This window comes from Salvelinus alpinus, chromosome 13 (assembly GCF_045679555.1).
Source record: "Salvelinus alpinus chromosome 13, SLU_Salpinus.1, whole genome shotgun sequence".
Taxonomy (NCBI): Eukaryota; Metazoa; Chordata; class Actinopteri; order Salmoniformes; family Salmonidae; genus Salvelinus; species Salvelinus alpinus.
Window position 1 is genome coordinate 22,497,381 of NC_092098.1, and position 133,068 is coordinate 22,630,448.

Below are 133,068 nucleotides of genomic sequence, written 5' to 3' on the forward strand. Positions count from 1 at the left end.
CCAGTCCTGTGCAGAACATGCCCATCCGCCCCTGGATGTAGTACCCACAGGCTCCATTAGGTTGCAGCTGAGGAACCCCATCCACCAGCTTCACATCAGTGAGTTTGCCAGAAAACAGTTCAGTCAGAGACTTACTCAGAACAGGACATTTGATTTCTAGAAGTTCTTGAGAGTTTAACACTCCATCTGGGCTTGCAGAAAGCCATGGCTCCTTGACACACTACTGTGCCTCTACTCTCCAGACTAAACCCACAGCTCTCCCATCCATGTGTAGGCCACCTGCTCGTTTTCTTTGCCATATGTGGTTGCTGAGTTCCCATGGAACCTGGGGAAGAGATGCTCCTGCACAAAGTTGTAGGGATTTGTTGAGGTGCGCACAGGAACCTTCTTTGCTGAGCTAGCAGTGATTCAAAGTTTACGTGCATACTCACGGGAGGAACTCTGTCCTTTAGTGACCTCCTCCAAGCTGGCACGTTTACACTCCTTCAGCTTAGCAAAAACGTAATAAAAAGACAAGCATTTCTGACACTGCATGTTGATGCCATGTACACCATTAGGCTGCTGTAGCTGTGTGGCTGCTGCTGGAACTTGATGACTGGTTTAGCTTTGATGCACTCGTGCAGAAGGCTCCCCACTGGATATTGGCCCCTTCCAAACTATTCTTAAGTGCGTTATTGGAGTGGTACACAGGAGTTGGAGGTAGAGATGGAGAAGCGGCTGGGGTGCTGTCAGAGAACTCGTCATTTGGTTTGTGAACTTTAAAACAGATCCCGCTCAACCTTTTGTGAGTGAAATTCCGCTGCGTCCCCGAGTTCCACTGGCATTGCTCATCTGTACAGGACACCCCTGTCAATCATCCATACCCAGCATTGCACCTATTGTTAGAATAGTAAATTACAGTATGGAACACTCGTTTACATGGTGTTCACAGTTGACTAGTTTACACAGTTCCCTTTTAACTAGTAAGTTTAGGTTATGTTGGCCTCCTGGGTGGCGCAGTGGTTTAAGGCACTGCATCGCAGTGTGCCACCAGAGATTCTGGGTTCGAGTCCAGGCTCTGTCGCAGCCGGCCGTGACCGGGAGGCACATGGGGTGGTGCACAATTGGCCCACCGTCGTCCGGGTTAGGGAGGGTTTGGCCGGCAGGGATATCCTTGTCTCATCGTACACTAGTGACTTCTGTGGTGGGCTGGGTGCATTGTTTCCTCTGACACATTGGTTCTGCTGGCTTCTGGGTTGGTAATTGATACAGGGACGGAATCCCCCATCCCTCTTTCCAACAAAGAAAAAACCCGCTCCTGCAGGTGAAGTGGACGGCCGAATAAAACCAGCCGCCAGCGCCTCCTTAATTTAACTGTTCATGGCTGCAGTCTCTGGACCTGAGAGAGAATACAGCCCTCCTCTCAGAGGAGTGGTGCCATGCAGGAGTTCGATGGCACAATTGTAGGACCTGTGAGGAGGCAGTTCGCTGGCCCTTCATTTACTGAAGACCTGACCCAGATCCCAGTGATCCCAAGGTATGCGGGAAAGATCAGGCTTGTCATCCCTAGCCGGGGGAACAGGAGAATCATAAGCCTCCAGACGAGCAGAGCTGGAAAGATGTAGAGAGAGTTGCTGGCAGGTGGACTGGCATGAAGGATTCTATCCCAGAACTCTTCCCAAGGGCCAGTAAATTTGAGGATTATGGATAGAAAGCCACGGATGTCCAAGAACCAGGGGAAGCTCAGGAGAGTACAACAAATGTAACTGGATAAACTCCACATGATATTCCAGAACTCGTAGCTGAATAGGCATGGTGAGTTGCTTCACCTTCCCAGACCCTAGGGGTTGACCTTCCAGCTTAGTGAGAGGCAGCCCCTGTTGGCGAGCTAATGTGTGATCCAGAAAAAAGGTAGCCCCAGAGTCTATGTAAGCAGGAATGTCCAACTGCCCATTGTCTCACCACAGGTTGGAAGGAAGCAAGGTGCGTACCGTGTTGGCAGCTGAAGACTGTATTTGACTCGCCAGTATTCTCCCGTCTACTGACGAGTCATCCCGTTTCCCGTCAACTCGGGACAGGAGGCATGGACATGTCCAGACTGACCACAGTAAAGACAACGTTGCTTGTTAATCCTGCACCATCTCTCCAGAGCGGAAAGCTGGTGCATCCCAATTGCATTGGCTCTTCTGAAGTATATGAAGGAGAACCAGAGCCGAATTGAGGACTCTGACGGGGTACAGGACAAGCAGATGCAGCATAAGGCAGTGGAAAAATCGGCTCCCTCAGCGGAACCCAAACCACTGGAAACAACTCTGAACCCCTCCGTCCTCTCACGACGACGTTCCCGAAGCCGGTTGTAAATCCAGATGGCCAGAATGATAAGCTCATCCAGAGTGTCAGGGTTGGCAAAGCTTCACCTAGGATATGAAGAGGGTTTTTGATCACCCTATCAGTGGCAGGAACGCTGCTCAAAGACTCATTGTGCAGGGCTCCGGGCAGCCGAGCGGAAATGGAGGAAAACTCGCCTCCCTGCGGACCTGGCATCCTTTCACTCCCTCCTCTCTACATTCTCCTCTTCTGTCTCTGCTGCTAAAGCCACTTTCTACCACTCTAAATTCCAAGCATCTGCCTCTAACCCTAGGAAGCTCTTTGCCACCTTCTCCTCCCTCCTGAATCCTCCTCCCCCTCCCCCCGCCTCCTCCCTCTCTGCGGATGACTTCGTCAACCATTTTGGAAAGAAGGTCGACGACATCCGATCCTCGTTTGCTAAGTCAAACGACACCGCTGGTTCTGCTCACACTGCCCTACCCTGTGCTTTGACCTCTTTCTCCCCTCTCTCTCCAGATGAAATCTCGCGTCTTGTGACGGCCGGCCGCCCAACAACCTGCCCGCTTGACCCTATCCCCTCCTCTCTTCTCCAGACCATTTCCGGAGACCTTCTCCCTTACCTCACCTCGCTCATCAACTCATGCTTGACCGCTGGCTACGTCCCTTCCGTCTTCAAGAGAGCGAGAGTTGCACCCCTTCTGAAAAAACCTACACTCGATCCCTCCGATGTCAACAACTACAGACCAGTATCCCTTCTTTCTTTTCTCTACAAAACTCTTGAACGTGCCATCCTTGGCCAGCTCTCCTGCTATCTCTCTCAGAATGACCTTCTTGATCCAAATCAGTCAGGTTTCAAGACTAGTCATTCAACTGAGACTGCTCTTCTCTGTGTCACGGAGGCGCTCCGCACTGCTAAAGCTAACTCTCTCTCCTCTGCTCTCATCCTTCTAGACCTATCGGCTGCCTTTGATACTGTGAACCATCAGATCCTCCTCTCCACCCTCTCCGAGTTGGGCATCTCCGGCGCGGCCCACGCTTGGATTGCGTCCTACCTGACAGGTCGCTCCTACCAGGTGGCGTGGCGAGAATCTGTCTCCGCACCACGTGCTCTCACCACTGGTGTCCCCCAGGGCTCTGTTCTAGGCCCTCTCCTATTCTCGCTATAAACCAAGTCACTTGGCTCTGTCATATCCTCACATGGTCTCTCCTATCATTGCTATGCAGACGACACACAATTAATCTTCTCCTTTCCCCCTTCTGATAACCAGGTGGCGAATCGCATCTCTGCATGTCTGGCAGACATATCAGTGTGGATGACGGATCACCACCTCAAGCTGAACCTCGGCAAGACGGAGCTGCTCTTCCTCCCGGGGAAGGACTGCCCGTTCCATGATCTCGCCATCACGGTTGACAACTCCATTGTGTCCTCCTCCCAGAGTGCTAAGAACCTTGGCGTGATCCTGGACAACACCCTGTCGTTCTCAACTAACATCAAGGCGGTGACCCGTTCCTGTAGGTTCATGCTCTACAACATTCGCAGAGTACGACCCTGCCTCACACAGGAAGCGGCGCAGGTCCTAATCCAGGCACTTGTCATCTCCCGTCTGGATTACTGCAACTCGCTGTTGGCTGGGCTCCTTGCCTGTGCCATTAAACCCCTACAACTCATCCAGAACGCCGCAGCCCGTCTGGTGTTCAACCTTCCCAAGTTCTCTCACGTCACCCCGCTCCTCCGCTCTCTCCACTGGCTTCCAGTTGAAGCTCGCATCCGCTACAAGACCATGGTGCTTGCCTACGGAGCTGTGAGGGGAACGGCACCTCCGTACCTTCAGGCTCTGATCAGGCCTTACACCCAAACAAGGGCACTGCGTTCATCCACCTCTGGCCTGCTCGCCTCCCTACCTCTGAGGAAGTACAGTTCCCGCTCAGCCCAGTCAAAACTGTTCGCTGCTCTGGCACCCCAATGGTGGAACAAACTCCCTCACGACGCCAGGTCAGCGGAGTCAATCACCACCTTCCGGAGACACCTGAAACCCCACCTCTTTAAGGAATACCTAGGATAAGATAAAGTAATCCTTCTAACCCCCCCCCCCCCCCCTAAAAGAGTTAGATGCACTATTGTAAAGTGGTTGTTCCACTGGATATCATAAGGTGAATGCACCGATTTGTAAGTCGCTCTGGATAAGAGCGTCTGCTAAATTACTTAAATGTAAATGTAATGTAAATGTTGTCCCAGGAAGCCGGTTCATCCTTGAGAACCTCGCTGAGTCCGTTCAGAAAGGCTGAGTGAAGTGCCTCTGTATCCAACCAGCAAGCGTTCGAAAGTCAATGGTGTAATCTGCTACCCTCCGGCTGCCGTGTCGAAGCACAATGAGTCTTTGAGCAGCGTTCCTGCCACTGATAGGGTGATCAAAAACCCTCTTCATCTCCTGGGTGAAGCTTTGCCAATTTAAACAAATGTCTGTTTGCTTCTCTCATATGGCCGTACCCCAGGCCAGAGCCTGTCCTGAGAGCAAGGAGATGACATATGCCACTCTGGAACGCTCGGTGGGAAACGTTGTTGTCAGCAGCTCGAAGGCCAGTGAGCATTGGAGCAGTAACCCACGACACCTCCCAGGATGCCCCTCATAGCGCTCCTGTGCCGGGAGATGAGGCTCCCAAAGGGAGGAAGACGCTGAGCTGGTAGGGAGAGGAGGATTAGGAACAGCCACAGGTGCAGCAGCCGTTGCTACCGACTGTCCTGTCTGCAGAGCGGACACAAGAGTTCTAAAATCATCCGACAATGTCTGCAGCCGCGCCTCATTGCGACCAATGTTTTTTATTTTTTTATTTCACCTTTATTTAACTAGGCATGTACATGCACATCCAATCACAGTTCCATGGTGGGTGTGAGCCGACCATAAATGATAGAATTCAGAGTGTTCCTCGGACGACTGAAAAATCTCTGCTGGGTCCATTGTAGGCTTAGGACTACTGTACCAATAATGCTAGTACGAACTCGAATCCAGGCGCAGAGAAACACAGCAAGCAGGGGTAAGGATAAATCCAGAACTTTTACTTAGTCTTAACAGAAACAAGGCAACCGCACAAGAGCACACTAATAAAACATGAGACCTAAGCAAAGATACAGACCAACTGAGGAACCTAAATAACAAGGCAACCAGGTGAACAGAGAAGGTAATTAAACACAGGAAAATCCAATAAGTAATAATCAGGGTAACCTGAAAACTAGAAAACAGGGTAAGGGTGCCCTCTAGCAGTAACCTAAGGAAACAACAATCAAATAACACAGAAAGATCATAGGAAATCCCAGGACGTAGTGTCTATAATACTGTAATAAACTCACATAGTTGCTGTCACAAACTCCACACAGTTGTCACTGACTAGTTGGATATTTATTTCCCACTGAGCAAACAATTTCTGTACTTACAGCATTCATATAAATTCCTTTTATCAGGTTTTTTAATAATAAAAACATATAAACATGCAGATAAATGAAAGTCAGATGGGTCTCGGGACTGATAAGGTTATGGATTACAAATCATGATTACAGTTCTTCTATCAAGTTATAAAATCCTGAACTTCCCTTCAATCACTTAAAGGTCACTCAACAGACCTCCTACCCTGACCTAATCCTCTTCCTTATTATCTACATCTTCACCTTGTGGCCAACATCAGCCTCATAGTACTGATCTCCATGGAGAGGAGCCTGCATCATCTCATGTACATCCTTTTCTGAAACTTGTCTCTTAATAACATAGTCGGGGCTACAGCGATGATACCTCGTCTGTTAGGGGACATTTTGACCGCAGCTCCTGAGCGATATATCACCTACATAGATTGTGTCATTCAGGCTTTCTGTGCTCATGTTTATGCTACGACATCACACACCGTTCTCATGATCATTGCCTTTGACAGGTATGTGGCCATCTGCAACCCCCTGCCGTACGCTACCATCATGAACAGCAAAATGGTAATCAGGTTGTCAGTGTCTGCCTGGGGGGTGGCCATAGTCTTAGTGGGGATTCTGCTGGGCATCATATCCGCCTATCACGCTGTAGGTCTAACACATTTAACCCGTACTGCGACAGTGCCTCCTTTTTCAAGCTCTCCTGCGAGACCGGGTTTATAAATAACATATATGTCTTAACATTTACTGTTATGCTGTTTGTCTCGTCCATAGGCAGCATCAGTCTCGCCTATCTGAAGATTGCCATTGTTTGTCTGAGTAGTAGAACAGCTCTTTAAACAGCAAGGTCCTGACAACCTGTAGCACACGCTTACTGGTCTACCATATTGTGCTGGGATGTGGGTTTACCATTATCATCCTCCATCGCTTCCTAGCCTATGCAGACCTGCGCAAACTGAATAGTGTGCTGGGTAGTGTGGTCCCTACCTGTGTCAACCACATAATATATGGTTTACAGACTAAAGAGATTAAACAGAGGATATTTAGGGTGTTCAAAGAGCCAAGGTAGACGCAGGATTTTGTGTTAAATTTGATGGGAAAATAAATAATATATAATATAATGAGAACTGCAGTGTATGTGTGTGGCGTTCATAAAACAAGGGTGGAGTTTCTTCTCAACCACCACCTGAGGGACCTGTAAGGGTTCTGTTGAATTGGACCCTAACATTAGCTGAGAGACATTATTTCATTGATGGTATGCATATTCAAAGCCTGTTGTAACAATTAAAACATACAGCTGCCCCGGTTTGGGTTAGTACTGATGGAAAAAAATCTTAATTCCTGGCATAATGCAAATCTACTGTAAAATACATAACTAGGAAGAACACTACTGTATGTTTTCAAACTGACATTTATTTTAGGTGGTGCAACGTTTTGGGGGGTGTTCCATTAATCATTTATAGATTTAATTTCCACGTGCAAACCATCATAGAATATTTTATTGTGCAAAGTTTTATTTTAATTTGTGACGCTTACAGAGAAGGCAGAGGCACAATACCAAAATCTGTTGGTACACTTTATTTGACAGTGTGCTATTTCCCTGATATTTAGAAATTATATTACGAGATTGTAATTACACAATAATCACCTAACAATTACTGTTGTTTCTTTGGTATTGATTAAAAACAAGTATAATCGCATACCATTTAGTACTGTATCTGGTAGTTGTACAATGCGATTGAACAGGACTGTATAGTTGTTATTTCATTTTTGTGGTTCTTATCAATAAACTTAAAACTATTAAACAGTTGTATACAGTTGTGTAACCTACACCATGAACCAAATGGTTAACACGAATATTGTTCGGTTTCGTTTATAAGTGCATGATAATGAAACATTTAGCTGTTCTGCCTTCCAAACAACAAACAATAATTGGAATTATTTTGGAATCTCTGAAAATTGTCACACTTTTTAGCCCATACTAAACTATTTTAAAGGAGATTGTATTGAATGTTTTGCTGTCAAGACAGTGTGTTGAGTGTTTTGCGGCCCCGCGGTGAGACGTCTCTGTGTCGGCAGAAGGCCCTCTTGATGGCCGCTCTCAGCTCCTTGTTCCTCAGGCTGTAGATCATCGGGTTCAGGAAAGGAGTCAGAGCCGAGTACAGCACCGACACGATGATACGCACCTACAACAATAAACACAACATGAATACAACATTAAGACAACCGCAATGCAACAATGATACCCACAACCACAATATAATAAACGAAGTTACACATTATTAAACAACAATGATACGCACTAACAACATCAACACAACGTTATCTAACCTTATCACAACGTTATTAACAGTATGACCTTGATCATATTCAACCATAAACATATACATAAGATTATTAGGGATGGTTGGATTCCATTTAAATTCCAATCATTTCAGGAAGTACTCTGAAATTCCAATTATCCTCAATGCTTTTCAATTAGGAAAATGGAATTACAATTGGAATTTCCTATACTTTCTTAGTTGACTGAAATTTAAATGGAATTAGACCCCAACTTTGTTATTAGGATTTTCACAGTACTGCCACCATGACACAAATCTACAATGACTGAAGAACATCAGTATGTTACACACAATTAATACAACAATGCCATCTCCTGGTGGGAATGCCTTTTGCGTACCATTAGACATCAACAGTGAATGACAAATAAGAGAGGACATGGGTAACCAGAGTAATGGCACAAATATCAGTCAAACTCTTCAACTGGTGAATGTAAGATTCACAGTGTTGACTGAAGGTGACTGATGGTAGAGTTAAACAGTCAATAGAACAGAGAAAGGAGGAGGGGGAGAAAGAGGATGAAGAGGAGGGTCACCTCTGGAGAGAAGTTTCCCACACGGTAGGAGATGTAGACAAATGAGGCAGAGCTGTAAGAAATGGACACAACCATCAGGTGGGCAGCACAGGTGCTAAACGCCTTCAGTCGCTCTGCGGCGCCCATTTTAGCTATCTTCACACCGATGAGGATGTAGGAAGTGAGGATGAGCACACCCGTGGTGAGCAGCGCTACGAGGGCAAAAGACAGTGACACGATGCTGTCCACCTGAGTGTCCCCACACACCAGCAGCCTCACTGAGGACGGGTCGCACCAGCAGTGGCGCACCACGTTGGGTCCACAGTATGAACGCTGCAATGCCATGCTAGTGTTTGGGAAGGTGCAGGTGGCGCCGAAGGTCCACGCCCCAATGATGAGTAGCAGGCAGATGGGGCGGGTCATCACAGCGGCATAGCGGAGAGGATTACAGATGGCCACATAGCGGTCATAGGCCATAACGGTCAGCAGGGCGCGGCCAGTAACAGACATGTGGATGAAACAGTACATCTGGAGGAAGCAGCCGGGGACGGACACAGTCTTGACCTCAGTCAGAAAGCCTGACAACATGTTGGGGATGGTGACCGTTGTGTAAATCATGTCCACGATGGACAGGTTGTGGAGGAAGAAGTACATGGGGGAGCCCAGCTTCGGGTCGGTCCGGACCTTTAGGACGAGATAAAGAAAGCAGTTAGACAGTGATGTCATAGATAGGCCCAGCAGAGAGTTTTTCCTGACAACATGTCTCGACCAGGGGAAACTCTGGGCCCAAGCCATAAATCTCAAGAGTACAAAACTCCTGACTCCTGAGGAGTATAGTGTAGTCTACGGGCACTTAGAGCAAATTCTAAGTGAGAGGACCTGAACAAAACCTTTTGATTACTTACACTAACTACACCTCATGGTCTCTCTTATAACATAATCTCTATCTAATGTTATTGTGATCTGGTTCTGGCTGTGCGTGTACAATGTACAGTACCAGGTAGATGATCATGATGTTTCCACCTAGGATGATGATGTAGGCCAGCAGGAAGATGATAAACAGGACCATCTTCTTCTCCCCCATACTGGCCAGGCCCTGGATGATGAAGAAGGCGACAGGGGTGGACTGGGTGCTGTTCATACCTCTGGGCCAGTGGGCCTGATAGGATCTCAGACAAACCTGGTGCAGACAGAGAGATACATTGATACCTTGTAGCCTACAGATAGAAGAAGCTCATTCTTGACAAACATGGCTTAGTACAGTTATATTCATGTTTCGAAAGTATCTACAATAATACATGGTGTAACTATAATTTCTATGAAAAGTGTTGCCTATAGAAGCAAAAAATATAACTCTTATTATTTCAGATTCTCAACCTGGGTGGTGTCAGAGTGGGGAAATCTGTGATATGTTCAATGTGATATAACACAAACATGTATAATAATTCACAGCAAGTGGTTCTCAATTATGTTTCGTTACAGGCCCAATGCAGTCAAAATTCTGTTTTCCTGTGTTTTGTATCATATTGTAGAACAGCTGATAAAACGCAGACTGTACAAGTGTGAAGAAATTTGATCAGTGTTATTTCCTGATAGTTGCTAGTTGAAAATACAATCTACACAAGACCTTCTAATCGGGAGGTTTTGTATGGGTGGAGATGTGTATGGATCGAGGCATTATAATGCCTCGATCTATACAACTGGGAACTTGGAACTCCAACTTCCATCTTCAAGTTGGAAACCGACATCTTTCTAGGCCTCTGACTTTGCCACCTGGAGATCACTGACATCATGATTTTACCTTGTTTTTGAGTTCCCAGTTGTCCTGAAAGTTACATTATTAAAGGTCAGCTTTAATATTGCAGATAGATTGTAACTTCCATCAATGTAATTGTCTGCATAATTTCTAATCCCCCATATATATTTTTTTGTAAATATATATAATAATATATATAAATATATATATATATATATATATATACACACATACATACATAGCCACTTATGCACAAATATACATATATATATATATATAGTAACATTTGTTAATATAGACCAATAACAAACAGTTCCAAACCTTTTTGCCAATAACAGATTACCGTTCAGATGACATATTCATCCCCCTCCCCACTCAGACCACTACCAGACAGTCCTAGAAAAAGTATTGCTTGAGAAATAGTTTTTTGCTGAAAAGCTATTTTTGTTTCTTTTTGACAATTTTTATGGAAAAATATTACAGTAAGGTACTTATTTGTTAGCTAGAAATGATTTGATATTGAAATAAAAATGCCTGCATTCGGCCTTTAACAATTCCAGCCAAAAGATTGAACACTGAATTCAAAATGTGTTAGTGAATGCAAATGTTGTGCACTAATCTGTTGAAACCTGATTACTATAACATAAAAGTTTGTAAACAAAACACACATTTACACTTAACGCTCATTTATAAATAATATCTCTATGAGTTATCTATACAAATTCACATAGTGTTTCCTACGGAAATATTTTCAGACAAATCCACAAATCCAACTGTTAAAAAACAAAATCTAAATGATAATTTTGCAGTATTGGAGGGTTAACCTCTTACCTGAGTGAGTGCAGGTCACACTCAGTGATCTTGAAGCTGAGCAGCTTCTTAAATACAATTATTTTACCAGCATCCCATAGTCCCTGTTTTTCCACAAGACGATGTGAGAGGCCGAAGGGACTTGTTATTTATCTAGTTTGTACGTCTACACTACATTCATTAAGAACTTTCCCTGGATTAATTAAACAAGAGAACTCCAATGCAACGTATGTTTACATTAAACTCCAGGTAAATTGCATCATTACAGAATATTAATCATAAAAAGTAATTTAGCTACTGTATTTAACTGTAATTGGTGGTGTTTGTGTGTATGTGTTTACTTCTCTTGTGAGTAATTATGTATGGCCTCATTAGCTGCAAACAGATGTTAAATTTGGATTTTGTTACTGGTGGAACTGTCCGTAAAATCATGTTTAACAACTCTTTCTGTGCACTGTCTTCTATTCCTACGGTGGATGAACAAAGGCCAGAATTCAACTGTAACACATGGCATTGTACTTGTGACTCTGAGAATATACATTTTTTACTTATGGAACAGAAACAGATAACTAAACAACTGGACATAAGCAGAAGAAAAAGAGGCCTCAAGGCAAATTTCAAAAGACGTCCTCCACATTCAGTGTACACGTTTTGGGCCTCATTTGTTCTCTTGTCAAAAGTTAGGAATAAGGGCTCATTTGAGACACAGACCTTCAGATAAAACAACAGGTTTAACTCTCCCACAGCCTTGTACAATATCAAAATTAGAATACCCTGCTGTAAGGTCCTCTTCCTTTATGTTCTCTGGTTTATCAGAGTTCTTAAATGTACAGTGCCTTTCGAAAGTATTCAGCCCCTTGGCATTTTTACCAATTTTGTGGCCTTAAAATCTGTTTTAATTCCAGGTTGTTGGCTGGTTTGTATCATTTGATTCACACAACATGCCTATCACTTTGAAGATGCAAAATATTTTTTATTGTGAAACAAACAAGAAAGACAAAAAAACTGAAAACCTGAGCGTGCATAACTATTCACCCCCCTAAAGTCAATACTTTGTAGAGCCACCTTTTGCAGCGATTACAGCTGCAAGACTCTTGGGATATGCCTCTATAAGCTTGCACATCTATCCACTGGGATTTTTGCCCATTCTTGAAGGCAAAACTGCTCCAGCTCCATCAAGTTGGATGGGTTCCTGCTGGTGTACAGCAATCTTTAAGTCATACCACAGATTCTCAATTGGATTGAGGTCTGGGCTTTAACTAGGCCATTCAAAGACATTCAAATGTTTCCCCTTAAACCACTTGAGTGTTGCTTTAGCAGTATGCTTAAGGTCATTGTCCTGCTGGAAGGTGAACCTCCATCCCAGTCTCAAATCTCTGGAAGACAAACAGGTTTCCCTCAAGAATTTCCCTGTATTTAGTGCCATCCATCATTCCTTCAATTCTTACTATTTTCCCAGTCCCTGCCGATTAAAAATATCCCCACAGCATGATGCTGCCACCACCATGCTTCACTGTGGGGATGGTGTTCTCGGGGTGATGAGAGGTGTTGGGTTTGTGCCAGACGTAGTGTTTCCTTGATAGACAAAAAGCTCAATTTTAGTCTCATCTGACCAAAGTACCTTCTTCCATATGTTTGGGGAGTCTGAATTTGCTTATTTATTTATTTAAGCAATGGCTTTTTTTCTGGACACTCTTCCATAAAGCCCAGCTCTGTGTAATGTACGGCTTAGTGGTCATATGGACAGATACTCCAATCTCCGCTGTGGAGCTTTGCAGGTCCTTCATGGTTATCTTTGGTCTCTTTGTTGCCTCTCTGATTAATGCCCTCCTTGCCTGGTCCGTGAGTTTTGGTGGGCGGCCCTCTCTTGGCAGGTTTGTTGTCGTGCGATATTCTTATCTCATGATGTCAAGAAAAGAGGCACTGAGTTTGAAGGTAGGCCTTGAAGGACATACACAGGTACACCTCCAATTGACTCAAATGATGTCAATTAGCCTATCAGAATATTCTAGAGCCATGACATCATTTTCTGGAATGTTCCAAGCTGTTGGAAAAATGACTTGTGTCATGCATAAAGTAGATGTTCTAACTGACTTGCCAAACTATAGTTTGTTAACATTACATTTGTGGAGTGGTTGAAAACAAGGTTTAATTACTCCAACCTGTGTATGTAAACTTCCGACTTCAACTGTATCACATATTCTTACCCACATTTTCTCTCAGTGGTGGTCACTCTGGCCTCCAAGGCTGCTACTTGAGCTGGAAAACAAAATGAATGACATGGATCAGTATGTGAATCTTCATCATAACTAAATAGGTTGCAAAATTACTTCAAATCCCCAACAGGGTATTCATTGCCTGTTGTCTCTCTCTCTACAGCTCCCCAACCTGCTACTCTATGTTCCTCAGCTCCCCTCTCTGTTCCACCACCACGTCTCTCAGCACTCTCAGTTCAGCCCAGATGTCAGCAGAGGTCTGACCTTTCATCTGTTTGTGAGTTGTCTCCTCAGACTCCGTTACTTGACCCCACTCTCTGTTCGCTGTAGCCCTGTGGAGTGATGTCAGACCCCTCCACTCTCTCACTGAGCCCATGTCCCGAACAGACAGAACAGCAAAACTAGCAGACCTACAGCACCCATCATTGTGAAACTAATCCTGTTCAGAAATGTACTCTCTGTAGCTGCATCTGTGTCCTTATATTCATAGGTGACCAATACATGAGAATCTAACACTTGTCTTCATTGGAATACAGTGCCTTGCAATATTATTCACTTCCTTGGCGTTTTTCCTATGTTGTTGCATTGCAACCTGTAATTTACATTGATTTTTATTTGGATTTCATGTATTGGACATACACAAAATAGTCCAAATTGGTGAAGGGAAATTAGAAAAATTCCTTGCTTGAAAAAATTCAAAAAATATAAATATGGAAAAGTGGTAAGATCTGGTGCAACCAATTACCTTCAGAAGTCACATAATTCGTTAAATAAAGTCCACCTGTGTGCAATCTAAGTGTCACATGATCTGTCACATGATCTCAGTATATATACACCTGTTCCGAAAGGCCCCAGAGTCTGCAACACCACTATGCAAGGGGCACCACCAATCAAGTGGCACCATGAAGACCAAGGAGCTCTCCAAACAGGTCAGGGACAATGTTGTGGAGAAGTACAAATCAGGGTTGAGTTATAAAAAAATATCTGAAACTTTGAACATCCCACGGAGCACCATTAAATCCATTATTTAAAAATGGAAAGAATATGGCACCACAACAAACCTGCCAAGAGAGGGCCGCCCACCAAAACTCATGGACCAGGCAAAGACGGCATTAATCAGAGAGGCAACAAAGAGACCAAAGATAATCCTGAAGGACCTGCAAAGCACAGCGGAAATTGGAGTATCTGTTCACAGGACCACTTTAAGCCGTGCTTCATGGAAGAGTGGCCAGAAAAAACACATTGCTTAAATAAATAAATAAGCAAACTCGTTTGCCGAAAGACATTTGGGAGACTCCCCAAACATTGTGAAGAAGGTACTCTGGTCAGATGAGACTAAAATTGAGCTTTTTGTCCATCAAGGAAAACGCTATGCCTGGCACAAACCCAACACCTCTCATCACCCTGAGTACACCAGCATGGTGGTGGCAGCATCATGCTGTGGGGATGTTTTTTGTCGGCAGGGACTGGAAAACTGGTCAGAATTGAAGGAATGATGGATGGCACTAAATACAGGGAAATTCTTGAGGGAAACATGTTTCAGTCTTCCAGACATTTGAGACTGGGACGGAGGTTCACCTTCCAGCAGGACAATGACCCTAAGCATACCGCTAAAGCAACACTCAAGTGGTTTAAGGGGAAGCATTTAAATGTCTTGGAATGGCCTAGTCAAAGCTCAGACCTCAATCCAATTGAGGATCTGTGGTATGACTTAAAGAATGCTGTACACCAGCGAAACCCATCCAACTTGAAGGAGCTGGAGCAGTTTTGCCTTGAAGAATGGGCAAAAATCCCAGTGGCTAGATGTGCCAAACTTATAGAGACATACCCCAAGCGACTTGCAGCTGTAATTGCTGCAAGAAAGGTGGCTCTACAAAGTATTGACTTTGGGGGAGTGAATAGTTATGCACACTCAAGTTCAGTTTGTCTGATTTCTTTTTTTTCTTTATTGAATATTCGAAACAATACAATATACCTGCAGTGAAAACGCTCAATAACTACATCATACCAGTCATCCAACAGATTGTCACGTTCTGACCTTAGTTTATTTTTTATGTCTCTATTTTGGTTTGGTCAGGGCGTGAGTTGGGGTGGGCATTCTATGTTTTGTTCTAGGTTTTGTATTTCTGTGTTTGGCCTGGTATGGTTCCCAATCAGAGGCAGCTGTTAATCATTGTCTCTGATTGAGAACCATACTTAGGTAGCCTGTTTTCCCACTTTGAGTTGTGGGTGATTGTTTTCTGTTTTGTGTGTATACCTTACAGAACTGTTTCGTTTCGTTCTCTCTCTTTGTTGTTTTTGTCATTTCAGTGTTCAGTTTATTTTATAACATTAAAAATGAGCACTTACCACACTGCACCTTGGTCCTCTTCTCCTTCTCCCGACGACGTTTGTTACAGAATCACCCACCAAGAAAGGACCAAGCAGTGTGGTATAGAGAGGCAGCGATATCTGGAGAAATGGACATGGGAGGAGATATTGGACGGCAAGGGACCCTGGGCACAGGCTGGGGAATATCGCCACCCCAAAGAAGAACTGGAGGCAGCTAAAGCTGAGCGGCGGCGATATGAGGTAAGGCAGCGCAACAGGCACGAGAGGCAGCCCCAAAACAATTATTTGGGCGGGGGCACACGGGGAGATTGGTGGAGTCAGGCGATAGACCCGAGCCAACTCCCCGTGCTTACCGAAAGCAGCGCGTTACTGGTCAGGCACCGTGTTATGCGGTGAAGCGCATGGTGTCGCCAGTACGCGCTCATAGCCCGGAGCGCTATAGGCCAGCAAGTGCCTTGCGAGAGTGGGCATCCAGCTAGGGCGTATTGTGCCAGCTCAGCGTGTATGGTCTCCGGTACGCCGTTTCAGCCCAGGGTATCCTGCGCCGGCTCTGCGTGCTGTGTCTCCGGGGCGCTGGGAGGGTGCAGTGCGTCCTATGCCTGCGCTCCGCTCGTGCCGGGCAAATGTGGGAGTGGAGCCTAAGGGAGAGGTGTGCGTAGTAGGCACTAGATCTCCAGTGCTCACCCACAGCCCTGTTCAACCTGTGCCTGCACTCTGGAGGGTCCGGGCTAAAGTGGTCATCCAGCCTGGAGGAGTGGTGCCAAGGCTGCGCACCAGAGCTCCAGTGCTCCCCCACAGCCCGGTCCATCCGGTGCCTCCTCCACGCACCAGGCCTCCTGTAGGTCTCCCCAGCCTGGTTGGTCCTGTGGCAGCCCCACGCACCAATTTCGATACCGACTCTGTCACATGTGCTTTTCGATACCTTCCTCCACGGATTATCAGAGGAAATAAAAGATGAGCTAGCTGCTCGGGAATAACCGGTTGACCTCGATTCCCTCATCGCTCTCACTATTAGGATTGATGGACGTCTACAGGAATGCAGGAGTGAGAGGAGGTCTGGCCTAGGTCACACTCGTTCATCCGCTGTGGCTCGCTCACCTCGAGGGAATCCGGAAGTCCCTGAAGACTGTTTTTCCGAGACAATCCGAAGCCACCCGAGCTCCCTCGCGAATCATCAACAATGGGTGAGTCGGATACACCGGAACCTGTGCAACTGGGAAGAGCTAGATTATCGCCTAGGGAACGTTCACATAGGCTAAGCTACAACAGTTGTCTATATTGTGGTGCTGCAGGCATTTCATAGCTACCTGCCCGGTGAAGATACCTAAATCATTAGTAGGTACAAGTACACTGGTGAGCCAGACTGGGAATCCTCTAATTCCTTATACCCACCCCCCTTTTGCTGTTATCCTGCTGTGGAGAGACCAGTCAGTCTTTCCGGGTGCTCATTGACTCTGGGGCTAATGAGAGTTTCATGGACACTACCCTGGTATTGGAACTAGGTATTCCCACTCAACTACTCTCTGTTCCCATGGATGCCAGAGCACTGGATGGCCGTTCCATTGGTAGAGTCATACACAGCACAGTTCCCATTAATCTGTGGATATCTGGTAATCATAATGAGTCAATACAGCTTCTCCTCATATCCCTGTTTTGGGATTTTCTTGGCTCCAGAAGCACAATCCCGTTATTGACTGGACCATGGATTCAATCCTGGCTTGAAGCCCATTCTGCCATTCACACTGTCTAAAGTTGGCCCAGCCTTCCCCGGAACGTCTGCCTCCAGGGTTAAGTACGGCCTCGGATCTCTCTGCCATTCCCGCAGAGTATCAGGACCTCCGGGAGGTTTTCAGTAAGCTCGTGCTATCTCCCTTCCTCCACATCGTCCTTACGATTGTGCTATTGAACTCCTCCCGTGCACCACAACTGCCTCGAGGCCGGCTATATTCCCTGTCTGGCCCTGAGACCAAGGCCATGGAGGAGTACATTAGGAACTCTCTGGCTGCTGGGAGCATTCACCCATCTGCCTCTCCTGCCGGCACATGGTTCTTTGTGGGAAAGACGGACAAGACCCTGCGTCCTTGTATTGATTACCGGGGCCTCAATGACATCACGCTCAATAATTGGTACCCGCTACAACTCTTCTCGTCGAACCTCTCCAGGGTTGCAACCATCTTTTCTAAACTGGACCTCTGGAATGCCTACCACCTTGTTCGGATACGCGAAGGAGATTAGTAGAAGACGGCTTTCAACACAGCAAGTGGATACTATGAGTAGCTGGTCATGCCGTTTGGACTCCCTAACGCTCCTGCTGTCTTCCAGGTCCTGGTCAACGATGTGCTCCGGCACATGTTGAACCGGTTTGTTTTTGTTTACCTCAATGACATCCTGCTTTTCTCCCGTTCCGCCCAGGAACACGTTCTCCATGTTTTACAAGTCCTTCAGCGCCTCCTGGAGAACCAGTTGTTTGTAAAAGCGGAGAAGTGCGAGTTCCACCGCTCCACAATCTCTTTTCTGGGATGCATCATCACTGAAGGGAATGTTCAGATGGATCCGGAAAAAATGAGAGCGGTGGTGGATTGGCCCAAACCCACATCTAGGGTGCAGCTATAACGGTTTCTGGGGTTTGCTCATTTTTACCGCCATTTAATTTGGGGCTACAGCAACCTGGTGGCTCCCCTCTCTGCACTCGCCTCTCCCAAGGTACTGTTCACATGGTCCCAGCAGTGAACAAGGCTTTTGTGGATCTGAAGCAACGATTCACCACTGCTCCCATCCTCATCCATCCAGATCCAACCCATCAGTTTGTGGTGGAGGTTGACGCTTCCAACAAGGGAGTCGGGGCCGCGCTTTCCCAGCGATCCATCCAGGACCAAAGCTTCATACCTGTGCATTCATGTCCCATCGTCTCAACTTGGCAGAGAGGAACTATGACGTTGGCAACCGGGAACTCCTAGCGGTTAAGATGGCTCTGGAGGAGTGGAGGCATTGGCTGGAAGGGGTGGAACATCCATTTTTGGTTTGGACTGACCATAAGAATTTAGAATACCTCCGCACTGCCAAGCACCTTAAAACCTCTCTGGGATAGGCGGGACGCTCGCGTCCCACTTGGCCAATAGCCAGGGAAAATGCAGAGTGCCAATTATTTTTGAAATTATATAAAATCAAACTTTCATTAAATCACACATGTAAGATACCAAATTAAAGCTATACTCGTTCTGAATCCAGCCAACATGTCAGATTTCAAAAAGGCTTTTCGGCGAAAGCATAAGATGCTATTATCTGATGATAGCACAACAGTAAACAAAGAGAGTGTAGCATATTTCAACCCTGCAGGCGCAACACAAAACGCAGAAATAAAATATAAATCATGCCTTACCTTTGATGAGCTTCTTTTGTTGGCACTCCAATATGTCCCATAAACATCACAAATGTTCCTTTTGTTCGATTAATTCCGTCCATATATATCCAAAATGTCAATTTATTTGGCGCGTTTGATCCAGAAAAAAAACAGCTTCCAATTTGCGCAACGTCACTACAAGATATCTCAAAAATTTGCCAAAACATTTCAAACTACTTTTGTAATACAACTTTAGGTATTTTTAAAGATTAATAATCGATCAAATTGAAGACGGGTCTATCTGTTTTCAATACAGGAGGACAACAAACTAACGCTACTTTTCTAGTCTTGCGCAACTCTCAAACAGTACACATAACAATACACTGATTCCAGATGGCCGTACTTCTTCATTGCACAAAGGAATAACCTCAACCAATTTCCAAAGACTGGTGACATCCAGTGGAAGCGGTAGGAACTGCAAACAAGTTGATTAGAAATCTAGTATCCCAATGAAAACTCCTTGAACAGACAGTGACCTAAAAAAAAAATATCAGAGTGGTTAGTCCTCGGGGTTTTGCCTGCTACATAAGTTCTGTTATACTCACAGACATGATTCAAACAGTTTTAGAGACTTCAGAGTGTTTTCTATCCAAATCTACAAATAATATGCATATCTTATATTCTGGGGATGAGTAGAAGGAAGTTGAAATTGGGCATGCTATTTATCCAAAAGTGAAAATGCTGCCCCCTATCCTAGAGAAGTTAACTCAAGGCAAGCCCGTTGGGCCATGTTATTTGCAGGTTTATTTTCACCATCTCCTACCGCCCAGGATCCAAATATCTTTTCCCGCCTGTACAGTTCCTCTGCCACACCCTCAGAATCAGAGACCATCCTCCCTGCCTCATGTTTGGCGGCTTCGATTGTCTGGGGTATTGAGGCTCTGGTCCGCAAAGCAAAACGTTCCCAGCCGGGGGGCCGGCTAACCAGATGTTCGTTCCTGATTCGGCCCAGCCTCAAGTCCTGGAATGGGCTTACTCCTCCAGGCTTAACTGTCATCCTGGTGCTCGTCATACCGTAGCATTCCTCCGACAACGCTTCTGGTGGCCCACCATGGCTCCTGATGTCTCGGCCTTCGTCGCCGCATGCATGGTGTGTGCTCAAAGCAAGACTCCTCAGCAAGCTCCTTCTGGCCTCCTTCAGCCACTTCCTTTTCCTCATCGCCCCGGATCCCATATTTCCCTGGATTTTGTCACTGTGTTTCCTCCGTCAGATGGCAACAACACCATCCTGACGGTGGTTGACAGGTTCTCCAAGGCCACCCATTTTGTCCCTCTTCCTAAGTTACCTTCAGCCAAGGAGACGGTCCAGCTCATGGTGCAGCATGTCTTCCGAATCCATGGACTCCCGGTCGACATTGTCTCAGATCGGGATCTTCAGTTTTCGTCCCGATTCTGGAAGGCGATCTGCACCCTTATCGGGTCATCGGCCAGCCTGTCCTCCGGTTTTCATCCCCAATCCAACGGCCAGTCGGAGTGAGCCAATCAAGACATGGAGACGGCACTCCGGTGTCTCGTTGCCAGTGACCCCACCATCTGGAGTCAGCATCTGGTCTGGGTGGAATATGCCAGGAACACTCTCCCCTGCTCGGCCAATGGACTCTCCCCTTTCGAATTTTCCATGGGGTATCAGCCTCCGCTCTTCCCAGAGCAAGAAGTTGAGGTCAACATACTTTCAGCCCAAATGTTCGTCTGCCACTGTCAGCGTACCTGGAACAGAGCTCGGGCGGCTCTTCTCAAGACCACTTCCAGGTATTGTCAACAAGCGGATCACCACCGGACTCAGGCTCCCCGCTATCATATTGGGCAGAGGGTATGATTGTTCACTCAGGACCTACCCCTCCGGGTAGAATCCCCCCCGTTTCATTGGTCCTTTCCCCATTTCTAGAGTCCTTAGTTACACCGCTGTCCGCCTTCTGATGCCCCGTACCCTCCGCGTTCACCCTACTTTTCATGTGTCCAGGATTAAGCCCTCTGTCTTCTGTTTCTAGGCCCATCCCTCCCCCTGTGTCATCGATGGCCAGCCAGCGTATACGGTGAGACGCCTCCTGAGGGTTCGACCACGGGGCAGGGGTCGCTTATTTTCCCCGGTGTATTTATCACTGTGTTTCCCGTCTCTCTGTGCCAGTTCGTCTTGTAAAGTCAACCAGTGTGTTTTTCCCGTGCTCCTGCTTTTCTTATCTCTCTTTTGCTAGTCCTCCCGATTTTGACCCTTGCCTGCCCTGACTGAACCCACCTGCCTGACCATACTGCCTGCCCTGACCTCGAGCCTGCCTGCCACTCTGTATCTCCTGGACTCTGACCTTGTTATGATCTTTCTGCCTGCCCACAACCATTCACTTGCCTAACCCTTGGATACTAATAAATATCAGAGACTCGAACCATCTGCCTCCCATGTCTGCATCTGGGTCTCGCCCTGTGCCCTTATAGTTTTAGTCAGTTTGTTATATACTGGAATTATAAGCTTAAGGCTTAATTTGCATTCTTGTCCAAAGATGTTTTATTTAGAATTTTCTTATTTCACCTTTATTTAGCCAGGTAGGCTAGTTGAGAACAAGTTCTCATTTGCAACTGCGACCTGGCCAAGATAAAGCATAGCAATTCGACACATACAACAACACAGAGTTACACATGGAATAAACAAAAACATACAGTCAATAATACAGTAGAACAAAGAAAACAAAAAGTCTATATACAGTGAGTGTAAATGAGGTAAGATAAGGGAGTTAAGGCAATAAATAGGCCATGGTGGCGAAGTAATTACAATATAGCAATTAAACACTGGAATGGTAGATGTGCAGAAGATGAATGTGCAAGTAGAGATATTGGGGTGCAAAGGAACAAGATAAATAAATAAATACAGTAGGTTGATGAGGTAGGTAGATAGATGGGCTGTTTACAGATTGGCTATGTACAGATGCAGTGATGTGTGAGCTGCTCTGACAGCTGGTGCTTAAAGCTAGTGAGGGAGATATGAGTCTCCAGCTTCAGAAATGTTTGCAGTTCGTTCCAGTCACTGGCAGCAGAGAACTGGAAGGAAAGACGACCAAAGGAGGAATTGGCTTTGGGGGTGACCAGTGAGATATACCTGCTGGAGCGCGTGCTACGAGTGGGTGCTGCTATGGTGACCAGTGAGCTGAGATAAGGCGAGGCTTTACTTAGCAGAGACTTGTAGATAACCTGTAGCCAGTGGATTTGGCGACGAGTATGAAGCGAGGGCCAGCCAACGAGAGCGTACAGGTCGCAATGGTGGGTAGTGTATGGGGCTTTGGTGACAAAACGGATGGTACTCTGATAGACTGCATCCAGTTTGTTGAGTAGAGTGTTGGAGGCTATTTTATAGATGACATCACCGAAGTCGAGGATCGGTAGGATGGTCAGTTTTACGAGGGTATGTTTGGCAGCATGAGTGAAGGATGCTTTGTTGCGATATAGGAAGCCGATTCTAGATTTAATTTTGGATTGGAGATGCTTAATGTGAGTCTGGATGGAGAGTTTACAATCTAACCAGACACCTACTGTAGGTATTTGTAGTTGTCCACGTATTCTAAGTCAGAGCCGTCCAGAGTAGTGATGTTGGACGGGCGAGCAGGTGCGGGCAGTGATCGGTTGAATAGCATGCATTTAGTTTTACTTGCGTTTAAGAGCAGTTGGAGGCCACGGAAGGAGAGGTGTATGGCATTGAAGCTCTTCTGTGTTATTAACTAACCTCCAGTGTCCAAAGATGGGCCAGAGTATACAGAATGGTGTCGTCTGCGTAGAGGTGTATCAGAGAATCACCAGCATCAAGAGCAACATCATTGATGTATACAGAGAAGAGAGTCGGCCCAACGATTGAACCCTGTGGCACCCCCATAGAGACTGCCAGAGGTCCGGACAACGGGCCCTCCGATTTGACACACTGAACTCTCAGAGAAGTAGTTGGTAAATCAGGCGAGGCAATCATTTGAGAAACCAAGGCTGTCGAGGCTGCCGAGGCTGCCAATAAGAATGTAGTGATTGACAGAGTCGAAAGCCTTGGCCAGGTCGATGAATACGGCTGCACAGTAATGTCTCTCACAGATGCAGGTTTAGTGAGCGAGAGAAGGGGTGCCAGAGATACAGAGAGAGGGGAGTTTGCCATACCCCAATTAACCTGTGGCAGCATGCAGTGTGTGCGTTCATGTGTTTGCTTTGTGAATGTGATAGTGAGGTCATAAGGGTTCATGATAGTTAGTAGGGTTTTAATTAGTAGGAAAAGTGTGTTTATGTTGACACTGCCCTATTAGTCTTCACTTCAGAGAATGTTCAATGCAGACACCTGGGGCCATCACCTCTCTTAATGAGCTATTACATCAAACAGACTCACGCACGTACACACACACACCCTAAGGACTCCACACGCTACATGCTGCCCCAGGTCAACTCTCAAACACTTGTGTGTAACACTTAAGCTCGATTCCTCCCTGACCTTTGGCAGCCACATCAAACAACTGTGTAAAGTGCCATTCAATACCTGAAGAACATTGCCAAACTTCGTCCAACCCTCACTCAGTCTGATGCAGAGAATCTTGTCCATGCTTTTATCTCCTCGAGGCTGGACTATTGCCTATTCCCGAAAGATTGGAAAGCTGCCACGGTCATCCCCCTCTTCAAAGGGGGAGACAGTCTATACCCAAACTGTTATAGACCTATATCTATCCTACCCTGCCTTTCTAAAGTCTTCGAAAGCCAAGTTAACAAACAGATCACCGACCATTTCGAATCCCACCGTACCTTCTCCGCTATGCAATCTGGTTTCCGAGCGGGTCATGGGTGCACCTCAGCCACGTTCAAGGTCCTAAAAGATATCATAACCGCCATTGATAAAAGACAGTACTGTGCAGCCGTCTTCATCGACCTGGCCAAGGCTTTCGACTCTGTCAATCACCACATTCTTATCGGCAGACTCAACAGCCTTGGTTTCTCAAATGACTGCCTCGCCTGGTTCACCAACTACTTCTTAGAGTTGTCCGAACCTCTGGCAGGCTCTATGGGGGTGCCACAGGGTTCAATTCTCGGGCCGACTCTTTTCTCTGTATACAACAATGATCTCGCTCTTGCTGCTGGTGATTCTCTGATCCACCTCTACGCAGACGACACCATTCTGTATGCTTCTGGCCCTTCTCTGGACACCATGTTAACTTCTTGCAACTATAGGGGGTGCTGTTCCGCATTAGCATATTTGGGTCTCCAAATTAAACTGCCTCGTGCTAAATTCTTGATCGTACAATATGCATATTATTGTTATTATTGGATAGAAAACACCTTCTAGTTTCTATAGAAGTTGGAATTTTGTCTCTGAGTGGTACAGAACAATATCTACAGCACTTTTCATGACAGGGTTCAGATTTCAGAAATTTTTACCCCTGATCTGGAGTCTGTTTTTAAGGCGACAGTGAATGCTATGAAGAAACCGACACTGCCTACGTCTTCCTCTGGGTGTCTGTACGTCATCACGTTTTGAATGGAGTCTATTGCACAATCCCAGCTATTATAAAACCACAAAATGTATAGGGACCGCCCTTTCTCGTCGCGCGCCTGAAGCGTGAAGGACATCGGACTTGCCTCATTCCAAATCCTTGTCTAACCAGCAATATTTCTCCGGTCATGTTTTCAGTCGTTATAGTTGTTAAAAACATCATAATGTAGTTAATTTGAACCGTTTTATAGCAATTTATATCCGTTTAGTGCGATTTTGAGGAATTTCTTTGTTGTGCACTCTGAAACTTTGGACACGTTTTGGGGTCCCGTTCGATCGTTAGTGGATATTTCGAAGGACAGAGGACATCTATCGACCAAAAGACGTTTATAACATAGAAAGGATACATTGCCCAAGAATCTGATGCAAGAACAGCTCAAAGTAAGCAATATTTAATATGATAAATTGTTGTTCTGTCGAAATATTTTAAACGCATATTTCGCCATTTTGTTTGGTATAGCTTCACTTGGCGAACCCTGTATTGAAAAGTAAGGATAATTTTAAAAATGTAAATCAGCGGTTGCATTAAGAACTAATTTGTCTTTCGATTCCTGTCAACCCTGTATTTTTTAGTCAAGTATATGATTAGCTTTCAATTAAACTAGATCACTCTGATAGATGACGTCAGACATATTGAGGCTTGATTTCCTAGTATTTTTATTGTGTAACCACGGTTTTGTATGGCTAAATATGCACCTTTTCGAACAAACTGTATATGTATGTTGTAAAATGATGTTACAGGAGTGTCATCGGAAGAATTCTGAGAAGGTTAGTGAAAAAATTTATATATTTTGGCGGTGATTACGTTATAGCGCTCTTTGGCTGGAATCGATGCTCTGGTAACGTTTGCACATGTGGTATGCTAACTTATCGATTTATTGTGTTTTCGCTGAAAAACGCTTAGAAAATCTGAAATATGGTCTGAAATCACAAGAACTGGGTCTTTCCATTGCTATGCTTTGTCTATTTTTATGAAATGTTTTATGATGAGTAAATTGGTCATACACGTTGCTCTATCTAGTAATTCTAGTCGATTTGTGATGGTCGGTGCAATTGTAAACTGTGATTTCTACCTGAAATATGCACTTTTTTCTAACAAAAACTATCCTATACCATGAATATGTTATCAGACTGTCATCTGATGTTTTTTTTTATAGGTTATTGGCTATCAATATCTTAGTTGAGCCGAATTGGTGATAGCACCTGAAGGAGTAAGAAACTGATGGAGTTAGAATAGTGGTGTATTTTGCTAACGTGTTTAGCTAATAGATTTACATATTTTGTCTTCCCTGTAAAACATTTTAAAAATCTGAAATGGTGGCTTTATTCACAAGATCTGTATCTTTCATCTGGTGTCTTGGACTTGTGATTTAATGATATTTAGATGCTACTATCTACTTGTGAAGCTATGCTAGCTATGCTAATCAGTGTGTGGGGGGGGTGGGGGGTGATCCCGGACCCGGGGTAGAGGCTCGTGAAAGGTTAACAAACCTCCAGACAAGCTTCAATGCCATACAACACTCCTTCCGTGGCCTCCAACAGCTCTTTAATGCAAGTAAAACTAGGTCATCCAGGTCATCTGTAAGTCTTTGCTAGGTAAAGCCCCGCCTTATCTCAGCTCACTGGTCACCATAGCAGCACACCACCGTAGCACGCGCTCCAGCAGGTATATTTCACTGGTCCTCCCCAAGCCAACTCCTCCTTTGGCCGCCTTTCCTTCCAGTTCTCTGCTGCCAATGGCTGGAACGAATTGCAGAAATCACTGAAGCTGGAGTCTTATATCCCTCACTAACTTTAAGCATCAGCTGTCAAAGCAGCTTACAGATCATTGCACCTGTACACAGCCCATCTGTAAATAGCCCACCCAACTACCTCATCCCCATATTGTTATCTTAAATTTTTGCTCCTTTGCACCCCAGGATCTCTACTTGCACATTCATCTTCTGCCCATCTATCACTCCAGTGTTTAATTGCCAAATTTTAAATATTTTGCCACTATTGCCTATTTATCGCCTTACCTCCCTAATATTACTACATTTGAACGCTGTCACGACTTCCGCCGAAGTCGGTCCATCTCCTTGTTCGGGCGACGTTCGGCGGTTGACATCACCGGCTTTCTAGCTACTGCCGATCCACTTTTAATTTTCCATTTGTTTTGTCTTTGTTTCACACACCTGTTGTCAATCCCACAATAACTTGTTAATTATTTAACCCTCTGTTCCCCACATGGTTTTTGTGAGTGATTGTTTATTGTATTTCGGTCCGTCTGTGTGTGCTCAAGATGTTACTTTGTATAGTTGTCTTTTTTGAGTAAAGCACGTTTATTTACTCGTATCTGCTGTCCTGCGCCTGACTCTCTCACCAGCTACACACAGGACTCTTTACACACGCAATCTATATAGATTTTTATATTGTGCTATTGACTGTACGTTTGTTTATCCCATGTGTAACTGTTGTTTTTGTCGCACAGCTTTGCTTTATCTTGGCCAGGTCGGAGTTGTAAATTAGAACCTGTTCTCAACTGATCTACCTGGCTAAATAAAGGTGAAATAAAAAATGTAAAAATAATAAATTGCAACACACTCTTCCTAGGGATCCCTGGCAGGAGTCTCCAGAAGCTCCAATACATCCAGAAGAGCCTTGCCAGGATAACTTCCGGCGCCGAAAAGAGATGGCCGCCTCGCTTCGCGTTCCTTGGAAAATATGCAGTATTTTGTTTTTTTACGTGTTATTTCTTACATCGGTACCCCAGGTAATCTTAGGTTTCATTACATACAGTCGGGAGGAACTACTGAATATACGATTAACGTCAACTCATCATCGTTCCTACCAGGAATATGACTTTCCCGAAACGGATCCAGTGTTTTGCCTTCCACCCAATACAATGGATCTGATCCCAGCCGGCGACCCTGTGCGACGCCGAAAAAGGGGAAAACGAGGCGGTCTCGTGGTCAGGCTTCGGAGACGGGCACATCGCGCTCCACTCCCTAGCATACTACTTGCCAATGTCCAGTCTCTTGACAATAAGGTTGATGAAATCCGAGCACGGGTAGCATTCCAGAGAGACATCAGGGATTGCAACGTGCTCTGCTTCACGGAAACATGGCTAACTCAAGGGACGCTAACGGAGTCGGTGCAGCCAGCTGGTTTCTTCATGCATCGCGCCGACAGAAACAAACATCTTTCCGGTAAGAAGAGGGGCGGGGGGGGTATGCCTTATGATTAACGAGAAGTGGTGTGATCATCATAACAACACACAGGAACTCAAGTCATTCTGTTCACCTGATCTAGAACTCCTCACAATCAAATGTCGACCGCATTATCTACCAAGGGAATTCTCTTCAATCATAATCACAGCCGTATATATTCCCCCCCAAGCAGACACATCGATGGCCCTGAACGAACTTTATCTGACTCTTTGTAAACTGGAAACCACACACCCTGAGGCTGCATTCATCGTAGCTGGGGATTTTAACAAGGCTAATCTAAAAACAAAACTCCCTAAATTCTATCAGCATATCGATTGTGCTACCAGGGCTGGAAAAACACTAGACCATTGTTATACTAATTTCCGCGACGCTTATAAGGCCCTCCCCCGCCCCCCTTTCGGAAAAGCTGACCACGACTCCATTTTGTTGATTCCAGCCTACAAACAGAAACTCAAACAACAAGCTCCCGCGCTCAGGTCTGTTCAACGCTGGTCCGACCAATCTGAATCCACGCTTCAAGACTGCTTCGATCACGCGGATTGGAATATGTTCCGCATCGCGTCCAACAACAATATTGACGAATATGCTGATTCGGTGAGCGAGTTCATTAGGAAGTGCATTGACGATGTCGTACCCACAGCAACGATAAAAACATTCCCAAACCAGAAACCGTGGATTGACGGCAGCATTCGCGTGAAACTGAAAACGCGAACCACTGCTTTTAACCAGGGCAAGGTGACCGGAAGCATGACCGAATACAAACAGTGTAGCTATTCTCTCCGCAAGGCAATCAAACAGGCTAAGTCTCAGTACAGAGACAAAATCGAGTCGCAATTCAACAGCTCAGACACAAGAGGTATGTGGCAGGGTCTACAGTCAATCACGGATTACAAAAAGAAAACCAGCCCCGTCGCGGACCAGGATGTCTTGCTCCCAGACAGGCTAAACAACTTTTTTGCCCGCTTTGAGGACAATACAGTGCCACTGACACGGCCCCCTACCAAAACCTGCGGGCTCTCCTTCACTGCAGCCGAGGTGAGTAAAACATTTAAACGTGTTAACCCTCGCAAGGCTGCAGGCCCAGACGGCATTCCCAGCCGCGTCCTCAGAGCATGCGCAGACCAGCTGGCTGGTGTGTTTACGGACATATTCAATCAATCCTTATCCCAGTCTGCTGTTCCCACATGCTTCAAGAGGGCCACCATTGTTCCTGTTCCCAAGAAAGCTAAGGTAACTGAGCTAAACGACTACCGCCCCGTAGCACTCACTTCCGTCATCATGAAGTGCTTTGAGAGACTAGTCAAGGACCATATCACCTCCACCCTACCGGACACCCTAGACCCACTCCAATTTGCTTACCGACCCAATAGGTCCACAGACGACGCAATCGCAACCACACTGCACACTGCCCTAACCCATCTGGACAAGAGGAATACCCATGTGAGAATGCTGTTCATCGATTACAGCTCAGCATTTAACACCATAGTACCCTCCAAACTCGTCATCAAGCTCGAGACCCTGGGTCTCGACCCCGCCCTGTGCAACTGGGTCCTGGACTTCCTGACGGGCCGCCCCCAGGTGGTGAGGGTAGGTACCAACAACGACGAGACGGCCTACAGGGAGGAGGTGAGGGCCCTCGGAGTGTGGTGTCAGGAAAATAACCTCACACTCAACGTCAACAAAACAAAGGAGATGATTGTGGACTTCAGGAAACAGCAGAGGGAGCACCCCCCTATCCACATCGACGGGTCAGTAGTGGAGAAGGTGGAAAGTTTTAAGTTCCTCGGTGTACACATCACGGACAAACTGAATTGGTCCACCCACACAGACAGCGTTGTGAAGAAGGCGCAGCAGCGCCTCTTCAACCTCAGGAGGCTGAAGAAATTCGGCTTGTCACCAAAAGCACTCACAAACTTCTACAGATGCACAATCGAGAGCATCCTGTCGGGCTGTATCACCGCCTGGTACGGCAACTGCTCCGCCCACAACCGTAAGGCTCTCCAGAGGGTAGTGAGGTCTGCAGAACGCATCACCAGGGGCAAACTACCTGCCCTCCAGGACACCTACACCACCCGATGTCACAGGAAGGCCATAAAGATCATCAAGGACAACAACCACCCAAGCCACTGCCTGTTCACCCCGCTATCATCCAGAAGGCGAGGTCAGTACAGGTGCATCAAAGCAGGGACCGAGAGACTGAAAAACAGCTTCTATCTCAAGGCCATCAGACTGTTAAACAGCCACCACTAACATTTAGCGGCCGCTGCCAACATACTGACTCAATTCCAGCCACTTTAAAAATGGGAATTGATGGAAATTATGTAAAAATGTACCACTAGCCACTTTAAACAATGCCACTTAATACAATGTTTACATACCCTACATTACCCATCTCATATGTATATACTGTACTCTATATCATCTACTGCATCTTGCCATCTTTATGTAATACATGTACCACTAGCCACTTTAAACTATGCCACTTAATACAATGTTTACATACCCTACAGTACTCATCTCATATGTATATACCGCACTCTATACCATCTACTGCATCTGCCATGCCGTTCTGTACCACCACTCATTCATATATCTTTATGTACATATTCTTTATCCCTTTACACTTGTGTGTGTGTGTAAGGTAGTAGTTGTGGAATTGTTAGGTTAGATTACTGTTGGTTATTACTGCATTGTCGGAACTAGAAGCACAAGCATTTCGCTACACTCGCATTAACATCTGCTAACCATGTGTATGTGACTAATAAAATTTGATTTGATTTGATTTGATCTTGATGAGAGTGCGGAAACACCATCACATCTCTGCACTGTCTCCCCATCTCATTCTGGATTGAATTCAAAACCCCCCCTGCTGACTTTCCAGTGTATTCATCGCAATGCCCTTCCTTATCTTAAAGAACTGCTATCCCTCCATAACGCCACCCTCAGATCAAGCGATAGCCTGCTCCTCCACGCCCCCAGGACCAAGCGCCGCTCCTTGGGGTATCGACTGCCCCCAGCCTCTGGAATGCCCTCCTGGACCACCTGAAGGCACCACAAACTCTGGGCTCCTTTAAAACGGCTTAAAGACATTTCTCTTTAGGAAGGTTGTCTGTTGTTATCTGTGCTCCTTGGTGTGCTTGTACTTTATAGTGTCAGCTGTGTTCTTTGTGTCAGTTGCCCTATCTAGTTGTGTCCACAAATAAAGTAAAATGCACTATTATGCACTTTTGAGATGATTCTGTATAATGAAAAGTGCTTTACAAATGTAATAAATCATTATAATTCACATTACATCCACCGACACGAAGACAAACTGTATTTTGAAATAGGCAAACAAACACAAGCATGATGTTATTCTGTAATTCCTTGCTACAGAAAACAGAAAAGTGTGTTGTTGGTAACAAGGTTTATAATGACTGTTGATATGAGCTTGGAGGTGATGAGACACCCACAGGACTCATTAGGACTCTATCTGGAGGAGGGAGGGGGTGTCACGAGGGGGCAGTGTGTGTGTGTGTGGGGGGGGGGGTCATTAAAGACTGACTGCCCCTATAAACCAACTAATCCCTTTGTGGCATCGATATGAGTCAGAAACATTTATTCTAGTGTGAAAATTGACTACAAAGTGTAAATAGGATAATTTGCGTCATGAAGTCAGTCTTGTCTAAAACGGAGTTTGGAACCTCTGTGCTTCACAACGAGTAAATGAAAGTTGGGTTTGGATTACAATTATGTCAACAAATCAAGCCCCCTTTTGCCAGTAACGGCAACATTGCCATCTCTGACAGAAGTTGTTTCCTACTAATTATTTGCTTACTTTAGTAATGTCATCGTATTTCCATGCCACTCTAAGTTAGTGGAATTCAGAACTAAACAGTCCATAGCCTCTGAGGTGCAACCCATGTCTAGGGCACAAATACAGAAGGTAACGCACTTCATTCATTTGATATCCCAATTGTGAAACTGACATTATTTGTTGCTTATTTTCTATTTCCAGGGCGTAACCTAGCCTGGTGGATTCAGCCTGATCGCTGTGTTCTCCATTCTATTTCACTTCACATTTGATGATATCTGAAGTGAAATAGAAAGGTGAACACAGCGATCAGGTTGGTTCCATTATACAGTCCCTCACATGTGACTCGTAATAAGACAAAGCAATTAGCCTATTCAAATGTTTATCTGACTACATAAAGATAATTTAAACATACAAGCAAGCATTCGGAAACTAGTGACGTTGACTAGAAAATAATTGGTCTGAGATATAAAAAGGTAGATATTTAATTAACATTGTACACAAACAAGACATACAGCTTACGCTACAAGCAATACAATATTCTGAGTATATTTATTTTTTACCTTTATTTAACTAGGCAAGTCAGTTAAGAACAAATTCTTATTTTCAATGACAGCCTAGGAAGAGGGGGTTAACTGCCTTGTTCAGGGGCAGAATGACAGCCTTGTCGGCTCAGGGCTTTGAACTTGCAACCTTTCGGTTACTAGCCCAATGCTCTAACCACAGTCTACCCTGCCACCCCAAAGTGTAAATATAGATCCTAAAGTTAACTAACAGGACAAAGCATGAACAAAGAGATGCTTACTAGGCCAGAGGCCTATAAGCATAGGAAATGAGAATTGATAATACAACCTTCCTCAATGGACTAGATACAGGATAACAGAGAGAACAAAGGCAGTTAATTCTAACATCTGAAGGTGTAACCTTTCAACCCAAAACCAACAGCCATTGGCCAATCAAACAATACCAAAGTTTACAGTGTAATCTGACCACCAAGGCCCACTCTCCACAGGGTGTCACAGCATCTAAAAACTTGTGATGGGGATGACACCAATGTAAATAAGACATAATTCATGAGAAGATAATAAAACTCCTTTCCATAATGTAATTCAGAGTTCACCCTGTACAGATACAAGTAACCACAGAGATAATACATCCACATATATAGCATCAGAGTTATCCTCAGTGAACAACTTCAGATGGATAATATAGCATTATTCTATGTTTGGTATCTATCACTCATTCAATAGTTAGTCCTCTGAATACTGTAACAGAAATGTTTTGGGCCCCTCAGAGGGGGAAGGGCTTACTAGTCCTTGTGTTCCTGGACCATTTTCCATGCAACTCCAGGTGACAGATCACATAAATTACAGTCTACTGTTTGTCTGTGACCAACCAGTATCTTTGATGAGGGGCCGGGAGCTGATCTATGCCCATCAATGGGGCTCTGGCAAAGACCTCACCTCCAGCCTCACCACTTGCCTGCTCATCAACGGTTGTCGATGGGGAGAACAGAACTAGGTAGGTTTAAGTCTGACCTGTTCAAACTTCAACATTGTACCTGTTTGTGTGTCAGATATTAACTATCCTAACTGCCATTGGTATAGAAAAGTGACTATGTTTGTATGTGTTCACAGAAACATGTATGGAGACTTGCAAGATGATGTGATGAAGTCCAGACTGACAGACAGGCTTGATAGTGGTGTCTCTGAATGGAGAGAAACCCGGCACCCGGCATTACATTTTTACTAGACACAACTTTTCCCTGTATTGTCTTTTATAAATCATTGAATGGTATCAGTCAATATGGGGAGGGAGAAACCATTTGTATTCTGCACCAGGATCAGGGTATACCAAACATTACACTGAGTATACCAAAATATTAGGAAGGTGTTCCTAATTTATGTTGCACCCCCCCTTTGCCCTCAGAACAGCCTTAATTCGTCAAGGCATGGACTCTACAAGGTGCCGTAAGCATTCAACAGTGATGCTGGATCCATGTTGACTCTAATGCTTCCCACATGTGTGTCATGTTGGCTGTCTGTCCTTTCGGTGGTGGACCATTGTTGATACACACAGGAAAACTCAGCAGTGTTGCAGTTATTTACACAAACTGGTGCGCCTGGCACCTACTACCATACCCCGTTCAAAGGCGTTTAAATATTTTGTCTTGACCATTCACCCTCTGAATGGAACACATACACAATCCATGTCTCAATTCCTTCTTTAACCTGTCTCCGCCCATTCATCTACACTGATTGAAGTCGATTTAACAACTGACATCAATAAGGGATCACAGCTTTCACCTGGAATCAGCTGGTCAGTCTGTCATAGAAAGAGCAGGTTTTCTTAATGTTTCGTATACTCAGTGTTTATGGGACACCACACAGGAATGTATGACCACTCTGACATGTTTGCCAAGGTAGCCCCATTACCACCAGACAAAATGTTGATAGGCACAGTATCTGTATCAGCTGGGAATGACAATGAAAGATGAAATGTGATGGGTAAAGGTGGTAAAACAGTTGCGTAGGGCTGGTTCATGATATACCACTATCTCCATTGGCCATGGCGTTTCTCTGTGCTCTGTAAACAACTGTTCCCTCTTAAAAAACATATCACTGTAGTAAGTAACTCAAAGTGCTTTTAAAGGCTATGGCCATAAAACTCACTAATCCGATGGATGGAATTTAAAAGCTGCCAAAACATCCACTCATTATTGTCCCAATGGTTATTTGACATCACCAGCTCAAATACCAGCAGAATCATTCAGGAGTTCAAAATGTTGAGGATACATACAGGTAACTGCCAAAATAATGAAAACACTTGAGTGACTGACGGATACAAAGTATATTGACAGCAGGTGTTTCTAAACAGGTGTGGTTTCAGAGTTAATTAAGCAATTAACATCCCATCATGTTTAAGCTCATATGTAAAAATGCTGGGCAGGCCGTTATTTTGGAAACCATGGCTATGCCCCTATAGAATAACAATGCCCCCATCCACAGGGCATGAGCGGTCACTGAATGGTTTGATGACTATGAAAATTATGTTAACCATATGCCATGGCCATCTCTGTCACCAGATCTAAACCCAATTGAACACTTACGGGAGATTCTGGAGTGTAACGTTCGTCGTCTGGAGGAGAAGAAGAGGACCAAGATGCAGCGTGGTATGTGTCCATAATGTTTTAATAATAAAACTGAACACTGAAACAAAACAATAAACCGACAAACGAACAATCCCGAAAGGTGAAACACAAAAACACTAAACAGGAAATAACCACCCACAAAACACAACAGCAAACAGGCTACCTAAATATGGTTCCCAATCAGAGACAATGACTAACACCTGCCTCTGATTGAGAACCATATCAGGCCAAACGAGAAACCCAACATAGAAACACAAAACATAGATAACCCACCCAACTCACGTCCTGACCAACTAAAACAAAGAAATAACACAAGAACTAGGGTCAGAACGTGACATGGAGCGGTGCCTCAGACAGCGTTTTCCACCACCATCAACAAAACCCCCAAACTTATGACATTTCTTGTGGAACAATGGTGTTTCATTCCTCCAATAGAGTTTCAGACACTTGTAGAATCTACACCAAGGTGCATTGAAGCTGTTTTGGCTCATGGTGACCCAAAGCCCTATTAAGACACTTTATGTTGGTGTTTCCTTTATTTTGGCAGTTACAGTGAGCTCCAAAATTATTGAGACAGTAACGTATACACTGGGAGTCAGGTGCAGAAGGTGAGTCAAATCAAATGTTATTGGTCACATACGCATGGTTAGCAGATGTTAATGTGAGTGTAGCGAAATGCTTGTGCTTCTAGTTCCGACCATGCAGTAATATCTAACAAGTAATTTAACAATTTCACAACAACTACCTTATACACACAAGTGTAAAGGAATGAATAAGAATATGTACATATAAATATATGGATGAGCGATGGTCGAACGGTATAGGCAGGATGCAGTAGATGGTATAGAGTACAGTATGTACATATGAGATGAGTAATGTAGGGTATGTAAACATTATATAAAGTGGCATTGTTTAAAGTGACTAGTGATACATTTATTACATACCATTTTTAATTATTAACTTCTTTGATATAGGGAAAAGCATTTTCACTTTTGGATGAATTGCATGCCCATAGTGAACTGCCTCCTACTCTGTCCCAGATGCTAATATATGCATATTATTATTACTATTGGATAGAAAACTGTTTGAGTGATATCTGTGAGTATAATAAAAATACAATTCTGAGACTGGTCGATGTTAAAGTCATCGCCTATTCAATTCCCTGTAATATATGGATCTGTTTGCACTTCCTACGCCTTCCACTAGATGTCAACAGTCTGTAGAACGCTGAATGAAGCCTCTAGTGTGATGTGGGGCCGGATGGGAGGTGTTTCAGTCATTGGTCTGGCAGATTGCCAGTTCTTGGTCATGCGCTTTCCTCATGATATCGCCATGCGTTCCATTACTTATAGAGAATGAAAAGAATTCTCCGGTTGGAACCTTATTGGATATAAATGATAACAACATCCTGAAGATTGATTCTCTACTAAATTTGACCAGTTTATTCGACTTGTAATATAACTTTTTGAAGTTTTCGTCCGACGTTTGGACACGTTTACTACACATGCTAGCAAAAGTAGCTAATTGGACATAAGTAATGGACATTATCGAACAAAACAACGATTTATTGTGGAACTGGGATTCCTGGGAGTGCATTCTGATGAAGATCATCAAAGGTAAGTGAATATTTATAATACTATTTCTGGCTTCTATTGACTCCACAACATGGCGGATATCTGTATGGCTTGTTTGGGCTCTGAGCGCTGTACTCAGATTATAGCATGGTGTGCTTTTTCCGTAAAGTTTTTTAAAATCTGACACAGCGGTTGCATCAAGGAGAAGTTTATCTAAAGTTCCATGTATAATACTTGTTTCTTTTATCAATGTTTATTATGAGTATTTCTGTAAATTGATGTGGCTCTCTGCAAAATCACAGGATGTTTTGGAGGCAAAACATTACTCAACATAACGCGCCAATGTAACCTAAGATTTTTGGATATAAATATGAACTTTATCGAACAAAACATAAATCTATTGTGTAACATGAAGTCCTATGAGTGTCATCTGATGAAGATCATCAAAGGTTAGTGATTAATTCTATCTCTATTTCTGCTTTTTGTGACTCCTCTCTTTGGCTGTAAAAATGGCTGTGTTTTTCTGTGACTAGGTACTCACCTAAAATAATTGTTTGGTGTGCTTATGTCGTAAAGCCTTTCTGAATTCGGACACTGTGGCTGGATTAAAAACAAGTTTATCTTTAAAATGGTGTGAAATACTTGTATGTTTGAGGAATTTAAAATATGAGATTTCTGTTGTTTGAATTTGGCGCCCTGCACTTTCACTGGCTGTTGTCAAGTCGATCCCGTTAACGGGATCTCAGCCATAAGAAGATAACAGTATTCCTTTCCCTTTCATGACTCAATCTGAAACATTTGCCTGGGGTTACAAAGTGAAAAAAGTCAGAGGGATTTGGATATTATTAAATATTTAATACATTTAATGGCGTACTTGTACATATGCAATATTCTTTATGGTACAAGACAAGTGATAAGCATTGGATACATTAGTCTTCTTAAGCATGGACCATTACTATTATTTTAGCATTGTCATTCTATACTATATCTACACATCAAATCTTCAACAGTGTCAAGTGCACTCAAAGAAAGTTTGCACTTCTCAGGTGTGCACTCATAAAGTACTGTGGTTCTCATGTAGTGACTGGCAGGCCTGAGAAGTACACTTAAAAATACAATTGTTTAATGGATTATTCACATACAGTAAATCGGTAAAAGGACGAAGAGTGGTAAAAGTTATAGTGATATAAAAATGTGCACTTGTTAAACTGTGTGTGTGTGTGTTTATAATAGTCGCCAGGTGGCAGAAGAATTGCTTTGGCTCCATTTCACAGATTAAGTTTGTTCCTGTCTCCCCTACAAACACTTTAGACTCACAGAAAACGACTTCTGTATGAAATGAGATCAATTAAGTCTACCTCACAGTGCTGAATATAAACAGCTAGTATACGTACAAAAACCCACACACAGTATCTCCCGTGGTAAACTCTGAATGGTTTAGTTGGCCTACTGCCCCTCGGAGTAGGATAAAGTTGCCATTAGACACTGATCTAAGGTCAGTTTGGGATCCCCCTTAATGGTTAAGGTCAGCATTTGGGAAGGGTAGGATCTGATCTTAGATCTGTGCCTGAGGGTCACTTGTACCTGGAGTCTTCTCCCTCTTCTCTCTGCACGTGCTCAGACGGCCTTGCCCATAATGAGGAAGCTCATGAGGAAGACCATGATAAAGAAGAGCCACATGAAGAGTCGGTCCATGACCTTGGCCACCTTCCTCCACTCACCCGTACGTCTCTGAGTGGAACGCTGGTCATGATAGCAGCTGGCGATGTACTCGATGTTCCTGCGGAGCGCCTGGTGCTGACACACACACTGGACGCTCACCACCACCTCCCTCCTACCCCTAGCCTCTGCGCCTCCTAATGATCCTTTCCTTCTTTCTCCTCCTCCTTCCACACAGCCTCTCTCTCCTCCTCCTCTTGCACCTCCTCTCTCTCCTCCTCCACCTTTGCCTCTTTTTTCCTCTGCCCCTCCCATGCACCCAATTTTCCCTCTGAAACGTTTCTCTCTTTCTGCCTCTCCTCCTGCTGCTCCCTCCTCCTCCTCTTCTGCATCTATACTTACAAACAGGTCGTCTTTCCACCTACTGGGCTCAAACATTTGGTATGACCCTTTTTTCACATCCAGTCTATTCCCCTCCTCTTTCTCTTCCGGTGTCTTTACGCCCACCCATCCCACTTCCTCTTCACCCCTCTCTTCCATGTCTCCCCAGGCCTGCCCGTTCACATCCCAGTTAGTACCTCTAGTTTGGGGGTTGCTATTGTGGTCGGGTGGGGGCTCAGGCGGGGCCTGTTTCTTGGGGGTGCCAGTGAAGCAGTTCTCTCCCACCTCGAAGACGAAGCAGATCCGTGCCAGGTAGTGCAGGATGAAGCGGCGGGCCCACTCAGGGACAGGACGCGCCTCCGGACCACAGTGATGGATATTCATGATGAAGATAGTCAGGGCGGTCGATGCGGTGATCATCGTCATGGTAGCAATGTAGTACTTCCCTGTGGAGAAATAGTGATCCGCAATACAGTCTATTCCATGTATAACAACTCAACATTCAAACATAATCATTCAATGTAATGGTGTACATTGGCTAACATAACATCACTGCCTTGCAGGATTCTAGACAGTGTTAAATAGACAGACACGCATAATTGCTCCAGAGAGAGAAGGCAGGGTATAGGTTATCAAGCTGTGATTGCAGCACATTAAATTATCTGGATAGTCAATATCGACTTGCCTGGCCTCTGTACCATTACATCAACATTATCCTACATACACCAACACAATTTAGTACAGCAGCTCTCTAAGCCAAGCACACACAAATGCTACAACTCAAATCATTCCTGTATTGAAATACAACTGCAAAAATGCCTACACTCTTGTTTAACTCTGCATGCATTTCAAAGTTGATTCAAATGTAATAAGTGCTTTTTGCTCATCCCAATACTATCACAATAAAATATGGAATAATATAGTGAATGTACATAGAAAATATGCTTATTCAGTATTCATAAAGGTCTCCCTGCTGTGTATCACATCTCTACTATTCCAGGCAGTTAAATGGAGCAGCAGAGAGAGGCTGTATGAGGACATTGTGCTGAGCAAGACCCATTCAATATTCACTAAACATTTCTGCCTGAGTTTATGGGAGAAGAAGATCTATAAAAGTCTCTGAGGCGAGCTGGTCAGTCTCTGTTAGTGTTGGAGAAGGAGATAAAATGACCTCAAAAGCCCAGAGAAAAGCATATATTCTAATGTGTCTCTTTCTCTCTGATTGCTGGCAAGCTGTTTCTCCCCCCCCTCCTCCATATCTCCCCCCCCCCTCTCTCTTTATAACACCCCCAAGCCCCTCACCTATGAGTGGTACGTTCTCCGAGGGTGGCATGCTCTCTGCCACCAGCAGCTGGAACACGGTCAGGGCCAGCAGCACAGTGACCCCCAGGGATACTTTCTCCCCAGAGTCAGCCGGCAGGTAGAAGCCCAGAGGGGCCAGGAAGGAGATCATCATACAGGGGATGAGTAGGTTGAAGATGTAGAAGGAGGCTCTGCGTTTCAGGTGCAGGGTGTAGGTGATGTCTGGATAGGGGTCTGAGCAGCAGCCATACAGGATCACGTTCTTCTTGGCTGGCATACCCAGAACCTGTTGTTAGGATAGCATGGAAAATAATAGAAATGCGTGCCCTGGGGTAGTCTAGGGGTCTACGAACACACGTACACTGTATACACCAAAGTATGTGGATTCAGCTACTTCAGCAACACCCATTGCTGACAGGTATATAAAATCGAGCACACAGCCATGCAATCTCCATAGAGAAACATTGGCAGTAGAATGTCCTTACTGATAGCTCAGTTACTTTCAACGTGGCAGACCTTTCCAACAAGTCAGTTTGTCAAATTTCTGCCTTGCTAGAGCTGCCCCAGTCAACTGTAAGTGCTGTTATTGTGAAGTGGAAAGGTCTAGGAGAAACAACGGCTCAGCCGCGAAGTGGTAGGCAACACAAGCTCACAGAACGGGACTGCCGAGTGCTAAAGCCTGTAGCTCATAATAAAAACATTTCTGGCCTCGGTTGCAGCACTCACTACCAAGTTCCAAACTGCCTCTGGAAACTGTTTGTCGGGAGCTTCATGAAATGAGTTTCCATGGCCAAGCAGCCACATACAAGCCTAAGATCACCATGCGCAATAACAAGCGTCTGCTGGAGTGGTGTAAAGTTCACCACCATTGGACTTTGGAGTAGTGGAAACACTGGAGTTATGAATCACGCTTCAATATCTGGCAGTCCGACTGATGAATCTGGGTTTGGCGGATGACAGTAGAACACTACATTCCCGAATGCATATTGCCAACTGTAAAGTTCAGTGGAGGAGGAATACTGGTCTGGTGCTGTTTTTCATGGGCTAGGCTCCTTAGTTCCAGTGAAGGGAAATCTTGACACTATAGCATAAAATTACATTCTAGACCATTCTTTGCTTCCAGCTTTGTGGCAACAGTTTGGTGAAGGCCCTTTCCTGTTTCAGCATGACAATGCCACCTTGTACAAAGCAAGGTCCATACAGAAATAGTTAGCTGAGATCGGTGTGGAAGAACTTGACTGGCATGTACATACTCTTGGATCTCGTCACGGTATCTCTGTACATTCAAATTGCTATCAATAAAATGCAATTGTGTTCATTGTCCATAGCTTATGCCTGCCACTATGGGGCACTCTGTTCACAATGTTGACATCAGCAAACCGCTCGCCCACATGACACCATACACGTGGTCAATGTTTGTGAGGCCGGTTGGACGTACTACCACATAGTCTAAAATGATATTGGAGGCGGCTTATGGTAGAGAAATTAACATTAAATTCTCTGGCAACAGCTCTGGTGGACATTCCTGCAGTCAGCATGGCAATTGCATGATCCCTGAAAACTTGAGACATTTGTGGCATTGTGTTGTGTGACAAAATGTTATAGAGCGGCCTTTTATTGTCCCCAGTACAAGGTGCACATGTGTAATGATCATGCCATTTGGATGGATGGATTATCTTGGCAAAGAAGAAATGCTCACTAACAGGGATGTAAACAAATTTGTGCACAAAATTAAACATAATTTGTGCAGAGATAAAAAGCTTTTTGTGTGTATGGAAAATGTTTTATTTCAGCTCATGAAACCTGGGACCAACACTTTACATGTTGCAATTATAGTTTTGTTCAGTGTAAAAAAAAACATCAAGATAAGACAGTCTTACAAATGCAAAAGTGTTTTCAATCAATAAAGTGCAAAAAGGGAATAAAGATCAGGCTTTGCCTGTATAAACAGTAGCAAAAGCATTGGTATAAATAAAGGATAGAAAAGTGGCAAAATAAACTAATCAATCTGACCTCCCACTCTACGTTGGCCACAAAGTCGGCCAGGTCAGCGCTGTCCAGGGCGTTGACCAGGTCCATCTGGTTGCCGTTGTGTGTCCAGGAGCCGAAGGTTAGGCGACACTGCTGGGCATCAAACGGGAAGAAGGACACGTCCACGGAGCACGAGCTCTTACTGATGGCCGGCTGGTCCCACATGATCTGTCCGTCGTTACGGATCACCACGTTGGTCTCCATAGAGCTGGAGAACTGGTCATCAGCACTGAGGGGGGGGGGGGGGCGAGGAATGGAGAGTGTATGGGTAAGAGGTGAGAGGGAGGGAAGGGAGAAGGAGGAGTAGGGAGTTTGGAAAGAGGGGGGAGTGTATATGGGGGAGAAATAGCAAAGGGATGATGGGAGGAGGAGAGACGGAGGGAGGGAGAAGAGGCAGGGGAAAGAGTGTGTGAGGAATTCATTGGCGAACAAAGAAGGCAATTAAAACCATAGAAAATTATTTATTATCTACAATTGATATTAAAGAAAAAAAGAAAATATATACTTACTGTCAAGTGACTAAAGACTCTTTAGAGGTGTGACTGGGAAAAGACAAAGGGCAGAAATGTAGGGAAGGAAGATGGGCATGGAGTGTCTAATACCTTAATGACAGACAGACAGACAGACAGACAGACAGACAGACAGACAGACAGACAGACAGACACAGACAGACAGACAGGTGATGTTCGAGGCGCAAAGAGATTGGGGAGGGCAGGAGTGGAGCCCTCCTCTCATAGCCAACTCCTACACTCAACACTCTCACTACATTTCTGACCTTGATCACAGGGACTGGAATGAACATAGAACTTTAATAGTCACCACCCTCAAAGTTGGAATTTTCTCAGGAACCATATTTTAGGAACTTAATCTGCATTCTGTGGCATCCCCCTGCTACCAACCTTCCTCCAACAGGGATTCAAAATTTAAACAGGTAGAGTGTTAGCTCAGGAAGGGGATTATTGTGAGTTTCATGTAACACACAACCCTCACACCTGTCCAGATATAATCTCTGGAAAAAATGATATAGAACATGTTCAAGTCAAGCCCATCCTAAAGGGATTACTGATTCAGTTGTGTGTTGTAATTACAACAAATAGAGATTAAAACATAACAAAATAAAGGGAGAATAAGATACTGTGAAATAATAAATAGAAGGACTATTCCACTTATACTGTATTTCCCAATGCAAATCCCTGTGCACAGCAGTACGTCTAGATCCAGGTGCTAGTTTTGGCAAGAACAACTAGTATCCATAAACAAGCGTAAAAACCGCATACTAGAAAAGACAGGCGACCAACCTTGTCTTTAGTTCTATTTATTTTTCATTTCAGGTTGACATTGCCATAAATTATAACTAGTGCCAGGAAACCGTCCTGTCTACGTGACCTAACCAGGAAGAACCCCTGACACTAGTGAAAAAACTACTGCTCCAATACACTGTGATGAGCATCAGAAGCACACCTGTTGCCTTGACACCCCCTGAGTAACAGCATCTACGGTGTCCAGCTCGTGTCCATAGCAGAGGAGGGTGAGGAAAAGGAGTGTGAGGAAGAGGACAACAAACCCGTGCAGGAAGAACCGATGTGTCTCAATACCAGCCAGACCTACTTGTTATATAGGACAATATCAGGCCTCCACACATAACTACTAGGTATGCGGATGGTATCGAGACCATCGTAGTCCTCCTTCTTCCAAGTGAGGTAGGCGTCCGTCCACACCATCCGGATCCACAGGTACGTGGTCAGGATCTGGTTACGCTCATCCTGCAGGCAAAACAGTATCAGTGGAGGCCTATACAGAGGATAAGTAGTGCATGTGGGGTCATCGTGGTGACCTTGTGTATGTATGCATTTGTATATATGTTTTTGTGTGTGTTACCATGTCAATGATCTGTGAGAGGGTGATCTGCAGTGTGACGTTGATGATGTGGTCTGTGTCCTCCACCGGTCTCAGAGCGTTGGTGTAGTTAGCGAACAAATCAGTCAACAACTTCTGAGCATATCTCCCATGAGCACCCAGAGATACTGTCAGAGATAGAGAGAGAGAGAGTTGTAAGCACAGTAAGTAAAGCCTAGCAGAACTTAAGGAACCACATTAAATCCACATCACTCACAACCTTCATTATTATTCTAATTCAAGCCTCAGTTCCTCAAAGGAATGGGGCAAATTGACTCAACAGCATCCCAGCTTGATTAACCTAAGTGGTACCTTGTAATCCATTACTTTACATTTAATTGAGTAGTTAAGAGAATGTTAGTAACATTCTTCTGTGGGAATTTTAATAAATCAAATCAAATGTTATTTGTCACATACACATGGTTAGCAGATGTAAATGCGAGTGTAGCGAAATGCTTGTGCTTCTCGTTCCGACAATGCAGTAATAACCAACGAGTAATCTAACCTAACAATTTCACAACAACTACCTTATACACACAAGTGTAAAGGGATGAAGAATATGTACATAAAAATATATGAATGAGTGATGGTACAGAACGGCATAGGCAAGATGCAGTAGATGGTATCGAGTACAGTATATACATATGAGATGAGTAATGTAGGGTATGTAAACATATGAAAGTGGCATTGTTTAAAGTGGCTAGTGATACATGTATTACATACAGATGGCAAGATGCAGTAGATGGTATAGAGTACAGTATATACATATGAGATGAGTAATGTAGGGTGTGTAAACATTACATTAAGTGGCATTGTTTAAAGTGGCTAGTGATAAATTTTTTACATACATTTTTCCATTATTAAATTGGCTGGGGTTGAGTCAGTATGTTGGCAGCAGCCACTCAATGTTAGTGGTGGCTGTTTAACAGTCTGATGGCCTTGAGATAGAAGCTGTTTTTCAGTCTCTCGGGCCCTGCTTTGATGCACCTGTACTGACCTCGCCTTCTGGATGATAGCGGGGTGAACAGGCAGTGGCTCGAGTGGTTGTTGTCCTTGATAATCTTTATGGCCTTCCTGTGACATCGGGTGGTGTAGGTGTCCTGGAGGGCAGGTAGTTTGCCCCCGGTGATGCGTTGTGCAGACCTCACTACCCTCTGGAGAGCCTTACGGTTGTGGGCGGAGCAGTTGCCGTACCAGGCGGTGATACAGCCCGACAGGATGCTCTCGATTGTGCATCTGTAATTGTGAGTGCTTTTGGTGACAAGCCAAATTTCTTCAGCCACCTGAGGTTGAAGAGGCTCTGCTGCGCCTTCTTCACCACGCTGTCTGTGTGGGTGGACCAATTAAGTTTGTCCATGATATGTACGCCGAGGAACTTAAAACTTACTACCCTCTCCACTACTGTCCCGTCGATGTGGATAGGGGGGTGCTCCCTCTGCTGTTTCCTGAAGTCCACAATCATCTCCTTTGTTTTGTTGACGTTGAGTGTAAGGTTATTTTCCTGACACCACACTCCGAGGGCCCTCACCTCCTCCCTGTAGGCCATCTCGTCGTTGTTGGTAATCAAGCCTACCACTGTAGTGTCATCTGCAAACTTGATGATTGAGTTGGAGGCATGCATGGCCACGCAGTCGTGGGTGAACAGGGAGTACAGGAGAGGGCTCAGAACGCACCCTTGTGGGGCCCCAGTGTTGAGGATCAGCGGGGTGGAGATGTTGTTACCTACCCACACCACCTTGGGGCGGCCCGTCAGGAAGTCCAGTACCCAGTTGCGCAGGGCGGGGTCGAGACCCAGGGGACCTTGATGACGAGTTTGGAGGGTACTATGGTGTTAAATGCTGAGCTGTAGTCGATGAACAGCATTCTCACATTCTCACATGGACCTCTTGTCCAGATGGGTTAGTGCAGTGTGCAGTGTGGTTGCGATTGCGTAGTCTGTGGACCTATTGGGGCGGTAAGCAAATTGGAGTGGGTCTAGGGTGTCAGGTAGGGTGGAGGTGATATGGTCCTTGACTAGTCTATCAAAGCACTTCATGATGACGGAAGTGAGTGCTACGGGGCGGTAGTCGTTTAGCTCAGTTACCTTAGCTTTCTTGGGAACAGGAACAATGGTGGCCCTCTTGAAGCATGTGGGAACAGCAGACTGGGATAAGGATTGATCGAATATGTCCGTAAACACACCAGCCAGCTGGTCTGCGCATGCTCTGAGGACGCGGCTGGGGATGCCGTCTGGGCCTGCAGCCTTGCGAGGGTTAACACGTTTAAATGTTTTACTCACGTCGGCTGCAGTGAAGGAGAGTCCGCAGGTTTTGGTAGCGGGCCGTATTGTCCTCAAAGCAAGCAAAGAAGTTGTTTAGTCTGTCTGGGAGCAAGACATCCTGGTCCGCGACGGGGCTGGTTTTCTTTTTGTAATCTGTGATTGACTGTAGACCCTGCCACATATCTCTTGTGTCTGAGCCGTTGAATTGCGACTCTACTTTGTCTCTATTCTGACGCTTAGCTTGTTTGATTGCCTTGCGGAGGGAATAGCTACACTAATACCTCAGCATAACATTTCCTAACGGTTTTATTTAAAGTCATGTTCTCAAACGGTAAGAAAACTTTTCATAAAATCTTTAGTAACATTCAGAGAACATTAAGAAGTGTGTAACGTGTACGTTAAGAATCGGGAAGCAAGTACAGGGAGCAAATTTAATAAATAAACAAACAGAACAAGAAACACGTAGCATACAGACATGAAACAAACAATCAATAACGCCTGGGGAAAGAACCAAAGGGAGTGACAGATATAGGGGGAGGTAATAAGGAAAGAGATGGAGTCCAGGTGGATCTCATGAAGCGCAGGTGTGCGTAATAATGAGCAAACTGGCAACAACGAGCGCCAGAGAGGAGGAGCGAGAGTAGATGGTACAGTACCCTGTCCCTGATGTGCAGCTCCGCCGACCACAGGGACAGTCCCGAGGACCAGGAACCTGCAGTGCCAGCTGAGGCGTGGGAACCTGCAGAGCCAACTGAGGCGTGGGAACCCCAGTAGTGTCGGCTATGGAAGCCTGACAAGCCAACCGAGGTTTGTGAACCTATCAAGCCAGCATCAAGCCAGCTGAGGCATGGAAGCTTGACGAGCCAGCTGGGGCATCCCCGGTTGCGTCGGCAGCCGCCCTTGGACCCGACGTCACCAGTTGAATTTTTTATTATTTTTTTATATTAAAAAGAACCCTGTTGCTTCCCTTTGGGGAGATGTTATTCTGTAACATGTACACTAATAATCAGGAAGCAAGTACAGGGATTGAATTTGATAAATAAACAAAACAAGAAACACGACTAGTGTACAGACATAAAACAGAGTCAATAACACCTGGGGAAAGAACCAAAGGGAGTGACAGATAAAGGGGAGGTAATCAGCAAGGTGATGGAGTCCAGATGAGTCTCGTGAAGCGCAGGTGCGCTTAACGATGGTGTCAGGTGTGCATAATAATGAGTAAACTGGCGACAATGAGCGCCAGAGGAGGAGCGGGAGTGTGTTGGCAGCCCCTATTAATTGGCCACACCTGATCTTAATGAGTGCTTGTTTCCTTTGAAATGGGGTCTGTTTGAACAGCTTAGTATGAGTAAAAAAGACATGGCATGCTAGCTCCATCCTGGATAGAGAACAGAAGATCATACGTTTGAATCTCACTGATGGCGTGCCACAATAAAAAGAAAGTGTTTGATGATGGTTAATGCCGAAGCAAATTAATTTTCCTCTGTCCTGTCTGTGCTTGGAGTTCAAAACAGTTAACCCAAACTAGCAGTGCTTTTAAAAGTCTTATTGAAAGATGTTCTCAGAATGTTATTTTATTACCTTCAAATAACCTATAATTTCCATTCTCAGAACGTTAATAAAACTTCCCAGGAGAATGTTCAGGGAACCATACTAAAATGCTCTCAGAACCTCCCTACAACCTAAAAATGTATATTTCAAGAACAAGAGACATTTTCACTTCAGTTTTACTGGTCAGGAAACGTATGGCCTCGTTCCCAGCACCAATGAGAAACCAAAAACATACGTTGCCACAACTTCCTAGGAACCAAATGTGCTAGCTGGGATGGTTAATGTTATTACGGCTGGTGTGGCCATGAGGGCATTGCTAGCGTGATTATCCATCTGCATTGTACACTGTACATGTCATAGATGGAAAGCAGATGCCTAGTCAGTTGCACAACTGAATGGATTCACCCAAATTATGTCTTCAGCATTTAACCCAACCCCTCTGAATCAGCATCATCGGTGCCCGAGGAGTAGTTGTAGTGGGGATTAACTGCCATGCTCAAGGGCAGAACAGCAGATTTTTCCACCTTGCCGGCTCAGGGATTTGAACCAACTACCTTTCAGTTATTGACCCAACGCTCTTAAGCGCCAGGCTACCTGACAAGGCTTAATATCCTCTACATACAACATGGATCGCATGTCAACCAACGAGAGGACTTGGCTAAAGTACCAACCACATCTGTCAACCAGGGCATCACTGTAAGTCTACCCCCTTTATCACATAGCGTTCATCCCATAACCTCAATGCCTGACACCTAGCCCATGACTAGACCAACAACTCTGGGTTCTAGTTGTAGTTAGGTTCCACAGTTTTCCCATCTCACATTACACAGTTAAAGCTGCAATATGTAACTTTTTGGGCGACCTGACCCAATTCACATAGAAATGTGGTGTTATAAATATGTCATTGTGAATGAAAGCAAGTCTAAGAAGTGGTAGATCTGTTCTATGTGCGCTATTTCAATGCTTCCCATTCTTAAGTTTTACTTTCTGTTTCGTACATCAGCTTCAAACTGCTGAAAATACATTATTTTTGGTAATGGAAAATATATTTCACAACGGTTTAGATGGTACAATGAATCTCTACACTATACTAGCTTGTTCTGTCACATAAAATGAAATCCCGTTCACCTTCTGTCTGTACAGTTGCTGAAACACTATACAAGGGATTTACTGTCCTTGATCAAGTTGCCTTAACATCAATCCAACTTATCCATCAACAGCAGTGACAAAGATGAAGTATTTATTGGCACCATGCTGTGTCATTTCCAATAGTCTACATCTACACATTTAGAAAAAAGGGTTCCAAAAGGGTTATTTGGCTGTCCCCATACCTGGTTCCAGGTAGAATCCTTTTTGGTTCCATGTAGAACTCTTTTGGGTTCCATTTAGAACTCTTTGCGTAAAGGGTTCTACATGGAACTCAAAAGGGTTCTAACAAGAACCAAAAATGGTTCTTCAAAGGGTTCTCCTATGTGGACAGCCGAATAACCCTTTTAGGTTCTAGATAGCACCTTTATTTCTAAGAGTGTAGTCTAAAAGTACAGGAGGGACATCATGGCTCCTTCGCAGTGCTTTAAGGACTTGAGTAGCTACTCCATCATTTCCCTAATCCATATAATGTGGTATTTGTAGCCATAAGGCATCATACCTCGGTGAGTAGCTCCTTCAGTATGCTAATTCACAGCTTTTTATTTAAATTAATAGATTGTATTTATGCATAGGAATGTAAGACAGTGTCACCTATAAGTCAAAAATAGTTAGAGCCTCTCGTGCTATGTGGCGGAGAGAACATTTTGCAATTTTACAAAACTTTTCATACAATTCTACTTATTTTGCCATGGTGCAGAGACAAATAATTAGCATTTTTACAGCTAATTTCCTGCAAATCTCTTTGCAGTTGTTTGTCGAAAAAAAATTGCAGTTGAAAAGCTAATTTCCTGCAATAAAAAAAACCAGCCATAACTTATGCCATGTTAACAATGACTAACGAAATCAATGAGGGCCCCCTGGAGGTCAAGGCCCCTGGGCACGTGCCCTGCGTGCCTTGTCGGTATACAGCCATGATTACTACAAGTTTAGATAGCTGGCTAGACTAACTACCAATCTACAAATTGTTAGCTGACATGGCTTATTGAGTTACTGTCAGTAGGAAGGTTTCCATTGACCCAGATCTATTTCACAAAAGCAATGTTGCAACAAAAACACATTGCAACATTTGAGCTCCCGAGTGGCGCAGCGGTCTAAGGCACTGCATCTCAGGACTTGAGGTGCCACTACAGACACCCTGGTTCAAATCCAAGCTGTATCACAACCGGCCGTGATTGGGAGTACCATACGGTGGCGCACAATTGGTTTGGCCGGTGTAGGCAGTCATTGTAACTAAGAATTTGTTCTTCACTGACTTGCCTAGTTAAATAAAATAGAAATAGCAGCTATAGGAGAAATGTTCTAAAGATCGACAAAAATGTTATCTGTTCATCAGGGGTAGATTTTTCTTTTGTCAAACTTTCATTATTGCGACAAATAATGGAAACAGTGTTTTTTGATTAAATTATGATTGCAGAGTAATTTTGAAGGTACCTCGTGGAACGTGATATCATTGTGTAACATTAAAGCTCCACTCCACAATTCTAAATGCCTAGGCTAAATTTAAAAAAAATACTGTTTCTTTACAGGACAGGTATTGTGCTTACTTTAAAGAACGCCTGAAATGCTTCACCTTGCTTTTCTGGTTGGCTGGATGCAAGTTTCACCATCCAATTATTACAGATCTACAGGAGTGCAAGTTTTACCATGACACGATTAATCCTGCTCATGCCCTTCACTCAACTCGCTCTCCTCTAGCAACTGGAAACACACACACACACTCACACAGACACAAACACATGCACACACACACACAAGAACTTTGGGATCAACTAATGGTAGTTTCGGAAGCCTGGACCTCATTTACTATGGCTCTGGGTCATCACTATCTGGACATAATTAACAAGCTTTCTAACCACAAATCATTTTTTAGATCACTATCACTAACCATAACTTTAAACGTTACCCCTAACCATAGTACGTAACATACACTACATGACCAAAAGTATGTGGACACCTGCTCATCGAACATCTCATTCCAAAATCATGGGCATTAATATGGAGATGGTCCCCCATTTGCTGCTATAACAGCCTCCACTCTTCTGGGAAGGCTTTCCACTAGATGTTGAAACATAGCTGCGGGGACTTGCTTACATTCAGCCACAAGAGCATTAGTGAGGTTGGGCACTGGTGATTAGGCCTGGCTCGCAGTCGGCGTTCCAATTCATCCCAAAGGTGTTCGATGGAGTTGAGGTCAGGGATCTGTGCAGGCCAGTCAAGTTCTTCCACACTGATCTAGACAAACCATTTATGAATGGACCTTGCTTTGTACACAGCGGCATTGTCATGCTGAAACAGCAAAGGGCCTTCCCCAAACTGTTGCCACAAAGTTGGAAGCACAGAATCGTCTAGAATGTCATTGTATGCTGTAGTATTAAGCTTTCCCTTCACTGGAACTAAGGGGCCTAGCCCGAACCATGAAAAACAGCCTCAGACCATTAATCCTCCTCCACCAAACTTTACAGTTGGCACTGTGTATTGGGGCAAGCAGTGTTCCCTTGGAATTGCACATGGTGATCTTAGGCGTGTGAGCGACTGCTCGGCAATGGAAACCCAACAAACAGTTCTTGGGCTGACGTTGCTTCCAGTGTCAGTTTGGAACTCGGTAGTGAGTTTTGCAACCGAGGACAGGCAATTTCTTTATGAGCTACACGCTTCAGTCCCATTCTGTGAGCTTGTGTTGCCTACCACTTCGTGGCTGAGTTGTTGTTGCTCCTAGATGTTTCCACTTCACAATAACAGCACTAACAGTTGACCGGGGAAACCGAATCCACTAATTTGAAGGGGTGTCCACATACATTTGTACATACAGTGGATTCGGAAAGTCATCAGACCCCTTGACTTTTTCCACTTTGTTACGTTACAGCCTTATTCTAAAATTGATGAGGAAAAAATTTATTCAATCTACACACAATACCTCATAATAACAAAGCGAAAAGTTGATATATATATATTAAAATAAATACCTTATTTACATAAGTATTCAGACCTTTTGCTATAAGACTTGAAATGAAGCTCAGGTGCATCCTGTTTCCATTGATCATCCTTGAGATGTTTCTACAACTTGATTGGAGTTCACCTGTGATGAATCCAGTTGATTGGACATGATTTGGAAAGGCACACACCTGTCTATATATGGTCCCACAGTTGACAGTGCATGTCAGAGGCACAGATCTGGGAAAGGGTACCAAACAATTTCTGAAGCATTGAAGGTCCCCAAGAACACAGTGGCCTCCATCATTCTTAAATGGAAGAAGTTTGGAATCACCAAGACTCCTCCTAGAGCTGGCCAGCTGGCTAAACTGAGCAATCAGGGGAGGAAGGGCCTTGGTCAGAGAGGTAACTAGAACCCGATGGTCACTCTGACAGAGCTCCAGAGTTCCTCTGTGGAGATGGGAGAACCTTCCAGAAGGACAACCATCTCTGCAGCACCACCAATCAGGCCTTTACGGTAGAGTGGCCAGACGGAAGCCACTCCTCAGTAAAATGCACATGACATATTGCTTGGAGTTTTCCTAAAGGCACCTAAAGGACAAGATTCTCTGGTCTGCTGAAACCAAGATTGAACTCTTTGCCCTAAATTCCAAGTGTCACATCTGGAGGAAACCTGGCACCATCCCTACGGTGAAGCATGGTGGTAACAGCATCATGCTGCGGGGATGTTTTTCAGCGGCAGGGACTTGGAGACTAGTCAGGATCGAGAAAAAGATGAATGGAGCAAAGTACAGAGAGATCCTTGATGAAAACCTGCTCCTGAGCACTCAGCACCTCAGACTGGGCTGGAGGTTCACCTTCCAACAGGACAACGACCCTAAGCACACAGCCAAGGTAACGCAGGAGTGGCTTTGGAACAAGTCTATGAATGTCCTTGAGTGGCCCAGCCAGAGCCCAGACTTGAACCCAATTGAACATCTCTGGAAAGACCTGAAAATAGCTGTGCAGCGACGCTCCCCATCCAACCTGACAGAGCTTGAGAGGATCTGCAATGTGAGAAACTCCCCAAATACAGGTGTGCCGAGCTTGCGTCATACCCCAAAAAACTTGAGTCTGTCATCGCTGCCAAAGGTGTTTCAACAAAGTACTGAGTAAATGTCATATTTCCGTTTTTTTTTTAACAAGTTTTTAACAATTTCTAAAAACGTTTTTTGCTTTGTCATTATGGGGTATTGTGTGTAGATTGCTGAGGGAAAACATTTATTTAATACATTTTAGAATAAGGCTGTAATGTATCAAAATGTGGAAAAGGTCAAGGGCTCTAAATAGTTTGTGAATGCACTCTGTCCTACACCAAATCCTCTTATCTATTATCAGTGATATGATCATTTGTACTACCAATATGGTTACCATTATTTATTATGATAATTTATTATTACTATTACTTTCATTGATGTTATTACTACAATTAATATTATCCTCATTATTGATATTATCATGATTCATATTATGGTTACTAACACTATTAATTGCATTACTTCTGATACTACTTATTATTATTGGTACGAGGTATGACCAGAAACACGGACTACATTGAATCTCATGCTATAACATCAAATTATATCTGTTTGCTTAAATGCTTAATTTCAACTGACTGCTGCTAATTAGATTTTTATATGAAGTGCCTATATTAGTACGTGTATTATATGTCTAATTTGAAAGGAATTCAGGCATTCAGTCATTTATTTCTATAATTGTACAAAAGTGATATATTACAACTGAGGTGAAAGGGTAGGAAATGCTTACTGCTGCTAACCTGATTTTGTGCTGTAAGTGTAACGCTCGTCTGAAGAAGAGGACCAAAGCGCAGCGTGGTACATGTTCATGATAATTTATTCAAACTGAACACTGAAACAAAACAGACCAAAACAGTTCTGTCTGGTACAGACACAAAACAGAAAACAACTACCCACAAACACAGGTGGGAAAAGGCTGCCTAAGTATGATTCCCAATCAGAGACAACGATAGACAGCTGCCTCTGATTGGGAACCACACTCGGCCAAAAACAAAGAAATATAACACATAGAATGCCCACCCTAATCAGTAAGTGTCACACCACAAGGGAAGGGTTCCAATTTCTTATGGGCCCTAGAATCCATGTGACGAAAAAATGCTACCCAAGGGAAGTGGTAGCACCGTTGGAGGTCATTTTATTCATGATTTTAAATAGCCTTTGGCTTGGTAATGTCTTAATGTACAGTTCGAACAAAACAATTTATAAAGACAATGCTGGAAAAAAATACGTGCAACGGATCAAATACAACTACAATAAATACAATATTATGTGGAAATGGGAGGAGACCAATGCATTTGGGGTACTACAAGAAACAAAGAGAATAACACCAGTTAGGAAGAGTTCTCAATACTTACAGTATACATTTAAATGGCTGGAGGAATAAAAATTTAAATGGCCTTAATAGCCCCATAAGAAGGAAAAAAATATTGTTAAAACTGGAGGTGATATCACCTTTCTCCAAGAAACACATTTATCTAAAGAGGAACATAGAAAACTAGAACGACTGGCATCAGAACAGGTGTTTTCCTCTTCCTACTGTTCAGCAAGAAGAGGGGTAGCAATAATGATAACAAAACCAAAAAATTATATCCCCTTTCACTCCGAACGAACCCTTGCAAAGACAGAAGATACATACTAGTAAAGGGAAGGATTGAGGGCACGGAAATAACATTATTAAATGTATATAACCCACCCGAACTAGGACCCAAATTCATATCCCCCCAAAAGATTTGGCCTACACATTATACCTTGCCATACACTTGTCATGCACTGCGCTCTCCTGCTGTGACTCCATCATAGTCCGAACTACAAATGTATTGGGGATACATGGGACGGACTATGATGACTCCATGCATCCCCAATACATTTGTAGTTCAGTTTAAATTCTGTAATGCTAGTATATCAGTCTATCAACCATCGATGAGTGAAAGAGACTCCGTTACTGAATTATCACTAATCAATTATTTGTAGGAAACCAAACCACAGTCGTTCTCCCTGCATGTACTTTTTTCTTTCTTGGTAAAACTGTTAGGCCTATACTAAATAAGAATCGGAATCATGGAATATAATGAAATCCTTTTAGATTTTATTATGTTATATTCTATTCTGTGAATCTTTGAGCATTTTCCAGACAAATTGCCAGCAATAAAGTGCAGAATATGTCCAAACTGATGTGCATAGCGTTCTCTAAGCATGAGCGAGGCCACTCTCCAATTTGATGTACAATATGAAGGACTCTTTGGATTTACACTTTATTAATTTATAAAGCCATAGTATTTTCTTTACATGCGTGCTCCTTTAATCCATTTTCATAATTTGACCAAGCGTCTTGCTGTAGGTTACCATAGAGGTTCTTCAAAATACAAACTTTTGGTATGCTAATCCTTCTTAAGACCTCCCTAAACAACTAATGTACCTAGGCATACAAAGCCGTTTTACTGTTTTTAAAATATAAGGATATATTAAATAATATTTATTTGTACAGCTGTGGACAGGTCGAGGATATTGAGACAGTAGCATATTATGCCCAGTCTTAACTCGTTGGATAACAAATATAGGCTGTAATAATGTGTAAATCTATTGACTATAAAAGTGTGCTGTTTTCTGTATACAGCTTGTATCTTAAGGAAGGTCCAAGGCAGGTGGATTAATTTGCATAGAGGGAAGGACCAAGGAATCTGGTCACAATACGGACACTATGGGAATATAAGAGACATTTTATTACCATAGTTATCGAATCATCTTGATCGGATGACCACAACCACATGTTAATGCAAGGTGTAACCACGGCTCCTGTTTCCCCTTTATTCATCTATCTTTTGTCTCCTGTCAGTATCTGCAGGACCAGGCATGAGTCTGGATTAGAGGTCACAGGGATGACAGCATTAACCCGTTGACTGCTGGCAGATATCACGTGTCCAGACAACAGAGTTTGTAGGTGTAACGGTGTAATCTGTCATTCTCTCATCTGCTCTGATCTATTTGTGTGTGTGTGTGTGTGTGTGTGTGTGTATTTGCTCTTTCAGCTCAGTGGTCACGTCAGAACACACGAGCTGTGGGTTTGAGACCCAGATGGTGGGGATTATCAAGGGATGACATGAAGAGCAAGAGAGAGAGGAATTATGAGAGGAACAGCTTGCCATGAGTACAATCAATCAAATTTATAAAGCCCTTTTATATCAGCAGTTGTCCCAGTGTTTATAAAGAAACCCAGCCTAAACCCCCAAAGAGCAACCAATGCAGATGTAGAAGCATGGGCACATCAATCAGGTATTAATGCACAAACACACCATCATCTCCACAGCTTTGTGAAGAGTGACACCAGCAATAACATTAATAATAGCTTCAGGCACTATGACATGGTAGACCATCAAGTACATCACATCATATCAACACCTAAGTTATCATCCTGAAATCACCAACCCAGAGTACATTGTGACAGTCCATGGATGCATGCATGTAATATCCACAGTCCACCTTTGCCCCTTAATACATCGTTGAAGGGTTGCTCATTCATTCAGCATCCAATGTGAATGTATAATCTGCCACATTTTCAATGTTAGGTCAGTTAGGTCACTTTATTGTAGTTGGCATTTTAGAACACTCGGGGAATAAAACGAAATGGCCTACTGTTAAGCTACGGACTGCCAAAGTGAGAAAAATTGCCCTCAAATTCTTCCATCGATAAGCAATCAGAACCTCGTCTCTAATGCAATATATGTTGTAAAATGTTTAAGCAAAAAAAGAGCACGTACCTGGAAGAAAACTAAAACAGAGGAAGAATAGCCACGTAGAAAAGACGCTCCATAGATGCATGGTGCTGAACAGGCACAATATGCCGCTTTCTGTTTGACACAGCGGGCAGAAGAGCAAAATAGTCCCCTACAGCAGAGAGAATTTACCGTATTTGCGGAGTTCAGCGTAGGCCTGAAACACGCTGCGAAGAGACAGCTGCGCACAGGGCTGGTTTTGGAAGAACTGCGGCTGTATCCAGGAACCTAGGCTTCCTACCGCGCTGTGGTGCGCGCCACACATAGTGCAAAAGGAGGCATGGCGCGCCGCGCGATTTTATATACACTGCCTTTATAAAGTATTCACACCCCAGAACTTTATCCACATTTTGTTTAAAGCCTGAATTTAAAATGAATTAAATTGAGAGAAACATTTTGTTTCCGGCCTACACAGAATACCCGATAATGTCAAAGTGGAATGATGTTTTTCGATTTTTTTAAAACAAATTAATAGAGTTAATGAGTATTCAACGCCTTTATTATACGAACCTAAATAATTACAGGAGTTAAAATGTGCTTAAGTCACATACGTTCCAGTGCCCTTCTTTGGGAGTCATCTATTGGTAGATGTAAAAATAATAGCAGACATTGAATATTCCTTTGAGCATGGTTAAGTTTTTACACTTTGGATGGTGTATCAATACACCCAGTCAATACAAAATTACAGGCGTCCATCCTAACTCAGTTGCCAAAGAGAAGGGAAACCACTCAGGGATTTCACCATGAAACCAATGGTGACTTAAACAGTTAAGAGTTTAATGGGTGTGATAGGAGAAAACTGCAGATGGATGAACACCATTGTAGTTACTACGCAATACTAACATAATTGACAGAGTGAAAGGAAAGAAGCCTGTAGAGCATGTCATTCCACGGAGGACTGAATGTCTGCGGGTTTTCACTCTTCCCTTGTACTTGATTGATGAATTAAGGTCACTAATTAGTAAGGAACTCTCCTCACCTGGTTGTTTAGACCTTAATTGAAAGGAAAAAACAAAAACCAACAGACACTAGGCCCTCCATGGAATTAGTTTGAGACCCCTGATGTAGAGAATAAAAATATTCCAAAACATTCATCCTGTTTGCAACAAGGCACTACAGTAATACTGCAAAAAATGCAGCAAAGCAATTTACTTTTTGTCCTGAATACAAAAGTGTTATGTTTGGTGCAAAAACAATACATTACCGAGTTCCATTTTTTTTCAAGAATAGTGGTGGCTGCATCATGTTATGTGTTTGCTTGTAGTTGTTAAGGACTGGGGAGTTTTTCCATGATGAAAAGTAATGGAGCTAAGCACAGGCAAAATCCTAGAGGAAAACCTTGTTCCATCTGCTTTTCACCAGACACACCTTTCAGCAGGACAATAACCTAAAACACAAGGCCATATCTAGTTCTCACTGTCATTATGGGGTATTGTGTGTAATGGGTGAGAAACAATTTCATCCATTTTGAACTCAGGCTTTAACAATAAATTGTGGACTAATTCATTGGGTACAAATACTTTCTGAAGGCACTGTAATAATGTACAGAATGAATGGTAGGTTACATGCAATACTGTAAATCCATTTGAAACAAACTTTAAAGCTATAACACGGGGCACCAAAGAAGAGTCCAACTGGCACTGACTCCATAACTTCTGTAACATAGGAGGAAAACACACCATTAGGTTTTTAAAGATGCATCTGATGTGAATAATTGAACAGAGAAGGTAGGCCACTTGTCCGATTTCAATGTAATGGTACCTAAAGCTGCTTGTACCGTGGACACGTCAGGTGGCAGGTACTTAACGCATCCGTCCATCCATCGACACACACGGTCCCACTCAGCAACCCTGTTCATTGTAACACAATGTAAGCAAGGCACTTCATCTGGAGAAAGGAGCCCTTTAAAAATGCATTAGGCCTTTTAAAAACAGAGAGTAAATGCAAATTCTGTCCGATACAGAAGACGAACAGCCTAGAGAAGAATGGCGGTAGACTAAAAATAAACCTAGTGAGGGATTCAAGATCTGACAGAGTGCATGAGTAAAGGTATAGTATTGCACATAATTGTTGAATACAATTCAGGACAAAATAGAATGCATTTTATTCAGACTAATAAAAATGTTATCACCATCACAATCGTGCACAAAGCAACGGCAGCAACAGAAGTCCGGAGACCCTCCTCGTAAATGGCACTGTGTGCGAGGGGAGCGGTCTTCCACCCAAAATATACTGCGACAGCAGCACAACAATCAATAAGTACATTTCTCTTGAAAAATCTAAATACAGAAAACTAGAGAGTAAGGGGAACAAAAGGATGATAATGGAGGGTGTGTGACTGAAGGTAACACCAAGGACTTGTAAATGATATTTAAAATATAATTCAAACTCCTTGCAGACCAGAGAAATTGGATTGGCTCATTAAAAACAAACTATTGTTGGATCACTGATTACAAAAACCAGCTCTGGTAGTCCCCCATAAAATAGAAATCTGAAACATATATTTGTGATGAAGTGCTAGTTAGATTCCATTCCAATACACTACATACTCTAGGTTTCAGACAATATACAACAAAAAAGCTACAAAAATATAAGTTTATCCATTCTCAATTTACATTTTCTCTATGTCTTTTGGTATCCAAAAACAAGAATTGTTCATTTCAAGCCTGCAATTTGTACAATATTACATGAGTCTTCTCCATTTTCAGCTGGATAGATCTTCCCTATGTATTCACATATTGACAGTTCATCCCTGACAGCTCCCTAACCAATCTTACTATAATGACCTTTAAGTTTCCACGTTGATGTAAAACAAGTCAAACAAACAGTTTGCAGAAAGCATTTATACTGGCGGTACACACACATGCCAATGAGATTGTCCCTTTAAACAGGGTCAAAAGTTGGGAAAGGTGAGTATTAGGAGGGTTGAGCAGTTCAATATTTAAACACATCTTACAAACTAAGTACAACAGAACTATACAAAAACAAAAAAACTTGCAAGTCATTCATTTCCACACACACACACACACACACACACACACACACACAGAAAGACACAGACAGACACAGACAGAGGAATGCTTCATCCAATAATCTTGTGCCATTTTCTTCAGGAGAAACCAAAGTCCCAAAGGAGCACACTTCAAGTCCATCGCTGCATTCTCAACCAAACCCCAGTAGTTCTAAACTGTCCCAGATAGTCCCCTCCTACCCCCACTGTTCTCATTGGCTTCCAACAAACTACCTCAGTTGCTATTGGGCAGGGGCAGATCATTAGCTGACAATGAGCTGTCTCAGATATGATTGGGTGAGACTGCGGAGCTCCTCGAGAGCATAGTCCTCGGGCATGGGCAGACGGCCGATGTTGGACGCAAGCTGGGACAAGGGGATCTCACCACCCTGCTGCAGACTCAACACCACACGCAGGATGTTAGCCACACACTTGGCCATCTCTGGAGACAGGAGAGAGAACAGGGTTAGATATAGGAACACACACACAACACTAAAGCAGACAGAGCTCGATCTCCTCACCTGATTGGGCGAGGCGGTCCTTGGCGGTGGAGCAAGGGAGGAGCTCTATCCTGCTGCAGAGTGACGTCACCTCAGTGTGTAGACACTCCAGCTCGTAACCAGTACTGTCCATCTGAACACACACACAGAGAGAGAGAGAATGACTCAGTAATATACCATTCCAACTGATAAACAGCAATGTTAATCTGAGTACACAGTAGAAACACTCTCCCATTAACATGCCCAAAGACACCTAAATATAGCAAGTGCTTCAGCTCATAGACACTAATGTCCATCTGTATATGACAGAGACAAATAATCAGGAGATTAGCAGCATAAATAATTGGCTAACATAATTAACAGTAATGGAGTCAACATAATGAAGACGACAGACAAGTGGAGCTAGCTGATGCGCTGTGGGACTAGCTTTCAAATGTCTGGACATGTGCTGATTATTTAGCAAATTTCAAGGTGAATTTTAGGTTAATTGAGCTGGGATATTGTGGTGACGACTTTTTCCTGTGTCTTTTGGGAATCATGACGGCACATGGCTACAGCTAGCTCAACTGATTTATGACAATATAACTGACAAATTCCAATTTGGGGGTTAGAAATCTTTAGGGCGCAGACAAAATCCCCCAAACTCACAGTATGTTATGCATGTCTGTTGTAGTCTAGTCTAGACAGACACACGTACCTGTTGTATGGCGTGTAGGGTCTGTATGACTCCGATGTAGTCCAGGTAGACTCTGCCAGCCGTGTCCCAGTCCTGGATCACAGAACTGCGCTCAGGAACTGCAAGCCCCTCCAGGAACACCAAGAGGTACTCATGGTTATCATTAATGATGCAATCTACAGGGGAAATTGCACAGAGACAGGGGAACAGGGTTAGAGGTTGTCTGGGTGTGTGTGCGCGCGTGTGAGTGTTTACATGCACACCTGAGGCAAGGTGCTGTATGACCAGACTGTGGCAGAGGTTCCAGTGTCCTGCTCTGTACAGGTGAAGGGCCTCTCCGTGTCTGTCTGTGTCTCTTCTGGCTCTGGTAGCTTTGGCCTGGTGGAGCCACTGTTCTGGGATCAGTAGTCTCTCTGTGAGAAAGTGCTCTTTCTTGGCAGACTCCTCCGTCTCCAGCAGGGGGCAGTGCAGCTGCAGCATCTCCCTCACCGCCCGCTCACGCAGCCTGGACAGAGGAGAAAGACATGTAAAGTCTTATGAAGTTAACTAGCTAACATGTTTCAAGTTTTCCAACAGTGCTTGCTCACGTAATGTGTAAGCTTTCCTGAGACGTGATTACTTCCTTTAGCTCACAGAGGGCTAACACATTGCGCAGACGAGTCGGGTTTGAACTTTGAACCCAGCTTGTCACAGTAGCACTTGTGAGATTATGATGAATCCTTGTCAGCCCATCCAGGTTATCTGCTGAGAGCACTGACCCTCAAATACTACTCTCACTCATCAACTTAACCTTCCTCATGACTATGTGCCAGGTAGCCTGGCGGGTAGGATTATTGGGCCAACAACCGAAAGGTTGCTTGACCAAACCCCTGAGCTGACAAGGTAAAAATGTGTCATTCTACCCCCGAGCAAGGCAGTTAACCCACTGTTCCCTGGGCACCGAAGATGTGGATGTCGATTAAGGCAGCCCCCAGCACCTCTGATTCAGAGGGGTTGGGTTAAATGCAAAGACACATTTCAGTTGCACAACTATCTAGGTATACCCCTTTTCCTAATAAGCAAACCACGTGTGTCTGTATGAGTGTAATACATTATATATACCTAGATATTGTTTCCACTTCACAATAACAGCTTAGTTGACGAGTGCAGAAATTTGACAAACTGACTTGTTGGAAAGGTGGCAATCCTATGATGGTGCCACGTTGAACATCAGAGTTCTTCAGTAAGGCCTTTCTACTACCAATGTCTCTATGGAGATTGCATGGCTGTGTGCTCCATTTTATACACCTGTCAGCAATTTCCACCTTTTGTCTATTCCATTTGCACAACAGCATGTAAAATGTATTGTCAATCAGTGTTACTTCCTAAGTGGACAGTTTGATTTCACAGAAGTGTGATTGACTTGGAGTTACATTGTGTTGTTTAAGTGTTCCCTTTATTTTTTTGAGCAGTGTATATATATACACACACACACAAATGTATGCAGACACCCCTTCAAATTAGTGGATTCAGCTATTTCAGCCAGTAGTAGAAAGGCCTTACTGAAGAACTCTGATGTTCAACGTGGCACCATCATAGGATTGCCACCTTTCCAACAAGTCAGTTTGTCAAATTTCTGCACTCGTCAACTAAGCTGTTATTGTGAAGTGGAAACATCTGGGGGCAACAACGGCACAGCTGCGAAGTGGTAGGCCATACAACCTCAAAACGGGACCGCTGAAGCGCATAAAAATCGTCCGTCCTTGGTTGCAACGCTCACTACAGAGTTCCCAAACTGCCTCTGGAAGCAACGTCATCACAAGAACTGTTAGTCGGGAGCTTCATGAAATGGGTTTCCATGGGAACTTGTTCTCAACTAGCTTACCTGGTTAAATAAAAATAAAATGGACGATCAGCCGCACACAAGCCTAAGATTACCATGCGTAATGCCAAGGGTCGGCTGGAGTGGTGTAAAGCTCGCCACCATTGGACTCCGGAGCAGTGGAAAACGTGCTCTCTGGAGTGATAAATCACACTCAACATTTGGAAGTCCGACGGACGAATCTGGGTCTGGCGGATGCCAGGAGAACGCTACCTGCCCCAATGCATAGCGTCAACTGTAAAGTTTAGGGGAGGAGGAATAATGGTCTGGGGCTGTTTTTCATGGTTTGAGCTAGGTCTCTTAGTTCCAGTGAAGGGAAAGCTTAATGCTACAGCATACAATGACATTCTAGACAATTCTGTGCTTCCAACTTTGTTTGGGGAAGGCCCTTTCCTGTTTCAGCATGACAATGCCCAAATGCACAAAAAGGTCCATACAGAAATGAGATCGGTGTGGAAGAACTTGACTGGCCTGCACATAGCTCTGACCTCAACCTCATTGAACACTTTGGGATGAATTGGAATGCAGACTGCGAGCCAGGCATAATCGCCTAACATCAGTGCCCGACCTCACTAATGTTCGTGGCTGAATGGAAGCAAGTCCCCGCATCAATGTTCCAACATCTAGTGGAAAGCCTTCCCAGAAGAGTGGAGGCTGTTATAGCAGCAAAGAGGGGACCAACTCCATTTTAATGCCCATGATTTTGGAATTAACTGTTCGACCGGCAGGTGTCCACATACTTTTGGTAATGTAGTGTACGTACGTGTTGTCAGGTATGTGCAGCAGTACGTAGATGGCCATGTCCCAGAGGCCAGCACTCTCCAGCTGGGCAGCATAGCTGGTGTGTATGAGGCCCTGTCGGGCGGGGCTGAGGTGTGTGTAATGCAGCGCCTGCAGGACCGACCACAGGTGCCAGCTCAGACGGTAGTCAAGACACTCCCACGTCACCGCCAGGGGGTCCAACAACTGCTGCAGGCTGTAGTGCCTGGGAGGGAGAGGGAGCCATCACTTAAACCCGACTCTAGAGGTAGTTTACTGTTATTCTGTTAAATCTGCTTGATAATGATAATGTAGGATTAGTTCTAGTCAGAGAAACCTACAGCCCCACTCCACCCCTTAGTAAAGCAAAAAAATATATTTTGAGAAACATATACAGTGCATTGTGGGAAGTATGTAGGCGCAGTGTGTTGTGGGTAGTGTAGTACCTGTCGCTGTAGAGTTTGAGCAGGTGGAAGCAGATATCGTAAAGCGGCCGTTTAGACTCTTCCTCCTCCATGTCCGGCTGGTCTGATTGGTCGAGGTAGGGGGGAAGGGGGGCGCAGGCATACTTCTGACCCTCAGCAGAGCCCTGGAAGGCAGCCTCGTACTTGGCCAGGGCTTCAGCAATGGAGGCGGTGGGAGGCAGCATGTACCACAGGTGGACCGCCATACAACGCTTCCAGTCCAGTTCTGAACACACATTCACCTCACAGTCTGTAGACTGCCACACCTAGAGAGACCAGTACATACAGCTCAGAAAACATTTCTCATTCATGTATTTTCCAACAAATTATGTGGATTACACACACATGACAATCCAGTTAATGGCGGTCTGAACACAACAACAGCTGGACACACAGTTACTTACAGGTTTCCCAGCGAGAAGGGCAAAGATCCGTAGCCTCTCCTCAGGCAGGAAAGAGTCTGTCTGCATCCTGTTCCAGTCTCCAAGCTGCAGTGCCAGCAGCTCCCGGCCGTACTGAGAGCCCACCGCCTGGGACAGCAGCAGGGAGAGACGGTGGTCCCCTACACACAGGTTTAAGACAACTTAATGCGATCCTACAACCTGTCCCAACGGTTTCGTAAGACACCACTTGTATGCAGCAGGGTTTAGCTTCCTACCCCTCCCCTCCTCCATCCATCCATTCCCTCGTCTTCCTGATCTCCCTTCCTTCCTCACATCACCTCAATTTCCAATCCCCCCTACCTCTGTCACCCCTCCAATCCCCCCTCTCCTCACCACTCTTCTGAGCCAGCCTGCAGGCATCACTGATCCGGTGTCCAGTCAGGTAGCTAAAGATGGCATCCACGTTTCCTCCCCCCTGGTTCAGGCCCACTTCCTGCTCGATCCTCTGGGTGGCACTGTGGGACAGCCAAGCTGAGAAGCTCCTTCTCCTCTCCATCTGCTGCAGGTAGCCACTGGTACCAGGCACTGCTGAACACCGTCGGCCCCACAGGGCCTCACACAGAGTCCACACCTGAGCCCAGTGACCCAGGACTGCTACAGGGAGATGGACATAAAGAGGATAGCATTAGCAAGCATATATTTTTTATATATCTGAACACATCGAGATCACCATGGGAGAGGATTAAAACAGAAATATACAGGGGTGATGTCAGAATAATAGGGAAGTTTTGGAATTGGACCAATAATGAATGTGCACCATCTACCATTGTGTGTGTGTTGCATCTCTTACCATCTCCAGCACCAGCCTCCTGGTTGAGGTCAGTAATCCACTCTGCGTACTCGTGCAGGGCGGCCACACCGCTCTGGGGCTGGATGAAGGGGCAGGCCCCCTCTGTACTGATGCTGCTGTGCTTCAGGCTGATCTCCAGGGGCCGCTGGTACACCGCTTGGCTCTCCTCACTGTCGCGCAGCTCCAGACCAACCACCTGCTCGATCACCACCTTGAATGGACTGTCGGACAGTCTGTACAGTGAAAGACAGAAGGATGGGGAGAAAGATGGATTTGGAGAGGAACGAGGAATGTTTAGGCTTTAGTTTCGATCTCTAAACAAACCTCAAACAGTCCTTTCATACAGGTCTGGATCCCATTCCCACACTCCTGTGTAGATTTTTTATTTATTTTATTTAACCCGTATTTTACTAGTAAGTTGACAGACCAAATTCTCATTTACAGCAACAACCTGGGGAATGGTTACAGGGGAAAGAAGAGCCTAATTGGAAGCTGGGGGTGATAGGTGACCATGATGGTACGAGGGCCAGATTGGGAATCTAGCTAGGACACACAGGTTAACAATAGTCTTACGATAAGTGCCATGGGATCTTTAGTGTCCACAGAGTCAGGACACTCGTTTAACATCCCATCTGAAAGACGGCACCCTACACAGGGCAATGACCCCCATCACTGCCCTGTGGCATTGGGATATTTTTTTAAGACCAGAGGAAAGAGTGCCTCCTATTGGCCCTCCAACACCTCTTCCAGCAGCATCTGGTCTCACAGTCAGGGACCGACCAGGACCAACCCTGCTTAGCTTCAGAGGCAAGCCAGCAGTGGGGTGCAGGGAGGTATGCTGCTGGTCAAGTGGTCTGATGACAGTGGTCTGGTGTGTGTGTGTGTGTGTATTGCTTACCGTCTACTCTTGGCAGGTTTGGGCAGGAATCCAAAGCCTGTAGCTCCTGTGTCTCCGTGGTCCTGCTCCTTGTCCCCGGCCCCACTTAGCCCGTCTCCACAGTGGACCAGAGTCCAGCCAGGACCCCAGCCCACACGAAATGACCGGCCCGTGAACAAAGCCGCATCCATGAGAAGACGGCCCTGGATGGATGGGAATGGATTACAACAACCCATACTTTACAGCCCTATTCACACATAATAAACAGTGGAATCATTCAAATTATCCAGCAAATCTCAATGTTCTTGATGTAAAGTTTCATTGCTTTGCCCCGTGTACATCTGAATGTATCCTTGTGTAAATCAGTCTACTGTACCTGATATTTCAACTCTTAACGATTATAATTGTATCATGAAGTGTCTAGCAAAAATTCCAGTAGCTTTCCCCAAATTCCCAGGTTTTCCAGAAATCCTGGTTGGAGGATTCCAGATTTCCTACTTAGTCCCTCTTAAATCTGTTAATCTTCCAACCAGGAGTTCTGGAAAAACCTGGGAATTTGGGGAAAGTTCCAGGAAATGTAACACATTAGAAGTATAGCTATCAATACCTTCCCCAGTGTGACTGAGTTCTCTGGGTCCACAGGTCCCCCCAGGCGCCGAGCCCCTACTGTCCGTACAGTGGCCTCGGGCGGTGGGGCTGTCAAAAGAAAAGAGGGCCAGGGGGAGACCCGCGAAGGCTCAGGCACCGCCGGCGACACCCGAGACTTGGACAGCCTGCCGGGAAGGCCCCCACCAAAGGGCACGTCAGGGAGCTGAAAGAAGAGACCGGCACTGCTGAAACGAGTCTGCAGGAGACCACCGACTGGAGAGAGAACGCAAGGGTGGGGGGAAGAAGAGCTCAATGAACACAATCCAAGTAAACCACCTTTAATTCATCCAATAGTAAAGCTTCCTTCAGAAGGACTGCTATATTAGCATTTTAGGCCTGTTAGGGTCTGTAAGTAGAAGATGGCGACTGTGGGTATAATTCAGTGTTTGGGCTGTGTGTCTGACACTTACTGGAGGGCCTGCCCTGCGTGCCAGGCAGGTGGATGTGAGGAGAGGCCACGTCTAGAGAACTTGTCATCCCTCCCTGCTCCTGGAACATGTCACCATCATCGTCCTCAGCAAACAGCGATGCCTTCATAATCTGAGAAAAGGGAAGCACACGCTACCGTCATGAAGCGAGTGAGGGAAAACACACCACCCACACCATTAAACAAGTGGCGCATGAGGGTGTACAGTAGTATATTACCTGTAGTGTGTGAGGGTTGATCCCCAGCGAGGAGGCGATCTGACTGGACGCTGAGACAGAGTCGTGTTCCGTAGGGGTCACATTCCCCAGCCGACTTCCCTTCTCCCCTATGCCACTCTCCCCTTCCTCCTCCCCCAACATGCTCTCCCCTGGGGCATCCTGGGTAATGTCAGCCATATCACTGTCCACCTCCAATACGCGATTCAGCAGCTCCAGCACTGCTGTGGACTGTACACACAGCGGGTCGATAAACGACACAGAAGGGAAAGTGCCGCCAAACACAAAAAAGAGACAGACACACAGACAAAATCAGTTTAGTGTAATCAGATTACATAAGTAAATGTAAAATGTCAGTATCTGTATTCAGAGCAGTTGGTTCCAGGTCAGTGAGCTCCACTGGTCAGAGCAGATGGTACAGGTGTGTGGACGAAGACCACATATGGTGGACATCACTCTCAATAAGCATTATTTTCTTCTCTACATACACAAGTCTGACAGACCAGCAGAATGTGTCATCTTTAATCAGTTTATTTCATAGCATTATCAGATATCACAGATGTATATAGGAGCAGGTTTTACGTAAGATAAGTCGTAGCTTGAGTCAATAATACCCCAAGAGTAGTAGTTGTAGTTTCTTAAACCCTCAACCAGACAGAAGACCTAATCCTGAATATATTCTGCAGGACTGGCAGAGTTGCCCAAGAACCGCAAGTTATCACACATCACACATCTTTGGTACATTTTTTAAAGCTTGTTTGGCAAAAAAGATAAAACATAAGCAACTATGAATCTGTGAAGAGATTTTTCAGGTTTAACATCTCTGCATTAATACTGGATTTTAATGAGGTACAACCATGGTAATGTGATGTTTTCTGAAGATACCGTAATCAGTATTAAACCGTTTGTAAATGTTGACTTTAAATACCTAGCAGATGAGACTGACAGTTGGTAAAAAAAATATTTTACAATGCAGATTTAATTTAAGAAAAATAAAAAAAATACTTCAGAGTTAAACATTTCCTTAAGTTAGTTTGATTTATTTTTATCCAAAAACCTCATTCAACACTTAGCCCTTAAAACATCTTATTTTCAATCCATTAATTACTTCATGCCTTTGCTAGTGATCCAGGCTGATGTTAAGCTCAGGATATTTAAGATTTAGAGCACAGATGAAGGTGTGCATTTTGAATCGGTTGTGAGGGGCAGAACTTAACCACTAACCAGGACTGACAGACTTGTGCAATCCACCCTGCCCACCTCCTGTCTGTGATTGGTGAGTTGTGGCACCTCAGGTACCGGTGAACCTGGGCGGAGAGGAGAACTCAGACCTCCCCACACCACTGATATATAGAACATGGAACATGTGGATGTTTCCCATCTCATCATGTGATGTCAGATTGATGTTTAAGAGCCTTATTGGGGTGCAGAGACCAACATCATCCAGGGCTATCAAACGTAAAACCTTTTTCATAGAAACCTATTGAATACAAGCCATAACAGGAGTGGTGAAACAGAGATATAGGCAGAAGACCCAACACACTGCATGTGGTAGTAATGGTAGTGGAAAGGAAACACTGCTTCTGTTCAGATCATCGGGTATATTTAGGTTGTATATTGATTAAGGCCATCCAAGTGATGTAGAGAGCAGTGAGTATGACTGTCAGTGTGGGTGGGCGCACTGTGCTGCTCAGTCTACCTGAGCCTGTGGCGCCACCTGCTGCTGGGAGGGAGGCAGCTGCTGCAGCCCTGGTGGAAGTCTTGTTGCCGTCTTCAGCTTCTTAGGGTCCACTTTGAGAGGGACTTCCTTATCCTCGTCAGAGTCCTGCAGGCCGTACTTAGAGAAATGAGCCACCTGCAGACACAGGGAGAGAAGAGTCAGACATGGAAGGGAGAAATTGATTCACAGACGCTGTGTGTGTCATGGCATGCTTACCTCAAACACCCAGGACCCCGTCTCGGAGCGGTACTCGAGGAAGCGGGCGCCCTGTTTGCGTGAGGCGTTCTCCAGGCGGCCCTCGTAGTTCATCTCAGACAGACGCTCAGGGCTCTTTATTTGAGTACAGGTGGTCTTATCATTAGGCCACACCCCATCCAGAGTCACCTCTGCTCGCCTGGGAGAGGGGATGAGTGAGTGAGAAAGAGGGGAGAGGGAGAAAGAGATAAGAATATGGGGTTAGTAAAGAGTTGCGGTAAAGGATGAGAGAAAGGGAGAGGAAATAAGGAGAACATTAACTTGAGTTATGCCTCAGCTGTGATCACTATCAGAGTATATGTCAAATCAGTTTGACGTCTGTGATGGCATTACAAGGAAACTGATAACGACAATGTCCCCACTGTGAAGGGGAGGAAGAGCCCCTGTCCCATCCTGTCACTGACCTGTTGAGCCCCTCCCCCTCGGGGGGCTTGTTCTTGTCGTCGAGGTAGACGATGACCTCTTTACGTCTGAAGTGGACAATCTCATCCAGGTTCAGCCCCGTCACGTTCACCTCACCATGGAAGAACACGGAGCCGTAACCTGAGAGCCAATCAGAGAGCAGAGCAGTGAGCTACCGACCAATATTTCTTAAAGAGCAGTATCCACCCGACCAATCCAGAGTCTTACCTTTTCTGCCCACGGTGAAGTTTTCCACCACACACACCCCGTTTTCATCCACCATTTTGGCCAGCTCGTCCATGGCAGGGATGGTGTAGTAGCCCACACGGCCCAGAACGATACCTGCAGGGTGGGGGGGGCCCTCCTCCACTCGCTCCTCCTGTATGGAGTCATCTCCCAGCGATATGTCCTCGCTGCTCACCTGAAATCAGAGGAGGCAGGTTCAGAACAGTCATGTCAAAAATGTCTAAAGTAGTGCACTATCTGAGGAGCGTGCCCCAAAAAAGAAGTGCCCTTTATGGGGAATCAGGTGTCATTTGAGACAACCATATTCACTGTCTGTCTACTCCTTTTTACTATCAGCTCACCTGCAGCCCGTTCCTGCCCCCAGCCCCCATCCTATGGGCATTGAGCTCTGAGATGGTGTCCTGCAGGCTGGGCTTGGCGTAGAACTTGATCTCCAGGTCGTCCTCGGCTCCTCCCTCCACCACCTCCCTCACATCATCATCCTCGTCCACACTGGCACTGTAGGGGAGAGACATGGTCAGCAACCAACACTCCACAGATACATATTTGAAATGTTAACTCTGTGTGTGTGTGTGTGTGTCTGACCCGAGTCCGTTGAGGGGGTACTCTGGTGGAGAGGACAGGTCGTCGGAGTCTCTGTTGAGCGGGCTGCTGTACAGGCTGCTGCCATTCAGGTTCTTCAGCACCAGCTTCTTGATGCTCTTCCTAGTTTATAACACCACAGAGAAACACAGATCAGACAACATACACAGATGTACTAACATACACATCAGGTACCATACACCAACATCAGTCAGCAGACAGACAGAAGCATATAGATGCAGCTCGTTACATACAAGAGGTGAAAAGCTATTGAAAACCAAGTTCTAGTATCCGCTTAGAAAAACATAACAGAAAACAGCTGAATTCAGTAAATCAGTGGAAACAGAAACATGTGAACTAGTTAGAAGCAAATTTCCACAGAGACACCTACCTGGGCATGAAGGCTCCGTTGGTGAGAGAAGGCTCGTCGTCATCCAACCCATCAAACAGCTGGGACTTGGAAGAGCCCGATGATGTCAGAGCTTTGGGCCGCACACGTGTCGCAGGTCGCGGTGTCAGTTTGTAGTGAGTTGGCGTGGTCAACGCCTTCTGGGCCACTGGATTGGTGGGCTTCAGACGCTCCTCCTTCTTCTTGGGATCAGAGAGGGGGTTTCTGAAGAGGGGGGAGTCTCCGAAGGGGGAGTAGGCCAGAGCATTGATCTGCTGCTGCAGCACTGCCTGCTGGGCCGCCACCGCGTTAGGGTCCGTCACCGCTGAGTAGAGACAAGTGAAACAGACATAAGAATTAGGAAGTTCACACCACATCGTGTAATGTTATCCAGACAGTTTCTTCAGTACACTAAAAGAGTAATACAATTGGTACTAGAGCAGTGGTTTTCAAAGTCGGGCTGGCGGGGAAACTGCAGTGAGGAGATTAAGAGTACAGATTATTGTATGCGACAATATACAAACGTTTGAGAAAAAAACATTTGAAAATATACAATTGTATTAAGTAAATATATTCATTGGTTTCTTTTCATTTTGATAAGAGATAAAAAAATGCACTGAATTTAAGCTTATTTGTTGATGTAAAAATCTAAATTAACTGATTTTAAGGTTGTGTCATTAGATTTGGGGTGTGGTGGGGTGGCAATAAATTATTGGGGGGGGAATAGGGTCCCGGCTGAAAAAGTTTGAATACCACTGTACTAGAGGAAAGGGCGAGGGATGTGCTTTCACATTCAGCTTCAGACTGGATAGATAGGTGGTGATAGACGGAAGTGGTATTTACCAACGGGCTGTTGTGGCGCTCCGAAGCCCAGAGTGCTGTTTCCTGTGCTGAATCCCTGCACTCCAAAACCTCCCATTGAACCCAGCGTCTTGTTATTCCCAAACAGAGACATCTGGCCAGTGCCTACTGTTGACAAAGACAGAACACACACGCTCAGAGAAACACACAGACTAATGACTGACATAATGAAGACTCAGATAAAACACATCCAAAAAGGCAGGTCTTTGTTTTTGCTATTTTTTACATGATGGATATTTGATGCATTTGTGGTTTATTTATTATCTTCCATACGATACATGAGAAGTTAACATTATATTTCACTACCAAATGTATGCCAGGCCTATGGTGCTCTGGAAGTGTCATCTGTTCCATTCATACCTGCTCCAAAGCTGGCTCCCAGCCCGGTCCCTAGTCCTCCTGCTGCAGTCTTGTTCCCAAAAAGGCTTCCGCCAGCAGCAGTGGGTCCAAAACCTTCACACAACACAGAGAGAAGAACAACATGGTCACTGACATAGCCAATAATATCATCTATAAGTAGGGCTGGGCGATATGGCCAAAATATCATATCACAATATTTTTCATGTTTTTACCGTATAACGGACTCATATTTTTTAACAATGAAAGTTCTAAATATTCTTTATGAGTAGTAATTAGAAGGTGATTTCAATGGCTCTCTCCAGTCCGGCTGTTTTATAAAGTTCAATCCAACTTCAAACATGTTCATGAATTTCTGCATTTTTGTTATTTCCACGCCGTGCCACGCAGAGCAGCGTGCTGTGCAAAACATCTAGGGGAAAAAACTGTTGGAAAATAGAATGATTGATTTCTAGTTGGAATATAGTGGGCAGCAACTTGAACACATTGTTGTTTGACATGACAACGAATGAATAAGCCAGGGAGGAATTATTGACAGGGTAGGAACCAAAGTGTTGGTCAGTGTTTCCAGGGGAGCCTAATTAGATGTTATATTACACATTCTTACCACATGTAGCGAGATAGCTAGCTAGCTAACATTCATGCTTTGCCTATTTCTCTCAGATTTAAAAGATACCATTGCAAAAACAATGCTCATCTATGCCTACACCAGTACCAGGCTGTATTAGCTAGCTACATTTGCTCTGACATTTTGCAAGTTAGCTAGCCAGCTAACTAGCAATTAGTGGGTAACAATTTATTTTGGCCAGAACTTGCTAAGAAAAGACAAACAAGCAATAGTTTGCAGACAAGATAGAAACTAATAGGGATGGGAATGGCTGTTGATGGCTGTTCGAGTACTATCTTTAACCATAGAAAAAAATATATATACTCATCCTGGTCCCCCCGTGGGGAATGAACCCGCAACGCCAGGGTTGTGGGTTCATTCCCCACGGGGGGACCAGGATGAATATGTATGAACTTTCCAATTTGTAAGTCGCTCTGGATAAGAGCGTCTGCTAAATGACTTAAATGTAAATGTACTGTAAAATTACTTGGTGGAATGTGCTTTGTGCCCAAATGGGCAAGTGATTTTTTTTTTTTATGTCTCAAAGACGTTAATTTCCATTTGTACACATGCATTTACAGGGTAAAAAAAAATGAAAAGCTAAGTAACAGTCCTTCTCCTCAAATTTCCTTTCCCCTCTAAGGCTTACTCAATTGCATTCCAATCGCTCCCCACAAGCTTCCGTTAGTGCTACAGAAATAAATGCCTATAAAAACATAACTGACAAGATACACAAGCTACATTCTTTGCCAAATGATGCTAGTTTTATTACAAATTCAAAATGGAATAGTTGATTGAAGTAGGGAAATACTGTATGTGTGTTCCAACGAGCTAATTTTGGAATAATTGCATCCCATCTTTTCTCCGCTTAGGCTACTTTGCGAACTTCTAGTGCCATTTAGAATTAGTTAGCCTAGGCTATAACCCCTAAACATAGGTTCCACGCTGAAAATATGTAAAATAAAAAAGTGAAGTTCACAAGAGCGGAATGCAGGCCAGAGACTAGATAATAATTCCACCAAAGCAGTGTAAAATATCCAGTCAGAAAATATTGTATCTCTTTCACTATGTTGGATGCATGGCCTAGACACATCCAGTTGTACAACTGACTAGGTATCCCCCTTTCTCCCGATTAAACAAGGAATATAACAGAGTTCCATCTAGAGGTCGACCGATTAATCGGAATGGCCGATTTCAAGTTTTCATACGTTTTTTTTTTTTACACCTTTATTTAACTAGGCAAGTCAGTTAAGAACACATTTTTATTTTCAATGACAGCCTAGGAACGGTGGGTTAACTGCCTTGTTCAGGGGCATAACAACATATTTTTACCTTGTCAGCTCGGGGATTCAATCTTGCAACCTTACGGTTAACTAGTCCAACGCTCTAACCACCTGCCTTACATTGCACTCCACGAGGAGTTGTGCGAATGCAGTAAGAAGCCATGGTAAGTTGCTAGCTAGCATTAAACTTATCTTATAAAAAACAATCAATCATATTCACTAGTTAACTACACATGGTTGATGATATTACTAGTTTATATAGCGTGTCCTGCGTTACATATAATCGATGCAGTCGCGAAACAGGACTGTCGTTGCGCCAACGTGTACCTAACCATAAACATCAATGCCTTTCTTAAAATCAATACACAAGTATACATTTTTAAACCTGCATATTTAGTTAATATTGCCTGCTCACATTCATTTATTTTAACTAGGGAAATGGTGTCACTTCTCTTGCAACAGAGTAAGGGTATATGCAGCAGTTTGGGCCGCCTGGCTCGTTGCAAACTGTGTGAAGACAATTTCTTCCTAACAAAGACAGCCAACTTCGCCAAACGGGGGATGATTTAACAAAAGCGCATTGCGAAAAAAGCACAATCGTTGCACGACTGTACCTAACCATAAACATCAATGCCTTAAAATCAATACAGAAGTATATATTTTTTAACCTGCATATTTAGCTAAAAGAAATCCAGGTTAGCAGGCAATATTAACCAGGTGAAATTGTCACTTCTCTTGCGTTCATTGCAGGCAGTCAGGGTATATGCAACAGTTTGGGCCGCCTGGCTCGTTGCGAACTAATTTGCCAGAATTTTACGTAATTATGACATAACATTGAAGGTTGTGCAATGTGACAGGAATATTTAGACTTATGGATGCCACCCGTTAGATAAAATACGGAATGGTTCCGTATTTCACTGAAAGAATAAACGTTTTGTCTTCGAGATGATAGTTTCCGGATTCGACCATATTAATGACCTATGGCTCGTATTTCTGTGTGTTATTATGTTATAATTAAGTCTATGATTTGATAGAGCAGTCTGACAGTGATGGTAGGCACCAGCAGGCTCGTAAGCATTCATTCAAACAGCACTTTCGTGTGTTTTGCCAGCAGCTCGTCGCTGTGCTTCAAGCATTGCGCTGTTTATGACTTCAAGCCTATCAACTCCCGAGATTAGGCTGGTGTAACCAATGTGAAATGGCTAGTTAGTTAGCGGGGTGCGCGCTAATAGCGTTTCAAACGTCACTCGCTCTGAGACTTGGAGTAGTTGTTTCCCTTGCTCTGCATGGGTAACGCTGCTTCGAGGGTGGCTGTTTTCGATGTGTTCCTGGTTCGAGCCCAGGTAGGAGCGAGGAGAGGGACGGAAGCTATACTGTTACACTGGCAATACTAAAGTGCCTATAAGAACATCCAATAGTCAAAGGTATATGAAATACAAATCGTATAGAAGAAATAGTCTATATAATTCCTATAATAACTACAACCTAAAACTTCTTACCTGTGAATATTGAAGACTCATGTTAAAAGGAACCACCAGCTTTCATATGTTCTCATGTTCTGAGCAAGGAACTTAAACTTTAGCTTTCTTACATGGCACATATTGCACTTTTACTTTCTTCTCCAACACTTTGTTTTTGCATTATTTAAACCAAATTGAACATGTTTCATTATTTATTTGAGGCTAAATTGATTTTATTGATGTATTATATTAAGTTAAAATAAGTGTTCATTCAGTATTGTTGTAATTGTCATTATTACAACAAAAAAAAAATATATATATATATATTTTTTTTTAATTATTATTATTATTATTATTATTTTTTTTTTATTTTTTTATCGGCCGATTAAACGGTATCTGCTTTTTTTGTCCTCCAATAATTGGCATCGGCGTTGAAAAATCATAATCGGTCGACCTCTAGTTCCGTCAACAAATTACTTGAATAGCCTAAAAACGTAAGGTAGCAAGGGGACTAATAATGAGAACAAACAATATCAATAGCCGACAGAAAAATAATGACAACCTTACTAAGAAAGAAATTATTTATGTGAACCATAAAATTAAAAAACTCCATTAGAGGTTGAAAACCAAATGGCCAATAACCTACCCTCCTACTAGGCCTATCATAAAAGCTTTAAGGCTAGTTAAAGTTATGAACAGTAGCTTATTTCTCAAATAGTCTGGCCTACGAAAGGTGTTGTCCTAAAGTTGTGAACTTCAAAAATAACAATGAAAGTATAAGCTATTCTCAATCACAGCTTAGAGATATGGCATAAACAATACATTTATTTATGAGGCAAATAAAGCAATTATTCAATGCTGAAGAATGTATGCACACACTACTGTAAGTCGCTCTGAATAAGAGCGTCTGCTAAATGTCAACATTTTTAATGTAAAAAAGTCTTAAGACTGTCTTTTTTTTTTTTTTTATAATTTAAAAAAATTTTTTTACTTAAGACTTCATCTACCCAGCCCATGATGTAGGCCTATAATCGAGCTCACTACGGTAAGACTCCCGAGTGGCGCAGTGGTCTAAGACACTGCAGTACCTGGTTCGAATCCAGGCTGCATCACATCTGGCCGTGATTGGGAATCCCTTAGTGCAGTGCACAATTGACCCAGTGTTGTCCGGGTTTGTAAATAAGAATTTGTTCTTAACTGACTTGCCTAGTTAAAAAAATTAAAAAAATAAAGACAGCCCGTTCCTCAGATAGTCACTGCTCCATCATGTGCCTGCCACACAGATAGAAACAGACACGTACACAAACCTGTCCTGCTCCTCCACCGAAAGGAATATAAAAATAAAAGATTTGCCATTACCTCATGGTTGTCATGATTGCTTCAGTTGAATTTGATTTTGCGCTATAACTAAACTATCGTAGCGGGGTTATTAAATATATATTATTACTTTTAAATACTTTTTGGGGGTATAAAAGTTATGGGAAGATCACAACAGGTCAAAGGTTACATCACCCAACCCTAATGCCATAGGCTTCCACAAGCAGTTACTGCCTTTTTGAAGATTGTGTTCCACGATATAACCAGTTGATATTATGGTTAAATACATTTTAAAATGCACTTGTTTTTTTTTACACTATATTAAAAGAAATGGGGAAATTTAGCCATTAGGATTTGTTATCTGTAATGGTTATGATAAATTAGGCATTGTTGGCATATAGATAGTGCCTTCAGAAAGTACACACACATTTTGTTACTGCCAGAATTTAAAATTGATTACATTTAGATTTTGTTTGGCACTGGCCTACACACAAAAGCCCATAACGTCAAAGTGGAATTGTGTTTCATTTTTTTCATTCAAATTATTATTATTTTTTTTAATGAAAAGCTGAAATGTCTTGAGTCAATAAGTACTCACCCCTTTGTTATGGCAAGCCTAAATAAGTTTTCTTTAGGACTACCTCATCTTTGTACCCCACACATATAGATAATTGTAAGGTCCCTCAGTCGATTAGTGAATGTCAAACACAGATTCAACCAAAGTTCAGGGAGGTTTTCCAATGCCTCGCAAAGGATACCTATTGGTAGATGGATACAAATAAAAAAGGCAGAGATTGAATATCCCTTTGAGCATGGTGAAGTTATTAATTACAATTCATTATTTCACCCAGTCACAACAAAGATCTATGCGTTCTTCCTAACTCGGTTGCCGGAGAAGAAGGAAACCAGCAGGGATTTCACAGAGGGAAAAGAAGGAAGCATGTACAGATTAAAAATATTCCAAAATATGCATTGTTTGTAACAAGGAACTAAAGTAATATTGCAAAAAATGTGGCAAAGCAATTCACTTTTCATTCTTAAAAACTTCTTAGGGCTAGACGTCCTGCTAGCGGGACAACTTCCAGTGAAACTGGAGGGCGCGCAAATCAAATAAATAATCATAAAAATTATGGATATTAAACATTTAGGTACATACAAGTGTCTTATATCGGTTGAAAGCTTAAATTCTTGTTAATCCAACTCCACTGTCCGATTTACAGTAGCCATTACAATGAAAGCATGCCATGCGATTGTTTGAGGACGACGCCCCACATCAATATTTTTCCACCGGCACAGGTTTCATAAATTCACAAATAGCGATTAAATATTCACTTACTTTTTGAAAATCTTCCTCTGATTTGTCATCCAAAAGGGTCCCAGCTATAACATGTAGCGTCGTTTTGTTAGATAAAATCCTTCTTTATATATATATCCCAAAAAGTCAATTTAGTTGGCGCCATCGATTTGAGTAATCCACTCGTTCAACATGCAGATAAAGGAATCTGAAAATCTACCGCTAAACTTTGTTAAAACAAGTCCAAATACATTTCTATTGACTCCTCAGATACCCTAAAATGTAATCAAACTATAATATTTCTTCCGGAAAGAAGTACGTTCAATAGGAAACCGATATTAGCAGGTGGGTCTTGTCTTCATCATGTGCCCAAACACGAATTTACAAGAGCGTGTCCTTCTACTAAAACTATTTCTTACTTGTTTTGGAAGTTACAAGCCTGAAACCTTGAACATAGACTGCTGACACCCTGTGGACGCCATAGGAATTGCATCCTGTGGGCTAGAATTCATTATGCCCATGCCCATATTTCCAATGTAAGAGCATGGGCTCTCAAAAGAAAAAAAAATTAGGTTGGTTTTCTTTGGATTTTCTCCTACCATTTCTATTGTGTTATAGTCTCCTACATTATTTTAACATTTATACAAACATCTAAGTATTTTCTTTCCAATGGTACCAATTATATGCATATCCTGGCTTCAGGGCCTGAGCAACAGACAGTTTACTTTGGGCATGTCAGTCAGGCGGAAATTGAGAAAAAAGGACCCTAGCCCTAACAAGTTTTAAAACATTTCAAATCACCATCCCTATAAAGGAAGTGAAATTATAGAACACTTGTAGAAAGCAGAATCTTTGTCACCAACATCTTTCTGTATCTACAGTGCTGTGAAAAGGTATTTGCCCCCTTTCTAATTCTCTACTTATGCATATTTTGAATACTGAATGTTATCTGATCTTCAACCAAAACCTAATATCAGATTTTTTTTAAATAAACTTGACTGAACAAATAACATTCAACTTATTTCATAATCAAAGTTATGAAACACCCAACACCCCTGTGTGAAAAAGTAATTGCCACCTGACACTCAACTGGTTGTTGTGCCACCTTTAACTGCAATGACTCCAATCAAATGCTTTCCTGTAGTTGTTATTCAGTCTCTCAGATCGCTGTGGAGGAATTTTGGCCAACCCTTCCATGCGCAACTGCTTTAACTCAGCAACATTTGTGGGTTTTCAAGCATGAACTGCTCGTTTAAAGTCCTAACAACGTCACAGTGGGGTTTAGGTCTGGACTTTGACTAGGCCATTCCAAAACTTCAAAATGTGTTGCGGTTTCTATTTTACTGTGGAATGCAGTGTTTGGTTCCACCAGGCATAATGGGACTCATGTCGTCAAAAAAGTGATACTTTTGACTCATCTGTCCATAGAACATGGTGTGGGAAACGGCATGCAGTAGCAGGAAGGAGAAAGACGACAAGTAGCAAACGGAGTAAACTATAGAAGTGGACATTACACTTGCCAGAGTTGCAGATCACATTTAACAAACCAAACATTTAAATACCGTTATAGAATTTAAAAACCCAAACCTATCAATGCATCATACCTGTACATCGTAAAACACGGTATACCACCCTGCCCTACAGACGGTTTATTAGCATGTACTAGCCTTCGTCACACAGGTGCATACAAATAAGGGCAGATTATCAACTCACCAAAGTTGGATGTGTTGGTAGCTGTTCCGAGAGTGAGGGCAGGTTTGTTGCCGAAGAGGCCGGTGCCCGTGCCAAACGACGGGGCGCTGGTAGTGGTGACACCAAACCCTGCCGTTTTATTACCAAACAAGCCCTGCTAGGGATAGGAGCACAGACAGACACCATATTAATATACATCCATCATACTGTACCGAACAACTTTGTAAAGGCATTATCAGTTGAGTCAATTAATACCTGTGTGCCGACGTTGCCGAAAGCGGTGTTGGTTTGTCCAAAGAGTCCGGTGCCTGTCCCAAAGCCCGTAGCTGGTGCGGTCTGAGCGGTATTTCCAAACAACCCCCCTGCCTGGGATGCTGCCGTGGCCCCAAACAGACCCACCTGGGATGGAGAAAGAGTTACTCTACTGGAATGGTACTATGTTAGGCATGTGTTAACATGTGTGTGTAGGCTCTCACCATGGTGCTGGTTTGTTGGGGCTGGCCCATGGTGCTGGTGTTGCCGAAGGAGAAGCCTGTGTTGGGGGTGGTTGTGGCCTGGCCGAAGGGCTTGAACAGGCTGACTGCCTGCTGGGCCTGCTGGGGCTGCTGCTGCCCAAACAGACTGCCTGTGGCTGCACCAAACCCACCCGCACCTGAGGACAGAGGGAAGGAGGTGAGAGGGAGTTACAACATTCCGATAGAATTTATGGTATTTATATTTTCTATAGGGCTCGGTGTGACTTACTAGTTCCGAAGGTGGTTTTGGCCTGGCCAAAGGAGAAGCCTGTGTTAGTGGCTGAGGAGCCAAACAGCCCTGTAGCCCCTGTACTGGGGGTGGCTGCGGCTGCAGCCCCAAAGATACCCCCTGTTGGTGCAGCCATAGGGTTAGTGGGTCCCTTCCTCCCTGCCTGGTAGTCCTCAAACCTCAGCTCCTACACAGAGGCAACACACCACAAAGGAGAGAGGGGGTGAGAGGCCTGGATGTATCTCAATACTCTGAAGTGGATCCCTCTCATCTCTTTCCCTTCCATTTTCCCTGATCTGAAAGATAGAGGACAGGTGAAAGTAAATGCCTAACAATGACTCACCTCCAGTGATTTGTTCTCATACTCCTTCATGGCCGTGATGCACTGGTGCTTGGTGTTGATGCTTGCCGTCACACCCCCTTTCACCATGGTGTCACTTCCTGTTGGAGGCTGGACGACAGCAGAGGAGATTCAATGGGGTACAAACTCTACTGTATTAGAGCAGGTTGAACTGATTACTTGTACACATAGCAGAGAAAACTGACCTCGGAATTAGGATTACAGTAAAGAGTTGCATAGACATACAGCATTAAGTACAGTACATTCCAGATGAAATAACATTTCGTACACGACACATGGCAAAGAGTACTAGTACAGTAGTTTGGCCCAGGTGTAGTTGGCTAGCCTAGGTCACAGGGATGCAAACTAGTGAGGGCCCAAAAAGGAGAGAATAATTATTTTTGCACAGAAACACTGGAAAAATCTGTAAACTGCAAAACATTTAGCCTATTTTCAGAATGAGATTGTCATAATACCAACATTTTACTAACGATGTGATACCAGGCCAAGTATCACGATACCGAGTGGTAGTGGCTGTGGTCAATGGAGCAGTCTCCGGCCGCAAATTTTAGAGGCCCTCTTGGCCGCAGACTGTTCCTGTTTTAAAGCTAACTTCCTGCAATGCTACACATGTTGCCATGGCTTATGCAGTGTTCTTATGCTAGGTGAGTGACTCACCTGGGTGAATTTTTGATTCACCCCGACTGTCCGTTTTCATTTTGGTGATTGTAAATTGTGGTGGATGAATCAGAATTAGTTGGGTAACATAAGTAATTAAGATGTCATATCTGCATAATATTCTTATGTGATATACTTTTTGTTAGAATGCATTTCTAATATAATCTAGTGTTGGCAGATGCATTTCTTCCCTCAGCTGGGGCTTAGTCACTTGGGGCCCAGAGAGGGGAGAGGTCAGGCTTGTCTTTTACATGTCTCTGGTGCTATGCAGAATATCAGAAAGGGAAGAGGACAGGATGGAACATTGTTTTCATATGTAAATGTATCTGTTAAACCATGTGAAGGGATGGCGTGATTAAGGGTGAACCAATACTTGCCCCACAATGTCTGTGCGCAAGTCACTCCCTCCTTTGGTATTGGGGGAGGTGTATGGCAGTGTCTGGAACCATCATATGTCCTCTCTGATGTTGCACTTATCCTGGGATAGTGTATGACCTAGAGGCTCACTCCCCTCAGTGAGCATGTCCAGGAGTGGGGTCAAGAGGGGGTTTACTTGAGATTGGAGTATCTAGAGTTGACAATTGATTTATGCCATTGGATGAGATGGTGTTTTTGTGCTATGAATTACCAGGAACGGGATTAGAACATCGACTTAGGGACCAAACTGAACGATAATTTATAGCGAATGTTATCTGGCTAAGGGATACTCCATTTTCAATTATAAAGTCCCTTTGTGAAGTGTTCCTAATATCTGTGATTCGTCATGTAGGTTGAGAGGAGTGTATCTTGGCTATAAAAGATCTCTGTACTTTTGTTTTGTCACTTTCAATGGTTCATTAGAAATGGCGCATCATTGAAAGTCAAGTGCTATCTTATGTTTAAAGATGTAGTTTAAGTATAACTCTGATTGGTGTGTGAAGTTTGTTTCTCCTCATTTGGTAATGCAGAAAATAGCCCCCAAAGTTCTCAAAGATTATCTTTATTTTAAGAACTATATATAAAAACACTGAAAACTTTACACCATCATATTTTTGAGAGGCGGAAACACTGCACCTTTCACTGCATAATAGAAAAGGCTACTGCAGAAAATACCCGATTTGCATATATCCAAAGGCCTACCTGTGTGCAGGAGGAATGTTATAATGAATATACACAGAGTACAAAACATTAGAAACACCTTCCTAATATTGAGTTGCACCCTCTTTTGCCCTCAATTCATTGGGACAGACTCTACAAGGTGTTGAAAGCATTCCACAGGGATTCCGGCCCATGTTAACTCCAATGCTTCCCACAGTTCTGTCAAGTTGGCTGGATGTCCTTTGGGTGGTGGACCATTCTTGATACACACGGGGAAAGGTTGAGCGTGGAAAAACCCAGCAGCATTGCAGTTTTTGGCAGAAACCGGTGCGCCTGGCACCTACTACCATAGTAGTAGTAGTAGTAGATGCCAGGCAAACCGTTCAAAGGCAGTTAAATCTTTTGTCTTGACAATTCACCCTCTGACTGGCACACATACACAATCCATGACTCAAGCTTAAAAATCCTTCCTCAACCAATCTCCTCCCTTCATCTACACTGATTGAAATGGAATTAACAAGAGACATCAATAAGGGATCATAGCTTTCAACTGGTCAGTCTCATGGAAAGAGCAGGTGTTCTTAATGTTTCCTATACTCAGTGTAAATGCATAAATGATCTGCATTGTCATTGTGGCAGTAAGGGGAACCATATTTAGCCAACTCTTCAGACAACTTTACAGCCTACACAAGCTCCCTCCCACACAAGCTTACTCCCTCTCACACCTCCCATAAGTTAAGCAGAAACCAGAATTTTAAGAACACCAGAGGAAAATATGATTCAGATTTAACTTAAAATTACATTGATTAGGCATATGCATCCTACCTTTAAAGCATCTCTTTGAGAAGGCTATCCATCCCTTTTTTTCCTGTGCCATCCAAACGTGTGCATAGTCAAGGGTGTTAGCTAGCTAGCCATGACTAAACAAGGCCGTTTGTTATCAAACCAAAAACTTGCAGCCCACGAGTAGTTTAAACTGGCCCGTAACATGGTTTATAAAATTATATAACACGTGCGCCCAGTCGCGGTAGAATGGGGTTTGGGCTATAAACTTGAGGATTTCAGTTACGTAAAGGCACAAGGTTGACTGTGTTTCCTCTATTAACACAAACCCCATCACTGTCTGCACACCCCAGCATCACGGCGAAATAACATTTTAAAACTGATGGAGATGCAGACAGAACGGACAGAGAGAAGCAGCAGAGTAGGCTAATGGCTGGTTAGGGGATGCGGCTGGCTGCCCACAGCTGTCACATGTGAATTTGGATAAAGCAAGCATCACTGAATGGGGGACACATTCTGCGCCTGCGCACCTTGTCAGTGCCCCCCCCACCCACCAAACTCAGGCCAAACTCACGTTGAACTTGACAGTGGTGCCTGGCTGGGCAGCCTGCTGGGTAAACCCTGATGCTCCGAACAGGGAGGTAGACGCCCCTCCGAAAGGGTTGGAGTTGGTCGCACCAAACAGCCCCCCACTGCTGGCCGTGCTCGTACCGAACGCTAAAAAAATTAAATACACATCATTACGATCTCAAAGCACTTAAAAAGCATAACACAAACAAGCAATACATCATGAGGAGCCTAGCTATAAAAATACATTCATATATTAAAAGAAAATAAACAAAGGTATTACACATCATGATCTCATTATACACCAGCAGATAATCACAATTACTAGAATAGACCAGAGCTCTCTATTTACTACTATTTGGTCGGCTAAATAGAAGGCTCTGGAATGGCCATCGGAGTGTCAGCACAAAATAATCAAAATCCAAAACAAGTTCTATTTGCCATTGTTGCACGCATGGAACTATGAGAAAGGCACAGAACTCACAACACATATAGAACACCTAATATGACCATTGTCCCACCGGCCACATCATTTACTTGAATGGGAATGCCTATTGGTACTACTGATTCTAATTATTTGGTAAACCGGTTTAAAAGACCAGACAATAAAAAAAAAGAGACTGACTGCCAAATGAGGCTGGTTTGGCAGCGCCGAAGGCATTGCTCTGCTGGGAGAAGAGTCCTCCGCCGCCGCCCGTGTTGGTGCTGCCGAACAGGCTGGTGGAGGTGCCGCTGGACACGCCAAAGCCAAAGCCGCTACTGGTGGATGACGTCACGGGCTGGCTGAAGGTACTGGAACCAAAAAGGCCACCTGGGGAGGGACATACAAACCAAACTAGCTCACACACAGGTCCCTTTGGCTTATTGTAGGAGTGCACAACTCAAATTCTTGTAGGAACCTGGGCCAATGGTTTGGTTTCATGTTCACCAAGGATCCTCTAGAACTGTAGTTGTGCATTGGTGATCAAAACCAGTACAGACCTTTGGGTTCGGCGCAACTACTTTACAGGAGCTCCGACCATTTCATTTCATCACAAGGAGATGTCGTCACAAAACATGCAGCCCTTCATCCCTCTCTCCACAGCTCCATTTTCTTCCTCTCACTCAGCACAAACAGTCCACTCACTCTCACATACAGTTGAAGTCGGAAGTTTACATACACTTAGGTTGGAGTCATTAAAACTAGTTTTTCAACCACTCCACAAATTTCTTGTTAACAAACTATAGTTTTGGCAAGACGGTTAGGACATCTACTGTGTGCATGACAAGCAATTTTTTCAACAATTGTTTACAGACAGATTATTTCACTGTATCAAAATTCCAGTGGGTCAGAAGTTTACATACACTAAGTTGACTGTGCCTTTAAACAGCTCGGAAAATTCCAGAAAAGGATGTCATGGCTTTAGAAACTTCTGATAGGCTAATTGACATCCTTTCAGTCAATTGAAGGTGTACCTGTGGATGCATTTCAAGGCCTACCTTCAAACTCAGTGCCTAGTTTGCTTGACATCATGGGAAAATCAAAAGAAATCAGCCAAGACCTCAAAAAAAAAAGCATGTAGACCTCCACAAGTCTGGTTCATCCTTGGGAGTAATTTCCAAACGCCTAAAGGTACAACTTTCATCTGTACAAACAATAGTACGCAAGTATAAACACCATGGGACCACGCAGCCGTCATATCGCTTAGGAAGGAGACGCATTCTGTCTCTTAGAGATTAACGTACTTTGGTGCGAAAAGTGATTCTGGAGGATACAGGTAGAAAAGTATCTGTATCCACAGTAAAACGAGTCCTATATCGACATAACCTGAAAGGCCGCTCAGCAAGGAAGAAGCCACTGCTCCAAAACCGCCATAAAAAAGCCAGACTACGGTTTGCAATTGCACATGGGGACAAAGATCTTACTTTTTGGAGAAATGTCCTCTGGTCTGATGAAACAAAAATAGAACTGTTTGGCCATAATGACAATCGTTTGGTTTGGAGGAAAAAGAGGGAGGCTTGCAAGCCAAAGAACACCATCCCAACCGTGAAGCACGGGGGTGGCAGCATCATGTTGTGGGTGTGCTTTGCTGCAGGAGGGACTGGTGCAATTCACAAAATAGATGGCACCATAAGGCAGGGAAATTATGTGGATATATTGAAGCAACATCTCAAGACATCAGTCAGGAAGTTAAAGCTTGGTCTCAAATGGGTCTTCCAAATGGACAATAACCCCAAGCATACTTCCGAAGTTGTGGCAAAATGGCTTAATGACAACAAAGTCAAGGTATTGGAGATGCCATCACAAAGCCCTGACCTCAATCCTATAGAAGATGTGTGGGCAGAACTGAAAAAGCGTGTGTGAGCAAGGAGGCCTAGAAACCTGACTCAGTTACACCAGCTCTGTCAGGAGGAATGGGCCAAAATTCACCCAACTTATTGTGGGAAGCTTGTGGAAGGCTACCCGAAACATTTGACCCAAGTTAAACAATTTAAAGGCAATGCTACCAAATACTAATTGAGTGTATGTAAACTTCTGACCCACTGGGAATGTGATGAAAGAAATAAAAGCTGAAATAAATCACTCTCAACTATTATTCTGACATTTCACATTCTTAAAATAAAGTGATGATCTTAACTGACCTAAGACAGGGAATTTTTACTAGGATTAAATGTCAGGACTTGTGAAAAACAGAGTTTAAATGTATTTGGCTAAGGTGTATGTAAACTTCCGACTTCAACTGTATGACAATAGGGCCATACACAGTGCCACCTGTCTACATGATCACACTCCCTTTAAGAGAAGAATACAGACTGTGGCTTTGCTCCAAACACTACATATTGCATATACTTTGTATGCACGGACGCCCCCTTTCAAGAGTATAACACCGACTGTGAGTGTCCAGCCTTTTCATGTGTGCACAGCCGCCTGTTTAAGAGCGGGTTGTGTGTGCGCGCGCGGCAACCAATGCTTACCTCCTCTACCTGCACCAGTGTGGATTTGCTGAGGATTGGCTGTCACCACTTTTGAGAGAGTAGAGCATTACAGGGTGGGGTTAGACAGACACACACACACGCACACACATATACAATCAACCACCACATGTCAGTAGCAGCATCACGGCGGGCACAGATAACACTCACCATCGTATATTGAATAATGGAAAAATGTATAGAGCACATAGTCAGCTCTCGGTCTACTGCGAGTGGCAGTGTGATCATGCAGGTTCACGGTTCAGGTAGACGTCACAGTACAAAAGCTAGTTTTAAACATGCCCAACATCGTACTTTATCAGTGCCATCACATCAAAACATATAAAACCTCCTGAATCTTTTGTTAATACACCAGTGGGAAATGTAACAACGGAATCTGTAACTTTGCTGTGGTTATGCAAGTTATACAATTAAGCAATAAGGCACGAGGGGGTGCGGTATACGGTCAAATTACGACGTCTCAGGGCTGTTCTTAGGCACAACGCCCTTGGCAGTGGTTTATTGGCCATATACCACAAACCCCCTAAGGTGCCTTATTGCTATTATAAACGCAATTAAAAATGTTTTGTCATACCCGTGGTATACCAAAGAACAGGGCTCCGGGCAGCCGAGCGGAAATGGAGGAAAACTCGCCTCCCTGCGGACCTGGCATCCTTTCACTCCCTCCTCTCTACATTCTCCTCTTCTGTCTCTGCTGCTAAAGCCCATTTCTACCACTCTAAATTCCAAGCATCTGCCTCTAACCCTAGGAAGCTCTTTGCCACCTTCTCCTCCCTCCTGAATCTTCCTCCCCCCCTCTCCTCCCTCTCTGCTGATGACTTCGTCAACCATTTTGAAAAGAAGGTCGACGACATCCGATCCTCGTTTGCTAAGTCAAACGACACCGCTGGTTCTGCTCACACTGCCCTACCCTGTGCTTTGACCTCTTTCTCCCCTCTCTCTCCAGATGAAATCTCGCGTCTTGTGACGGCCGGCCGCCCAACAACCTGCCCGCTTGACCCTATCCCCTCCTCTCTTCTCCAGACCATTTCCGGAGACCTTCTCCCTTACCTCACCTCGCTCATCAACTCATCCTTGACCGCTGGCTACGTCCCTTCCGTCTTCAAGAGAGCGAGAGTTGCACCCCTTCTGAAAAAACCTACACTCGATCCCTCCGATGTCAACAACTACAGACCAGTATCCCTTCTTTCTTTTCTCTCCAAAACTCTTGAACGTGCCGTCCTTGGCCAGCTCTCCTGCTATCTCTCTCAGAATGACCTTCTTGATCCAAATCAGTCAGGTTTCAAGACTAGTCATTCAACTGAGACTGCTCTTCTCTGTGTCACGGAGGCGCTCCGCACTGCTAAAGCTAACTCTCTCTCCTCTGCTCTCATCCTTCTAGACCTATCGGCTGCCTTTGATACTGTGAACCATCAGATCCTCCTCTCCACCCTCTCCGAGCTGGGCATCTCCGGCGCGGCCCACGCTTGGATTGCGTCCTACCTGACAGGTCGCTCCTACCAGGTGGCGTGGCGAGAATCTGTCTCCGCACCACGTGCTCTCACCACTGGTGTCCCCCAGGGCTCTGTTCTAGGCCCTCTCCTATTCTCGCTATACACCAAGTCACTTGGCTCTGTCATATCCTCACATGGTCTCTCCTATCATTGCTATGCAGACGACACACAATTAATCTTCTCCTTTCCCCCCTCTGATAACCAGGTGGTGAATCGCATCTCTGCATGTCTGGCAGACATATCAGTGTGGATGACGGATCACCACCTCAAGCTGAACCTCGGCAAGACGGAGCTGCTCTTCCTCCCGGGGAAGGACTGCCCGTTCCATGATCTCGCCATCACGGTTGACAACTCCATTGTGTCCTCCTCCCAGAGTGCTAAGAACCTTGGCGTGATCCTGGACAACACCCTGTCATTCTCAACTAACATCAAGGCGGTGACCCGTTCCTGTAGGTTCATGCTCTACAACATTCGCAGAGTACGACCCTGCCTCACGCAGGAAGCGGCGCAGGTCCTAATCCAGGCACTTGTCATCTCCCGTCTGGATTACTGCAACTCGCTGTTGGCTGGGCTCCCTGCCTGTGCCATTAAACCCCTACAACTCATCCAGAACGCCGCAGCCCGTCTGGTGTTCAACTTTCCCAAGTTCTCTCACGTCACCCCGCTCCTCCGCTCTCTCCACTGGCTTCCAGTTGAAGCTCGCATCCGTTACAAGACCATGGTGCTTGCCTACGGAGCTGTGAGGGGAACGGCACCTCCGTACCTTCAGGCTCTGATCAGGCCCTACACCCAAACAAGGGCACTGCGTTCATCCACCTCTGGCCTGCTCGCCTCCCTACCTCTGAGGAAGTACAGTTCCCGCTCAGCCCAGTCAAAACTGTTCGCTGCTCTGGCACCCCAATGGTGGAACAAACTCCCTCACGACGCCAGGTCAGCGGAGTCAATCACCACCTTCCGGAGACACCTGAAACCCCACCTCTTTAAGGAATACCTAGGATAGGATAAAGTAATCCTTCTAACCCCCCCCCCCCCTTAAAAGAGTTAGATGCACTATTGTAAAGTGGTTGTTCCACTGGATATCATAAGGTGAATGCACCAATTTGTAAGTCGCTCTGGATAAGAGCGTCTGCTAAATGACTTAAATGTAAATGTAAATGTATACCACAGCTTTCAACCAATCAGCATTCAGGGCTCCAACCACCCAATTTATAAAATACCTTATACCACAGACACCTTTCTTCTGTGGCTTTTCATTCAAATGAAGAACATGGTCACCCTAAACACTCAGATGTCACCCATGTTAACCCCTAAACCACTGCAATGGAGAACAATGGCCTGCTCCTAAACCCAGAATGTAGTGGCAGAAACCACACTGCTATTGGGCCTAAGCTGAGATTGTAATGAAACAAAGTCTAAAGGAAAGCAGCTATGGCCCCTGTACTACAGGATGTTAAGCAGAAACGATATTCGCCAGGTCTAGGTGGGTACTGAGGGATTAACGTGTTAAAAGTCAGGCTCAGGGAGATGTGGCAAACCTGGTTTATTCTGCGTTGCCCCAAAGAGTCCTCCAGTGTTGTTGGTCGCCCCAAACGCTGAGGCTCCGAAGCCACCTGTTGCCGCCCCAAAGCTAGTGTCTGCAAACACAGGGTCAACACCACCCCTCTTATAATCCACAACAAGTTTGATTTGAGAGTGAATCCCAAGGCGAAGACATTGATGAGACAAGCGTGAAACCATAAGGGTACTCAAGTTGCCAGGGCATACATTAAAGCTAACTGTACACCATGCACCCACTGTTGTTACTTACTTTGTTGCCCAAATGTGGATGAAGTCCCAAATCCTCCAGCCCCTCCCCCAAAGGGAGCACCAAACGACTTGTTGAACATCTTCCCCAGCTAGTAGGACTGCATATGTCTGCTCAGCATGACAGATAGAACAACTTAAGTTGACATCCCCAGACACACAGAATTGACAAACAGATTTGATAGTTAGAGAGCAATTACAGTAATCACACATGTTCTAAGTTACCAATACCTAGATCGATATAGTTAGCTTTCTATGTATGATTTTTGGGCGTTGGGAAAAAAATATGGGTCACAGTCCATATCTTTTAGGTATTCTCGTAGCCATGCAAGCAGTTGATAACTCTGGCGGGAACGCAGTAACTTGTTTACTTCAGGGTGTTAATGACGTTCACATTCCGAAAGAGGCTTCAGGCTACGAGACAGCTGATTGGGCTCAGCATCGGGTGTTTAACCTGTCTTCTATGGCATTTATGACACGTTTGCCAACAACAACAAAATATCAACTTTAGCTAGTTGCTATTTGGAACTGAGAGAAGCGGTGTAACTTAGTTAATTCGTTCTGGTGTGAGGTTTCCAGAGTAGTTAACTAACCACCGTACACACATGTTCAATTCATACCACCTGCCAGTCACGCTTCTATATTTTCCAGAGGCAAGATCAAAAGTCAATTTCGAAAGCTTTATAACAATTTAGGTAACTAACGTTAGATATATCTAACATAGCGTCTACCAGTCGGCTGGTTTGCTAACTAACGACTGACTGAAAGCCAGTTAGGCGACAGAAGAATATGTTATCACGCTGTGGCCTGCCTGGCAGACATCGTTAGGTAACGTTAGCTATCTAATCTACCTAGTTAGCGCACTACTAGCAACACATACTGATATTATTAGTAACCTTAACAGTCGACGTTAGTCAGTTAGCTAACTACTGTAGCTAAATTAAACACAACTCCAATGGTCAAACATTGCATGAAATGAAATTATAGATCACACTAACACCGTACCAGTCGCACAAGATAAAACCAGATATGACCAGTTTAGCCTGCTAACGTTCATTGTAAACATCCGCAAATGTCGCTGGTGAGTCAGAACCACAACACTGCTAACACGACTAGTTGTGATGCTAATTGTGATGTTGTGCTAACACGTTAGCTGACATGGTTGAAAAAGGGACGGCAGGACAATGTTAAAACTCACCGTAAATAAGACTATGGTCTATCCGGTCACAATATGGGTGAAAATAAGGTAGAAGTCTCTAAACGGGGATAGCTAACTAGCAATGCTAGTTTCCGTAACTAATCTCGTCGCACAACCAGGCAATCTGCGGTAAGGAGGCCAAAATGCGTCATGCTTTGAAAATTTCGATGTGCGCCAACGTTATTTTCCTTCTTCTTCTTCTTATTATAATTTTTCTCTTTATTGGCAGACCACTCACACGGTGTATTACCGCCACCTACGGTACGGGGTTGTAAACAATATCACCAAAACAAAACGTTTTGGATGAACACATCATACTAATTACCAAAAACAAAAAAACACTAACCAAATTCACGCTACTACCCTGAATTTCCAACAAAAACTGTATTATTCAGATCTCTACACAGGCTCAGGAACCTGGGAGGAGGGAACTTCATCATTCAGTAGTACCTGTAACATTTCGGCTGTTAAGTTCCGCCTCCTACAGTGGGGGAAAGAAACATGATTCCCCAAAATGGAACAAAAACCCCCTCAAAATAAAATATAAAAAAATAACTACCAAAAAGTAATAACTACCAAACAAGTTTTCCTTTAAAAACTAAAACAGATCTAATCCCTACACAGACTCAAGGGGAACCTGGGAGGGCGGGTCTTCCGGGGCCAGTACCCCTTGCAAATCTTCAGATTTAAAATCCTTAAATCCCAAAAACGTTTCTGCCGTAGCCACAATAATGTCCCGTTTCTTAGACTTCTTTGAGACTTGTGCTGTACAGTTTATATTAAACCCAGGCTGGCTGTTGATGTCCTAGGTCAGGGCTCTCCAGCCCTGTTCCTGGAGAGGTACCAACCTTCCTGTAGCTTTTCGCTCCAACCACAGTTGTAACTAACCTGATTCAGTTAATCAACCAGCTAATTATCGAATCAGATGCGCTAGATTAGGGTTGGAGTGAAAACCTACAGGATGGTAGCTCCTCGCTAAACTTTTTGGAAATGGCAAGTTCGGTTTCTCACCAAGGTAAAATTAGTTTCAGGTCGGATGTTCGCCTGTAGTTTTCCTTACGTCCACCAACAGCAGTTAGAGACCATCAACATAGTGACAAATCACATTTTTCAAATTTCAATAGTTCTTTAACCATTACTCCTAAAACTTTAAAAACTGGTTGTAGCTAACCCGATGGCATAGACATATATTGCGCACACCTTTTTTTCATCAATATACATCTGGCACTTTTTTAAATTCTGTATTTACATTTTGAATTTCAATAGCTCTTTGGTCATATGACCTACTGACTTCAAACAAGGTTCAGAATGTACAGTCAGTGGGCCTACACATTGCACAATCTTTAGTTTGTCCATTTTAATCTCACACGTTTTTACATGAATTTTTCAAACTTTCAGACTTCAATAGCTCCTTGGTCATGTGACCTACTGACTTCAAACAAGGTTCAGAATGTCCACTGACTACCCATCTATATTGCACACCCTTTAGTTTGTGTACTGTAAAATCACGCGGTGTAACGTACATTTTTCATAGTTTTACATTTCAATAGCTCCTTGGTCATGCCAATTACACACCTATGAAGCGTGCAGTGGATATACACCCATATTGCATAACCTCTCCTCTAGTCATGTATCTTCTATATTGTTGTACATTCATATTAGTTTGACAATTAGGGGTTCAGTCCAGTGTTATGTATACCGTGTTCTAACAGAGGTGCTTGAAGGAAGGCGTACAGGTAGGCCTCATGAAAAACAATGTTTCAAATGCTCTTTTTAATCACAGTAATAGGCAATGATTTGTCAGTCAGAGTGAGCTTGATAACGTGAAAGAATCCTTTTCATAGCATCACTTTCATGTACTGTACATTAAGACAAATCCTTCTACTGTGAGTATTAGCACGCAGTTTACATGACTTGATATTTGAGTGCATTCACAACAAGTAACCTGCAGACAACTTACAAAATGCAATAGTGCATTTGAGGGTTCCTTTTTCTGATGAAAATAGTTATTTGATGCATGGCCTACTATTTCTAACTGGAACAATAAATCCCTACGTCTTTTGTGTAACACCAAAATGTATAACATTCACACCACAACTACATGTTGAAACTACATTTTTTTTCCTGTGCAGTGATCAACTTACATTCTGATAGCTTTTTGTATTTCTGAGTCACGTAAAGGTATTGACATAGTGATTAATTAACTTTTAATGTCATTACAGAAAACATACAACAACAAAATGATCGAGTGAACAACACATTAGAAACAGAGGATGTCATGAAACTGGCAAATAAAGATGACAATGGAAAGGGAAATATTGATGATGACCAGAAATTCAGTCAACACCAACTAGATCAATACTCCAGAGACAGAGGGACAGAAAGTGAGTGATGCTAAAAGAATGACCAGACCAGGGGCAAAGTCATTTTCCACTTCTATTAAGATGGACAGGTGGAAGAAAATAAAGCCCTTACCAGGTACCTCAAATCTACAACAGCCATGGACAGATGTGCTTTATTCTGAATTTAATAAGGTCAATCCATGCTGCACCTTTGTCACGTTCCTGACCTGTTTTCTGTTGTTTTTGTATGTGTTTAGTCGGTCAGGGCGTGAGTTGGGGTGGGCATTCTATGTTATGTGTATCTATGTTGGTTAATGGGTTACCTGATATGGTTCTCAATTAGAGGCAGGTGTAATTCATTTCCTCTGATTGAGAACCATATTAAGGTAGGATGTTCTCACTGTTTGTTTGTGGGTGATTGTCTCCTGTGTCTGTGTTTGTAGCGCCACACGGGACTGTTTCGGTTTGTTTGTAGTCTGTACCTGTTCGTGCGTTCTTCGTGTATATGTAAGTGCTTATGTTCAGGTCGGTCTGCGTCGTTTGTTGTTTTGTAGTTTGTTAAAGTGTTTTCGTGTTTTTTCGTCTTTACTTTAATAAATTCATTATGTCATATAACAACGCTGCTCTTTGGTCCAATCCCTACTCCTCCTCTTCAAGCGAAGAGGAGGAGAACACCCGTTACAACCTTGGCATTCAAATACCAGCATATCAAAGCTAGTCACAGCCGGATAAAAGCCTCACCTTACTTCTTTCTGTGCCTCGGCCACCTGCACCTTTCAGTCGTGTAAAGCGAAATACATGTTTAGACGACAAAAAATACCTACCAAATATAGCAAATATGTCAACATCATGGTATTCAGATTTGGTGAGATGACACACCAACGAAGTGAGAGAAGATGTAGGCCTGTAAGATATAATCGCAGAGGTGCAGTAGCAAAGGCAGCACAAAAAGGTGTCAGCAACTACCACTACAGACAGTTAGAAAACACACGTACAGAAGAGATTTTGTCAGGCAACATTATAAGAAGCCTTTCAAAAGATATTCTCAAAGTGATTGGGGCTGAAATTAGAAAGAGCACAAAGCTGCATGATGACATGATGCTAGAGCTCATGCTTGCACAAAAGTTTTGAAGGAGTGTGCCACAACTTCAGCTACTACATATGGATAAATGCTGCACCTCCAAGTCGAGCCGTTTGGCATTCACTTGTACACAGAAGAGTGTTTGAAGATCCTAGTTGAACATCTGAGAAAGCGCAGTCCAGTGACTCTTCATATTGATACCATTGGTGGGGTTGTGTCTAAGATTAGCAATGACAGTAAAAGAGTTCTGTACTATGCTCTGGTTCTGCCCGGAATGGGCAAGGATACCCCCCCCCCCGTATCCGAGATGATTAGTGTTCAGCACTCCATCCCAACATTAATCTTTTGGTTAATGGAGACAGTGCGCAAGGTCTCACAAATGACAAGCTGCAAGGTGAGACAGGTGGAGGCTGATTTCAGCTGGGTGCTGATTGGAAGTGTATTTCTCTCATTTAACAAAGAGAGCATCACTTCTTATCTAAACAGAGCCCACAGCATAGTTTCCTTGGAGGAAAAAGAAGATTGCGAAGACTTCACAGTGCTCCATCTGTGCTCTGCCCACATCCTTAAGCCTGTCGTACAGGGATTTGGGAAGAAAACAAATGACAAAGGGCTCAAAGAGTATGCAACTTTTTGCTTTTTCCTTGTTGCTCAACAGCACCTCTTTCTTCGAGGCACTTAATGTCTTTAGACACGTGTGTGCTTTTCAAATCACAACATAAAAGTAATCTTGTGGATGAATCACAAAAGCATTTAGATGAGAGTATTATGAAGTCAGAGAAGGTGAAAGTGGAGGACGTGATGAGAGATGACAGTTATGAAGAAAGTGCAATGAAAGAAAAAAAATATGTGGACAATGTGGTTGCTGTTGTGAGGTCTACAGACAAAAAGTCCTCTTTCCTTCTCCATCATTCAGAGTGTAAAACGCTGCAGCCCCACAAATGGCTTGTGGGTGAGGTAATAAATACTAGTCGTAACATGACAATAAGCATTTTTTCAATCACAATTCTAAACATATCGTGGGGGGAAAAATCATGCAGTATGAAGGATGAAAATAGATGTACATTAGATGTGCACCTAACCAAGTCTAAGGACATGTAATATCATTATGTAGTTACCTGGAATTGGAGTTGAATGTTTCTGATGACGTACACTTGAATATTTATGGCCCTTATTCTGTCACTTTAAAGTAAATAGTGAAGATGTGTCATCACGTAAACACAGTATTGTCAGCAATAACACACAATTTTGACTACATAACACCTTATGTATGATACTTAATCTCCCTAACAAGGCATATATACTGCATGTGACAATGACCCATTAAATTGCACGTAGACAGAATATAAATGTAATTACGTTTGTTTTAAATCTCAATAAACAATCCTTCTAACTAACCAATATTCTCTGAAATGTCTATGTATTTCAGTTTATGTTTAATTATTTGTATAATGTTCTTCACATTCAAAGCATTTGTGGTTTCACTTTCTCTCCTTATACAGACAATCGAATGGTACTTTCAAGCAACCACAAAAAGCTGCGGTCATGGGACAAAGATTTACATCTTAAATCATTACTCAGCCCAAGTCATTCTAAATGAAGAAAGAAGTTTAGTGCGCAAGCAAAGTCTGCCCAAGGTACTAATACAATCTGTTAGTGTAATTTTAAAGGATTAACTATTGACACATTTTTTGGGGCTTAGTGACAAGCATGTGAAATGATTTATTTCAGGTGAACTTCAGTAACTACAATGCTGTCATGAGTTTCTTAAATGTGAACCAGAACCACTGTAAGTTCATTGTGAGTTAAATCCTTTTTCCAAAATTGATTTAGGAACATTTTTGTGAAGAAGTATGAGGGTTGTGATATGGGTGATTTAATAGTAAAATAATTTAAGGGATCAATACATGTCTATATTGCTTCCCCAGTATCTGCATGAACCATCAGGCCAAGTGTTTTTGGTTGACCCTGCTGGACAGAAAGAGAAGGAGGAATCGGAACACGCTGCATTCAAATTCAGGTCTTAGTTATTCCATTGTACTGGATCTAATACATATTAGCATTTTACATACATTCATAAGTGTAATAGTTTTTTATGACATACTGTGAAAAAATCTTGGCTGCTGGCTCTGTCAGACATGCGCAGAGCAGACTGAAAGGGGAAGGGTAGCTCTTGACTTGAACCACAGGGGTTCTCTGTAAAGAGAGAGTAATCCAAAAGGCACAGACACCCCCCTTGACTTTCAATTGGCACCCTTGACCTGTATGTATTCACTCCTGATTGGCTCTGTGGTGCTTAGTCAATGGGAAGGCCATTGCCGGCCCCATCATAATGTCACGAATCCCGCCGAAGATGGTGCCTCTTCCTGTTCGGGCGGTCGTCGTCGCCGGCCTACTAGCTGCCACCGATCCCCTTTTCTGCTTCAGTTAGTTTTGTCTGATTAGTTTAATCTGTTTCTTGTTTGGGTTTTGTTTTGGGCTATTTAAACCCGGTAGGCCCGCCGGCTTTTGTGCGGGCTTGTTTTTCTGTTCATAGTGTGTGGATTATTGTGGATTCCGTTTTCCTGGACAGTTTCGTCCTATTTGTTGGACTGGGTATTTTATGCACCCTTGTGTTTGGCGGGACCGTTACTCTGTTCTTGGAATAAAGATCCACGTTTTGAACTACCCTGCTCTCTGCGCCTGACTCCTCTACCCACTACTCCTAGAAGCCATTACACATAAAGTTTTTATACAGTCTGGCAGTGTGACTAAAGTGCCAGAGGTATGAAGAGACATCCTCCTTTGTATTTATGGGAACAAATATTTCCAAACACTTTGGATCCTATTCTTGGACAGTTAGAAGACACAATGCATCAATGCAAAAATAAATAAAAAATACTAATTACTGTCCATAAGTAACCTCAACCTTGTGGGTCTGTGGGTGTTTGGGCCAATAAAGTGCCAACTCAATTCTACCAGTGACTAGTCTCTCATGCCCCTATGAACGGGGACACAGGGCAATAGTTTTTCATCTAAACCAGACCTTTTTTTTACTGGAGTACACTAACCCCTAATCGGGGCTCTTTTCTTGACACACAGTAGCAGTTTACCAGATAAGAAGTCAAGAAGATCAAAAAGTAGATGTTGTAAGACTGTATTACATCCTGTGCTGGCCCCATTGTCATATCCATTATGGATTCTGAGTGGTAAAATCATAGCTGAAAAATTACTCTAACACACAAAGTGTGTTTGTCAAAATAATATCTGAAAATGTCAGTTGTTGAACATAATACTTCTACTTGCAATAGCAATTTATGAGGAATATTCCATGTATCAACACTACATGTAGGACAGACATTCCCACATAGAGTATGTATGATACATGACTAGAGGTTATGCAATAGGGCTGTATATCAACTGCACGCTTCTTAGGTGTGTAATTGACATGACCAAGGAGCTATTGAAATGTAAAACTATGAAAAACGTATGTTACACCGCGTGATTTTAGAGTACACAAACAAGAGTGTGCAACATATACGGCTTGTCCATGGACATTCTAAAGTTTGTTTGAGTCCAGTAGGTCACATGACCAAGGTGCTATTGAAGTTTACATTTAGAAAATTCATGTAAAAAAGAGTGAAATGAAAATGGACAAACTAAATGGTGTGCAATGTGTAGGCCTACTGAGTGGACATACTGAACCTTGTTTGAGGTCAGTAGGTCACATGACCAAAGAGCTATTGAAGTTTGAAAGTTTGAAAAATTAATGTATAATCGAGTGAGATGAAAATGGACAAACTAAGGGTGTGCAATGTGTAAGCGCACTGAGAGGACATTCTGAACTTTGTTTGAGGTCTGTAGGTCACATGACCAAGGAGCTATTGAAATTTGAAAGTTGAAAAATTCATGTAAAATCTTGTGAGATGAAAATGGACTAACTAAAGGGTGTGCAATATAGAAGGGTAGTCAGTGGACATTCTGAACCTTGTTTGAGTCTAGTAGGTCACATGACCAAGGAACTATTAAAATTTGAATGTAAAAAAAGTTTGTACTTTGTTTACACTTCCTAACTAATTCAACTAGGAATATAAAATGCTGCTCACATTTCCACATGCTTATTCACTTTGGAAAGCGAATTATGAAAATAAGACCTCTGCAATGTTGTGTGCAATTTTTCCAACATCATGACACTTATTTGGAGTCTGTGGCTCAAGTGGTTTGAAAGCTATTTAGGTTTGAAAGCGTGAATATCCATTGAATATCCAACTGAAAACTGTCTTTACCTCGGTCACTTACCGATCCATATACACAAGTGCAAATAGGTTCAATAGCTCAAATCAGCAGGATGTGGGGCATTGTTATTAGGAGGACGTCCAACATGGATGGATCGCAAAAATAATTATTATGATCACACTTAATCGATTTAAATATTATGTGGAGACCTATACATTTGGCCGCCAAGCACGATTTCAGTGTAGCTAGCCTATTATCGTCTAGACATGACGTTGAAATATCTTCACGCCTACAAAAACTTCCTGGGTTCCGTCATAAGTCAATTCAATTTGAAAAAATTAAGAATTACAGTGTGCTGTTTGGAAAAACGAACCCTGTGTGATACCAACGTCTCTTGTAATACCCATTCCGACTAGGGCTATAAAATGGCTAAGAATAGGTTTATCAGCATAGTGCGCCGCATCATCCCATGGGATCCGGCAAGGCTGCACACAGTAGAACTATCACTGAAATATTCTAGTTCCCACAAATCACCCTCTTTCGATTTTCAAACAAAACAAGCCTTTTTTTTTGGCAAATGTGCAGCATTATGCTCATGTCAGTCCTCAAGAACGCAAATATAGTCTTCCTAGTAGGACTGCAATAATGCGAAGGTGTGTATGGGCCCTCGAGTTGCGCAGCGGTCTAAGGCACTGCATTTTAGTGCTAGAGGTGTCACTGCAGACACCCTGGTTCAAATCCAGGTTGTATCACAACCGGCCGTGATTGGGCACCCAATACCTTGCCTAGTTAAATAAAGTTGAAATAAAAAAAACGGTAGCCTAACATCAATCATTGTTTAGTACATTTACATTTACATTTAAGTCATTTAGCAGACGCTCTTATCCAGAGCGACTTACAAATTGGTGCATTCACCTTATGATATCCAGTGGAACAACCACTTTACAATAGTGCATCTAACTCTTTTAAGGGGGAGGGGGGGGGTTAGAAGGATTACTTTATCCTATCCTAGATATTCCTTAAAGAGGTGGGGTTTCAGGTGTCTCCGGAAGGTGGTGATTGACTCCGCTGACCTGGCGTCGTGAGGGAGTTTGTTCCACCATTGGGGTGCCAGAGCAGCGAACAGTTTTGACTGGGCTGAGCGGGAACTGTACTTCCTCAGAGGTAGGGAGGCGAGCAGGCCAGAGGTGGATGAACGCAGTGCCCTTGTTTGGGTGTAGGGCCTGATCAGAGCCTGAAGGTACGGAGGTGCCGTTCCCCTCACAGCTCCGTAGGCAAGCACCATGGTCTTGTAGCGGATGCGAGCTTCAACTGGAAGCCAGTGGAGAGAGCGGAGGAGCGGGGTGACGTGAGAGAACTTGGGAAGGTTGAACACCAGACGGGCTGCGGCGTTCTGGATGAGTTGTAGGGGTTTAATAGCACAGGCAGGGAGCCCAGCCAACAGCGAGTTGCAGTAATCCAGACGGGAGATGACAAGTGCCTGGATTAGGACCTGCGCCGCTTCCTGTGTGAGGCAGGGTCGTACTCTGCGAATGTTGTAGAGCATGAACCTACAGGAACGGGTCACCGCCTTGATGTGAGTTGAGAACGACAGGGTGTTGTCCAGGATCACGCCAAGGTTCTTAGCACTCTGGGAGGAGGACACAATGGAGTTGTCAACCGTGATGGCGAGATCATGGAACGGGCAGTCCTTCCCCAGGAGGAAGAGCAGCTCCGTCTTGCCGAGGTTCAGCTTGAGGTGGTGATCCGTCATCCACACTGATATGTCTGCCAGACATGCAGAGATGCGATTCGCCACCTGGTTATCAGAGGGGGGAAAGGAGAAGATTAATTGTGTGTCGTCTGCATAGCAATGATAGGAGAGACCATGTGAGGATATGACAGAGCCAAGTGACTTGGTGTATAGCGAGAATAGGAGAGGGCCTAGAACTGAGCCCTGGGGGACACCAGTGGTGAGAGCGCGTGGTGCGGAGACAGATTCTCGCCACGCCACCTGGTAGGAGCGACCTGTCAGGTAGGACGCAATCCAAGCGTGGGCCGCGCCGGAGATGCCCAGCTCGGAGAGGGTGGAGAGGAGGATCTGATGGTTCACAGTATCAAAGGCAGCCGATAGGTCTAGAAGGATGAGAGCAGAGGAGAGAGAGTTAGCTTTAGCAGTGCGGAGCGCCTCCGTGACACAGAGAAGAGCAGTCTCAGTTGAATGACTAGTCTTGAAACCTGACTGATTTGGATCAAGAAGGTCATTCTGAGAGAGATAGCAGGAGAGCTGGCCAAGGACGGCACGTTCAAGAGTTTTGGAGAGAAAAGAAAGAAGGGATACTGGTCTGTAGTTGTTGACATCGGAGGGATCGAGTGTAGGTTTTTTCAGAAGGGGTGCAACTCTCGCTCTCTTGAAGACGGAAGGGACGTAGCCAGCGGTCAAGGATGAGTTGATGAGCGAGTTGAGGTAAGGGAGAAGGTCTCCGGAAATGGTCTGGAGAAGAGAGGAGGGGATAGGGTCAAGCGGGCAGGTTGTTGGGCGGCCGGCCGTCACAAGACGCGAGATTTCATCTGGAGAGAGAGGGGAGAAAGAGGTCAAAGCACAGGGTAGGGCAGTGTGAGCAGAACCAGCGGTGTCGTTTGACTTAGCAAACGAGGATCGGATGTCGTCGACCTTCTTTTCAAAATGGTTGACGAAGTCATCCGCAGAGAGGGAGGAGGGGGGAGGAGGGGGAGGAGGATTCAGGAGGGAGGAGAAGGTGGCAAAGAGCTTCCTAGGGTTAGAGGCAGATGCTTGGAATTTAGAGTGGTAGAAAGTGGCTTTAGCAGCAGAGACAGAAGAGGAGAATGTAGAGAGGAGGGAGTGAAAGGATGCCAGGTCCGCAGGGAGGCGAGTTTTCCTCCATTTCCGCTCGGCTGCCCGGAGCCCTGATCTGTGAGCTCGCAGTGAGTCGTCGAGCCACGGAGCAGGAGGGGAGGACCGAGCCGGCCTGGAGGATAGGGGACATAGAGAGTCAAAGGATGCAGAAAGGGAGGAGAGGAGGGTTGAGGAGGCAGAATCAGGAGATAGGTTGGAGAAGGTTTGAGCAGAGGGAAGAGATGATAGGATGGAAGAGGAGAGAGTAGCGGGGGAGAGAGAGCGAAGGTTGGGACGGCGCCATACCATCCGAGTAGGGGCAGTGTGGGAAGTGTTGGATGAGAGCGAGAGGGAAAAGGATACAAGGTAGTGGTCGGAGACTTGGAGGGGAGTTGCAATGAGATTAGTGGAAGAACAGCATCTAGTAAAGATGAGGTCAAGCGTATTGCCTGCCTTGTGAGTAGGGGGGGAGGACCGAGCCGGCCTGGAGGATAGGGGACATAGAGAGTCAAAGGATGCAGAAAGGGAGGAGAGGAGGGTTGAGGAGGCAGAATCAGGAGATAGGTTGGAGAAGGTTTGAGCAGAGGGAAGAGATGATAGGATGGAAGAGGAGAGAGTAGCGGGGGAGAGAGAGCGAAGGTTGGGACGGCGCGATACCATCCGAGTAGGGGCAGTGTGGGAAGTGTTGGATGAGAGCGAGAGGGAAAAGGATACAAGGTAGTGGTCGGAGACTTGGAGGGGAGTTGCAATGAGATTAGTGGAAGAACAGCATCTAGTAAAGATGAGGTCAAGCGTATTGCCTGCCTTGTGAGTAGGGGGGGAAGGTGAGAGGGTGAGGTCAAAAGAGGAGAGGAGTGGAAAGAAGGAGGCAGAGAGGAATGAGTCAAAGGTAGACGTGGGGAGGTTAAAGTCACCCAGAACTGTGAGAGGTGAGCCATCCTCAGGAAAGGAACTTATCAGGGCGTCAAGCTCATTGATGAACTCTCCAAGGGAACCTGGAGGGCGATAAATGATAAGGATGTTAAGCTTGAAAGGGCTGGTAACTGTGACAGCATGGAATTCAAAGGAGGCGATAGACAGATGGGTCAGGGGAGAAAGAGAGAATGTCCACTTGGGAGAGATGAGGATCCCAGTGCCACCACTGGGATCACCACTGGGACTCTGAAAAAAAATAAAAAAAAACATTAACTTGATTGACCATGCTGTAGGTCATGTAACTGTTTGTTACAGGCACTATGCTTTGTGGGCTTGACAGATGTTGTTCTCCGGTTTTGTGATGAAACAGGTGTGGTTGAATTTATTCTGCCAATGTCTTCTTATTGTCTCAGCCTTAGGCCTATATATCATGGTGGCAAGGCATATGAACTAACAGGTTAAAGAGCAAACGCAATTATTACAAGACAGTTTGTAATATGGCAATTTTCTTCCCTGGCATGGCTTCCCCAGTGATTTTACTCATGCACTGCTACTGGTTGTTCATCCTTGTACCAATCATAATCTGAGCAGCACTGCACCACTGCAAAAAAAAGACTAGGCCTACCTGGAACACCACCCATTGGGATTTTAATGGTAAAACATTGTAACTTTACCTATAGCCTGGACATTTGTCTAGGCTTATGGCTAAATCCAAACAATGTTAATGCATGTACTGGTCTTCAAGTGCCTCATTAAAATGTATGTATGCTGAGCGAACAGCTGTGCAAACCACATTCCAAAATGTATTTAAAGTTATGTATTAATGATGTGTGCCTACGGCTGTGGCCGTCATGACATTTTGTCCACAGGTGTATTGTCATGCAAAAGCCTGCCAGTCTCACTTAATTTACCATTAATTAACATAAACACATCTCCAGGCCTCCACACATACAAACCGTTTTTTTTAAAGTCTAAAAAAGCTATTTAGTATACATCATCACAATAATCCACTTTTTATTTTAGGCGGGTCAAAAGAAACATTATGAAATGAAGAAAATGTACTTAAGAAGAACAGAATATGAGGTGGCCTACTGTATGTTATCTGGCTATGCGCCATGCTGTAGGTTTGTTAATTTAGCAGACAAGATCTGTACCATTGTTTCATATTATTTTATAGTAAGAAGAATATCATTGACCTTAGGTGAATAAAATAGAAAGGATATTTTTCCCATTGCAGTGCAAGTGCGCGCTCATATGAAGTGGCTATGTTGAGCATAAAGGGGATCATTTGAAACAGGTCTTATACGCTAGATTTAGTTATTTGTTAACTTTACTTCTGAATTCTAAGTTACAAATCTTAGAATTTCTTAGAAATCAAAACATATATGGGCTGCATGATGCCACAGGCTATTGATGATTTGAGAAAGTCTAAAAAAGCTTGCCTCAGGCTGTACACTCTCTTCTCTCATCAAATCATCATATTTTCACTCATCAGACTATTCTCAAATTAATCTTGTCTTTACTAATATGTAAAATTGGTTTAGATTTATAATGGTCCATTTATCAAATGGGCAGGAACAGGGGCAGGGGAAAAAATACATGTCATCTGTATGCACTCGAATAGCTGATGGAGGCCACTTTCCCGCCAGTTCGTTTTTTCTCACTCATGCCAGGTAGGCTACTCCGGTTATTTCACTCCACACATCAACCATTGTTTGAGGAGCATGCAGCCTATTGCTGCACCACAGATCATATTCCGCCATTGGTTCTCCTTCCGTGTTCCTGCAGCTACCCAGAGCTTAATTTGGGATACCAAATTAAATATATTCGGGAACATCGATAGTAACATATTAAATAACTAAACATATTAAATTGTTGACCGACCATCTCTCTGCGCACTTGAGAAAGGAATGAAGGAGAGAGGTGAGGAGACAGAAACGCAAGGTGGTGAGATATTCTGTAGCAAATACAAATGTACTATAATTGTAGGCTAACTCTGTAAGCCGCCCTGAACAATCAATGAACCAACAGTATCGCCGAGGCCTACACATTCTCTCCAAGACTCATGGACAAAGTAATCAAGTCTATCCAGTATGCATAATAATACAGTCCACAGTCAAAGACAATTACTAGAATTTGTTGAATTTTGGAGTATAGTGTACCAAAGGACCAATAATGTACCAAAGACATCTTAAATCTGTTTTTTTATGTTTTTCAGCCATTTGTAATATGCAGTAGACTAAGTATTGTATAACAGCTCAATCATTATTTGAATTACGTTTTTGGGGGGGATTGGGCTCATATAAAGGCCTATGCATATGTTTTTTTTGAATGAATCATCACCTTAGAAAGCGCTGTCCATTTTGTTGTGTTAGGCTTTGAAACAACAGCCACAGAAGCCATGTTTTCCACTCAGTTTGAACCTGTTGTTGAACTTCTTTCTTCAAATTGGTCAATCACAGTGAGGTAAGTTGTAAAAGAACATGCTGTTTTGATGATAAGTGTTTGATGTGGTTTTCAATTTCATTTGCATTGATGTCAGAGTGGTTAGAGGGACAATACTAGGTCATTAGCGACCTGATGATTGTTAGAGTGTTTAGTACTACCAACACCTGTCCAGAGTGCACAAGAGGGGATTACCGTGACTCAAAGGTCAGGTGGAAGTTTACTGTGGTCATGACTCATGACTGCCGGTGTGGTGGTAATACGGTCACCACAGCAGACCTAGGTGTGCCCACTGGGATGCGGAAACTCCAAATCAAACGAACCTGTTTTTGGAGTGGCAAGTTTGTAGTGATAAGATGCCCACAGGGAATTAGAATAAGCAGACCATTATTGACACAAAATTACACAAAGGGATCTTGTCCCTCAATCTTAATTGGCGCTCCAGTCCACAGTGTTATAGACCGGCACAGTGGGCGCTTCATAATACCTATAAAACCTAGCGCTAAAACCCGGTAATGGTTCCAATTGTTTTTTCCCTATTCATTTTTGCGTTTGGAACTTTAGAACTACTTTATATAAGGTCTGTGTTTTAGGCTTACCCTGCTGTGATGTTTTGATAGCCGTGTAATTCTCTCTTGCATTTTATCATGGGTACAGTGGAAATTTACATATTTGATGTTTAAGTTATTTCTTACCCCTTTTGTTGTGTGGAGCTTCCTTTTCTGGTAAATGCAGGATGGGAGAGACACCACTTCCAGCAGATCTTCTTCCTGTGGGTGGCGTTGATCATGCACTGCTTCTCGTGGGGTGAGCCTGATGTTTCGCATGTCACACCTGATGACTAATACATGGGGAAAAGGGGGACATAAAGTCAAAATTTCGATGCATCTACAAATTCAATGTTTTACACAATATTGTATCATATTTGATGAGTTACTGACCTGTTCGTCCACAGGCTCGATGTGCTGTAGTCTCCACAACTGGACACTCACGCTCTGATCACACTGCCACAGGATGTCCATGCACCAGATGGTCTGAGGGATGCACTCCTGTTAGACTGGAAAACAAAGAGACATTTGGTCAGTGGTGGGTCTTTTACAATCCTGTATCAAATAAAAATGTATTTGTCACATGCGCTGAATACAACCTTACCGTGAAATGCTTACTTACAAGCCCTTAACCAACCATGCCATGTAGAGTAAGAAAATGTTTGCTAAATAAATTAAAGTTAAAAAAAGTAACACAATAAAATAACAATAATGAGGCTATATACAGGGGGTACCGGTACCGAGTCAATGTGTGGGGGCACAGGTTAGTTGAGGTAATTGAGGTAATATGTACATTTAGGTAGGGGTGAAGTGACTATGCATAGATAAAACAGTGAGTAGCAGCAGCGTAAAAAAAGGGTGTCAATGCAAATAGTCAGGGTAGCCATTTGATTAACTGTTCAGCAGTCTTATGGCTTAGGGGTAGAAGCTGTTAAGGAGCCTTTTGGACCTAGACTTGGCGCTCCGGTACCGCTTCCCATGTGGTAGCAGAGAGAACACTGACTTGGGTGGCTAGAGTCTAACAATTTTTAGAGCCTGACAATTTTTAGAGCCTTCCTCTGGCACTGCCTGGTATAGAGGTCCTGGATGGCAGGAAACTACCCTCTGCAGCGCCCTGCGGTCGGATGTCGAGCTGGTGCCATACCAGGCGGTGATGCAATCAGTCAGGATGCTCTCAATGGTGCAGCTGTAGGACCTTTTGAGGATCTGAGGACCCATTCCAAATCTTTTCAGTCTCCTGAGGGGGAATAGGCATTGTCGTGCCCTCTTTACAACTGTCTTGGTGTGTTAGGACCATGATAGTTTGTTGGTGATGTGGACACCAAGGAACTTGAAGCTCTCAACCCGCTCCCACTACAGGACTTAGCTTAGTGATGAGCTTTGTGGGTACTATGGTGTTGAACATTGAGCTGTAGTCCATGAACAGCATTCTCATGTAGGTGTTTCTTTTGTCCAGGTGGGAAAGGGCAGAGTGGAGTGCAGTAGATATTGCGTCATCTGTGGATCTGTTGGGTCGGTATGTGAATTGAAGTGGGTTAGGGGAGGGTTTGGCCGGCAGGGATTACTTTGTCCTATGGTGCTCTAGCGACTCCTGTGGCGGGTCGGGCGCATGCATGTTGACATGGTCGCCAGGTGTACGGTGTTTCCTCCGACACATTGGTGTGGCTGGCTTCCGGGTTAAGCGGGCATAGTGTCAAGAAGCAGTGCGTCTTGGTTGGGTTGTGTTTTGGAGGACGCATGGCTCTCGACCTTCGCGTGTCCCGAATCCGTACAGAAGTTGCAGCGATGAGACAAGACTGTAACTACCAATTGGATACCACTACATTTTGGAGAAAAAAGGGTAAAATAATTTTTTATTAAAAAAAGTTAATTTGTGGAATGTATTTTCTTCTTAATGCGTTTGATCCAATCAGTTGTGTTGTGAGAAGGTAGGGGTGGTATACAGAAGATAGCCCTATTTGGTAAAAGACCAAGTCCATATTATGGCAAGAACAGCTCAAATAAAGAAAAAGAAACGACAGTTCATCATTACTTTAAGACATGAAGGTCAGTCAATGCAGAAAATGTCAAGAACTTTGAAGGTTTCTTCAAGTGCAGTCAGAAAAACCATCAAGCGCTATGATGAAACTGTCTCTCATGAGGACCGCCACAGGAAAGGAAGACCCAGAGTTACCTCTGCTGCAGAGGAAAAGTTCATTAGAGATACCAGCCTCAGAAATTGCAGCCCAATTAAATGCTTCACAGAGTTCAAGTAACAGACACATCTCAACAGCAACTGTTCAGAGGAGACTGCGTAAATCAGGCCTTCATGGTCGAATTGCTGCAAAGAAACCCCTACTAAAGGACACCAATAAGAAGAAGAGACTTGCTTGGGCCAAGAAACACGAGCAATGGACATTAGACCGGTGGAAATCTGTCCTTTGGTCTGATGAGTCCACCGCCGTGTCTTTGTGAGACGCAGAGTAGGTGAACGGATTATCTCCACATGTGTGGTTCCCACCATGACGCATGGAGGAGGAGGTGTGTTGGTGTGGTGGTGCTTTGTTGGTGACACTGTCGGTGATGCATTTAAAATTCAAGGCACACTTAACCAGCATGGCTACCACAGCCATCCCATCTGGTTTGCACTTAGTGGGATAATCATTTGTTTTTCAACAGGACAATGACCCAACACACCTCCAGGCTGTGTAAGGGCTATTTGATCAAGAAGAAGAGTGATGGAGTGCTGCATCAGATGACCTGGCCTCCACAATCACCCGACCTTAACCCAATTGAGATGGTTTGGGATGAGTTGGACCGCAGAGTGAAGGAAAAGCAGCCAACAAGTGCTCAGCATATGTGGGAATTCTTTCAAGACTGTTGGAAAAGCATTCCTCATGAAGCTGGTTGAGAGAATGTGAAGAGTGTGCAAAGCTGTCATCACGGCAAAGTGTCCACTTTGAAGAATCTCAAATATAACATTTTTGGAAAGTTACTACATGATTCCATATGTGTTATTTCATAGTTTTGATGTCTTCACTATTATTCTACAATGTAGAAAATAGTAAAAATAAAGAAAAACCCTAAAATGAGTAGGTGTGTCTTTTTGACTGGCACTGTATATCTATCTATCATGGTTTACAAGACACCTGTCTGATTCACGCTGAGTGGACTGATCCATTGTGAAGGCCTTGGGGATGGCACAGTCCATCAGTGTAAAACATGTGCTACTGAAATTGGATATGGTTATTTTACATAAGAACAATAGTGCAACACTAATTAAAATAATAATATTTTATAACAAATGTGCTTTCTCCCTCAGATAGCGGTCGCTGTTCACGGTTCTGAAACACATCAGTCTGCTGTTAACTTGGTGCCTTTTCTTAGACCATGTTGCTATGTGCATAATAGCAAAGTTAACCAGCATATTGGTGTTGAGAACAATGCTGCGGAGGCAGCAGTAGAATGAGGAGATGAGAAAACAGCCCTTGTATACATGTGTCATGTAAAGAGAGCAAGGGTTGAGGGAATATTCTTCGGTAACAGAACTTTTCAGTCAGAAATAGCTATAATTATGTTGCAGCTTCAGCAACATGGACAGCACAATAAACACTTTTGTCATTTGTGCTCCCTCTCTGGCCTCTAGGTCACCAGGCTGCTCGTTATGGCACACAACTGTCACCATCGTTATGCGCAGCTGCGCATCATCAGACTCACCTGGACTCCATCACCTGATTACCTTCCCTATATATGTCACTCCCTTTGGTTCCTTCCCCAGGCGTTATTATTTCTGTTCCAGTGTCATGCCTGTGCGTTGTTTGTGTTTCTTGTTTTGTATTTAGTTGTGTTTATTTATTAAAACACTCACTCCCTGAACTTGCTTCCTGACTCTCAGTGCACTTGTTACAACTTTGATGTTCTGTGGTGGTCGCTGCAGCAGGGAGGAGAGAGTGACAATGGGTGCTAGTCAGCTATCTTTTTTTTTTTAAACAGCAAGTCTGAGCCCGGCACAATGAAAGAAATTGCTGGTCGGACTCCCTCTAGAAATGTGTGTCTTAATTATTTATTCAAACCGCGTGCTTAAAGCATCAGACAAGCTCACTGAATATAGTACATAGGATGTGTCAATATACAGTATGGAAAAATAAAAAATATTGACCAATCGATTGGTCAAAAGAACAGACTCTTGGCCGACCAAGATGTACTTTAGTCGGAGACAGCCCTACTTCAGTGTTGCTTGCCTCGAAGCGTGCATAGAAGTAATTTAGCTCATCTGGTAGGCTGACGTTACTGGGAAGCTCGTGGCTGGGCTTCCCTTTGTAAAGCGCAATTGTTTGCAAGCCCTGCCACATCTAACAAGCATCAGAGCCAGTGTAGTAGGATTCAATCTTAGTCCTGTATTGATGCTTTTCCTGTTTGATGGTTTGTCAGAGGGCAAAGCGGGATTTCTTATAAGCTCCGGATTAGTGTCCCGCTCCTTAAAAGTGACAGCACTAGCCCTTATACAGCTCGTTGAGTGCAGTGTTAGTGCCAGCATCGGTTTGTGGTGTTAAATAGACAGCTACAAAAAATATACATGAAAACTCTCTTTGTAAATAATGTGGTCTACAGCTTATCGTGAGATACTCTACCTCAGATGAGCAAAACCTCGAGACTTCTGTCACGCCCTGACCTTAGTTCCTTTTTTATGTCTCTATTTTGGTTTGGTCAGGGCGTGAGTTGGGGTGGGCATTCTATGTTTTGTGTTCTATGTTTTCTATTTCTGTGTGTTTGGCCGGGTGTGGTTCTCAATCAGAGGCAGCTGTCTATCGTTGTCTCTGATTGAGAACCATACTTAGGTAGCCTTTTCCCACCTGTGTTTTGTGGGTAGTTGTTTTCTGTCTCTGTACCAGACAGGACTGTTTCGTTTGTTCCGCCTTTGTTATTTTTTGTTCTAGTGTTCAGTGTTATTAAAAATCATGAACACGTACCACGCTGCACCTTGGTCCTCTCCTTCTTCCTCAGACGAACATCGTTACAACTTCCTTAATATTACAGATTGTGCACCAGCTGTTATTGACAAATAAACACAGACCACCACCCCTCGTCTTACCGGAGGTAGCTGTTCTGTCTTGCCGATGCACGGAAAACCCAGCCAACTATATATTATCCATGTTGTTCTTCAGCCACGACTCGGTGAAACATAAAATATTAGTTTTTAATGTCACATTTGTAGGATAGTCTCGAATCGAGATAATCCAGTTTATTCTCCAATTATTGCACGTTGGCCAGAAGGATGAATGTTAGAGGCGGGTTACCCACTCGCCGACGAATTCTCACAAGGCAACCGGATCTGCGGCCCCTGTATCAGTGTGGATTGACGGAATTTGGGCCGGGTCCAGGAGCAGCTGTAAATCCTTTGCGTCCGACTCATTAAATAAAAAATCTTTGTCCAGGTTGAGGCGAGTAATCGCTGTTCTGATATCCAGAAGTTATTTTCATTCATAAGAGACGGTGGCAGAATTTCTCTTTACAGAAGAAGTTACAAACAATATGAAAATCTGGACAAAAAATGCATTGTTTGTCATAACACAACCCCACCTTGGACAATGTGACAGGTGGTCCATCAACGCCCACTCCTCATGCCTCATTGTTTGTTCTTGTTTCCCAATCAACAGCTACTTACCTGATGAGTGGGTTTTTGGAGGTTTACACAGCAAGTACACAGCAAGTCTGCACCAGTACATTATTATGACAACACAGATAAGGTGGGATGAATCTCAGGAACATGGATCCTTCGCAACATGGATCCTGTTTCTCGCTATTTCACTCTCTGTGAACCTTCCATGGTTCAGGAATGGAGGAATGTTCACAGTGACTCCTGCAGGCATCGATCTCTGGATCAAGAAGCCTTTGTCTGCCAAAATCATGTCTCCAGACGTGAAGATCTTCTCAAACCCCGACTTCTTGGCAATGGCTTTGTCCGACACAGATCCTAGATACAGATCACTGCAGTATGTTATCACTGCATTAGGTGAAACTCCCAGGAGTAGCTTGAAGGAGTGCATTGAACGGTACACAGAATAGGTTTGCTTCTGCAGATCCATCGGACTTGGAGTAGCAACTTCTATATCAGTACAGTCAGCAGTTTCTGCTCGACCCCTGAAAAGACGCAGGCAAACACGTTTGGTTCTTCACCTGACTTGAAACAATCTTCATGATGCTAATGAAAAAAAGCTTGTGGATCACGTGAATGAAAGGGATGGTAACATTGCTGACAGTGCTTGCACTACAACAGAATTGTTGAGCCAGATGCAAGTTGGTTTGTAGTTCTGATGCAACTTCATAAGCACCATAAACACTTGATCCTCAAATGACAGCATCTCGACCCTTCACTTGGCAAAGTAAACAACGCAGTCCTTGTAACGTTCCAAGTATTCAACAACAATGTTGAACATGTCTTTGACTGGAAGTCCTGTTTCCATCCTAAGTACTTTATCAGACAGCTGTGATGCTGAATACCTGTTGCAGGTATACAGCTGATTCTCCTGTAGAACCTTCAACTGCGCTAATCTTTCCTCAAAATGCACCTCAGTGATAATATTCTGCAATTGTACAGACAGCAGCCTCCTACATACTTCAGTGGCTGAGAGGCCTTGAACTTCATTGTCTGCCATGGTGGCTGTGTTTGGATCTTCCTCTTCTGCCATGGTGGATGTGTCTGGATCTTCATCTTCTGCCATGGTGGATGAGTCTGGATCTTCCTCTTTTGCCATGGTGGATGAGTCTGGATCTTCCTCTTTTGCCATGGTGGATGTGTCTGGATCTTCCTCTTCTGCCATGGTGGATGTGTCTGGATCTTCCTCTTCTGCCATGGTGGATGAGTCTGGATCTTCCTCTTCTGTCATGGTGGATGAGCTACCTTTTCTGGTAAATACAGAGCCATTTTTCTTTCCCAACGGAAAAAGGCAGCTGCAGACCCGAGTGTTGTCACTGGGTTTCCGGTTCGCCCATCTGAAAGAAGAAAAAAAGTTACTTTTACTAGCTATTTAGGTTGATTACTGAAATGGTAACATCTATAATTAAATAACCCACAGACTTGACTGTAGTAATGGTAAAATATACTGGGCTTTGGTCTATCTGCACATCTAAAATCCTACTGTGGATGGGACATTTCTGCTGGGATGGAGGAATTATCTGGAATACTCAACTAGATGATCAGCACAGTCTAGGGTACTATTTGCCCGAAGAGGTGAAATATTGTGATGAGCTATACGACTGTACTTCTGATTCTAATTCTCAAGAGGAAAGTTAAAACCCTCAGCCATAAGCTCACTGATGAGGACCAACAGTGATAGATAGTTAACATTAGCTCACTGTTCATGTAGTCAGACTTTTCTAAGTGGTGACATGCTAGCTAACCAACTATCCTTGCCATGGTGCCGGCCTAACGTTAGCGAGCAAGTCTGACGACATGAACAGTGAGTTAACGTGAACTAGCTAGCTAAATATCCCTTCCCAGGTGGACTAACGTTAGCTAGCATGTCACCACTTGTAAAAGCAGCTGGCTAGTTCACTAAAGACTCAATAAAAAGGTTACAACAGTCATTGTTAGCCTTTTTAAGGAAGGTAACGTGCGCTGTACATGTAACTACAGTCGGTGGGTATCTAGCTAATTTTCATAAGCACCTAGTTAACCACAGATCTTTGGCCTAACCAAAACTGCTCGTTAGCAGCTAGCAAACAGGGCTTACCTTATCACACAGCTCCAGCAATGCCTCTCGATTACAGAGGTCGAAAAAGCGATAATAAAAAATAAGGTAATTTGAAAAATCTAAACAAGTATACACAAGAGAAACACAATATCAATTAATTACCTGAGAAACTAAAAAGGCTATAATATCTACTTGATAGGTTACATGCTACTTGTCAATGAGTTTGCATTGAGAAATGTGCCTTGAGGGATTAAAAAAATAAAACAAAAAATATTTCACCTTTATTTAACCAGGTTGGCCAGTTCAGAACATGATAAAGCAAAGCAGTGCGACAAAAACAACAACACAGAGTTACACATGGGATAAACAAACGTACAGTCAATAACACAATAGAAAAAAGACAAATCTATATACAGTGTGGGCAAATGTAGTAAGATGAGTGAGGTAAGGCAATAAATAGGACATAGTGGCAAAATAATTACAATTTAGCATTAACACTGGAGAGATGTGCAGATGATGATGTGCAAGTAGAGATACTGGGGTGGAAAAGAGCAAAAATAAATAACAATATGGGGATGAGGTAGTTGGGTGGGCTATTTACAGATGGGCTGTGTACAGGTGCAGTGATCGGTAAGCTGCTCTGACAGCTGATGCTTAAAGTTAGTGAGGGAGATATAAGTCTCCAGCTTCAGAGATTTTTGCAATTCGTTCCAGTCATTGGCAGTGGAGAACTGGAAGAAAAGGCGGCCAAAGGAGGAGTTGGCTTTGGGGATGACCAGTGAGCTGAGATAAGGCGGGGCTTTACCTAGCAAAGACTTATAGATGACCTGGAGCCAGTGGGTTTGGCGACGAATATGAAGCGAGGGCCAGCAAACGAGAGCATACAGGTCGCAGTGGTGGGTAGTATATGGGGCATTGGTGACAAAACGGATGGCACTGTGATAGACTGCATCCAATTTGCTGAGTAGAGTGTTGGAGGCTATTTTGTAAATGACATCGCCGAAGTCAAGGATCGGTAGGATGGTCAGTTTTACGAGGGTATGTTAAGCAGCATGAGTGAAGGAGGCTTGGTATGCAAAATAGGAAGTCGATTCTAGATTTAATTTTGGATTGGAGATGTTTAATGTGAGTCTGGAAGGAGAGTTTATAGTCTAACCAGACACCTAGGTATTTGTAGTTGTCCACATATTCTAAGTCAGAACCATCCAGAGTAGTGATGCTAGTCGGGCGGGCGGGTGCGGGCAGCGATCGGTTGAAAAGCATGCATTTAGTTTTACTAGCATTAAAGAGCAGTTGGAGGCCATGGAAGGAGTGTTGTATGGCATTGAAGCTCGTCTGGAGGTTTGTTAACTTTTACTTGGTACCCATCCCGGATCCGGGAGCACCCCCCACAGTAAAAAAGCTGACTAGCATAGCCTAGCATAGCGTCACAAGTAAATACAAGCATCTAAATATCATTAAATCACAAGTCCAAGACACCAGATGAAAGATACAGATCTTGTGAATCCAGCCATCATTTCTGATTTTTAAAATGTTTTACAGGGAAGACACAATATGTAAATCTATTAGCTAACCACGTTAGCAAAAGACACAACTTTTTTTACTCCACCATTTTTTTCCTGCATCAGTAGCTATCACTAATTCGACTAAATAAAGATATATATAGCCACTAACCAAGAAACAACTTCATAAGATGACAGTCTGATAACATATTTATGGTATAGGATATGTTTTTTTAGAAAAATGTGCATTTTTCAGGTATAAATCACAGTTGTACATTGCAGCTGCAATCTGAAATAGCGTTGGAAGCAGCCGGAATAATTACAGAGACCGACGTCAATTACCAAAATACTCATCCTAAAACATTGAACAGTGTCCAAAGAAGGGCCAGAAGTATACAGAATGGTGTTGTCTGCGTAGAGGTGGATCAGAGATTCACCAGCAGCAAGAGCGACATCATTGATATATACAGAGAAAAGAGTCGGCCCGAGAATTGAACCCTGTGGCACCCCCATAGGGACTGCCAGAGGTCCGTACAACAGGCCCTCCGATTTGACACACTGAACTCTATCTGAGAAGTAGTTGGTGAACCAGGCGATGCAGTCATTTGAGAAACCAAGGCTGTTGAGTCTGCCGATAGGAATGCAGTGATTGACAGAGTCGAAAGCCTTGGCCAGGTCGATGAAGACGGCTGCACAGTAATGTCTTTTATCGATGGCAGTTATGATATCATTTAAGACCTTGAGCGTGGCTGAGATGCACCCATGACCAGCTCGGAAACCAGATTGCATAGCGGAGAAGGTACGATGGGATTCGAAATGGTCGGTGATCTGTTTGTTAACTTGGCTTTCAAAGACTTTAGAAAGGCAGGGCAGGATGGATATAGGTCTATAACAGTTTGGGTGAAGAGTGTCTCCCCCTTTGAAGAGGGGGATGACCGTGGCAGCTTTCCAATCTTTAGGGATCTCAGATGATACAAAAGAGAGGTTGAACAGGCTAGTAGGGGTTGCAACAATTGTGGTGGATAATTTTAGAAACAGAGGGTCCAGATTGTCTAGCCCAGCTGATTTGTAGGGGTCAAGATTGTGCAGCTCTTTCAGAACATCAGCTATCTGGATTTTGGTGAAGGAAAGCGGTGGGGGGCTTGGGCAAGGTGCTCACATTTTTCATGGACTTTACAGTGTCCCAAAACTTGTTGGAATTTGTGCTACAGGGTGCAAATTTCTGTTTGATAAAGCTAGCCCTTGCTTTCCTAACTGACTGTTTATATTGGTTCCTAACTTCCCTGAAAAGTTGCATATCTCTGGGGCTATTCGATGCTAATGCTGTACACCACAGGATGTTTTTGTGCTGGTCAAGGGCAATCAGGTCTGGAGTGAACCAAGGGCTGTATCTGTTCTTAGTTCTAAATTTTTTGAATGGGGCATGCTTATTTAAGATGGTGAGGAAAGCATTTTTAAAGAATAACCTGGCATCCTCTACTGACAGGATGAGGTCAATATCCTTCCAGGATATCCGGGCCAGGCCGATTAGAAAGGCCTGCTCGCTGAAGTGTTTTCGGGAGTGTTTGACAGTGATGAGGGGTGGTTGTTTCACTGCGGACCCATTACGGACGCAGCCAATGAGGCTGTGATCACTGAGATCTTGGTTGAAGACAGCAGCGGTGTATTTAGAGGGCAGGTTGGTCAGGATGATATCTATGAGGGTGCCCGTGTGTAGGGATTTAGGGTTGTACCTGGTAGGTTCCTTGATAATTTGTGTGAGATTGAGGGCATCTAGCTTAGATTGTAGGACGGCCGGGATGTTAAGCATGTCACAGTTTAGGTCACCTAACAGTACGAACTCTGAAGATAAATGGGGGGCAATCAATTCGCATATGGAGTCCAGGGCACAACTGGGGGCTGAGGGGGTCCATAGCAAGTGGCAACAGTGAGATACTTACTTCTGGAAAGGTGGATTTTTAAAAGTAGAAGCTTTAACTGTTTGGGCACAGACCTGGATAGCATGACAGAACTCTGCAGACTATCTCTGCAGTAGATTGCAACCCCGCCCCCTTTGGCAGTTATATCTTGGCAGAAAATGTTAGGGATGGAAATGTCAGAATCTTTGGTGGCCTTCCTAAGTCAGGAATCAGACACGGCTAGGACATCAGGTTGGCAGAGTGTGCTAAAGCAGTGAATAAAACATACGTAGGAGGCTTCTGATGTTAACATGCATGAAACCAAGGCTTTTACGGTTACAGAAGTCAACAAATGAGAGTGCCTGGAGAATAGGTGTGGTACTGGGGTCTACAGGGCCTGGGTTAATCTCTAGATCACCAGAGGACAGAGGAGGAGTAGGATAAGGGTACGGCTTAAGGCTAGAAGAACTGGTCGTCTAGTGCATTGGGAACAGAAAATAAAAGGAGCAGATTACTGGCCGTGGTAGAATAGATTCAGGGCATAATGTACAGACAAGGGTATGGTAGGATGTGAGTACAGTGAAGGTAAACCTAGGCATTGAGTGACGATGAGAGAGGTTTTGTCTCTGGTGGGACCAGTTAAGCCAGGTGAGGTCTCTGCATGTGTGGGGGGTGGGGCAAAAGAGCTATCTAAGTTAAGGTGAGAGGGACTGAGGGATCTACAGTGAAATAAAACAATAAAAACTAGCCGAGACAGCAGTAGACAAGGCATATTGACATTAGAGAGAGGCATATTGACATTAGAGAGAGGCATAAAGCAGTCACAGGTGTTGATCGGGAGAGCTAAAACAACAATGGGTAAATGGCGATGAATGGGCAGAGCGAGTCAGTTAGGTACATACAGGACCTGAGTTCGAGGCTGGGGCCGACAGATAAACAAAATGAGGTACCGTGTTATTGAAACAGTCCAGGAGGCATCAGCTGTGTAGCCGAGTGATCATAGGGTCCAAAGAACAGCAATAGATCAGTTAGGGAGCCGTTCAGTCATCAGTACTACGCTAGGCGAGTGGGAGACATGGAGCTTAGAAAGCTAGCGGGCCGGGGCGAGAAGATGGGTCTTCGGCGACATCGCAACGGAAAAGCTCGTTGAGACCACATCGGGTGACCACGTCGCAGACCAGTCGTGATGGATCCGTGGGGCTCCGTGTCGATAACGAAGGGTCCAGGCCAATTGGCAAAAGAGGTATTGTAGCCCTAGAATTAGCTGGTATATGGGCTTAGCTCGTGGCTAGCTCAACGCTAACTGGTGCTTGCTTCGAGACAGAGGCGTTAGCTAACAGTAGCCACTCAATAGCAGATAGCTAGCTGCGATGATCCAGTGTAATGATCCAGAGCGGCAGAAATCCGGTGATGTGGTAGAGAGAAGCATTCCGATATGCTCTGGGTTGATATCACGCTGTGCAGACTGGCATGTATTGTCCGAGCTAAAGCTGGCAGTGTTTTAGTTAAAAGGTGAAGACCGCTAGCCGTGGCTAACAAAGACTAGTAGCTAGTTAGCTGGCTAGCTCCTGACGGAGGTTCCAGTTATAAGGAATAAAAATAGCAGATCCGTACCACATTGGGTGAGGCGGGTTGCAGGAAAGTATATTTAGTTCGTAGATAGAAAGTGAGATTAAAATGTATACGAGAAAAGAAAAAACGTCTATTACACGGGATAAGACAAAGACAAACACAACAAACAACCGACTGCTACACCATCTTGGATGACGTCAAAGTTTGCTACAAGATGTATAGTTCTGACAGAATGATCTGTATCTGTATGATAGCCACATTTACGGCTAATTAGCATTTCGTTTTTGGGGGATAGTTACAGGCGAATATATGTATAAAAGTTACATTGACCGAGAGAGATTTCCACAGCTATCAAAACATCATGCCAGGGTAAGCCTACACGAAACACAGACCTTATATGACTTTGGTCGCCAGCTGTACAGTGTTTCCTCAGACACATTGGTGCGGCTGGCTTCTGGGTTAAGCGAGCAGTGTGTCAAAAAGCAGTGCGGCTTGGCAGTGTCATGTTTCGGAGGACGCATGGCTCTCGACCTTCACCTCCCCCGAGTCCATATGGGAGTTGCAGCGATGGGACAATTGGGATGAGATGTGTCGCGTTGAATGAGGCAATTGGTGGTCACATCAGATACTGACTGGTTTTCTGATCCACACCCATACCTTTTTTAAGCTACAGTATCTGTGACCAACAGATGCTTATCTGTATTCACAGTCATGTGAAATCCATAGATTAGGGCCTAATACATTTATTTAAATTGACTGATTTCCTTATATGAACTCCATGTAAAATATTTGAAATTGTTGCATGTTGCATTTATATTTTTGTTCAGTATATGTTTTTTACTTTCAAATGACACTAGATGACTGTGATATGAACTGTGAGCTGTGAGTTTCTCTGTGGCTCTGATAAGATGCAGACCTACTGGACTTCTAAATGGATTTATGAGAAATGGACATATCAGTGTGGCAACTCTGAAGAATCAGAAAGGATAGCTTTTAATGTATTCAAATCAAAATGCCATGGATGGGATGCCTCCACATGAGCCCTGAAAAATATATTTCCTCACTTTATGGGTTCATATATTAAATGTATGATGAAAACTTTCTATCCCTACATTTGACGGCTAGTATAAAGACCCTGTGTTCGTTTTCCTAAATCCTTAAAATGTACCCTTATTCATTGTGTTTCGGTAATTACCCCCATTAATCTCACCGTATACTTCCCAATCGAAACAGTTTGCGCATATATTATGACTGTCACGTTCCTGACCTGTTTTCTCTTGTTTTTTATGTGTTTAGTTGGTCAGGGCGTGAGTTGGGGTGGGCATTCTATGTTATGTGTTTCTATGTTGGGTTAAATGTGTTGCCTGATATGGTTCTCAATTAGAGGCAGGTGTTTGACGTTTCCTCTGATTGAGAACCATATTAAGGTAGGCTGTTCTCACTGTTGGTTTGTGGGTGATTGTCGCTGTGTCTGTGTTTTGTTGCACCACACGGTACTGTCTCGTTCGTTCATTCGTTTTTCCTGTTCGTGCGTTCTTCGTTTCATGTAGTTCTCATGTTCAGGTCTGTTTAGTTCGTTTTGTTATTTTGTAATTTCCAAAGTGTGCTTCGTCATCGTTATTCTTTTCTCAATTAAATTCATTATGTATTCATCACCCGCTGCGCCTTGGTCCGCTCATTCACCACAAGACGACCGTTACAGAATCACCCACCACAAAAGGCCCAAGCAGCGTGTTAAACAGCAACAGGAGCAACCTACACAGGATTTCTGGACATGGGAGGACGAATTGGATGGTAAGGGACCTTGGGCTCAACCTGGAGAATATCGCCGCCCTCGTCAAGAGCTGGAGGCAGCTAAAGCCGAGAGGCGGTGGTATGAGGAGGCAGCACGGAGGCGAGGCTGGAAGCCTGTTAATCAAGCCCAAAAATTTATTGGGGGTGGCTAAAAGGGAGTGTGGCGAAGTCAGGTAGGAGACCTGCGCCTACTCCCTGTACTTACCGTGGAGAGCGAGAGTACGGGCAGACACCGTGTTACGCAGTAGAGCGCATGGTGTCTCCTGTACGTGTGCATAGCCCGGTGCGGTACATACCAGCTCCTCGTATCGGCCGGGCTAGATTGAGTATTGAGCCAGGTGCCATGAAGCCGGCTCAACGCGTCTGGTCTCCAGTGCGTCTCCTCGGGCCGGCATACATGGCACCAGCCTTACGCATGGTGTCCCCGGTTCGCCTACATAGCCCGGTGCGGGTTATTCCACCTCCCCGCACTGGGCGGGCGACAGGGAGCATACAACCAGGTAAAGTTGGGCAGGCTCAGTGCTCAAGGGAGCCAGTACGCCTGCACGGTCCGGTATTTCCGGCGCCACCTCCTCGCCTCAGCCCAGTACCACCAGTGCCTACACCACACGCCAGGCTTCCTGTGCGTATCCAGAGCCCTGTTCCTCCTCCACGCACTAGCCCTATGGTGCGTGTCTTCAGCCCAGTACCACCAGTGCCTACACCACGCACCAGGCTTCCTGTGCGTCTCCAGAGCCCTGTTCCTCCTCCACGCACTAGCCCTGTGGTGCGTGTCTCCAGCCCATTACCACCAGTGCCTACACCACGCACCAAGCCTCCTGTGCGTCTCCAGAGTCCTGTGCGTCCTGTTGCTGTTCCCCGCACTAGCCTGAAGGTGCGTGTCCTTAGCCCGGTACCTCCAGTTCCGGCACCACGCACCAGGCATACAGTGCGCCTCAGCCGGCCAGAGTCTGACGTCTGCCCAACACCGTCAGAGCTGCCCGTCTGCCAAGCACCGTCAGAGCTGCCCGTCTGCCAAGCACCGTCAGAGCTGCCCGTCTGCCAAGCACCGTCAGAGCTGCCCGTCTGTCCCGAGCCTTCAAAGCCGCCCGTCTGTCCCGAGCTTTCAAAGCCGCCCGTCTGTCCCGAGCCTTCAAAGCCGCCCGTCTGTCCCGAGCCGCTAGAGCCGTCCGCCAGACAGGAGTCGCTAGAGCCGTCCGCCAGACAGGAGCAGCCAGAGCCTTCCGCCAGACAGGAGCAGCCAGAGCCTTCCGTCAGCCATGAGCAGCCAGAGCCTTCCGTCAGCCATGAGCAGCCAGAGCCTTCCGTCAGCCATGAGCAGCCAGAGCCTTCCGTCAGCCATGAGCAGCCAGAGCCGCCAGCCAGCCATGAGCAGCCAGAGCCGCCAGCCAGCCATGAGCAGCCAGAGCCGCCAGCCAGCCATGAGCAGCCAGAGCCGCCAGCCAGCCATGAGCAGCCAGAGCCGCCAGCCAGCCATGAGCAGCCAGAGCCGCCAGCCAGCCATGAGCAGCCAGAGCCGTCAGCCAGCCATGAGCAGCCAGAGCCGTCAGCCAGCCATGAGCAGCCAGAGCCGTCAGCCAGCCATGAGCAGCCAGAGCCGTCAGCCAGCCATGAGCAGCCAGAGCCGTCAGCCAGCCATGAGCAGCCAGAGCCGTCAGCCAGCCATGAGCAGCCAGATCCGTCAGCCAGTCCGGAGCTGCCACTCATTCCGGTGTTGCCCCTTAGTCCGGAGCTTCCCCTCATTCCGGTGATGCCCCTTAGTCCGGTGCTGCCCCTTAATCCAGTGGGGTTAATTTGGAGGGTGGTCATTGGGAGGAAGCTACAAAAGCGGGGATTGACTATGGTGGGGTGGGGACCACGCCCAGAGCCTGAGTGGACAGATGCCCACCCAGACCCTCCCCTAGACTTTTGTTGGTGCGCCCGGAGTTTCGCACCTTGAGGGGGGGGTTATGTCACGTTCCTGACCTGTTTTCTCTTGTTTTTTATGTGTTTAGTTGGTCAGGGCGTGAGTTGGGGTGGGCATTCTATGTTATGTGTTTCTATGTTGGGTTAAATGTGTTGCCTGATATGGTTCTCAATTAGAGGCAGGTGTTTGACGTTTCCTCTGATTGAGAACCATATTAAGGTAGGCTGTTCTCACTGTTGTTTTGTGGGTGATTGTCGCTGTGTCTGTGTTTTGTTGCACCACACGGTACTGTCTTGTTCGTTCATTCGTTTTTCCTGTTCGTGCGTTCTTCGTTTCATGTAGTTCTCATGTTCAGGTCTGTTTAGTTCGTTTTGTAATTTCTAAAGTGTGCTTCGTCATCGTTATTCTTTTCTCAATTAAATTATGTATTCATCACCCGCTGCGCCTTGGTCCGCTCATTCACCACAAGACGACCGTTACAATGACGAAATTGTCACGTTTTGTTAATTTTGGCCTTCTGCAAGTTTTTTTCAGCTGTTTGTGCACACACATTTTTTTCTTGAGGCAAGTCTAAATTCGGTAGCTGAAGTCTACGCCCCTTCGTCTGTGATTGGTCAACAGTAAATACTCCTAGTAGGAGTGGGAACTATTGATGGGAAGTGTTTGCTGTCACGGGAGATGACTATTTATCATGCACATTCTTCCACTTGAGAAATACTGCACCAAACATATTAGTTAGATGAAAAATTGCGTGACTAAGACCTCTTTTGCAAAAGCGTCAGTTTATGACAGATTTCTTGTTTTATCTCAGATTTATTTTGACTGTTTTGAGGAAGTGTATACTGGCTATAAGAGGGACAAACAATAATATTGTCGCTTCTTTCTAGTATTTCAAGCAAAGTCTTCTAAGGTAGTATGTGAACCACAGACGTTTGCTTCGCCTAGCCGAGATCTGCTAGGAGCAAACCGAACCTATGTATGCGGACGCCTTTAGCAAACTCAATGGATCCCATTTATGAAGCACCTTTTGTTTAAGAATCTTTTACATATTGGGGTTTACTCACATCTCCCACTACTTAATGTATATGTATGTGGGAGACAACATTTCTGTTCTGCTGCATCAAAATGCTATTTGAGTAGATGTGTAGGGAACATTTAAACTCAAACCACTGTGTGCATCTATTTACTTAAAATTGTTAATTTGTCTGTGATTGAATCACTTTGGTAATATAATAGATTATTTGTTTTTAGGTCCGAAGATCATGGAAACAGTAGGACAACATTTTGAGGGGATGTCGGGCACTGGGAAATTTTTATTTTCAGCTGGTACAGAAAAGGTTGTTGTTGGAGCAGAGAAACTAACCATTACAGGTACAGTATGTAGTGTATTTCACACTATTCAGGAAGACAGTCCAACTTTGTTGAATCATAAAACATCCTATGCTAGTTGTCTGATGTAACTAAAGGATGTGGCATACATGATGTATCTGCATACTGATTCACATGTTACCATAAGAACATAATCTAAATTGGGCAGCACTCCTACATCTATGTTCCACAGGGTGTGATGGTGCTCTTTGTGAACATTCCATAGAGACTTCCAAGGACTTGAGGTAACTTTGAAACTTTGACAAGTAATGGGAGTTTTTCCTGATCATAGGGGAGAGAGGCCTTTGCTTTTCTTGTATTGTTAAATTAGACTTCTGATAATATTGTCATCTCTTTGCTAAACACATACCTTAAGTGATTAAAGAGAATTGGATGTTTTACAATTACCATAAATATCACACAGCAGGGCAACATTTCCCAAGATGTCTTCTCTCCTCAATATAAATGTCCCAGGCTGCAACACAGGTGTAACAAGAACAACAGTCCCCTGCGCTGGGGGTTCTGAGCAGCATGTGTCTCCTGTGCCATTGTTATTCTCCCTCCAGCTTGGTTCACCCCAGTATGTGGCCTTCAGAATGCACAGTGCTCTGCTCGTTCTCTCCCTCAGCATACAAAGTGTCCTACCTTATAAAAATTCTAAATCCTTATGTCACACACTCCATGTAGTGCCAGTGGGTGGGAGTAAAGACCTCTGTTCTATTGTGTACATGAGTGGGCAGACCAATAAGTTGGAACTTATGTATTCAGAGGCTTACTGTTGATGTTAAGAGAACACTTAAAGCTTTTTTTTTTAAATAAGGGAATCCAATTTACATATTTAATTAAGATAAGAGGTATCAGAGGGGTATTAAGATGGTTTCTTATTTGGAGGGATCCATGGGTCTCATAGCAACAGCTTAGAGATGCTGGGTATAAATAGCCCTGTCATTGGCTCATATTGTTTGGTGAAAACCCCAGTGAAGTTGCCCACAGTTCTTCCAGCCTCTGCAAACTAATGCAATTCAAATATCTTCTGAATTCTAATTGATAACATAATTGAATTCATTTTCATGTATAATTAATAAAATGTTCTAAACTGCCAATGTTTGGATTTGCTGCTACCTAAAGTCTTATTGTTGCGCATGCAAATAATTCACAAATTCCTATTCCACCGTGTAAGTGTGAAGTATGCACCAATTGTCCATTCTCTTATTATCATATATTTTACTGTATACCCCATCTTTCTGTGTGGTCAGGCTAGAGGCCCCCACCCGTACCCTCCACCTGGATGCTCCAAAGGGAGTCCATATCAAAGCAGTGTCCGGCAGTGCCCAGGCAGTGTCCAGAATGGACATCTCTCTACTCTCTATGGATGGAGTGGTAAGAAAAAGGCTGGGGGTAACACCACTAAATCTATGATAGCATACACGGCAACACTTTACTTCAGTGTCCTGATTACAATACTTATTACACTGTATTTATTAATGTAATTGCATTGTAATAAGGACACTGTAAAGCAGTGTTTCCAAATATATGTCTTATTGTTAGAAAAAAAAATACATCAACTGTCTTCTTTTAATTCAATGTGTCCAAACAAATAATGAATGGTGCATCATAGTGTGTAGGCTATCAGTTTAAATTATTTCTCCCCTCCGAGCATGCGCTGACCAACTGGCAAGTGTCTTCACTGACATTGTCAACTTGTCCCTGTCTGAGTCTGTAATACCAACGTGTTTCAAGCAGACCACCATAGTCCCTGTGCCCAAGAACACTAAGGTAACCTGCCTAAATGACTACCGACCCGTAGCACTCACGTCTGTAGCCATGAAGGTATTTGAAAGGCTGGTCATGGCTCACAACAACACCATTATCTCAGAAACCCTAGACCCGCTCCAATTTGCATACCGCCCCAACAGATCCACAGATGATGCAATCTCTATTGCACTCCACACTGCCCTTTCCCACATGGACAAAAGGAACACCTATGTGAGAATGCTATTCATTGACTACAGCTCAGCGTTCAACACCATAGTGCCCTCAAAGCTCATCAATAAGCTAAGGACCCTGGGACTAAACACCTCCCTCTGCAACTGTATCCTGGACTTCCTGACGGGCCGCTTCCAGGTGGTAAGGGTAGGTAACAACACATCCTCCATCTCAGGGTTGCATGCTCAGTCCCCTCCTGTACTCCCTGCTCACTCATGACTGCACGGCCAGGCATAACTCCAACACCATCATTAAGTTTGCCGATGACACAACCGTGGTAGGCCTGTTTACCGACAACAACGAGACAGCCTATAGGGAGGAGGTCAGAGACCTGACCGTGTGGTGCAAGGACAACAACCTCTCCCTCAACATGATCAAGACAAAAGAGATGATTGTGGACTACAGGAAAAGGAGGACCGAGCACACACCCATTCTCATCGACGGGGCTGTAGTGGAGCAGTTCCTTGGCCTCCACATCACCAACAAACTAACATGGTCCAAGCACACCAAGACAGTCATGAAGAGGGAACAACAAAACCTATTCCCCCTCAGGAGACTGAAAATATTTGGCATGGGTCCTCTGATCCTCAAAAGGTTCTGTATCTGCACCATAGAGAGCATCCTGATGGGTTGCACCACTGCTTGGTATGGCAATTGCTCGGCCTCCGACTACAAGGCACTACAGAGGGTAGTGCGTACGGCCCAGTACATCACCGTGGCCAAGGATCCTGCCATCCAGGACCTCTATACCAGGTGGTGTCAGAGGAAGGCCTAAAGAATTGTCAAAGACTCCAGCCACCCCAGTCATAGACTGTTATCTCTGCTACCGCACGGCAAGCGGTACCGGAGCACCAAGTCTAGGTCCAAGAGGCTTCTAAACAGCTTCTACCCTCAAGCCATAAGACTCTTGAACATCTAATCAAATGGCTACCTAAACTATTTGCATTGCCTATGCATAGTCACTTTAATAACTCCACCTATTAATAACTCCACATATTACCTCAATTACCTCGACTAACCTGTGCCCCCGCACATTGACTCTGTACAGGTACCCCCTGTACATAGCGTCACAATTGTTATCTTACTGCTGCTCTGTAATTATTTGTTACTTTTATTTTGTACTTTTTTAGGTATTTTCTTAAAACTGCATTGTTGGTTAAGGGCTTGTAAGTAAGCATTTCACTGTAGCATTTACACCTGTTGTATTCGGCGCATGTGACAAATATTATTTGATTTGATTTGATTCTGCAGTTGATTCTCTGTGTGGATAGAAAAAGACAGGAAGTCCTGGGGAGCAGCTGTATGAAGTGTGTGTGTGCTGATGGGAGACTGTACCGGTCCAAGGCTGGTCACACTTCCACCTGCCATGACAACAGTCACAAGTGTTAACAGAACACACTCCATTATCTACCTGGGATCGTCTTTATAAAGAATATCATCATAGATATACAGTCTCGCCTGAAATGTACGCAAAATGCCTTTTTAGAAAAATGTGAAAGTTCAGAAGTACTTTTTAATAAAGAAACATTTGTCAATTTCAAGAGTTTTTCCCCAGCGTCATATCTAAAACAATGTACATGCATGGTGATCGACTCTAGTGGCCACTTAATATGGCAACCCAACTCTGTTGCTTGTTTTGCCTGGGAAAAAAGTTGAATGAATTTGATCAAGCAGAGTGTACAGATGTGAAAATCGCTCACAATGTTCAGGGGGATGAATTCGATCATGCAGAGTGTACTGATGTGAACATTGTTCACAATGTTCAGGGGGAACTTGATATGCTAGTGTCTGGTGACGTCAAGGCAGGCAGCAACATAATAATGTTGGGACACGATATACTCTAGGGACCCATTATGGAATAAAGGCTGTTGCCTGCATACGTCAGGTCTGCCAGATATCTACTTCTTTTTATGTATTATTTTATTTAAACTTTATTTAAGTCATTTAAGAACAAATTGTTATTTACAATTACGGCCTACACCGGCCAAACCCTTGACGACGCTGGGCCAATTGTGCGCCGCCCTATGGGACTCCCAATCATGGCCGGTTGTGATACAGCCTGGAATCGAAGCAGGGTGTCTATAGTGACGCCTCAAGCACTGAGATGCAGTTCCTTAGACCGCTAAGCCACTCGGGAGCCTATGTAGGCCTACTTAATATATCATTGAACATTGGATGTATCAGAAGATGGACCATTTAATCGCATTATTATGAGCATGGGTGGTATGAAGGTATTAGCCTATTGATTCTGATCCAGGTATTGGCAGAAAAAGGAAATGTTTACCTAACTCTGAGACAAAATGGTTAACATGGAGTGGAAGCTAAAGAAGATTCTGTCCCTTTTATTGGAGCTGATTATTTAGTGCTATTTGGAAAGGCATGTTTTTCATTTACACATTTACGAATGGAGTTTTTCATTTGTTGTAGTGCATCTGAAGTTTGAGTGATGCCCTTGGGCAGCTTCATGGAACAGCAGAGGAGGATAGAGAATGCAGTCAATGGGGTCCTGGACAGGAGCTATCTATAATGAGTAGTAAAACTTGATAGCTTCTGTCAATATTATTGATACAACCAGTTATGCTATTGTATGAAGTGCATTCGGTAAGTATTCAGACCCCTTGACTTTTTCCACATTTTGTTACGTTACATACAGTCTTATTCTAAAATGTATTTTATAAAAAAAATCCTCATCAATCAACACACAATACCGAATAATGACAAAGCAAAAATAGGAGTTTCTCCCATTCTTCTCTGTAGATCCTCTCAAGCTCTGTCAGGTTGGATGGGGAGCGTTACTGCACATCTATTTTCAGGATTCTCCAGAGATGTTCGACTGGGTTCAAGTACGGGCTCTGGCTGGGTCACTCAAAGACAATCAGAGATTTTCTCCGAAGCCACTCCAGCGTTGTCTTGGCTGTGTGCTTAGGGTCGTTGTCCTGTTGGAAGGTGAACCTTTGCCTCAGTCTGAGGTCCTGAGCACTCTGGAGCAGGTTTTCATCAAGGATCTCTCTGGACTTTGCTCTGTTCATCTTTTGTATTTGAAAAAAATGTAACCCCCCTTTTCTCCCCAATTTCGTGGTAGTTACAGTCTTGTCTCATCGCTGCAACTCCCGTACTGACTCGGGAGAGGCAAAAGTCGAGAGCTGTGTGTCCTCCGAAACACAACCCAACCAAGCAACACTGCTTCTTGACACAATGCCCACTTAACCCGGGAGCCAGCCGCACCAATGTGTCGGAGGAAACACCGTACACCTGGCGACCGTGTCAGCATGCACTGCACCCGGCCCGCCACAGGAGTCGCTAGTGTGCGATGGGACAAGGACATCACTGCCGGTCAAACCCTCCCCTAACCCGGACGATGCTGGGACAATTGTGCGCCGCCCCTTGAGCCTGGACTCAAACCCAGAATCTTTAGTGGCACAGGTAGTACTGCGATGCAGTGCCTTAGACCACTCCGCCACTCAAGAGGCCCTTGCTCCATTCATCTTTGCCTCGATCCTGACTAGTCTCCCAGTCCCTGCTCTGAAAAATATCCCGACAGCATGATGCTGCCACCACCATGATTCACCGTAGGGATGGTGCCAGGTTTCCTCCAGACGTGACGCTTGGCATTCAGGCCAAAGAGTTCAATCTTGGTTTCATCAGACCAGATAATCTTGTTTCTCATGGTCTGAGAGTCTTTAGGTCCCTTTGGGAAAACTCCAAGCGGGCTGTCATGAGCTTTTTACGAATGAGTGTCTTTCGTCTGGCCACTCTACTATAAAGGCCTGATTGGTGGAGTGCTGCAGAGATGGTTGTCCTTCTGGAAGCTTCTCCCATCGCCACAGAGGAACTCTAAAGCTCTGTCAGAGTGGCCATCAGGTTCTTGGTCACCTCACTGACTAAGGCCCTTCTCTCCCGATTGCTCAGTTTGGCCGGGCGCGAGCTCTAGGAAGAGTCTTGGTGGTTCCAAACTCCTTCCATTTAAGAATGATGGAGGCCACTGTGTTCTTGGGGACCTTCAATGCTGCAGAAATGTTCTGGTAACCTTCCCCAGATCTGTGCCTCGAAACAATCTTGTCTCGGAGCTCTACGGACAATTCCTTCGTCCTCATGGCTTGGTTTTTGCTCTGACATGCACTGTCAGCTGTGTGACCTTATATAGACAGGTGTGTACCTTTCCAAATCATGTCCAATCAACTGAATTTACCACAGGTGGACTCCAAGTTGTAGAAACATACCAAGGATGGTCAATGGAAACAGGATGTAACTGAGCTCAATTTCGAGTCTCATAGTGAAGGGTCTGAATACTTACTGTTTATTTTTTATTTTTATAGATTTGCAAAAATTTCTCAACACGTTTTTGCTTTGTCATTATGGGGTATTGTGTGTAGATTGCGGAGGAGTATTTTTATTTAATCAATTTTAGAATAAGGATGTAACGTAACAAAATGTGGATAAAGTCAAGGGGTCTGAATACTTTCTGAAGGCAGTGTAAATATAATGAATGTCTTTCTTGTCACGTACTGTGTTGACATGCCACATTTATCCTATCCCATACAGAGTATCCTATTTATGTTTTGAATTAAACATTAATGCATAAGCTACTATATTTGTGCCAAGTATTCAAACTTTCTTACACAGCTTCACACTATGCACTTTCCAATCAGACACAGGTGGTTTAAACTCCTGGCAGTCAGACCAGCACAAAGTAAGTTACTGTAGCTTCTCAAGTGTTCATGGCCATCCGGTTTCATTGACTGCACCTGAGAACCCCCAGAATATGAGGTTTGTAACATGCCTCTATGCAAGTTGTCTCTCTTTTTCTCACAGCCACTGTTAGGGAACTCCCAACCCCCACATCACCACCTCCCAATCAGCTGGGTCTCCTGTATGTGTGTGGGTTAATCCCCACAGGAATGTGGATTTGGCTACAGGGCGGGTGCCTGCTGTGTGCCCTGTAGACCTGGCAGCTATGAAGAGGAGACAGGAGGGCAAAAATGCAAGTCGTATCTATCATGTGTCCACGCCAGCCGCCTTCAAAAGGCTAACTGCACCGCCACAGGCGGTGTGTGGAGACTCACTGCCCAGGTGAGAATAGCTACTGTCTGATCCTCCCATTATCTCTGAAGTGTGCACCCATTCTGCCACTAATGCTGTTGTTTATATTACATGTCCTATAAGAAAACCAAACTGAGTGTGTTTCAGGACATGGACTGTGCACCCTGTGGAGACCCTCCTCCTGCCTATGAGCCTCTCTGTGAGTTGGCCTTTTCATCAATGCAAATTATCTCCCATAGGCAAGACTGTGCTTCAGTCCATGTAGGGTGCATCCCTATCACATGCACACTTAATGTTACTGTACCACTTTTAGATTAATTCAGGAAAATATTTCCAGGGAACATGTGAAATGTGCTTTACTGATGTCTGTCTGTTTAAACATCTTTTTGGGATTGTTTGCCCACATATCCACTATGTACCAGCCTCAAATGAAATTCTTGGAAGATCAAATCATGCCTACCATTGTTTTGTAGTAGAGTGTGAGCTAGCTGGCTGTTGAACCTCAGTATCTCTCTGTGTGTAACTTGGCAGTCAAATGGGGTTTAAAAAAGAGCACATTTCCCAGATGTTACAACCTACTGTTAGATGTTAAAAATACTCCCGGTATTGAAGCTCAGATGATTTTAGATGATTTCAAGAGCATCTGTTTTGATATTTTCCCACTCCACTCTTGTAGTTGCAATGTTAAATCCGTATGAGACATATAGGTTGTTGTATCCAGAGTGAGGGTGCTCTCCAAGTGTCTTATCTCTACAGCCTCCAGTTGTGATTGAGCGGCATTTCATTCATAGTGACGATTAAAAAACTAAAACAATGTCTAGGCCAGCACAAGTAAGTTCTTGCATATCCTGAAGGATCTTACCGTAGTTTGTACTTCCAAGCTAACCCCTTGATGATGCCCTGGGGGTATGTACTAAAGTGGTTTTGGCACAGAACAGTGTTAAGATTAGATCAGCATGTGACCTTGTTTCAATAGGTTGTCCTCTATCTGAACTGATGAGCAGGAAGGATTTGGGGAAACAGAGACAACCAGACTCGTGCTGCGTCTTTGGCTCTGAGAAGCCACTATTAAAGAGGACTTATGAGAGAGCATTCAATGCCTCACTAAAAGACAAAATATACACATGCCAAAACACACAGTAGCCTACAAACACATGTAGACACACACTGAACCCACACTCAATTACAAATCTGACTCATCCCACACTTAAAAAGACATCTCCATGGCATACTTTGAGACAATGGGTGTCATAACTGTTCTATTATTAAAGGTATGTAGGCAGTATTGCACCTAAGGATAAACAGTGCGTGTGTATTTGCGTGTTTACTGTTTAGGCAGGAGCAGGGTGAACCCGGTGCCCCTTTCAGTCATGGTTTCGTCCAGCCCCAGGGACACGGTCCTGGCTGTGGTCATTTGTAGTGCCCTGGCCTCTGTCCTACTGGCCCCTGTGCCATCTACTGAAAGAGACAGTTGGAGAAGAAACCTCATGTTAACCCTGCCTCAATCAAAGATTCTCCCTCATCCCCCTTGTGCTGACAAAGATTGTCATCATGTGAAACAAAGTATAATGTAGATGTTATGCTGTTTTTATACCATGCCAAATATGTATTGCTATAAACACTTATTGTGGTACACGTATAGTTTTGCACTAAGGTGGTAGCTGCTAAGACGCAGAGTTCCCCAGCTTTGAGCATATTCAGGCCCATCAGGTATCACATAAAGCACAGCCGTACCATGGCACGGCCGTAACTTTTGGTATTTTGTTCTGTTGTTAGCCTTGGCTTGCAGGGGACATTTCACTGTCATTCTTGACCAATATGGACATGGAGCCAAATCCTAACTTGAGATCAGTGCATAACTTGAATTTCAGCACTTCACATGTCCCCTCGACATCAATAAAACTGCATTTTCCTGTCGTAAGGTCAAATGAAGCTGTTCCCCTATTCTCTGAGGAACCTTGCAGCACTGAGCACAGCAGTGGTTTCTTTCTCCACGTTTCTCAGAACAGCAATGGAATGGCCACATATCCTGCCTGAGAGTCACAGAGAAGACCTCTAGTGCCAGTGAGATGAACCATGACCCTTCCCAATATGACCTGGAAGTGGTAGAGGTGTCTGATGAGGAATTTACCCTAGAGCAGGGCTCTCCAACCCTGTTCCTGCTCACTCCAACCCCAGTTGTAACTGACCTGATTCAGCTTATCAACTAGCTAATTATGAGAATCAGTTGCGAAAGAATAGGGCTGGAGCGAAAACCTAAAGATCTGGGATTCACTAAACAAACTGTAGTAGGACCGTTTCTTCATGAGTATAACAGTTGATATGTTGACTGTGTCTTAATAGACTTGTGTGTCACGTTCCTGACCTGTTTTCCTTTGTTTTGTATTTGTTTTAGTTGGTCAGGGCGTGAGTTGGGTGGGTTGGTCTAGGTTTGATTTTCTATGTTGGGATTTTGTGTTCGGCCTGGTATGATTCTCAATCAGAGACAGCTGTCAATCGTTGTCCCTGATTGAGAATCATACTTAGGCAGCCTGGGTTTCACCTGTGTTTTGTGGGTGTTTGTTCCTGTGTCAGTGTTTGGGCCACACAGGACTGTTTCAGGTTAGTCACGTTTGTTGGTTGTTGTATTTTGTAGTGTTTGTTGTTTTCCCATTAAAATATGAATACTTACCAATCCGCATCTTGGTCCGATCCGTGCTCGTCTGAGGAGGAGAACGACTACGACAGCCGTTACATTGTGGTTATGTGACATGACAACTGCTCAACCTGACAGAGACGTGACTTGCTGGTTTCAAAAGCCATTAAAACCTGTAATTTTCTGCTTCTGTTATTTTCCTCATACAG

The 133,068-nt window shown here is 44.2% G+C and overlaps 3 protein-coding genes and 1 pseudogene across 11 annotated transcripts; 1 reads left to right on the top strand and 3 right to left on the bottom strand.

The window, feature by feature from the left end:
* The first annotated feature begins 4,785 nt into the window (after nt 1–4,785).
* On the top strand, nt 4,786–6,785 carry LOC139536718 (olfactory receptor 13H1-like; annotated as a pseudogene).
* On the bottom strand, nt 5,690–34,875 carry LOC139537397 (olfactory receptor 5J3-like). The gene is made up of 5 exons (XM_071338632.1): nt 34,692–34,875; nt 13,348–13,395; nt 9,568–9,750; nt 8,592–9,254; nt 5,690–7,902 (listed from the first exon to the last, which is right to left on the bottom strand). Exons 3-5 carry the CDS (start codon nt 9,709–9,711, stop codon nt 7,738–7,740), a joined length of 972 nt encoding a protein of 323 aa, XP_071194733.1. The 5' UTR covers nt 9,712–9,750; nt 13,348–13,395; nt 34,692–34,875; the 3' UTR covers nt 5,690–7,737.
* A 2,272-nt stretch (nt 34,876–37,147) lies between these two features.
* On the bottom strand, nt 37,148–56,539 carry LOC139537398 (neuronal acetylcholine receptor subunit alpha-10-like). 2 transcript variants are annotated; one of them, XM_071338633.1, is made up of 6 exons: nt 56,299–56,539; nt 43,559–43,704; nt 43,289–43,443; nt 41,663–41,909; nt 39,650–39,935; nt 37,148–38,793 (listed from the first exon to the last, which is right to left on the bottom strand). In XM_071338633.1, the coding sequence occupies exons 1-6, from the start codon at nt 56,357–56,359 to the stop codon at nt 37,925–37,927; spliced, it is 1,764 nt and encodes a 587-aa protein (XP_071194734.1). In that variant the 5' UTR covers nt 56,360–56,539; the 3' UTR covers nt 37,148–37,924. The 2 variants fall into 2 exon arrangements, with proteins under 2 accessions (XP_071194734.1, XP_071194736.1); XM_071338635.1 differs by lacking the exon at nt 56,299–56,539 and adding an exon at nt 46,493–46,933.
* A 1,854-nt stretch (nt 56,540–58,393) lies between these two features.
* On the bottom strand, nt 58,394–91,282 carry LOC139537399 (nuclear pore complex protein Nup98-Nup96-like). 8 transcript variants are annotated; one of them, XM_071338638.1, is made up of 33 exons: nt 91,104–91,282; nt 89,910–90,016; nt 89,638–89,736; nt 86,592–86,639; nt 84,262–84,447; nt 83,644–83,786; nt 80,535–80,642; nt 80,192–80,378; nt 79,924–80,099; nt 79,703–79,846; nt 79,469–79,601; nt 71,798–71,890; nt 71,420–71,545; nt 70,580–70,901; nt 70,192–70,311; nt 69,948–70,104; nt 69,589–69,781; nt 69,363–69,501; nt 68,920–69,097; nt 68,683–68,838; nt 66,987–67,214; nt 66,752–66,881; nt 66,301–66,554; nt 65,715–65,896; nt 64,817–65,049; nt 64,360–64,620; nt 63,988–64,145; nt 63,566–63,849; nt 63,124–63,345; nt 60,763–61,004; nt 60,521–60,675; nt 59,845–59,956; nt 58,394–59,765 (listed from the first exon to the last, which is right to left on the bottom strand). In XM_071338638.1, exons 2-33 carry the CDS (start codon nt 89,986–89,988, stop codon nt 59,587–59,589), a joined length of 5,427 nt encoding a protein of 1,808 aa, XP_071194739.1. In that variant the 5' UTR covers nt 89,989–90,016; nt 91,104–91,282; the 3' UTR covers nt 58,394–59,586. The 8 variants fall into 8 exon arrangements, with proteins under 8 accessions (XP_071194739.1, XP_071194740.1, XP_071194737.1 ...); XM_071338639.1 differs by having other exon boundaries at nt 64,360–64,617; nt 79,469–79,604; XM_071338636.1 differs by having other exon boundaries at nt 79,469–79,604; nt 91,104–91,281.
* Nucleotides 91,283–133,068: the final 41,786 nt, after the last annotated feature.

Bases quoted from the DNA above. Each gene is read 5' to 3' on its own strand.
- LOC139537397 (XM_071338632.1), bottom strand. From the start codon at position 9,711: ATGAACAGCACCCAGTCCACCCCTGTCGCCTTCTTCATCATCCAGGGC. The intron at 9,255-9,567 runs GTACTGTACATT...CTCGTCCTAAAG, and splicing joins ACATCATGATCATCTACCTG to GTCCGGACCGACCCGAAGCT. The intron at 7,903-8,591 runs GTGACCCTCCTC...TTATTGTTGTAG, and splicing joins TGGGAAACTTCTCTCCAGAG to GTGCGTATCATCGTGTCGGT.
- LOC139537399 (XM_071338636.1), bottom strand. From the start codon at position 89,988: ATGTTCAACAAGTCGTTTGGTGCTCCCTTTGGGGGAGGGGCTGGAGGA. The intron at 80,643-83,643 runs GTGAGTTTGGCC...GCTGTCGTCCAG, and splicing joins GCACCACTGTCAAGTTCAAC to CCTCCAACAGGAAGTGACAC. The intron at 70,902-71,419 runs GTAAATACCACT...GTCTCTACTCAG, and splicing joins AGCGCCACAACAGCCCGTTG to CGGTGACGGACCCTAACGCG.
- LOC139537398 (XM_071338633.1), bottom strand. From the start codon at position 56,359: ATGCATCTATGGAGCGTCTTTTCTACGTGGCTATTCTTCCTCTGTTTT. The intron at 43,705-56,298 runs GTACGTGCTCTT...TATCTCTGACAG, and splicing joins CTGTTTTAGTTTTCTTCCAG to TATCTCTGGGTGCTCATGGG. The intron at 41,910-43,288 runs GTAGGTCTGGCT...CCCCCCCCTCAG, and splicing joins GATATTGTCCTATATAACAA to TGCTGATGACCAGTTCTCCA.